General features: G+C 40.2%; 3 protein-coding genes across 14 annotated transcripts; 1 reads left to right on the top strand and 2 right to left on the bottom strand.

Moving 5' to 3' along the window:
- Nucleotides 1-47588: 47588 nt before the first annotated feature.
- Nucleotides 47589-60405, bottom strand: immp1l (inner mitochondrial membrane peptidase subunit 1). Of its 2 annotated transcripts, none has more exons than XM_026320481.2 (6): nucleotides 60336-60405; nucleotides 54474-54584; nucleotides 54268-54356; nucleotides 53878-54004; nucleotides 48803-48913; nucleotides 47589-48271 (listed from the first exon to the last, which is right to left on the bottom strand). In XM_026320481.2, exons 2-6 carry the CDS (start codon nucleotides 54576-54578, stop codon nucleotides 48185-48187), a joined length of 519 nt encoding a protein of 172 aa, XP_026176266.1. In that variant the 5' UTR covers nucleotides 54579-54584; nucleotides 60336-60405; the 3' UTR covers nucleotides 47589-48184. The 2 variants fall into 2 exon arrangements, with proteins under 2 accessions (XP_026176266.1, XP_026176267.1); XM_026320482.2 differs by having other exon boundaries at nucleotides 54477-54584.
- Nucleotides 60406-60492: 87 nt separating this feature from the next.
- Nucleotides 60493-118823, top strand: elp4 (elongator acetyltransferase complex subunit 4). Its single transcript, XM_026320475.1, has 10 exons — nucleotides 60493-60690; nucleotides 65472-65507; nucleotides 69661-69782; nucleotides 71447-71581; nucleotides 73004-73140; nucleotides 76102-76186; nucleotides 78862-79050; nucleotides 82523-82631; nucleotides 84438-84544; nucleotides 117937-118823. Exons 1-10 carry the CDS (start codon nucleotides 60513-60515, stop codon nucleotides 118063-118065), a joined length of 1227 nt encoding a protein of 408 aa, XP_026176260.1. The 5' UTR covers nucleotides 60493-60512; the 3' UTR covers nucleotides 118066-118823.
- Nucleotides 118824-123241: 4418 nt separating this feature from the next.
- Nucleotides 123242-133546, bottom strand: pax6b (paired box 6b). Of its 11 annotated transcripts, none has more exons than XM_026320469.1 (12): nucleotides 133493-133517; nucleotides 132663-132686; nucleotides 130127-130263; nucleotides 129783-129818; nucleotides 129482-129697; nucleotides 128974-129139; nucleotides 125640-125798; nucleotides 125236-125318; nucleotides 124997-125147; nucleotides 124424-124536; nucleotides 124017-124158; nucleotides 123242-123327 (listed from the first exon to the last, which is right to left on the bottom strand). In XM_026320469.1, exons 1-12 carry the CDS (start codon nucleotides 133503-133505, stop codon nucleotides 123242-123244), a joined length of 1326 nt encoding a protein of 441 aa, XP_026176254.1. In that variant the 5' UTR covers nucleotides 133506-133517. The 11 variants fall into 11 exon arrangements, with proteins under 11 accessions (XP_026176254.1, XP_026176256.1, XP_026176253.1 ...); XM_026320471.1 differs by having other exon boundaries at nucleotides 130133-130263; XM_026320468.1 differs by lacking the exon at nucleotides 132663-132686 and having other exon boundaries at nucleotides 130133-130263; nucleotides 133493-133546.
- Between the last annotated feature and the right edge of the window lie 10633 nt (nucleotides 133547-144179).

The raw sequence follows: 144179 nt of genomic DNA, 5'->3' as shown, positions 1-144179 counted from the left end.
AGATGCAACAGTGATGGTATTTATGTTGAATGTTTGTTGTGTTTTTTTCATAACAAATTCAGTGTTACTTGGCTTAGGAGTAGTCAATAAACCGTATAGCTTTATATCGCTCTCTTGTAAATGTCAAAATTGTAACAAAACTCTGCAGCCTCTTATACTTTGTATTATTATAGTAGCATTCACTGACAGAGTTGAATATTTTATGTGTGCTTGAGTGTGCCTGCTGCCAGTAGGTTTCTGTTCGCTGTTAGTATCTGAAAGCCAAAATGTTTGAGAACTGTTGGGTCAGAGATTTGTTTATATTGTCTATTGCTTCTGTCCTGATTGTATTTAAAAATTGTACAATAACAAATACGAGGTAAAACTGAACAGAGCATTTTTTAAAGTTATGAGTAGCACACTTTGTGTTTACAGTTACAGTATAGTGTCATACAATTTACTAACAGGAATGTAGATTATGATGCTTCACAATGAATACACATACTGGTCAGAAGTAAAACAACCTGTTGTGATGTGGAACCAATAAGCACTGTAGCAGCCATAAATAATTCATAATTCGTTATTTTATGTTATACATACCAATGCATACAGTATATATGTGGAAGAAGAAGTGGAACTGGGACTAATGCAGTGATGAGTATGGAGATAAGGTTGTAGATTGTGTTGTACAACTATAGGGTCAACATAAATTTGTATATATTGTTTTCTAATTTAGATAGATACATATTTGTACATATTGCCATGGAATACAATCAGTATAGAGGTTAAATTGTTTATATATGGCAACACTGTATATACACAATCTTAACAACTATAGTGCATCATGCATCAATTACTCAGACTGTACATACTGTCTATACTTGGCCAATCATTGAAATTGTTGGCTAGTATGCCAAAGTTTTACAAATAAATAAAAAGGACAGAAAGAACAGTGAAGAGAGTCGTGTTTCATTTATGTAATTTATGCAACTGTGTGCTGACATGTTGGGCAGCATCCTAAAGCTCTTACCCAGGGTTTTTCATCACAGAAAGTAAACAAAAACTAGCACAGTGCAATTCAACACAACAACCCATGACAAGTGTCAAATGTTGGCAGAGCATAAATTGTGATAGTGCGTATTTTTGGAGGTCACCATGTTTTCATTTCAGTTAGGCATTCTTTAAGAAATCTGTAGTAATTAGTAAAAACAATTTAGCCTATATAACGTTACAGCATAAATAGCATAATAAGATATTTGGAATAAATAAAGTAACATAATAAGATATTTGGAATAACTGCCCTGGTGATACTAACACCACTCTATTGCTATATCTTTATAATGGTTGCTAAAAATACTTTTGCTGTCTGCTCGTATACTGTTACTATGGAGTATCCAAAACACCCAGACCAAATATCTTAAGGACTTCATGCCTGTGGAGAGATAAGCTTTTCCTTGAAGAAAATTTAGTTTGTTAAAATGAGACCCACTTTTGGACAGTTTTTAAAATTTCCTCATTTTGAGTTTGAATGACTGGCAGCAGTTTTGTTGCTAGGCAATCACAAATCTGTTAAAAATGTTAATCTATTAGTATGAATTATGTTCCAAATATAAAATATTAAATCTGGAGCTAAAAAAAAATATTTATTGCTTTTTTCCCCCCCTTTTTTTTATCAGTGGGGAATATACTATAGTTTCAGCTGGTGATAGTTCAGCTACTGAATCTAACCCTCCTCTCATTCTTTGCAGTATAGAAGCAAGTACTTGTTAGAGCCACTAGATGGCAACCAATCATAGCCTATTGGTCCACTCTCTCTTTCCATTTCTCAACAGAAGTTGTCCCTTTAGAGCTATAATCCCTAAAAAAAGAATAAAAAAAATTCTTTAATTTCTAACAACCACCAGGCTCACACTGTTCCATAAAAGCTTTTAGCAGGCGCTGAGCTGATGTGTCAGGTGGGTGTGTCAGGCTCATCAGCCCTGACATTTAAGTGCAGTAGTGCTCAGAGCAAAAGGGATTGTAGGATATGAGTAGATACAGATGACAAGCCCCCCTGTGAAGATGATTGTAGTGGAGTGACAAGAGGAGACCAAACAACAGATAGAGAAAGGAGAAGGTGTCGTGAGCAGAGAGATGAAAGGCAAAAGAAAGAAAAAGAGCTCAAGAGAAACAATAACTCAACCCAACAATTACAGCTTGGCAGAATTTAGATTATCTTTCATAAAGGTAGTGCTTTTTCTGAAGCTGTATTAAAAAAAAATAGAAATTTCTCCTTTTATTACAACTATATGTAATGTAGTTTATATTTTATGGTGAGTTAACATCTTCATATAGTACTTTAATCTTGATGTGTACTCAGATACTGTTGCTGTAGCTTTAGGGATTTGTGTAAATCATCAGCAGGAAACCTGGTTTGAACCTTATCATGATTCAGGTCCTTGTGACCCAAACTGCCAACATGACTTTGAGCAAGATATTGAATTGTTACTCACTCTGGAGATGTTGCTTTTGACCTCAGACTTTCCCGCAAAGAGAAAGTGAAAAGACTTTAGGGTTTACAGCATTTTGGCTCATGGTCCTCTCCAAAGAAAATTAAGCAAATTCAATCTACAATATATAAAAGAACCATCAGATCAAGTGAAAATGATCATTAAATCGACCCAGTGTTTAGTTGACCACGGGCAAGTGCAAGCTTTCTACTGTGATTCAGCTTACCCTACCTTCCACTCCAGTATCCAAAACACATGATGATGTTGAAAATGTCAGGCAAATTTTAAAGTCCTAATTATTGCATCGAAGATACAGTACCAAAAAGTGGGGTTGCCATAAATATGACAGGCACCACATCATATTTTGCAGGATTAAAGACCACACAGATAGTGCTTACTGTATTTTTAGATCAGCAGGGGACTATAAGACTCTCATTTTACATCTGGACATGATGATGAATGAAAATAATGCATATCACTGCATATTCAGAATGGATGAAACACGAGCACTGACATATCTTTTTTTTTCTTTTTTTCCCTTTAACGGAAGTATTATTTTTTTGGGCAGTTTTTGCCTTTATTTTGACAGGACAGTGTAGATAGACAGGAAGCCAAGGTACAGAGGAGGGGAGGACATGCAGGTGTACAGGACGGCCAGCTCGGGAGTCGAAACGGCATCACCTGCGTACATGGACGGGCACGCTACCGCCCCAAGCACTAACATATCTCTAATCATATTTGATATATATGATATTAAATTGTATCATAACAGTGTTTTGAATAGGTATACAGTATCTGTTTGTCTTTTGCAACAAAATTCCTGATACCCAAAGACAAAACAGTGATCTGATGACAAGCGACACACACTCATACACAGACACACACGCACATACTGTGACAGGCACTGAGATCCCACCACCTATGGCACTGGGTGTGCAAACACAAATGTGCTTACATACACACACACAGAGACCCTTGGACACCCTGCGGCACTACAGCTAGACCTGCCACTTGGACATTCACTGAATCAGACGGACAAATCTCTAACAGACGGCTCCTGACAAAGAGATTATCACTGCGACAGGAGAAGTGTGTGATGCTGTGGGTGGTGGAGTTTACAGCAGGGATTTGGGGGCGGGAGACCAAACTCTTTGTTCATTCACACATTTGGCTCTTCTCTCTCACCATACCAGTGTTTCTGAAGTTATACTTTGGTCTATAAAACCTGCACCTCTACATGTACTGCCCACCAATGTATCTGGGTGAATTTGAGAAAGAGGGACACAAACTGTACACAGACTGACAGAATTCTTTCCTTTATGCGGGAACAAAATGTGACTTATTCAAGTGATGAAAAAAACATGACTGTGTGGTGAGGTTAGAGATGATAGAAAACTGTGGAACAATGCCGGTGTAAGTAGAGGATTTTTAATTATCAGAATAAAACGTATGAGACATGGAGGAGGTTTTGCTATGCACTACCACTTGTATTTCTTAAGCTAGCATGACTACCAACCGTTTATACATCTTTAGCTTCGCAGCTGAAAGAATATTCAGAATCGTGCTGCATTTCCTGTTGTTGGTGGAGTAGCAGTTTGCCTCTTCATCATATCAGTTATGGTTACACAAGTAAATAAAAAACACAAATTTAAAAGCAACACTATAAATATAGAAAACACAAGTTGTAGAGTTATAGGTATTTGTTATTACATGTATTTCGAGGCAGTCGTGGCCTAATGGGGTGGCTGTGGCTCAGGAAGTAGAGCAGGTTGACCATAAACCAGAGTGTTGGTGGGTCGATCCTTGGCTTCCCTGGTCCACAGGCGAAGCGTCTTCGGGCAAGACATTGTACCCCAAGTTCCCCCCGGTGGCTGTTCCACTGGTGTATAATGTGTATGAGTATTTGTGAGCGAGTGGGTGAATGGACAAATAGTGTAAAAGCTCTTTGAGTACACTTGAGTGTAGAAAAGCGCTATACAAGTATAAGGCCATTTACGCCATTTAATGGATAGAGAGTTGGACTTGTAACCCAAATTTGTGGGTTTGAGCCTCAAGAATTCAATACCATGAGCAAGGCACCAAACCTCCAACTGCTCCCCGGGCTGGTGTGTGTTCATTGCTGTGTGTGCACCTTGAATTCCGAGTGTGACAGGTTACCAAACTGGTGTGTTAAGCTCTTTTCGCCACTATCATGTATGTGGTACCGAAATCAATCCAGACTAACAAGGGACAAATAAAAAAGATACACAAAACAATGTCTAACTGCAATATGCTTCAGTCAGTCAGTGTATAACTGAAGCATATTGTGCTGTGTGTATATGTTTTAATTTAACTATGCCTGCAGATTGGTAAATCTACATAGCTGGATGTGTTCTGAGTTATGACATTGCTAATTTCTAATTGCAAAATATTTTACCACGAATGCCACCAAGATTCATTCTAATTGCATAAAGGTACCAAGCAACCAATGTGGATGACATGGTTGACAAGACACAGTGTGATATTTCCTGACACAGTTTTGAACAAACCACAAATTGCTGCAATAATGGTGATATAATCATGTAATCCAAACACAAATACACTCACAAGTCAAAGGTGCCAGTGGAGGATAAGTGAAGCTCTGCAGAAAGTCAATTAATCTTTTCAGTGGTCCCCCTTCCCTCCTCCCTGCTTAAAAGCTTCATTTACCTCCTATGGAGAAGAGATAGAAACACCATTAGTGAGATGATGGCAGGACTGGAAAGGGGAAAGGAGAATCTCACAGTTGGATGAGCTGAAACAGTATAGTCCCCCATTTCCTTAAAAAGTGTGTACAGGCAAAAAGGCGAGAGCATCTTCTGCATGGGTGAGTCCAATTAGATTTTATCTTGATTATCAAAGGTAGTGGAGTACAACTTTTTAGGCGGAAGTGTGCCTCAGATCCTAGGGATGGCAAAGGGTGGGGTGACCTGCAAAGAGAAACAGTAGTTGGACAAAAAACAGTGGAGACATTGCTGTGGGGGGGGGGGACCCCAGCAATTATTTTCATATTGAAGGTGATGTCCGTGAGTGTCCCTGTGTGTGTGTGTCACATGTGACCCCAGCTGGATAAATAATATTCATGTGTATTTACATGCACACGTTTAAGTGCGTGAAATGCCACTGAGCATATAGGTTGCGCTTCAATGAGCTCGGCTGGCTGCTGGAGCACAATTGGGGGTCTCACTGTGTGAAAGAGGTCAGAACACACACACACACACACACACACACACACACACACACACACACACACACAGAGGAACAAACAGAAATAAGGCTGATTTCTGAAGATTTTGAAAATCATATACAAATAAGCAAGTTCCTTTTTCTGTGGAGATAACTCCCATATAAAAATCTGAGTTAGATTACGTATCACTATGGATGCTATTGAAATTCATATCACTAACATATCACAATATTCTTGCATTAGTTTGTTGTTTGCATACTTGTTGACATTTAAATTCAAGCCACCTGAGTTTACCAATTTTAAAATTATGTAAGTCTCAGTGCAGTATCTCTTTTGCATGCTGATCTTAATTACTGAAGGTCTGACCTCAGACCTTGCAGCAGGATTTTACTTGGATTAATAAAGTTGCTGCTAGAAGAAGATCAAGTTGGAATAATACACAGAGGATATAAATACCCATGGCTAAAGACAAGCAGGGGTGTCTAAAGGCAGAAGGCTCAGTCTCCAAGTTCTTAATTACGAAGAACCTTCCAGTGTTGACACTGGGGACAAATACATGCCAATAATGTTTGCTGTTCAATACAAGCTCTATTACATGGTTCACACAACCCAGACTACTACAGGGGATAACATCTTAAAAGTCATCGCTTAGTAATCTGCAAACAGTACCAGGACTCTGTGCTTTGCTTTCTTTGAATGTAGTACTTTCTCTGCATCGCCTGACATGTGAATGTGTGTCTGACTTAGTGTATGCCTGTTTGCACTTATCTACTGTGCAAACAAATGTTTTGTCCCAGTTAACTAAGTCCCAGTCGGAACAAACCTATTTGGCATTGGTCCACTGATGCTGGTATGCATGCATTTGGGTTGCAGCATTATATACAAGGGAATATCTGTGTGCAAATAGCAGCCGGGGGGGATAGCATGCTGCTGCTACTGAAACTGGGCTTGTCTGCCTGGTGTGTCCCTTTCTGCACCAGTAGAGCTGGCACTGCCTCCTGCCTCTGCCCAGCCGATTCACAGCGCGCCAGCTGGGCACTACCAGGAGCTGCCCTGCAGAGAGAGGACACAGGTCAGCTGTGACAGAGGGACATAGAAAGAAGTGTGGAGTAAAGTGGCAAGATACAAGGCAGCAGTACAAGCATACTGGTACAATAAACCTATCAAGGGATTGAAGATTAAAGATCCGTCCATCCATCCATCCATCCATTTTCTATACTTAACCAGGGTCACGGGGATCAGCTGGAGCCTATCCCAGCTCTCTTTCAGGTGGAAGGCAGGGGTACGACCTAGACAGGACACCAGTCCATCACATCACACATAGACACACAAAGACAAACAACCACGCACACTCCTATGGGCAATTTAGAGTCACAAATCAACCTAACATGCATGTTTTTGGACTGTGGGAGGAAACCGGAGTACCTGGAGTAAACCCACGCAAGCACAGGTGGAACATGCAAACTCCACACAGAAAGGCCCGGTTGCGAACCCATGACCTTCTTGCTGTGAGGCCACAACTCAGCCACCATGCTGCAAAGGCAAGATCAATGCCTTGAAATTGAAAAAAGAAAAATCTCTTGGAAGAATGTCATACTACCAATCTGTTCTGTGGTTATTTATTTATCTTGAAATTGCACCTAGATTATGTTTAATTGACATCAATTCAACTTTATTTGTATAGCACCAATCACAATACAATCATCTCTTACAATCTTTTTTTGTACTAAAAAAAAACCAAAAAACCCCAACAAATCCCTTATGAGCAAACACTTGGTGACTGTAGAGAGGAAAAACTCCCTTTAACAGAAGAAGAAATCTCTTCTTCTCTTCAAACCAGGCTCAGTTTGTTTCAACAAATAGACAATGCATTTTACATTCTAATAGATAAAAGATTATTGTAAATGTACTTTATCATGAATGTGATAAGAAGTAATTACTAGAGAGGACAAAAAAGTCATACACTCAAGGTGTTTTAAAGCATTTTTGCTTAAATGGTGGAAATCATTACTTATCAAATGCCTGTTCCTACACTGCATCTGTTACAGTTTAGGAAAGTTGAGGAGTCGTGCTGCAGATATTCTAATTTCTACCATTTCTATCAATTACTTCCCATTCCTTAAAAAGCTCACCATATTAAAATGGACTAATATACTTACCATGGAATTTATCTATTTTCTATCTGAGAATTAAGGTTCAACAATCATCCTTTACAAAATGCTTTTGAAATATTGAAATGTTTCATTTAATTAAAAATTTTTAATTAAAAAATTAAAATTAAATTAGAATTAAATTAATTAAATTAATTAAAATTAATTAATAATTAATTTGTTTTTAAATTTAAAGTTCAATGGTCAAAACCATTGCACCCACAGTACATTACAGGTACTGTAGATCTGTTCTGTGGCCAAAACATCCTGAATCCCATGGTCTAATCTCAAACTGGGGTTCACGGAACCACACTTGCATGCACACACCACAAACAGAAGATAATATTTGCAACCAAGGGTATGTAATGTTAAGTACTGTGAGAGTGTTCCATGTTGTATTTGTTGGTGAACCATTTTTGTTAATAAATAAAGTCAAAAATTTTATTAAAACTAATAGGTGAATCTGTTTTGCTGGCTCAGTGCATTTTTAACAAAATAATGTTGAGTTTGGTGTTTAGGCTGGTGGGCAGGGGAAATTAGCAAAACTGAATTGTGACCTGGTAGAAATGTACAGAAATGCTGTGGGGAAAAACTTTTTGGTTTATTCCAGTTTTATTATTCCATTGACATTGCCTCTTCTGTTTGCATATTTTTCACCTCCTTGCAGCCTGCAGAGAGGTGGGACAAATGAGGAGCTGCCTTTTTAACGGCTTATGTAAACTACTATCTTTGAAGAACTGAATGGGTTTCCAATTTCTAATTGAAGTTTTTAAAAATGGCAAATGCTACTGCTCCATTTTGATATTTTCAAATTGTGAAAAAAGTTAAATAAGACACATGAGCTCATTTGGTGTCACTGAGCATCTTGTAATATTGAGTATCTGTGTTTCTTATTGGGAATAACTCATCCACATACAGATAACACTTTTTGCAATATAAAATGAATAAGGGAATTTGAGAACTGCTTAAGGAAGTCAAAATATTTAGTCAATGTTCAATGCTCAGTCACCAGGAAGTCCACATCAATGCAGGGCTGTGTGACTTTTTCACATGGCGAGAGATACACACTGCTCTGAAATGAACATTTCAGAGAGAAAGGTGTTTTTACTTTTCCTTTAATATGAACATTTCACAGCTTTTAATTATTATTTCCTTATGGATTTATTGTGTCAATGTTTTTCTGTAATCTAATAACCATCTGTCAAACTATTGACAAATTCACATCATAAATTAAGAGTAAAAGTCATGTCCCTAAAGTTCCTTTTAGCACAAGTTGCCTATGGGGTTTTGTAAGAGGAGGCTAGTGCAGATCTGTTTATTACAAAGGTTTATCACACACTGAACTCACATATGGAAGAAGAGATGGTAAAATCTGCAGTGAACTATAAAAGAAGCTGAGCAGGGGGGACTGTAGTGTACTGACCCTGATCTGGATTAAAACACCAACAGCCTTTTCCTTTAGTCATTTTGCAAACTAATGAATTTACTGAGGTGACAAACAACAGCGCAGGCATGTCAAAGGGCTGTGACCCTTTCCCCTGAGCCTTTATCAGAGATTTGCCAGAGATTTGCAGGAGATACCAAAAAAACAAAATCCTGCTGAGTGAGGTCCTACATGCAGAAGACAATGAACAAAGACTGCCATGTACAGTCGCTCCAGAAAGGATTCAGCCATATTTACTTTTTGGACTTTATTTGTTTTAGATTTAATTTCAATAGGTTAAACTGGCATTTTCCCCATACATCTAGACTTAATAACTCACTCAGTTTTTTGTCTCATCAGACCAGGTCATCACTTTCTTCATGAGAATTTAATAGCCTTATTGGTGAAGAGCTCCTTAGATACTCATTCTTTCAGCAGGTTCTTCCATCTCTGCAAAGGACTTCTGAAGCTCTGTTGTCACTGACCTCCTGGGAACACTCAAAGGTTTAGAAAGGGTCCTCACCACACTTATCACAAAGGTCTACAAAAAGTTCCTTAAACGTGGTTTTTGTCCAGACATGCGATGTGATTTGTAAAAACTGATATAAACAGGTGAGTGCATTTCTGAAATCTGTCCAGTTAGTTCAAATCTGCCTGTGGTGGACTCCAGTCAGGTTAAAGCAAACAGGAATCACCTAACCACAATTTGGAGTGCCACAGTAAAGATTCTGAACATTTTGTATGTAGGAGATTTCAGCTTTACCAAATCATTTCTGTGAATAAACAATACTTTGTAGGAGGACCTTAAAATAATTGTCTCAACCAGGTATGTTCAGAGACAAAGAGGAAATACAGTACTTCTGACTAAGAAAGAAAACTGACAAGGACAGACAAAGCTAGAAAATTATTTTTGGCACGATATAAAGATGCCAAATACCTTACAACAATGAAGGCTTAAAGGATAAGAGCAGGTCCCTAGTACCTCTCCCATCTCATCTTATGTGGTCTAGCGGCTCAAAGCCCAACTGTGCTAGGTTTGCCACTGTGGAGCTGCAGTAGCATCCCTTAAGCATGGGATTTAATGGAAAAGTCATTACACCAGTAAGAGCAAATGCCCTAAACATCATGACTTCACCTCTTCCTCTCCTTCCCCGCCCCAAACAATCTCCAAACAACCCACCCCAGTCCATACCTTCTCCAAAGCAGCCTCTCTCCTGCCCCCTTCTCCAGGGGCCCTGGGTCTCTGGCTTGGGCAGGCTGGCACAGCTGTGCTGGAAGCCGTGCTGTCACAAGTGGTTAGAGTGACAGCCACTCACACTTCATAATGTCCCTCTCACAGGTCACCAAGCGACAAGCTGGGTCACCTCGCTCCAACAGGCAGCCCCAGGGAAGCACAATGTCCTCCACACCACCACCACCACAACCTCCCCTATCCATCCCTCACCCACTACCTCTCCATCAAAATAGAGAGATAGGATGGGGCAGGTGGAAGGAAGAGGGGGCTAGACCAGAGACTGTGTCAGGGTCATGATTTAGGTGGGCACACCACTGCTAGCTCCTCTGGTACAGATAAAACTGGCAGTGTAGTCTGGGGTCAGAATGAGCTGTTAAAATGATAAGTCTAGACCTCAGATGAATGATGATGATACAATAGATAATAAAAACAGTCATCATATAAACATGTCACAGTGCAGTAAAACTAAATTAGATCAAATGTAATAACAAGCTGTGCTATACAGACATCATAAGAAGCAAAAATCTCTTAAAAATAGATTTGATTTTCTTGTCATCCTCCATATAATGAAGGGATGTTATGAATTTGGTAACGGCCATAGGAGAGCACCATATGCCCATGATGTCTTCCATCCAACTGTCATTAATGTGCATTACCTCTGCTCTCAATCTCATTGTGAAGTCTAATCTGATAGCAGCCTGAAAAGACAGCAGTAAGACCCACATTAATGAGCTCACACTCTGACAGTCTCTCTAATTAGTTTGCCATTTTCACCTAATGCATAGCATTCAGGTCATCACTACTAAAATCTGAATATGCCACTAGAATCAAATGGCTAGCTCTTGATTCTTATAACAATTAAATTATCATTTAATGAGATCATTTCTAATCTTGAAAGATGTGAAAAACAGAGTTCATAGAGTAACAACTCAATGTGATATGTTGTTGACAAAAATGTTTCTTCCTTTATGCATTTAACAACTAACAAGTTAAACATGTGAATGTGGGGCCAGATAAGCTAATTGGATGCTATGCCTGCAGTTGACTTCAGCCGTGAGTGAGAAGCCTCATACCTAATTCCTGTTATTCAATCAGTCACACCCTGAGAGTGGTTAATTCACTGAAGGTGCACACACACACCCACTGAACAATGTGTAGCAATTAATTTCGCTCTCCCTCCCACATCTGGCGCTTTGGTGTAACCCTGGCTCTGCTGTGCCATGTTGCTCAGGCTAGGCAAGCCCCTGTAATTTCACACGTAAAGGACCCCAATGAAACGTGAAAAGAATATGTGGCATTGTTAAATTGCATTAAAGAGTTTAAAACAGGGGATGTGTGCCCCCATTTCCATTCCTGAGAAAACAAAGCAGTAGATGTACTCAAATGCTCAGTGACAAGATGTGTAATCTGCTCCAGGGATGCATTTTCATAAGGTGAAAATTTCATCGTGAGGCCCTCTCCAATCATAATAAACATGTCAGGAAAGAGATTAACTCGATGCCACAACAGGGGTCATGCAAGGAAGCATCAGGCTGCTGGATCAATATGTAACAATACTACTGTACTCATATTATTCTCTAAGTGAGGAGAATCCGAGAACAGAGGAAGTTCAACATTTATACTGTTGGAATGATTAGTAAATTAACTGATTTACAGAAAATAAAAGCATTGGTGCATTTGGGTTTTGGACTGTTAGGTGGACAAAACAAGACATTTGGAGACAGGTATGCTGGTACGAGTGTATGTAATATATTGGTCTTCATTTTATTTGTACTGTGCTTGTGCATGAGAACCCATGCGAACACATAGCTGATGCAATACACGGTACTGCCAGTACTGCCAGTATCACATACATACAGTTTGACACCTCAAACTGTATCAGGATTTAACATATTTTAAAGTATTAACTTTTACAAGCACCTTATAAGAAAATAAATTCATATCTTACATACATCACATTTACTGTATTTGACATCAAGGATAGCCTTGGTGATGAAACCAAATTTGGTGTTCAAGACAACACAATAATTTCATCTAAAAGCTGGAACTGGATTATAACAACAATAACAATATTATTGTTATAATAATAATAAGAAGAAGAAAAAGAAGAGGAATGAGAAATAGAAAGTGAAAATAACAGTTGCACCCCTATATGCAATAGCACAGGCATTTTGAGTATTCTGTAGATAAAACAACCCCAGCTTATGTGTTGATTTTGAAAACTTTTCATATTGACTGTAAATTTCCTCTGCCATGAACACACCATCTCCACCTCTACTCCCCCACTGCAGCACTTTCATCTCTCTCTGTCTCGCTCTCACACATTCTGTCTCACATTCTGTGCCACTGTGCCAGTCACCCTGCTCTAGGGCTCTGAAGATATTTCAAACATATCTGGGAAATCAATCTTACAGCAAACTCAAGGAAAACATCGAATGTCATTGAGCAATAAGTATGAAGCCTGTCAGAGGTGGAGCTGAGAGCTGGGCCTGTGGTGAGTTAGGCCTGCCAGCGTCTCAGTGAGAGGCCTTGTCAGCTGGGCCCCTGCTTCCTCACACACAGCACATGCAGAGACAGAGAAAATTAGAATGCAGTTTAAGCTGTTACAACAATGCAATTGGAACATATTTAAATATATACATTATAATATTTTTCATGATTCAATTTTGAAAACTTGCCAGGCCACACAAAATATTTAAATGTGAAAAATATGATGATAAACAAATGATGGTGACACAGGACAAATAATTCAAATAGGGCAGAAAGTAATGATTATTTTCATTGATAACTGGTGTATCAGTTTGTTTTGAGATTAAATCATTAAATGTATATAAAATGTCACATTATACTAAAAAAATGTGCTTTGCTTATGATCCGTTTTAATTTTCTGTTAGCCGACTGTCAAATTGTGACTTTTTAAAATTCAATTAATTACAATATGGCATATATATATGTGTATATGTATAAATATTGTTATAATATATATATATATATATATAAAAATTCCCGTCTCACCCCTATGGGTGGTGTGTGTGTCTTCCTCAATTTCGGGTCCTCTACCAGAGGCCTGGGAGTTTGAGGGTTCTTCGCAGTATCTTAGCTGTTCCTAGCACTGCGCTCTTCTGGACTGAGATCTCTGATGTTGTTCCTGGGATCTGTTGGAGCCACTCTCCCAGTTTGGGGGTCACAGCCCCGAGGGTGCCGATTACCATGGGGACCACTGTTGCCTTCACCTTCCACATCCTTTCTAGCTCTTCTTTAAGCCCTTGGTATTTCTGCAGCTTCTCGTGTTCCTTCTTTCTGATGTTGCTGTCACTTGGGATCGCTACATCTACCACTACGGCATATATATATATATATGTATATATATATATATATATAAAAACATCACACAAGGAGATGGATTTCAAGAGCCAGGAGGGGAAAAGGATAGAGAAAGAGAGAGACTCCACCCAGACAGACAAGTGAAAGGAAGCAGATGTTGAAAGAACAACATGTCACCACTGATGGGTCATTACACCCAAGTAAGCATGGGACACTAGCTGGACCTACAGTGACCCCCGTCTATCTCTTTTTGTCTCCCTCTCTGACAAGGCACTACAAGATTGCCTTAGTAATGGTGATTATTCTCACAGTATTACAAATCACTGCAGTTCAGTGTTGCATCACTCCTAATTGGCCCTTTTATATCCACATACACATGGTTACATCCCCAGGTCAGTTGAATTAGGTTCTTTAATGACCCTGCGTGCTGAATATCTAAGGCAGCTGCACACAGTGGGCATAAACTGGCACAAATCAGGTGAATCCAGTGAAGAGCATTTACACTTTACAGCACATGCATCCAGTATTTGTCCCTTGCTGCACTGATCCTGTCGCTCATTATCATGACTCCAAGCTGGCATGAAGATTAGGGCAACATCAACGGGTTGGGGATATGAGATCAAAAAGCATCACTAATCTACAAATCCCTAGTGTGAAAGATTAATAGTAAAGCTCAACCTTTATTAGTTTTAAAGCTTACTCATTATTTGGTGACTATGCACACAATGCCCATATCACACAGCCACTGACCACATCCCTGAGATAAGCCAATTAGGCCTTGGGGCTGAATGAAGAGAGATGTTAATGTATGGAAGACCTCTGAATATTTTTCAAAGCAACTATCTGGATCCAAGTGTATCAAGAATGAGACGAGATTTCACTGCTTTATTTAGGATGTAAATATATTGTTTGTATATGTGTGTTAGGGTGCTTTCTATATTACATATGAGGGAACACACTTTATTTTCACTAACAAAATAAAACCATGAGTGCATACATGTCAACCCAAACATTTCTCACCCAAGTCTCATCATCTCTGTCAGTCAAAGACAAAACGCTAAGCAAATGTAGTCAGTGTTTTCACACACGAAGACGGGAGCAGCCCAGAGCGACTTCACATCAGCCTTCATGTGTGCATGTCGACTAGTGAGTGGAACTAAAACCTGGCCCATGAACCAACACGCTTTGGCTCTTCTGGGACAAACATAAGTGACAATAATAACTAAATTAACCATGCAGGCTTCAGCCTGTTGAACTGATATTGGTGAGCCATGGGCTTAGTCACTGCCCCTGGGTCCACTTTAGTCCACTGATTCAAGGCAGTATATTGAGCCATCATTGAGCCAGAATTTTGTACTGTGAAATTAGACTGGGGTGTAAAAATGGAAAAACCAAATAAGCATGTGGTGAAACACAGTATCTTGCGCTCTCGCCTGTCTCATTCCTGCACCTCACACTGCCAACTCAATAAAGAAAATTGTCCATGATCACAAGTTTCTTGGTTTCTCTGATGTGACTAATGTGTTATCTTTGCCCTTAGCATACTGAAATATGGTATCTATTATTTCTAACCTGAATTATTAAGCCATGTACATATCAGTCAGATAAGATGCAATCAAAAGAGAACAATTCTAACTTTTCTAAGCATTTTCTGCATCATTTTAAGAGAATAAAGGCCAAGAGAACTTCCTGCCGAACTGTTATATGATGTAACTTTTTAACTTCATGCACATTTGCTTCTTTTTACTTTGTGACATTTTAGCATTTACTTAAAAAATTGCAAATGAATACCTCGAAGCTAGATTTTTTACTGCACCATTAATGCAGTAAAACAAGGTTTGCATAGGTATTAACACGTACAAGCATGCCATAGAGGGCATAGGTAGATTAAAGAAAAAAAATAAGTAAGAAAATTAACAACCAGATATGAATTTAAAACTATGACTATGAACACCCCCCCCCCACGCACACACACACATATACACATACAAACACACATTCACATCTGTTCCTGTTACCTTGACCTTTTAGGCCTCAGCTGTCTAGCTGGCATCAGAAGGTGCAGACTCCAATTTTAGTATCCATACACACACAGAGCAGAAGAAACAGTCAACATGGGCTGGCAAAGAGCTGGTCTACAGCACTCTTCACTCACCAGGCCTAGTTATACTCTGCCTGTTTGAGGTACACTGATTACTTAGATTATATACACACACACACACACACACACACACACACACGCACACTACCTTCACTGCAGGGTATATGTAAACTCACCATGCAGAAGCAGGTCGCTGCATTAAACACAAGCATATGCTAGCAAGGAGTCTTACTATGATCTTGCACACAGGACTCCACTAGACTGGGCTTTAGCACGCTACACTAGTCTGTATTCCAGTGCATTACATCGGACAGGGCAGACTAAATCTAGCTGATGCACTGCTGTTGTGTAACAAGTGGGGCCTTGCTAGCAGGATGCTAGGTTAGGCTAAAGAAAATCAAGGCCTCCTGCAGTCATTGGTGTGAAAGACCATTTTCACAGTTCACACCCAACCTGCTAATGGCTGATCTTTCATTCATGCTCTCTGTTGATTGTGCAGGCAGGGGGTTGGCCAATCATACAGTTCGCTAATGTACCGTACATAGTGAGGATAATCGGTGAGAGCAATAAGCATACTAATGTTCTATTGGCCATGAAAACTGATTTCTGGTAATCTGGACCTTGACTGAGTTGTGCTGCAGGTTGGGACATTAAGATCTGATCAAGACAAAATGTTTTTGAACTTCAAATCAGTAAATTCAGTATTCAATATTTTACAGATGTCTCACCATTTCGATATTCACATGATATTTTATTGCAATAGGGCTTCCACTAGCAGAGTTTACATAAAATCTGGGTCTTGATGACACTTACAGTGGCTGTCCATTAATAAAGATGAGTACCAATAGTTTCCAGTGTCTGAAAACAGTAAATACTGTTGCAGGTGTCTGTAGTCACAGAGGAAGAGTGTTTGTCATGTGGTAAATTCTGCCAGCATTTTGGTATAATCTATTGAAACTTACTATTTAGTCTTAGTAGGCTGAGCTCTGAAAGCTTCCATGTTAAAGGTCATACTTTTCCCTGTCAATACACTGAAGCTATAACAACACTTATCTTTCATCCCTGGCAGCCATTGGTGTCTGTAGTTAAATACACTGTAAATGAGCTTTAGTGTTATTGTTATACAGAAATTAGCAAGAGAGATCATATTTCTCCTATATTAGCTTCTCTTCATTGGCTCCCTGTAAAATACAGACTAGAATTTAAAATCCTTCTTCTCACATACAAATCCCTTCATGATCAAGCTCCTTCATACCTTAAAGACCTCATAGTACCATATTATCCCAATAGACCACTTCGCTCTCAGAGTGCAGGTCTACTTGTGGCTCCCAGAGTTTCCAAAAGCAGAATGGGAGGCAGAGCCTTTAGCTATCAAGCTCCTCTCCTGTGGAACCAGCTCCTAGTCTGGGTTCAGGAGGCAGACACTCTCTGTACTTTCAAGGCTAGACTTAAAACCTTCCTCTTTAACAAAGTGTATAGTTAGGGCTGGCTTCAGGCAACCCTGAACCTTCCCTTAGTTATGCTGCTATAGGCCTAGACTGCCCGAGGTGCACCAAGCTCCCTCACTTCTCTTCCCCTTTTTTCCTGTCCTCCCCCCTCACATGTATATTCCACCACTGAATGTCACTAACCTTGTGCTCTCTCTCTCCCCTAGTTTGTCCTCTCTCCGTCTCTCTCTGTTCTCTCTCTGTACCTTCTGCAGGTTTCCCTGGTCCTGGAACTGTATATCTCTGATGTGCAGTTACTGGCCCCACCAACCTGCAGTGTCTATTTGTTGTTTATTGTTGCTGTTCTTATCTCTCTCCTCTATCCACTCACCCTAACCGATCGAGGCAGATGGCCGCCCAAACTGAGCCCGGTTCTGCTGGAGGTTTTTTCTTCTGTTAAAGAGAGTTTTTCCTCTCCACTGTCGCCAAGTGCTTGCTCATAAGGAATTGGTTGGGTTTTTTTTGTTTTTGTAAAGTGCCTTGAGATGATTTGTATTGTGATTTGGCGGTATACAAATAAAATTGAATTGAATTGAATTGAAATTGAATTATATCAATCCTGATATTACAATATAATTTAAATCTTTGTGAAATTCACTGATCATTTTTCACTTAAGCATTGCATACATTAAAGAACACTCCAAATTTTCACATTGTCACAAATTGGATAAATAGATAAAAGGGACTTTGCCAAACATACTGCATTTAATAGCCTGCTCGTGCTGAAGCCAATTTCTTTACTAATTCTCATTAGGTTTTAGACCCTTTGATGATAAAGAACTGTCTCTATAAAGAGTAATGTTGATCAAACAGATTTACAGTAGACTCGGCTGACTGGGAAACACCTCACAAAATCCAATATTCCCAGGGACATATGAGCCAGGCAATAGGTTTTTCACCCGTTAAACTTGCTAAACTTTGCTTGCAAACCATTTGAAATTTGTAATTTGACCTGTCACGATTGCCAGTTCAATTCAGGGTAGGCCTAGCAGCCCTGACAGTCATAAGCATACAATCTGTTAGCATTTTGTTCTCCTCTGTGCTCAGTTACAGGAATGAACAACAAAGGAGGGCATAAAGTATTGCAGTTTTCATTTTAACCACTTCACTAGCTGAATTGCTGATTTGCATAACATAAAGCAGTGAGGAGGAAATGATGAGTGAAATCAGCCAAAGTAGTGTAGTGAAAAATTAAGATTCTTGGCCCTCTCTGGGATCCGCTTATTTTATCTGTATCATCTCAAATAGCTAGGACCAAAATACTAATTTCACATGCAAAAAAAAACACTGCACATTTTGGGGATCTTCTTGTGGTCCGACCTACTTTTGTTTTAAGTGAATCATAAATCCTTAAACCTTTAAACCTATCAAATGTCTTTATTCTAATGTAAATTAATTATTAATTGAGAGACACATTTTTAAATTCAACAAGGGTTTTGAGTAATTAGTAGGAGAAAGCTTATTCTAATAGGACAGACACTTAAGCTGATATATATCTATATATATATATCTATATCTATATATAGATATATATATATACATTAGTAAACCTGATCACGATCAGCTACTAATTAGTAAAGAGTGGCCCAGGGGAACTGCCGCTGAATGAAGAAAGAATCCTCACAAATGAAATTCTCACAAATACTCTTAATGAAGAGTAAAAGCACATTTCACACTATATAATTAACACTGTGTATACACAGTTTCCTTGATTTTACTGTATTTAGAACCTGTATCTGTTTAGCCTTTTCTGTGTCAGTAAAGAGCTGTGAGGCATGCTGATGTGGAACATGCTGCATCTGCCTCCCTCACAGGTTTTTCACAGTGCATTAGGGGAACCTTATAGAATCAGTCTTTGCGATCACACTACATTTTCTGTGTGACTTCACATTCTTACCCTGTGGATGAGATCAGCTCTGCTATTCTGTCCATCTAGATATCCCAGCTCATCCCAGAAAGTCCAGTTCTGCCAAACATGACAAACTTCCTCAGCTAGATTGGATTATAGCACAAGAGGGAGCTTCTCCAGGCTAAAAACAGAGTGATAGAGTTAGTGCTAAAGAAGCATAATTAATTTTCTTAATTAGGCTTTCCCTTACGGTGTGAACTGACAGTCCACTCATACGTTGCTGTGGCTATGGAGCCACTGCTTTTGCACTATTAATGACACGTGTCCTGTGCGTGTCTGATTCCCTACATTTGTTGGCCTTTTCTAACAAGAATATGTCTCAGATATGACTCTGCTATAGTCCAATGAAGAGATACTCTAAGACATCATCATGCAGAGAAGAAAGTCCTGGGTTTGGTTCCGGCAAAATTTATTTATTTATTTTTTATTTAGCTACTCCAGCCAGTTTTATTTCACTTTGTCCCCTTCATGTTCTTAGATGAATTGTTCCCAACTCTGAATAATGAACAAGTTCCCTATGTGTCCTTTCTGACTAAGCCTTTGTCCGCTGCAAGATGGATTTAACCTCCTGAACCTGCTCTCCCCCTGTGGTCTTAAAAACACTCTCCACCTCCCTCTGACCCATGGCTTAGTGACATTGGATGGGCAACGAGGTGTAAATCTGTTGCACTTACAGACCCTTGCCACAGTTAAGTCAGGTGTGATACACAAGCTTGTTTGGCAAGGAAAATGTACAGCATATGCACTTACCCTTAGACAGTGTGTGCTGCAAAAAAATTTATTTGATGTTTGAAGTGCTGTAAATTAAATGTATTTAAATTGAGGAATTTTGTGGGACTTGTAGACCTTGCAAATCTCTAATGTTTTCTGTCTCTATCTATATTGTCCATCATCCAGTATAAGTAAAAGTCCCAAAAGGTTTATGTTAAAAATATTGCAATAGTAAAATTAATGAAAATATACAGTTATTAATGTTAAATCAATTGTTTACTGAGAAAAACTGTATCTTGTGTAATGTATAGTACAACAAAATTCATTTTGGTTAGAAATAAAGCCTAGATAAACCGTTTCAAAGAAAATCAAAAATGTTCAAGTCAATGGCAACTCTCTAGTACACTGAATTTTATATGGGAAACATGACACCAGCAGGGGTCAGTAGTGCACTGCTCTAAGTTATACCAGGCTTTTACATAGGCAGCACTAATTTTAAATTTTTAGAAAATTATCTGTACTATAATACATAATATATATGTATGTGTATATATATATATATAGATAGATAGATAGATAGATAGATAGATAGATAGATAGATAGATAGATAGATAGATAGATAGATAGATAGATAGATAGATATGTCATTGATAATTAAAGATATGTGGATAATGGTTAGTTACTATTGCAGAGCCACAATAAATTATTTATATTATCATTACTATCATCACTGAATATCTTATGACATATTTGCCTTATTTGATACCGTTGCCGTATCTGTTCAGTTAGAAACAACATCTAGACAAACACTTGAAAAAATGAATTTGCAATTGCAGTGCATGTCAAGCTATCTATTTTTGCTTTTTCATCTGCACATACTTTCATAAAAGCAGTCTGCACACAAATCTAAGCAGAGTGATAAACCATGTTTCTTGGCTTCCATGGTCAGAGGGACAAGGCGGCAGCTTAGTGTCCAATATTCGGAGAGACTGACACACTTTCTCTCTGGCAGAGATGCTAATTAAGGAGGGACTCTGGTTTTATTTACTGTCAGCTTCATAGCCCCTGGGTGTGTGTGTGTGTGTGTGTGTGTGTGTCTTGGTGTGTGTACCAGACTCAGTTTGCCCTATCTGAGACTGTTCTCAGTCACACCAGTCTAGTTGGGCCATTTTGCTCACATTTAGCCAGCGGCAATATGATAGTGGTAATGCTGACTGTTATCAATTAGCATAAGCTTCTCTTAGGAGGGTACCTTCATTGTGATGCAGGGAGGTGCTGGGTGCGCCAGCCAGGGCTTTGGGGAGAAATGTAATTACAGTGTGCTATTCAGTATGATATAGATATCACACTTAAATGTGATGTGGAGATTCATTAGATTTCAGGGTGAAGCATCACTATAGGGAATATTACATCATTTTTTAATTCTAATTCACTGAATGTACATAATATACATAATATTGTGGGTTTATATAAATATCCTAAATAATCTTCTCTAAATATCTCTAAAGATTTTCTTCTCTGTGTTTACATCACATACATTATGATTTATTTAGTTTTGCAATAATTAAGGAAATCTGATTTAAAATGTCATCATCAGCAGATTTTCTGACATGTGCCTAACTTTTTTGAATTGCCCCTGCTCTGTGACAGTTTTAAGGCCATTGAGTGTAAATTTTTTTAAAAGTTACATATCACATTTTTGTTCACTAATATGGAGTGAACCCATCCTAAATTAAGTATGACAAAAAACACCTACAATAAATTACATATAAATTTTGATTTAGCCATGTTTTTTTTAAAAAAAGTCACCCTTTAATCAAAAATGTGTTTTGATCTTTGATGTTTGACTTTCTCTGTGCAGAATGTGCAGAGGCTACATTCAGTACTCTGACAGATGACTGTTTCTCTGTTTTCAGCTTAAATCTGGGATCTAGGATTTTGTGACATCATAACGAGTTTAGAGCCATGATGGCCCAAAATGCAGTTTACACTGTGATGTAAAGGCTTGAAAACTCCAGAACACATAGAATTGATATGACATGAAAAATGTCTCGACTTTTATCATTATTATTTTTAAAGACACAAAATATTAGTATGGAGAGAATCTTTAAATATAGGTGCTTGGTAAATACAACTTTGGCAATAGGTCTTTTCTGTTGCTTGCATTCTTACATACAGTTTGTCTTGTATGGTTAGAAAATTACATGCTATTCTCTTAAGGAATAGCAAAATACAGAAAAAATAGAAAAAAATACTGAAAAATACAGCTAGTTGTAATAAATACCTACTTTTTGTTTGTAGTTAAGCTGACAGTAGACACCCTCCTAACTGATGTTGATCAAATAGAACCTGCAGCCCCACACTGGCCCCAAGCTGATTCAAAGAGTCCCCCCTCAAACAACCTCTGCACCACCAGCAGTGGTGTCCCAATGAGCCCTGTACCTCAGCCACATCAGTCAATAAATTGCAGGCAGCCACAAACACACTCATCCTAGAAATGGTTAGGGAAACAACAGGATGGAGAGAGAAAGGAAGTGAAAGAAAGGAACTGATGGATGGATAAAGGAAGTGTTTCACTGGTATCTGAGCAGCAAGCACAGCAAGGAGAACTCTCATTATATGCTGTTGTATCTGACAGCGACAGTGCTGTACTGTTACAGGGAGTTGATGACCCAAGTGACCCGGAAAACAAGGCGTGGCCCACACAGCTGTGGTCACCGTGGTGATATCACACAGTGTAATTAATGCACACAATCAGAGGTGTCTGTGTACATGTGTGTGTGTGAATACACATGCAGGGGTTCGCCTGCTTATTACAACCAAACAGTGAGTTACAATCTGACAACAGAGAGCTCTGGGTAATTTCCCATCATGCCTCATCAGGAACAGCAGGGGTCCAAGAGCCTCACCACATCAGTTCACACTCGGACCTGGGTAGAAAATTACCATCATTAAACAGTGATGTGCAAGAGAGAGAAAGAGGAAGCCAAATAAGAGCGTCCATGACAGACAATGGGATAGTCAGACACAGGCAGAATGGGAGACAGACACTTCATATGAAACAAATCACATGAAAAGAAAGAGAGAGATTGGCACACTGGGGTTACTGTAAATGCCAAAATCATGATGCAGTATTGAGCAAATCTGGAGCTTTCAAAATAAGTTGGTCTCAAAAGACAAATCTATAATACACTTCCACTTTAAAGAAAAAAGAGAGCAGATCTTCAACAGATTTCACGTCTCTCTTCTCTATTTCTCTCCCTCTTATTAGCGAGCAGGCTGTGATTGGATTGGATTGAACAGTTACTCTGTATTGATCTGGTCAGCCCTCTGAGGACTAATGTAATCAGTGCCCTGTACCTCTGCAGGCTGAAAGGCAGGTGGTGGAGGCCAAGATTAACAGTGAGTCATGTGGGGGAATAGACAGGAATCAAGCACTCAATCCTTATACAAAACTACATTCACAGTTTATAACATTAATAGTATTGTGCAAGGCAAAGATGTGAGATATAAATATGGAGAGCATGGCAGTCTTTCTTTCAAGTTGAACAGAGTGAGAGAACTTGAACAAACAAAGGCATGTCCTGCTTGTGAAATTTTGAACATGGTCTCAAAACTAATACACACAGAGAAATTCTGAGCTGAATGCCAGTCTCTGATGTTTCACCTTAAGTCTGTTGAATGTAACAGTAAAATGTGAATATTTGAGATATTAAAATATTGGTCTACTAGTTAAAGCTATACCAGCAAAATCACAACCACACTCTGAGCTAAGTTCTGGTCTGGTTGTTCTGGTTGAAGGGACATGATGTTTTCTCACAGTCTGCATTCCCACAGCTCCCTGGGGGTCTTGACAGCTCTACTAGGTCCATGGCTCTTCTTAACTCCTTCTGTCTTGCTATGTTTTCCTCATCCCGGTGCTGAAAGTGTTTACCTTCCCACCCTCTGCCATTACTTTCACTGTCCCTGCACATATGTCTGCAGCTTGCTGTTACAGACCTTAATTCCCATTTGTTTTTCCCCCTTTCCAGTCCCAGTGTGTTCTTTGGTTTTCTCCTTGGTCACACTCTCTTTTTATACTTCCATTCATCGATCCATTTTCTATACCCGCTTATTCCTTAACCAGGGTCACAGGGGTCTGCTGGAGCCTATCCCAGCTCTCTTCCAGGTGGAAGGCAGGGGTACACCCTGGACAGGTCTTTTCCTATACTTTTGTACTGAAAATTGCAAAAATAGCATCACATGATCACTTGACTCAGCGTTCACCTGGTTGGCCTGCTGGCTAGAAATGAGAGGGAGAAAAAAGACAAAAAACAAATGAGATTGAAATTGAGAGATGAGATTGAAAGAGACTCAGGAGGAGACATGGACATATGCAGAACAGAATTTACATTTTATTAAGGAGGAGTTGTTCTTTGCCCAGCACACCCAGCCCTTCTATTACACATACTGTATCTTTACTAAAATCAAACACACAGACACACAGGAGGATGCACACACATACACACAGATTCCCTATGCAAAGGCCTACACAGATGCGCTCTTGGTGAGGAGGAGAGAGAAAGTCTTTACATGGATGACCCAGTTGGGCTTATGCCAGTTCTGGAAGAGCCTGGAGCCAAAGTGTAGACCCAGAGACACATACACACACACAGACACACAAACACACACACACACCATCTGGTCCCATGCCTTTTAATAACTGAAACAAGGCACAAGATGTAGGCAGCATGGTGCATGGTTTCCCATCAGCTTGGCAGCAAGGGACCAGTAAGTAATAATAGCAACAATAGCCTTGAGAACAGTGAATACACAAAGCATTACAGGTGTAGAAGCAAACATACAGCAGTGGACAGGGCTTTGTTTGCAGATAAATTGGAGAATATGCTGGAGGTGTGTATAAGTCTCTGTGGATTTGAACACACACAATCTTCAAAAAGATAGTCATACCCAGCATAAATTCTCTTCCTTTGCTCTCTCCCTCTCTTTCTTTCTTCCTCTATGTCTTTCTCCCCCGCTGCGTACAAGAGTCAGTCTGACTTTTGATCCTGACATCTGCGTCTTGCAGGAATGTCTGCTCTCTCTGCCCTCTGATGTAGCTCCAGGAACTAATGGAATGTGAAAGAGACAGACGGGCTTCACGTCTGAAAAACACTGTCCTCTCTCCTACACGTGTGTATATATGTGAGTGTATATATATATGTGTGTGTGTGTGTGTGAGAGTTGAGAGGGCACTCTTGCTCCCACACATATCTACTGTCTGCTTCAATCCAGCATTTTCCATAGCATCCCTAAACTAAAATGAAATTAAATGAAGGTGGAGGGAGAAAAGGAGATGATAAACATGTTGAACATGTTATGCTTTTGTACCTGGCAATATGAAGCCTGGTTTTTATATCTGCTAACCTTTGAGTTGTAGTGTATGGGTTAATCCCACAACTCTTTTTCTTTCCCTCTCTCACCTCTCTCACTCTCCCTGATTTGGCAGAAAGAGTCTAAAGGTCTAAAAGGGTGTTTACAATTCACTAATCTGACTTCAAAACCAGCTTAACTCTGGGAGACATCAAAGGTACGTGCGTGATGGCCCCACTGATCCCAGTAAGGGGGGAATGTATGATAGACTGGAAACATAGTGAGAAGGGGTGTGAGGAGAAAAGGGAACAAGAGGAAACCAGATATTTCTGAGATCTTGTGATGACTGTCTCAAAAAAAAAAAAAAAAATTCTAGTCTTATGATAAGCCTTTACAAATTAAATGTGTGAGTCATAAGGGAAAGTAGTTATGAAATAATTGTGTCAATAAAATAATCAATACAATGGCATTTGTTCATTAAAAAGTTTTGTTAGATTTATGACATGCTTCTCAAAGCCTGGCTTAAACTGTTTGTACAGCAATAAGGAATACATCCATCTATGTTTATTATTTTTAAAAAAACACATGATGAAAAGCCAGCTAATATATCAGCCTCTACTTTTTATAAACATATTCATTAAGAACTGATAGTTTGATTTGAAAATACATTTCCAGGAAGTGGACAGGAAGGTCTTTGTCCTGGTGAGGCTAAATAATGATGAACAGCTCATTTAAACAAGACTTACATGAATATCTGCACAGGAGAAAATGCAGGCAAGGTAAAATTAGCCAGTAATAAATGAACATTGTGGAAATACATTTGGCATTAATTGTCATCCAAAGGTCACGGTTCATTAAATTACCATTAAAGAGTTTGACAAAATATATTTGGTGCTCATTGAGGTATGCTGGCTTTGTGAAGTAAAATGTATAAATAACCGTAATAACTATAGCTGTGTTTCTAAGACCTATTAATATCAGATTGAGAAGAGAAGCATAGCAGGGACATTATCAAGGAGTTTGTGCTATTAACAGATGTATTTTTCCTCCTCCTTGAACACACAGTAATAATGCAAATTATAATAATAAATTGTCATGTAATGAATAGTGAGGCCAAAAAATGAGGACAGTATGATTTGATGGCGATGACCTGATCACTGTCATATTAGTTATTCAATACATGTGATGAATACATACAGAGCCCTTTTGTGATTTCAAGTTTGTCCCACATTTTTATTGAGCTATCAGGGGCGGACATGCAAGACAGCCCCAAGCAAACATCTGCTCACACTTGTACACATATGTATGAAGATACACAGGCTGACATACATGCCCACTCTGGACCTGTTGGTGCCCTAACACACACACACACACACACACACACACACACACACACACACACACACACACACACAAAGCAAGACAACAACAAAAAAAATAAAAAGACAGCTTTACAGTAGACACATATTTAAGAGGTAAGGAGGAGAAAGTGAATGTGTGCATGTGTGTGTGTTACAGAGAGGCAGAACAACATGAGACAGAGAGACTTGGGTGGACAGACACTGATTCCCCCAGGTGCATGTTGGGTAAGTCTTCAATTATCTGGAGTGACAAGGAACAGAAGGAGGCGATTTCTCCTCATGTCATATCCTCTTTCTCTTCTCACTTCCTGCTTCTTGTCAACAGGACTTTAAACTGGTGTTTTTTTAAACTGGATGTCAGGGTCAACAGAGAACTTTGTTACATTGAACGCTTGTCTGTTTGTGTGCGTATGTTATCCTGTGTGTGCAAAAATGTGTGTATGTCATTTGGTATTAAAGTGTCTGGGTCAGAGAGTTAAAAACAGTTGAAATTCCAAAACCTCAGAGTTGATATGTAATGTTATATTATGACAACATATGCAATTCAATCACAACAGCCTCCATGGCACTAAACTCACCTCAGAAGAAGGTTCAGAAGAATCCCTATTGTATTGTATTGTAATGGCAAAATCCTGGAGCCTCAGCTAGACCTGCTACTGTAACAGGTCTAGCCTGCCTTTCCAGGAAGCCTCAGATGAGTAGGAAACCCCTGGACATTGCTGCTAATCACTCATCCCTAAACAAGCACTTTCTAAATGACCTTAGAGAGAAAGAAACAAGAGACAGACAAACCATGAAGCCAAACAAGGGCCCCAGGCCTCTAAGCAATTTAAATCCCAATTAGATTTATCAGATACTCTCTAGAGGTTAGCTTGCATCCGTCTATGTTTCTGCATATGTTTGTGTGCATGAGAGTTGATTGTCAGACAACCAGCTCGTCCGTATACGCAGCAAAGGTCATTTGTCTGAGTCATTGTATGTTAGTGTTCTGATTACTGTCTGTGTTTGATTTTGTTTTGAATGTTATTGTTATTGTTGGATGGATGGATGGATGGATGGATGGATGTTATTGTTACAAATGCAGAAGTAGCTAACATTTGACTGTAAAAAATAGAGGATCACACTGTCAGGATTTTAAAATGTCTTACCTTGCAAGGCAATACAAGTAATAAATGCAATAAAAATGATAACAATAATAATAATAAATAGCTGCACAATATTTGCTGTGGTACACAATGCACTCTGCTCTTGAAACTGTAACTCCTATCACAGAAAAGATTCTTCTTTTTACATTTTTCAGAATTTTATGTCAATTCCAAAATAAGAGGATGATGTAAAGCCTGTTGTTTTTAAACTGTTTGAATCTATATTTTAGATTCATATTACAAGCTCTATAGATTGAAGACTGAGTTTTACAGAGTCTGATCTTATTTAAACAATTTACCAGCATCAGATGTACATTAGATGGAGAAATTGTATGTATCATTTGTAATGTCATGCAGTGATAAATGTAAAGTTCCACATTCCAAATTGGTAGATGACACATTAGAAGAAGTGAAGTGCATTTATATATATAACATGTAATGTTATATTTTCATGTTGTTTATGGTAACAGCTCCTAGGAAAAATCCATTGGCCTATTAATGCCAGACATCAATAGGAACATAAAAAACAATCACACATATACTGTCTTGACCATACACCAGATGGCCACTCCCCCTTCACCATTAGGGGTCCTTTGGCAACAGGTCAAAACTGGTCCCACCTGAACATGGCATTTGTGGTTCACACAGGTGAGCTGTAGCTCTCTGACAGAAAATTAAAGCAGATCAGCATGTGCATACTCTTTATGCTGCTTCTTGGTGAGGTCATCAATGTAAATGAGAATTGGTTGTCAATTGACTTGCTTGGTTAACTTGGTTAAATACATAAATAAAGCCTGCCATACTTGCAGGTTATGTCTGCAGGCCAGATGGGATTCACTGGAGAGGACATTCAGTGGATGACCCACTTGATGTAACCATAATGCAACCAAAGATGCACCTTTCTAACTGAGCTAGAAGCTGTTCAGGTATTTAGTAGAACAGTGGCCTTTGCCACTGTTTGCCAGTGTGACAAACTGAATGAGCTTTCAATAACACTCTTGTGCTCTTGCCTTATTCCTACCCACACCTCTAGGTGGCAGTATTGTCATTTTAACCTCTTAAATGAGTGCATATGCTTCAGCTTTCCCAGCTACACACAAAATCTCAACCCTTTATCAACACTACATTACAATGACTGCTGCCAAATGCCCATCATCTAACTTTCTCAGTGCTGCACTACATCTCTTGCAGAATCCACCACAGGCCTGTTCTGTGTGCACTTGATCATGTATAAATCCATAAAAATCTATGTTGTTTGTAGTTATTTATACAGATTTATACAGATGTCATACTCACATCAGACTGTACATTAGGAGGAAAGCAATTTTTTACCCCCATTGTAAAACTGTTACTGTTAAAATTAGTGCTGTCAATTGATTACAAAATTTAATTGCATTACAATTATTCACAAATTTAATATACTAGGCAGGTTACCTGTAAATGTGTTGAAATAAAGAAATGCATGACTAGTTTAAGGAAACAGATCCAAACTTCCATCTGGAAGCTTTTTATAACGAAACTTGCTGTTCAGCAGACCAGGCGTCGTGTCTTCTGCCATCATATTAAGTAGCGGAGCGCTCGCTGTAACCTACCCTTATCACACAATGATAGATATCCATCCGTGCTGCGATGACATCAAGAAGTTGGGGTCAAACCTTATCAAACGTGATAATGCGTTAAAATTTTAACCATTGTTAACGTTGACAGCCCTAGATTAAAAAATAGTATCTCTTCCCAGTCTGTCCAGTCTTTTTCCAACATAAAAAATATTTTCACACAAGTCATCACAAGGCTAAAGGCAATAAAAGCAGCATCACCACAACCACAGTAATCACATTGGAACCTTAGCGTCATGTATGTGCACCTCATGTTACTTAGAGAAAAGTGTGTTGGTTTGGGGTTAGTAAGAGTTTTGCGTGCAGAGCGGCACTTGTTCCAATGCTGAGCTGAGAGAGGCAGTATCAGCTGCCTGATGTGTACAAGTGAGCAACACACAATTAGACTCATCACTGTATCCTGGAGATGAGAGAAGTGTAATGTGGGCACTCCCCTGCTGTGACTTGGCACCCTTTGGAGACATCATTTTCACATGTATGTTTCCCACAAAAATGCAACAAAAGTATTTCAAACAGCCTATCCATTCATACACTCTTCAGCCAGCCAAGCATATCTTTTACATTTCTCATTTTTTTTACTGGAAAATGGTATTTACATATTTGGACAACTCACAGGTTTCTCGAATGCAGGCCTGTTTTCCATCCTGTGATAGGAACTGCATATCTTGCATCAGTTCACACATGTCCTCTTTAGATGCTGTGTTTAATTCTCCAAAGTGGGTTTCTTCATGTTTATAGGCCTCGGTAACATACACATCTGACAGATATAAAACATGATGAAACTGCAGCTCAAACTAATAGTAACCTTTATTAGTGTGGTTTGGCTAGTTATACACACAAGCTACAAGACACCTCCTTGTGCCTTAACCATTCCCTCCTTCCTTGGCTGCAGGACTGTGGGTGCACCTGCACTCCCCATCAGAGTGCTGGTCTGACAGCTAACACTGCACTATGTCACGGTGTGCACTGATTGTCTTATCTGCCCATTTATCACAGTTGAACTGGAACCAGCATTGCCTGAAACCTGCTTTCAGACTTTGTGCGGGTGACTTGGGATATATGATACTGCAATTGTAGAGCTTCCAGAAATGTGGGTTCCTATTGCAAATGTATTCAGGGTTATATTAACATACCAAGATATTTTGCGTGTCATGTATTTTACTGGCATGAGATATAATGACAACTAGCCTGCTAAGAAAGCATAGTAAGGGTCCTGTTATATATGTTAGCCTACATGCACTACATCTTGTACTCCTTCCTGAGAATTATAAGGATCATCAGCTTCAGAGGGATATCACATGATTGTAAAACCTAAAAAATTAATCAGTGTGATAGAAGTAGAGCTCCACGAAACTGTCCAGGCAAGCTGTTTGCACACAAACCAGCACTGATGTCGTCTGTCTGCCCTCATTTTGGTAAACACTGACGTATATGCGCAGAAATGGAGTGACAGGTGCATGATTGAGGTACTTAAAAGCAGATGCTCTCAGTAACTCTCCTCCTTTCTCTGGATCTCCCAGGGTTGCTGTGATTCTTCTCATGTGTTTCTGTCCTGACAATATATGCATCAGCTTGCTTCCATCACCTGCCACAATTCTTTGGTCTTATTTAGTTGATATAATAGACCTTTTGCAAATTTTTGTGTTAATTGTGAGAGGGTTTTAATAGTTTGTAATAATTACCTCATTATAATTCACAGCATCAGAATTTCCTTCTTCACTAAAAAGAAGAGTATCTGTTCTGAAGACAAACTTCTCTGATTCTGTCAGGCACTTACTGTTTTCACATGTACTTTGCCACCTTTTCAAGACTTTGCTTTTACGAACAGGTCCATTTAAATGAGATCTGTAAAAGATAAACATTAAATATGCATCCAGATCTTCTGCTTGGGCGAGTGGACTGAATCTGTATGAATGGCTAATGTGTTGCTGTGATGGCAAGCAACTAGATTGATCACTCATTACGATATCTGCTCCATTGGCCATTAACACCCGCAAGGAGCCTAACCATGGGCCCCATCACACACCAGGGTTAAATTGACAGTGAAGAAGTGAAGTGCGTTTGTGAGTGTGTGGGTGTGTGAATGTTTGTGTGAGTATATAGAAGGAAGAGTCACTGCGTGATCCAAATATGGTCAGCTATAGGCTGCTGCAGGCTGTAAGACGGAATGACAGGCTAGATGAGTGGATTCAGATGTCCTATTATATACTGTATGAGGTATTCAATACATCTCTATAGTTTCCCACCTGGGATACTGTACTCTGTATTTTAAATACTTTCTATCCACATTAGGACACAATACTGCATATAAGAGTAACGAGTTACTCAGAACACTCTTTAATGAAGGAAAATCATATCTGTACAAATATTAGACATGGACCCCAACCTGTAGATAACTGTACTGACATGTGGCTTACCCATGACTTTCCATCCTTATAGCCTGTTCAATTCTGATCCAAGAGCAAGAAAGAAAAACACCTACATTTTAGAGTGAGTCAAGAGGCTGTCCACACCCACTGCTGCAGGGTTGCTGTCACAAGAAAAAAAAAATTAATAATCCTGTCACTGACACCTGAACACACACACACACACACATACACATTTCTCTCTGCATCTCTTGTGTTTTCTCTTTCTCTTTATCACACACACCTGCCTAAGTAAGGGATTTATTTGTATTACACACAGTACATTGAACATGCCAATCACCCAACAGTGCAGCTGTCTGTGTGTTGTCTGTGAGCTGTCTGCATTCCTGTAGAAATTAACTGTGCACCTTAAATACTCTCAGACATGCAGCTATAAATGCTAAAGTGGGGACAAATGTCGTGACAAGCTGTTCCATCAGTTCCATGTCAAAATCACTCAGAGTTTTTAATTACCATAACACAATTAGTAATGCTGATAATTTTTTAGACCTATTAATGTTATTTAAACATAAGCTGCTACGCTACTGTGTAGTCTCACATTAATTCCTAGATTAGTTCCCAGATATCATACCTTTTAAATTTAGGTTCTCCGTATAGTGGCAAACAACCATTGTAATTTCTCTTTCTGAACTGCTGCTAAGAATAATATTGTTGCATAGCTGAGGAAAATATAAACTCCCTCAGAGGCCACATCACAGACAAGATCCCCAAATGGACCAGTTTGAAACCCTACTTTCAGAGAACCAGTATCTGCTGTGAGGCAGTGTGTTTTTTTATCGAGATGTCAGAGATGCTGGTGTTGACATAAAGCCTGTTTACTCCACTGTGCTCCCTCTATAAAGATTCTGTCCACAGAGACCTCATACAGGGTGAGGGGACCCCTATTCATCTCCTCCCAAATGGGATAGTATCCTCCAAGGGAGAGGGGTGACACAGTAGCTGCCAAGGCAATGGGGAAGTCCTTCTGCTGATAATAGCAGTCGACGGGGGGAACAACCTCAGCAGGCAACAGGCCAGACAACTGTCAATCAAAGTACCTCTTTTCTGAAAAAGAAGAGAGGTACTGCTGCCCCTCTTCTCTATGGGTCTCTCTTTCTTCCATCTCTGCACTCTCCTTCACAGTGTGCACACTCCAGAAAACTCTGGTTCCAATCTCCAGTCTTGAGATCCTCAGTGAACATAATAAGCATGATATTCTGACTTGGATTGGTCATGAAAACAAACATGTATTGCAGATGTATAATTGTGAATAAGACGGTATTTTAATAGGTCAGATAATAACAGTTAGGTAGAAACCAAAACCTCAGAAGATTCCGTCCAACTCATTTTCATCTCTTCTTTCAGTAAGTTAGATAACCAACAATAATCAACTATTGTGGATCCACTTTACCTAATTAGTAATTACCACAATGATAATTACACAACTGTGCAATGGCATGAAATCAATTATTATAGGAATAAAGTGCATTTCCTTCTCCAATTGTTTAATTGGTAACTTTGATCACCCACCCATCAGTACTAAAAACAATTACAAAACAAGCTGTGTGAAAGAAAATAGAACATTAATTAATAGAAAACCCTGGGATTGATGTTCTAACCAAGAAAATGATGCACATGCTATAGCTGTTATATTAATGTTTCCTACAAAACCAAAATGCTGAATGACTGAATATAAACACAGAGCTTGATTTCTCATTTTCATTGTTTTGCTTTTATTTTGTCTTATCACACTGACCTTGTAATATATTCTAATTTCTGTGTATGTTGTTGTACCAGCACTTTTAATGTTTTCAATGTTCATTTTACTAAAGAAACCCTTGCAGAAAGACAGTGTGAAAGAAGCTAAAAATCACCTCAACACAGTCTGATGATGCTTTTTAGTAAAATCTTACAATCTAACAGAGTGCCTTAAAACATAATAAAGTCGTGACTGTGGGGTGACCTCCACACCATAGGGTTAATGTGTGATGAAGTGCAGAGAAATTGACTGATGACATGTTTTTATAAAGTTAAACCTGAAAGTTTGTCATACTCCTTGTTTAATAAAAATATCTTAGAACTGTTACTAAAAAAACATTCTGACTTTTTTTTACTTACAGTACGTCTGTATCTTAGCAATTAGACAACACTGGCTTGTTGATAAAAGTAGAAGTGTCACCATGGCTCTGTAAAAGTAGGAGTGGTAACACCATTGCTGCAAGCCGTCCATTAAGAAGACAGCACTCTGTGAGTGTAGGACTGTTATGACAAATACCAGAGGCATTTTAGTGTCTATTTGTTTTGTTTGTGTAGAAAATATGAAGAAGAATATGTGTGTGTAGTTGGACAATCACGTCCTAAAGCAAACACGAAACACTGTAATTTTCTACGATTTTTTTTTTCTGTTTAGTCGTAAGATCTATAGTATATTTGACATGGTTTTCATGGTGGACAGAAAGACAAAACAAGGAAAAATGAATCTACTGTACAGTATTATCATAATTATTTTTGCTGATTGTTATAATGTAATATAAATTTTTATTAATTACATAAAATATTTAATGTTGGTCAAAATTATCTACATTAAATAAATAAAGGTGTCTACTAAATTTGTGGGCATTAAGATAACCCTGCATGTCTAAGACTCATATGATATAAAAAGTAACCACATGACTCCAATTTTCCAATTTTAACACTCACACACACACACACGCACACACACACACACACACACACACATTTTGTGTAGATTTTTGAGTTTATGGTCAATACATTTTCCTAGTCTTTTTTTTTGTTGCATTTTTTATACCTTTTCAAATTTCTTGTCCCATTGAAATTAATGGAGAGAATGTTCGAATCCCCTTCAACTTTGTCCTCTTTCAGCTTTAACTGAGTCAACATACTTTCAGCTAGAAACACCATTCAACCTTTCAACGGGTCAGAAGGCATTAATCTATTAGTCTTGTATTCAGCTTTTTGATATTTGTTACGGTTTTTGATTAATTGCAGTTTACGTTTTATGGTGTTTTTAGATTTTTTCTGAATTTTACATTGGTGTGTATGGGAGAGAGCTAGAGTGCGTGATGTCATCTTTACTCTTCAGCTTTTTTCCTACTTTTTTCCTCTTTTCTTCTCTTCTGGTGTCAACCTTCAGCTTTATAAACAATTTATATATCAAAGTAGTAGAGATTTTTGTCTTCTTTCAGGTAATGCTGTTCTCATTTTGATAGGACCTACAGTTTTTCCACCAGGTGGCCAAACCCACAGAGAGTGACTGCTCAATCTCTCATTCACTCCCATTATAAAAGAAGTCCAGGAATTCTGGTGAAAAACACAAACGAAGGCTGTTTCTAACTCGCCACCAATCCTTCATTTTTTGGAATATCTTCACTCTTTGTTGAAGCCTCCTGGCTCTGTTAGTGAAAGAATTATTTAGATAGGTCTTAAGAGTTTTTCTGTAGTCCTATGTTTTGTGAGGTGAAGTTTTCTCAGATTCTCCATTCTGCGTGTGTAAAAGCGCTGTGAGGGGGAGTGACATGACACAGCGGGGAGTGTCATCTGTATACCAGCGGTAATTAATAGAGTGCTTCCTAATGACATAGCCTAAAGGAAGCATGTACAGGGTGAACAGAATCGGTCCTAGCACAGAGCCTTGTGGAACTCCATAACTAACTTTTGTTCGTGTGGAAGGTTCATCATGGACACGAACAAACTGGAATCTGTCCGATAAATAGGATTGGAACCTTTTTAATGCTGTTCCTCTGATACCAGTCAAATGCTCCAGTCTCTGTAATAAGATGCTGTGGTCAGTAGTGTCAAATTCAGCACTAAGGTCTAGGAGGACAAGTATAGAAACAAGTCCATTATCTGAGGCTAAGAGAAGATCGTTGGTGACTTTTAACAGTGCTGTTTCTGTACTATGATGGGCTCTAAATCCTGATTGAAAATCTTCAAATAGTTCATTCCTATGTAAGTGGTCTGATAGCTGCTTGGCAACAGCTTTTTCTAGGATTATAGAAATAAATGGCAGGTTGGATATTGGTCTATAATTAGCCAAGACTCCTGGATCAAGACTAGGCTTTTTGAGTAAAGGTTTGATTACTGCAGTCTTAAAGGCCTGTGGTATGTAGCCTGATACTAGAGATAAATTTACTGGGTCTAATAAAGAGGGGTTAATTAATGGCAGGGTGTCTTTAAACAGTCTAGTCGGGATGGGGTCTAAGAGACACGTTGATGATTTCGATGAAGCAACTACTGATGTAAATTCAGAGAGATCTATGGGAGAGAAGCAATCTAAACATAACTGAGGTCTTACAGATGATTCAAAAGCTACTGTAGTAGAAGATTCAGTTATTGCAGGTATAGGAAGCATCTGCTGAATTTTATCTGTAATAGTTGTGATTTTATTTGTAAAGAAACTCATAAATTCATCACTGCTGAGAGCTAAGGGAACACTGGGCTCAACAGAGCTGTGACTTTCTGTCAGCCTGGCTACAGTGCTGAAAAGAAACCTGGGATTGTTCTTATTTTCCTCTATTAGTGATGAATAGTATGCAGTTCTGGCTTTACGGAGAGCTTTTTTATATGTTACTAGACTGTTTTTCCAGGCTAGAAAAATTTCCTCTAAATTTGTGGAATGCCACTTCCTTTCCAGCCTTTGTGATGCCTGCTTTAAGGTACAAATATGTCAATTATACCATGGGGCTAATCTCCCCTGTTTCACTAACGTCTTTTTCAGAGGGGCAACAGTATCAAGCATTTCAAGCAGTGAGGCTACAGCATTGTCAACAATATGAATAATTTGGTAGGGAGTGGGATTGCGGCAGCTGCCCTCCACTGTGTTTGTACTTGGCATAGATGTAAATAAAGATGGAATCATTTTCTTAAATTTATTAACAGCGTAGTCAGATAAACATCTGCTGTAGTGGAATTTTCTTCCAAACGCTGCATGATCCATCATCTTAAATTCAAAAGTTATTAAAGAATGATTTGACAAAATAGGATTATGGGGAAAAACTATTAAATGTTCAATTTTGATGCCATGGGTCAGAACAAGATCAAAGGTGTGATTGAAATGGTGGGTTTATTAACATTTTGAGTGAAACCAATTGAATCTAATATAGAATTAAATGCAGTGCTGTGGCTGTTATTTTTAACATCAACATGAATGTTGCTGAACTAAGCACCAAATCAGACAGGAAGTCTGGGAATGCAGTTAAAAACTCTGAGTAAGGGACAGTTGGACAATACACAATGACAAGTAGAACTGTTTTTTTTGTTTTCCAGTATGGATGTGAGAGGCTCAGAGTGAGGCTGTCAAATGAGTTAGAACTTCTGAGAATTAAAGTTTAATAATAAGTTTGAGTGGAAGATTGCTGTAGCCAGGTTTCAGTGAGACAGAGAAAGTCAATTTGGTGATCAGTTATCAAAACATTTACTAACAGAGATTTAGATGAAAGAGACCTAATATTTAATAATCCACATCTGACTGTTCTGTTTTTCTGTTCAATAAAGAGGAGTGGTCTTAATTTTTATTAGGTTTTTATGAATAACTCCTCCTGTGTTAACTTCTGATTTATTTGATTTATATGTTCGAGGGGCAGACGCAATCTCTATGTGGTATGAGGGGGGCGACGGCCCTAAGAAAATTGCAGAGAGGCGTTTTAGACTGAGTCTCTGCATCCCGGTCCCCACTCTGGGTTGTCAGGCTTTAGGTTGGCTAATAAACTTGGCCAAATTTCTAGAGATGAGAGTTGCACCATTCAAAGTGGGATGAATGCCGTCTCTCACTACCAGACCGGGTTTTCCCCAGAAAGTGGCCCAATTGTCTATGAAGCTCACGTCGTTTGCTGGACACCACCTAGACAGCCAGCGACGGAACGACGACATGCAGCTAAACATGTCATCGCTAGTCAGACTGGGGAGGGGTCCAGAGAAAACTACAGAGTCCGACATTAATTTAGCAAAGTTACACACTGACTCAACATTAATTTTAGTGACCGCCGATTGGCGTAATCGCGTGTCATTGCTGCCGACGTGAATAACAATTTTTCCATATTTCCGATTAGCCTTAGCCAGCAGCTTCAAATTTGACTCAATGTTGTCCGCTCTGGCCCCAGGAATACATTTGACTATGGTCGCTAGTGTCTCTAGCTTCACGTTTCTGACTATGGAATCGCCAATTATCAGAGTCAGTTTCTCAGCGGGTGTGTTGCTGAGCGGGGAAAATCTATTAGAAACGTGAACAGGCAGGTGATGAGCCGTGGGCTTCTGCTTAGGAGTACGTCTCCGTCGGACCGTCAGCCAGGCTAATTCTCTGGGCTGCTTCGGAGCTGCCCTTGGACAGCTAACAGACCCTGAGCTTGGTGACTCCACACCAGCTAACGGGGCTAGGCTAGCTGGCTTTTGCTCAAAGGTGTGGAGCCGTGCTTCCAAATCAGTGATCCTCGCCTCCAAATCTAGCAGAACCTTACACTTATTACAGGTATCATTAACGCTAAAGGAGGCAGGAATGAAGGAAGGAGGAATAACTAAACATGTGGCACACCGAGCAGGAAAGAGAGAGAGAGAAGCCATGTTACTAGCTAGCTAAGCTAACTGGTAGGCTAACAAGCGCTAAGTAAGGAAATAGCAATAAATACCGGTCAAAATAGAAAGGTACTTGACTAGTACCGCAATGTAGCAGTTAATGAACTGTTTAGAGAGTTTAGTTGGTTTTTAGTTGGTTTTTAGGTGTGTTAGACTATAGCTAGTCTGTTGCTAATCTGTAGACGAACTATACAACACACACAACACAAGTGATGTACTTACCCGGAAACAGGTAAGCTTTAACCAGACTTCAAGTGTGTCCAACTGACACAAAGGCATGGAGACCAGTAACTTTCTGCTTTTAAATTCAGAGAAAACAGAAGTTTTTGTATTTGGGCCTAAAATGACAAAGCATATAGTTAGGGCTGGTCTCAGGCAACCCTCTACCATCCCTTAGTTATGCTGCTATAGGCCTAGACTGCCCAAGGACCATCGGTGCACTGAGCTTCCCTACCCTAAACCCCTCCGCCCCCCCTCCCTTCCCTTCCCCTCCCCTCTCTCCCTCCCCTCCCACCTCATGTATATTCCACCATTGAATGTCACTAACCTTGTGCTCTCTCTGTACCTTCTGCAGGTGTCCCTGGTCCTGGAGCTGTATATCGCTGATGTGCAGTTACTGGTCCCACCAACCTGCAGTGTCTATCTGTTGTTTATTGTTGCTGTTCTTTTCTCTCTGCTCTATCCACTCACCCCAACCGGTTGAGGCAGATGGCCACCTAAACTGAGCCCAGTTCTGCTGGTGGTTTTTTCTTCCGTTAAAGGGAGTTTTTCCTCTCCACTGTCGCCAAGTGCTTGCTCATAAGGGAATTGTTGGGTTTTTAGTTTTAGTTTTTGTAAAGTGCCTTGAGATGATTTGTATTGTGATTTGGCGCTATACAAATAAAATTGAATTGAATTGAATTGAATTGAATTGAATTGAATTAAAATCCTCAGAAATAACTTTTCTAAAATTATAGCTACTTTAGATGGCATAGCCCTGGCCTCCAGCACTACTGTGAAAAACCTTGGAGTTATTTTTGACCAGAACATGTCCTTTAAATCACACATAAAACAAAGCTCTAGAACTGCCTTCTTTCACCTGCGCAACATTGCCAAAATTAGGAACATCCTGTCTCAAAATGATACAGAAAAACTAGTCCATGCATTTGTTACCTCAAGGCTAGATTACTGTAACTCATTACTATCTGGATGTCCCAGGATCTCCATAAAAAGCCTCCAGTTAATCCAGAATGCTGCAGCCAGAATCCTGACAGGAACTAGCAAGAGAGATCATATTTCTCCTATATTGGCTTCTCTTCATTGGCTCCCTGTAAAATACAGAAGAGAATTTAAAATCCTTCTTCTCACATACAAATCCCTTTATGATCAAGCTCCTTCATACCTTAAAGACCTCATAGTACCATATTATCCCAATAGACCACTTCGCTGTCAGAGTGCAGGTCTACTTGTGGTTCCCAGAGTTTCCAAAAGCAGAATGGGAGGCAGAGCGTTTAGCTCTCAAGCTCCTCTCCTGTGGAACGAGCTCCCAGTCTGGGTTCAGGAGGCAGACACTCTCTGTACCTTTAAGGCTAGACTTAAAACCTTCCTTTTTGACAAAGCATATAGTTAGGGCTGGCTTCAGGTAACCCTGAACCATCCCTTAGTTATGCTGCTATAGGCCTAGACTGCCCGAGGACCATCGGTGCACTAAGCTCCCCTACCCTACCCTAACCTTCCCCTCCCTTCCTCTCCTCCCCCCCTCACATGTATATTCCACCACTGAATGTCATTAACCTTGTGCTCTCTCCCTCTCTCTCTCTGTCCTTTCTCTGTACCTTCTGTAGGTGTCCCTGGTCCTGGAGCTGTATATCGCTGATCTGCAGTTACTGGCCCCACCAACCTACAGTGTCTGTTTGTTGTTTTGTTGTTTCTTCCGTTAAAGGGAGTTTTTCCTTTCCACTGTCGCCAAGTGCTTGCATTGAATTGAATTAGATGACTTTTGTAGTATAACTCAGATTCATATCAATCAATCAAAGGGCCCTTTTCATTCAGATATCTTGAATTTAATTAAAGCTGATTTTCTTTTATTTACAGTATATATAAAATCATAAAATTATCCCCTCCACATCCTTCTCTGTATTTAGTTCAGAGGCTTCATGGATCTGTGGACTTGTTCATTCCCTTGTTACATTTCAGCTGACATCATCAAGGACTTATTTTACTAGTCTTAGCAGAGCACCTGTCATCAGCAGAATGAACACAGCATCCTCACCTACACAGTGTATTCACCACACTCACCTAACTCCAATAATGACTAACTCTTTTAATTCATTGCTATGCTATGTATGGCTTACACTGTAGCTCATTTGACAAAGTGAAAACAAAAACACAAACAAAAACCTCCCCAAAGCTCAGGCATGCGCAGCCAAACCTGACATTCTAATTAGTTTTAAAAGTAATTGCTTGAAATGATTAGTTGAGTTTGGCCACTTTTCCTTGTTACCTCTGAATTAGAAATATAATTGTGGCAGACAGTAATTGGCCAGCCATATACTGTTGGTTATTGTAGTCTGTTGTGGCTGGCTGCATCATTACTAAGGCTTGGATGCAGTTCAGCTTTTGAACTACAGTAACCGAAAAGGAACACAAACACACACGCACGCAATGCTCTGCTTCCCCATGGCAGCTCTCCATCTCCTACTCAGGCCCATGGCACCCTTCTAAAGATATGACTTGTTTTTCATCCTAACCCTTTCATTTTTGTTTCTCTCCATCATTCTCTTTTCCCCAGTCCTCCCCAGTACCCTAGAGGCAAATTGATGGCTTATTGACAGAAAAAGAAGCCGCAAGCTCTGATCTGTAAAGGAGAGTCTTCTGCTTGTAGTGGTAGACAATGGGAAGGCATTGATTGTATAGGACTAAGAGAAAAAGATATATGTGTTTGGCAGGAGTATCAGAATTTTCTAAAACCAGTAATTTCTTTTTAAATCCATGTCCACATTCATGCCCTACGTGTATGGTCTTTTATATGCATATCTACACATGCATCAGTGTGTTTTGTGTTTATTTTGTGTATCCTCTGTTATTGCCTGGATCAGTTTGTTTCTTCTATTTACAGTGGCTTGCAAAAGTATTCATACCCCTTGAACTTTTCCACATTTTCTCACATTATGACCACAAACATAAATATATTTATTGGAATGTTATGTGAAAGACCAACACAAAGTGGCATACAATTGTAAAGTAGAAAGAAAATTATACATTCAATATATTATTCAATTTTTTTTTTTTACAAATAAAAAACTGAAAAGTGCAGTGTGCAAAAGTATTCAGCCCCCCTGAGTCAATACTTTGTGGAACCCCCTTTTGCTGCAATTACAGCTGCAAGTCTATTGGGGTATGTCTCTACCAGCTTTGCACATCTAGAGACTGAAATCTTTGCCCATTCTTCCTTGCAAAACAATTCAAGCTGAGTCAGATTAGATGGACAGCGTTTGTGAACGGCAGTTTTCAGATCTTGCCACAGATTCTCGATTGGATTTAGGTCTGGACTTTGACTGGGCCATTCCAACACATGAATACGTTTCATTTTAAACCATTCCATTGTAGCTTTGGCTTTATGTTTAGGGTCGTTGTTCTGTTGGAAGGTGAATCTCCGCCCCAGTCTCAAGTGTCTTGCAGACTCCAACAGGTTTTCCTCCAAGATTGCCCTGTATTTGGCTCCATCCATCTTCCCATCAACTCTGACCAGCTTCCCTGTCCCTGCTGAAGAGAAGCAGCCCCAGAGCCTGATGCTGCCACCACCATGTTTGACAGTGGGTATGGTGTGTTCAGAGTGATGTGCAGTTTTAGGTTTCCGCCACACATAGCGTTTTGCATTTAGGCCAAAAAGTTCAATTTTGGTCTCATCTGACCAGAGCATCTTCTTCCACACGTTTGCTGGGTCACTCACATGGCTTCTGGCAAACTGCAAACGGGACTTCTTGTGGTTTTCTTTTAACAATGGCTTTCTTCTTGCCATTCTTCCATAAAGTCCAGATGTGTGCAGTGCACGACTGATAGTTGTCCTATGGACAGATTCCCCCACCTGAGCTGTAGATCTCTGCAGTTCATCCAGAGTCACCATGGGCCTCTTGGCTGCATCTCTGCTCAGTGCTCTCCTTGTTCGGCCTGTTAGTTTAGGTGGACGACCATGTCTCGGTAGGTTTGCAGTTGTGCCATACTCTTTCCATTTGCAGATGATGGACTGAACAGTGGTCCATGAGATGTTCAAAGCTTGGGAAATCTTTTTATAGTCTAACCCTGCTTTAAATTTCTCCACAACTTTATCCCTGACCTGTCTGGTGTGTTCCTTGCATTTCATGATGCTGTTTGCTCCCCAATATTCTCTTAACAAACTACAGAGGCTGTCACAGAACAGCTGTATTTGTACTGAGATTAAATTACACACAGGTGGACTCTATTTAGTCATTAGGTCAACATTCGATCAGTCAGCAATCATCAGGCAACTTCTGAAGGTAATTGGATGCACTCAGAGAAAAGGGGGCTGAATACTTTTGCACACTGCACTTTTCAGTTTTTTATTTGTAAAAAAAAATTGAACTCATGTATAATTTTCTTTCTACTTTACAATTGTATGCCACTTTGTGTTGGTCTTTCACATAACATTCCAATAAAATATATTTATGTTTGTGGTCATAAGAGAAAATGTGGAAAAGTTCAAGGGGTATGAATACTTTTGCAAGCCACTGTATGTTTATTGTGTAGTTTCCCCTGCTAAATCGTGTGGAAACCGAACATCTCCCATCACCAAACTAGGCAGAATGGGCTGTGTATCCTGCTACAGGATCCAGGAAATGCTAGGGGACCACACACACACAACTTACACAGTGTACATCATTCTTTCTGACTCACAAGCACACACCAACTCACTAACCGACTGACCATCAGAGAGAATGAGACGAACACATGCAATTTTGTTTTAGCCATTAGACTTTTCATCATACCAATGACACAAAAAATTATGATATTGACACAAGGCCTGACCTGGTATTATAACTTGGGTGAGAGACTCATTTTCAAAACAGACAAGCCAAACATCACACTCTCACTTCCTGCTCTATATAAACCATAGAAAACCCTATCCAGAAAGAGGACTCTCCTAATGACATATCTGCCAATTAAACAAAGGGAGAACTAGGTCAGGCCTGTCAGACTAAAGCTTCTGTCATGCCCCTTGTCCCCATCCTCCCCCTTCCTGCATCATTCCTTGCCTGCGGATAGAGGTCCCGTAGCTTTCCATTAGGGCCCTCGGTGACTGTACTGTATATACAGCAGAACCCACTCCCCCACCCCTCAAACCCATACATACAAAAAATCCCACCTACCTGCACCATTAGAGAGAATACGCGCTAGTAGTGCTGGCTCCCTTTAGGGCGGTTAACATCAAGGCCAAAGGCAGGCTAAGGTTCCTGAAAAACCCTCAGCTTCACTGTCCTATTCACACAATTTAGTCATCAATCAAAATATTACTATATAAAATATTATTATTAAATAAATTAAATTTTTTCTAGTCTGACTTTTTTAATGTAATTCAGCAAAAGTTAAGTTTGGCCTTCTAAATAGTCTTTGTGTTGGAGTGTTTTTTATTTACGCTTTGATTAGTGGACTGTGAGTATTGACACCCTGGTGTGTGTGATCACACAACAAATTTGACAGTCGGAAGCTCAATAGCAACCCTACCCAGCTTCTAATACCATCTGTATGGCAGATGACGGCTGTTGGCTTGTGAGATCTCCACACTACAGGCCTCAAGGGCTGGCAGAACAGAGTTGGAGGAGGTGTACCTGCCCTGATTGAAGCTGTTCAATCATTTTTACACACAAAATAGGGATTGGTAGAGTATCTTCACATCTTTTTCATGCTGTCTTTGTCCCTCCCTCTCTCCTTCTCTCTCTCTCTGACACACACGCGCTCAAGCACAGACAGAGAAATGCAGGAAGGATCAAACATGACTCTGATGTCTTAATTAAGAAGTACTTACAGGCTTGATTAAAAGGAGAGAATAAAAGGATCTGTCAATGAAAAGAAGCATCTGTGAACACAAGTGGATGGCGCAATGGAGCAGGGAGTGCAAAGAAAAGGGAGGGAAGACAGAGAAGAAATATGCAAAGAGTGAAAGAAGAACTGAAGCATGATAAAATTCATACAACAATGAGATTGATATGGCTCCAACTTAGTCAAAGTATCCAACAAGCAAACGTTGGGTGTGATAAAAGCCATATAAGTTTTTATTAATGACCTCCTACTGGTGGTATGTTTTTAGGATAAAGATGATATTGCCTTCAGACCTTACAATAGTAAGGTCTGCAGGGTATGCCACAAGCTTACTTTTGGATCAAGTTCCCTATCATGGATGGACAGGTCTCTTACTCTCTTTATCCATACTTCCTGCTCCCCATATTCACGTCTGTGTGCTTTAAAAGGATTTAGTTAACCTTAAATGAACTAAAGAAACAAGCAAATAGATACGATCTATCTTCGTGTCTCTGCCCCATACTCAAATATCCATTCATTATCTATACCCACTTATTCCTTTTAACCAGGACCACTGGGATCAGCTGGAGCCTATCCCAGCTCTTTTTCAGGTGGAAGGCAGGGGTACACGCTGGACAGGTCACCAGTCCATCACAGGGCCACATATAGACACACAGTGACAAACAACCACACACACTCACACGCACTCCTATGGGCAATTTAGAGTCACTGATCAACCTAACATGCATGTTTTTGGACTGTGGGAGGAAACCGGAGTACCCGGAGTAAACCCACGCAAGCACAGGGAGAACATACAAACTCCACACAGAAAGGCCAGGTTGTGAACCCAGGACCTTCTTGCTCTGAGGCAACAGTGCTAACCACTCATCCACCATGCTACTACTCAAATATTCTTCACTCAAGTTCCCTTTTGTCCCACATACCCCCTGTAGTTATTTCTCATCTTCCTCTTGCTTAACTCCTTCATTTTCTTTGTATAACAACTTTGGGAAATACAGTAGCAAGGGCAAGTATAATTATACTATTCTGAGTAATAATACCACCATTTTTTTGAAAGGAGATTCTGTTGCATAGTATGAAATTAGGGCCCAAGCCTGGTATTTTCTCTAACTCTCCAACTGCTATCCTACTGCAGCTGAGTGGGCCTATCCTACTGAGTGCTGTGGCTGTCAGTAAACATGTCCTAGACAATAAACCCACAGCCACTGTTATTTTCATAATGAACATCTTATCAGGCTAATTTGCTAATTTGATGTTAAGTTTGTCACCTTATGCAATAGGAAAGATGTTTGGAGTAAATCAGTGAAATCAGATATTGAGCATGCTGTTACAGGTAAAAACAACATCACAATACAGTTCCTGCTCCATCACCCTCTTCTCTCACGGAGGCAGCAGACACACCTCAGTTCTGCTGACAGCCCACAGCCTGGCTCATTGGTGCTGCATAGGTCAGCACATCTGTCTGTTGTCAGTTTCTTCCAATCTCTGGCTCTTCCTGCCCTGCTCCCATCCTTGTGACCACTCAGCATAATAATGATATACACCTCTGCCCACTTATCTCTTTGTCTCTGGTATGACAACAAATCCACATGAAAGATGTAAACCTGAATAGTATGTCTTTTAACCTAAATTTCTAGTCTCAGTAATTTTAAATGACTAGTGATAACAAATACAAATTCACTGCAGAGCAGACTGACCTCCATCCTTGAGGGAAAGAGTAAAAGAGATAGTTGTACAAGTATGGTAGTAATCCTACATGGTACGAATCCACTATCTTCAGTTTTAACTTTGTTTGAATCACTTAAATCATAAAAAGCTTACAAATGAACTGGCCTTGAGATACATTAGTAAACAGTCAGAGCTCCCTCTATAGTGCACTATCTTTAAAGGGACATGTTAAGATTACTTGCGTTTACATTTCAGCTGAAAGCCCTGTGTTGACATGCAGCAGATGAATATTAAACCTTGAGAAACAAAGATGTGCTTGAAGCAAAACTCTGTATAAATACTAAATACAGACACATGCAGTACATGCACACACTTACACAATCTCAAGTATCCCTCCCAGCTGGCACAATCACACTCTGGCAGATATTTCAGTGTCACAGGGAGCCGTGTTGTTGACCCTCTGGCCCCCTCCAGACAGGGGATGCAGCTGGACAAGGACCCACGGCTGCCTGCAACTTACATCCCCTGGGGAGCTCTAAGGAGATGAGTCCCTCTCTGCCTTGGAGAATGCCCAGCTGAGCTTCCACAGCTCAGTACAGTATGTGAATTTGCTGTTATGTCCCTGTGTCCAGGATGAGCAACCCTTAGAAATGTGCAGCAGCAAGGCTGTTTTTAGAGTCAACTGGCTGATAATGGCTAAAAATATCATGTCACAACCAGCATTCATTCCAGCAAACTTCCTGCTTTCACTGCTTTGGGCTGTTTTGTTTATTATAGTGAACTTGTATAGGCTTGTGATACAATTGTACCTGCTTCAGAAGTGGAAACTGCATTACAAATTTATTTTGTCTTCAGTTTTAGTTGCATTTTCAATTTTATTATTTTGTATACAAAGCAACCACATTCAGCTATAACTCTCTTTTTAACCCTACAAACTTTTGCCACATTTCTTTCCATTACATAGGTCCTATGTAAAAAGACTGTTTGAAACCTGCTTTAGCATATGACTGAGGTGTCAGGTTTCTCAATTAGAATTTTGCAGTGTTGACTAGCTTCTTATATTACTTTACAGAAATTATAACAAAAACCATGTTGACATGGCATTTGGTAATGGTAAAAGATGACAATATAACAGTACTGCATAAAGAGACTTATAGGTTGCTGTTGTCTTTCTATAGTTGTAAAGGTGCTCATTGACATAATTCATTGCCTATCCCTGTATCCTAACCCTAACCATCACAACTAAATGTGATGGCTAGAAAGTCCTCACAATGATGCCACCACACAAAAATCTTACATGAAGAAACACTCAAACAAACACACGTGCACGCACAAATATGCACACAATGTATTCAGCAGTGCGTAGAGCACCCAGCAAATGCTTATTAATTTTGTATGGTTAAATGGGAGATGGTAACATTTATTTCAATTGCCTTGGCAGCCTGATGAAATATTAAACAATGAGAGCTGTTGTTTTACCATAATACTAAAAAACTATAAACAAAATGAATAACATAATTTTTAAGAATGTAGTATACAAACATTTTGTAAAAATTGTCATAAACAATGTTATTAAATAATTAAGTATTCTTGTACCATAGTTTTTGGTCTTTGTTTCAATAATTTCAAAATTATTTGTTTACTGAATAAGCATGACCCCCAAAATAAACCTGGTGCATATCATCTCTGTCCACTCTGTGCGATTACTGGTATCACAGAAACCCAGCTTTTCTCACTGATCCTGCAAAGCTGTCCTAATAGGGCTGCACAGCAACGGCTAAGACACCATACGCTCTAGCAAGGCCTTTTAGTTAAAACAAAGTCAAATTAATTGAGATAAAGCATGTATGATTGCAAGTGTTTTTCCAAAAAATGTATGAGCCTTGTTAAATTATAATGATTAAGATATAACACAATTCAAAATACCATGTCAAACAAATACTGTTTTTTTTCACAGTTGAAAAACAAAAGTAATGCACAGTACAAACAAAGCATATGAGTCAGTCTGATTCTGAGCCACTTTGAGTTTCAGTGATCCATCTGGTTGGGCTTTCACTGAGGGTCCCAAATCTATGTGGCGGCCAAAGCTGTATGTAACAATGGGCACAGAGAAGCAATGGGTTAAAAGAGAAAACTCAGAAAACTGCAAAATAAAGCATTAAGCACAAACGGTTATCTCACTACTTGGACACATTTGTTGGTTTGTGGTTTTTAATGATGCATTTAATTTCACTAAAGATCTTGTTATTTCATCAGCTATTGTAATAGGGCCTCAAGTGCAGTGCCATTGCCCAATCAGATGGACAGAAGGTTGACTGACCTGTTTCCAGGGTCGTGGATGCTATGACATCCAATGACATGACAACATAGCAGAATGGAAAAATAGACAATATGTTGTCCAGGCTTTGGCCGATCAGACATACTTGCTTTGAACTCCCAACTGACTCACATCTGTGATTTGTGCTTAAAATGGCCATATTGGTCTAAACCGCTTAGCAAAGACTAGTACCAAACAAGCACCAAACAAGCACCTAACACTGTCAGAACCCATGCAATATATAAAAGAGAGTATATTTGTTTTCTTTACATAACAACATACATTACATTTCCCCTATTACCTTTAAGCAAACCCGCCCTCGGATGAGGGCATAAGGAATTGGGCCATAGCTCCTCGAATCAGTGGAACTCCTAAGGTTATCCCCTTCTAGCCATACATGTCCTTTTGGAACCTAAAAACATCCCCACACACATGGAAAGAGGAAAAAAATCATTATGATGTTAACAATTTTCTCACAAAAGAAATAAATAGAAAGTGAAAGTATGAAACTAAAGCAGTTTAGAGTAGGTCCATTCCTCCCTCCTCACCCTATCTTAATGTCAACCGTGCCTGTCCTGCCTGCCACCTTCTTTAACCATGTACTGTCTTAGGAGAGGGCTTAGAAGAGGGGTCATGGGTATCAGGAAGGGTCGGCAGTGGGATTGGGGGGGGGGGGGGGGGGGGGGATTAGAGGAACTTCAAACAGGGTCATTAGGCTGTTGCCTGAGATCTGCACCCCTCTCACCCAGGGAGGGCAAAGCCAGAGAGGGGCCTGAGATAGTTGGGCAGAGAGAGAGAGAGAGAGAGAGAGAGAGAGAGAGAGAGAGAGAGAGAGAGAGAGACGGGAGGAGGGATATAGGGCTAAGCTGCGGCTAGCAGCAGTATCCAAGGGTCTCCACCGCAGTCCAACCTGCCAGTGGGGCGGTCATTCAAGCGGGCATTAATTCACAGTGACACCAATTATGATTAATCTCATCACTTTCGGAGAGTAGGCTTGTCAAGGCCCTAATTAAGTGTGCTGTCCCTCCTATATGTGCAGACAGGATCAACAACACATTATATTGTCATAATGGGCATCACAATCCACGAGTCTATTTTTGTGTTGCCTAACTTTTTAGCAGCACAAGTCCTCTGGAGGAAAGAATAACGTGAAGAAAGTAGTAAGTAAGTAAGTAGTAAAGAAAGTATATCGTCTACACTGAGGTAACATCACCCAGCCCTGTGATTATAGTCTTCAGTCCTACTTTGGGATGTTGCATTTTGTTTCATATTCGATAATTGAGACAGATGATCTGACATAATCACAAGCCAGTGACATGTTGACCTAACATGAGGTAAACAACTCGCTGAATAACAACGACACAAATGAATATCATTAAAAGAGTCATCTGAGAACCATATGTCAGCATGCTGGATTCCCACCATTACACCTCATTAACATGGTAACATATGCTGGCTCCCAAGCACGGGAAAAAGAACACCACCGTTTGTCATCTGCCAAACCAGAACCCCCTGTTTCTCCTCATCTTTCTAAAAAAAAAAAACCAAAAAAAAAACCAAAGCAAAACAACAACAAACAAACAAACAAACAAACAAAAAACCCAAAACATAAACTTTTACTCATCCTAAAGATGGACAAAGACATTTCAAAAGCCTGTCCAGTATCTGGCAAAATCACGGTTGAATGGAGAGCCTAAGAACAGGTGCAAACACACATGCACACGCATGTAGTTTCTTGAAAAGAAGGAAGCTTTTCTTAGTCATTCTTGGCATCAGTTCTATTATAGTCCAGTCTAAGATAAATCAGTAAGAAGGTCAATCAATCCAATTCACATCAGCAAAAGACAGAACTTTGATTTTATTCTTAGTTCTTAGTTTAGAAACCCAAGCCTGTGTAAAGCCATGGCTACTTTAAAGATCAACCAGACAGTATTTCAGAAAAGTGAGAAAGTCTGAAACCTAACCTGCTGTACTGTGGCCAACATGAGGAAAAAAAGCTTATGTGTATCACCTTGCAAGATGCAGGTGTGCGAACAAGTGAAGAAAATGTAGTAAGTCAAAGGCAAAGATTGCTGCAAAACAGTGATTCCCATTCCCACAGCATTCCCGACTGTTTTCCAACCACTGCTGTTTGAGGCACCCAAGAATGGCCATAAAACAATACGATTTACTTCATTTCTTCAATGCATATCAGTGTTTTCTTTAAGAATGGTGAGGAGATCATAGTCATTTAGACAACCATTATTTGTGATCTTGCTACACAAATTTTAAAAGTTTCAGGAAGAAATAAAACCAAAAGCAAACTGAGAGATGGCCCACTTTGAACCATTCTGTTGGCAGCTCTGCTATTCTGTGGCAATCTCTGCTGCCCGTCACACTGATGGACGGCAGAGATTGCACCTGTCCTGTGGTTGTAGGGTTGGTTGGCACAAGGCATTGTGTACCTGTCAGAGACATGTCAAAAGAGCTGAAACTTGAGCTCTCCTCGCTGTGGAGGTGTGTTGTTGTTTAATAGCCAAACCATTAAAGTGGTCATGTTAACATGATTGAGATGGTGAATTATGTTCAGCTTAAATACATAAAAGCTTGTAGAGATCATCTTTCAACACATTGCTTTGTGCTTGCTTCTGTCTTTACTGCAAAGAACAGAATATCTCTCCCTCTCTCTCTTCCTGCCTCTTCCTCTTTGGTTTAATATTAGGGATCAAGTGTCATTGTTTTGACACAATTGCTCAGACACAAAATGATTCCTAAAAGGTGACAGGGCAATTAGTCTCCTGTTGGATCTCTGAGGGTACAGAGAACCTGTCTGTCAGAACAAAAAAGGAGGTGATGACAGGGTCTAACTCACCTTACAAAATTCATCTTTACAGGTTCACCCATAATGCCTCACACCATCCTAAATCCTCACACCAACAGTCACACACAAACACACATCTTCTCGGGGAAAAAGCCCTGCGGGTGCGCAAACATTTATGTGAACATTTGGTATTTTCTCAGTTACCTCATATGCTATCACACAACGCTAAGGATTTTACTTCTGGGTGTTAAAAAAAATAAATAACATGGCAAACCACATATCAGGATGTATTTAATAAAAAACAATGCTTAGTGACAATGAGCTTAATTGTTATTTCAAGCATGTCATATTCTTTGTGAAGATGACAACTGGAATGGTTTAAAGTAGTAAACCAAACTTTAACAAATGCACATTTTTTCCCCAAGATGCCAGTAACAGAAAACAGCTCAACTCCTTATGCCAATGCCTATAAATGAAGTCTGAAAGTGGCAAGAGAAACAAAAAGAAAAAATTTAAGCCTTACAGTATTTTTCTCCCTCCGTTTCTATAGCCCTGTTGCACAGGTAATAAGCTGAAATCCTGTTATCCACCAGACACAAAAGAAACTCAAGATACATTTGTTGTACTAGTGAATAGAGAGTTTCCTGTCCTTATGCTGAAGATATACAAAGCCTTGGGCTCTGTGCTGTTTAACACTGTCGCTTTACAGTAAAATGTAGGATTTTAACATTTTCAAAAATTAATGGGTTAGTACAATTAGTACTTGACAAATAAAACATCTTTAGATGTTCGATAATTAGTGGTATTTAGCAGCATGCATGACAAAACAAGAGAGTTTAACTTTAACAAACATAGCCAGATGTTGCAACAAAGAAATGACGAATCTCATTTGAACAATCACAGCAATAGGTTGTTTAACAAATTCTCAACAAGGGACAAATTAATTACTCAGGTGACAGAAAATTAATCTGAAGCAATTCTGATAACTAAGAAACCCTGTCAGTTGTTTAATCGACCAAAAATGACAAATACTATTGTTTCCATCTTCTCAAATGTGAGAATTTGCTGCATTTCTCTGTTTTATCCTGTTGTTAATGAAACATCTTTTGGCAGTGGACTGTTAGTAAGAAAAAGACATGTTACAATTTGAGATGAACCTTCTTCACATTTTTTCTGTGTTATTTAAGATTATTTAAAAGAAAATGACAAAATTAGTGAAAATAATACAATGCCATTCTATGGATGTCACACCAGACTGAAATGTATTTTTGTGGACTGTAGCTTACAACAATGAGATTCAGCAAAAAGAGCAATATGTTTATCAGAATGGAATTACTTTTGGTTAAATTAAAATGCATTTAATTGGCTTTATTTTTTTTAAAAAGTGACAGGAACAACTAGGTTTACATCTTTCTTTAACAAAGGTGAGGTGTCACAATGTCACAAATGTAAGTGAGAAACTGTGATTCCTGAATCTCTAATGCATATCATATGCATAGTGGTGTAAAGTTAATCCCATGACCTTGAGAAGGAAAATTAAATAATAACCAAAAAAAAAAAAAAAAAACAGATGAAAAAATGTCCACCATAAACATTTCCAGTTACAACTATTGACTGGTTTATGTAGGTGTGAGAGTCACAGTAAGTAAATTAAAATGAAAACATGTCCAAAAATGCAAAAATGATTAGAAGAGTTTAGCTCTGTCCTGATTCTGGTCAAGCCTAATGTAGGAGCTCTCCACCTAGTGGCCCATTGAATAAACGATTCAAACTAGACACTACATCCTGGGATTATGATGGACAATGCAACATGTCACCTAATACAAGTTAAATCCTTGTATGTGGAGGTGAAGCTAAAGAAGATGAAACCTCTTTATATAGTATTTCATTTGTTGAATGACACTAACAGGTTTGGCCTTATGCTATATTTCATATTTATATGAACCCATTCAACAGTCTTCCCATCACCTATAAAATACACAATAAATTCAAAAACATGCAACCTTTGGTTTGAGGAGTATGCACTTACTCACTCACACACAAGCACACAGCCATCAGTCTGTCCATTCGGCTGGCACTAACTCTAACAGGCTTCAGAGAGATTGAAGGCCTGAGCTGTGGGCGTTGGGGAGAGTAGTAATAGAAAAGCAATGACAGTGGTTTCAGCAGCAGAACCCCTGCTCACTCGGGCTTTATCACTGTTCTGAGGAAATATAGATGTTGTCAAAAGCTGATATTTTGACCAATGACACAAAATGGAAGCATGCAGCCTAAAATGTAAACAACTGGTGTCTATAGACTGCAGAATGTGCACAAGGAAAACCAGAGCCAAACTGAGAGATGGTTTTGCATTATGCATAGAGGTTCTGTTTATTTTAGGGTGAAACAAACTATGTTTTGTTGTAAATGCATTCTTCATTCACTCTCTGGGCTGTGGTTGTTGGAAACAAAACAGAAATACTAACAGCAGGAACCTTACTTGGTGAAACATGTAATCACATGATGTATAAGATAAACAGATGAAACGCATTACACTTTCAGCAAATAAGGAGCTTGGACAAGATAAACATACTCACATATGTGTGGGTCTTCAACGCATCTGATTGGGCACTTGTGCAAACCTTGTCACCCTCCAAACCAATTACTCTTTTACAAATGTTCATCTTTGGGTCAAATGGGCTCTTTGCAATTACTATATCACCCCTGAAAGAATATAAAACAATCTTTTAATTTGTAACAAGGGAAGAGGCATTACTTACATAAAATGCAACATATGTGATCTAACAAGTGTATTCATAGGACATTGCAGCAATTTCTTTGAAGATTAAAATACATAAATAATAGCCACAAATTGTAGCAGTCAATCAATAATATAAATTGTGAAATGCTAATACAAAGTCCAGCATTTATACTGCAGTTTCTATCAGCCTGCTACATACAGTATGAGTCCACTGACTGGAACCCACTTTTGTATTTTGCAAAGATGACGACTCAGCCGTTCAGAGAGGATGATATCATGGCTGACAATAGTAGGCTCCATTGATGGTCCAGAGCACTGAAGAAAAAGAACAAAAACAAAACACAAGCATCTCTTGTACATATATTAATTAATATAATTTGAAAAAATGCAATTATCATCGATAATTTTGATTTTGATCTTTAAAATACAAACTACCACAAATTCTCCAATGTATTCAAAGGCACAATGCGCAATGCAGCCATACTGGATTGTGTAGCCCACAAACCCCAAGGTCCTCCCCAGCACCTGCCGGAGCATCTCCACCTGGAGCACAAAACAACCAGAATTTATGGCACAATGTACAGTATAATGTGTATACTTATCAAATGTTCTGTATCCAATGTAAAGTGGGAAAATGATTCAGAGTCTCATCCATTTATGGTAGGCTTAGGTCTGTGCAGGATTTATAAAAACAAAAGCTGTTTTAGGTTTAATTTGTAAAGTGTAGACAAGGTTGTCACAGTTGGCCTACTGCTAAGATGGCACATTCCCTGGTGTTTCATTCTCAGAGGACAGTTCACACCAGAAAACTGACCTGAACCTGTGTAGGATGGACCAATCAACACCTTGTACACAGGTGATGGACAAACACAGAAGCTGTGACACATCCAGCCAAGCAGTGCTGGACTGTCTGTCAGCTAATCCTTGACACTGTGCTGCCTCCACTACCACCAAAATCATTAGAGCAGTTATCAACTTCTGTCAGCACCATAGAAACAGAAAGTCACCCCCAGCACCCATCTACCTTCCCTGCAAACACTGTATCACACAAATACACACAAAGACTATGCATGTGTCATCTGAGCAAACATCCCGACCACACTCAGACTGTTGACTTTTACTCAAGCTGCAACCTGTTGGATAGACAGAAGAAAGTAAGTTAATCTTTACACACTGCCAGGACCACCCGCACACACATGCATGTAGACTGAAACTGTATGTTTAAAAAAGAATAAAACAGATCCAGCTTGGCTTTAGGTTTAGTTCAAACATTTTAGCTCAGTCTGCTGTTCTTGCCACTCCACCACAAGGTAAGAAATCTTTCTCTCCATCTCCCCTATCCCTTCTGTCTCCTTCTCTCTTTTTCTCTCCATGTCTTCTCTCCTGCCCGGGGTATTATTAACCAAAGCAAGCAGAGCGGAAACCAAAGCCCCAAATCCTCAGAGCTCTGGGAATGACTTCCCAGAGATGGACATGGATTAGACCCCCAATTTTTCCCTTGCCCCACCACCTCCACAGACCCCTTTCTCCCCAGGTCCCAAACAGACCGGGTGTCAGGTGGCTCTCCCAGCCCCGCCAAAGGTGTTACCCCTAATCCCATTACCCCCTCCTGTCTTCTCTCACACACACACAATGAGAGAGAATGCTCTCTCATTCATGCCACCTATATTATATCTATTAAACCCCATATCTATTTTTTCATCATTTCTCATCCTCCTTTCATCCATGGTTTGTCACTTTGGCCCATTCACAATTCTCTGTGATCCAGAGAGACCAAATCCATCCTTTCACTTCCCTGTGTGTTGCTCCTCTGCTCCTTTCTGTGTTCTCTGATCACCCCTGGCATCCTCTACTTCTGTCGGCAATGCAAATGACAGTGCTCCGATAGGTGAAGGGGTCCGTATATATGCTTAGTGCAGGGCTCCAATGAAGTGGCTCTTTTCAGCTGAAGCCTGCTCCAGTCTATAGTTCCACCGGAACTATAAACTCATTCTTGCCCCTGCTGGTACAATAACACCTCTGGCCCTATAATTTCTCTGTTGGGAAGCAAGTTATCTAAAGGTTAATGTGAATCTCAAGTCTGCACTAAGAACATACTTTTTTAGGTTTCTCTACTAGCATCGTTGTCACTGAGGTACTGTAATGTACTCTTGGACATGATCTCATGTGTTTTCCCGTCTGTAAGGCCTGGGATCTGGAATCTTTGTTAGCAGTCATTCCTTAAACACAGTAGACAGCTGCCCTCATATCTCTGTTTCAGCCCACCCCCCCTCCATTCCATTCATCATAGGTAGGGATTAAGAAACTTTGCATAACAAGATCATACGGCCAGTGACTGATATCAAGCGAGTCCATATGCAGCCGCCTGGTATTCTGAGGCACCCTCTGTCATTGATCGTGTGTGTCTGTGTGTATGCATGTGGTGTGAATGTGCACAGACAATAGTATTGCCTATCACAGAAAGTGTATTTGTGAACTGTAGTGACTCCTTTGGGATTTACAATGAGGTGGACATCCACAAAGACCTCTGATTGGATCTCTATTACCACTAATTCCCCCGAGCAAAGAATCAGGCAACCCACACTATCTCTTGTGTTTGTTGGGGGGATATCTATATTATTGGATGCTGTATTACAGTTGTAAATTAACACAAAGTCTGTCTGTTAATCCAGGATTACATGCCAAATGTCCACTCAAAAACAAAGAAAGTCAGCGCAGCCCTATCTGTAGAACCATCTGTGGCCACCGGCCTCCCATGGTCACAGCACAGTGCCTCAGTGGGGAAAAGGGGAATCCCAAATTAAGAGTTGCAGATGGAAGTACCTCATTCTGTGTTTAACTCTGTGAAGGATGCTCACCCAGGGCAGAGAAATCACAACTCATTTTTTTTTCTTTTACAATGAAAACCAACCATGCCATTATTGTATCCACCCAACTGTCAAAAGTGTTATGAGTGAAGAATTTGAGACACTGCAAAAATAAAGCAAAGTGCATTTCCATCATCACTGACATGAATATAGAAGCTTTCTGAACATCACCATGGCAAACACAGGCCTAAAAAACAGAAAAGAGTCTCTCAAAAAATTATTTGTCAAACCTCATCTCAATCTCATCTGTCAGTTATTGCTCTTTCATGCCAACATAAGCATATTAACTTCCTCAGGATGAAAACAATGAAATGATCTTTGCAATATTCTGATAAAAAAATCTGTCTGACTCGAGGCTAATGTATCAATGACATTTCTCAAAGGTTGTGATTTAAATATAACTATTGTAATAAATGTCATAATTCTTATGCTGCAAAATATCTGATATTGAAATTGAATTTAAAATGGCTAATTAATAAAATGTGGTAATTTTCATTCATGTACATTAAAGGAAAGTCAGCTAAACATCTAGCAAAAATTAATAAATAAATCACTAACACCATATAAAAAAACTAATACTTAAGTAAATGGATATTATCAAGGCGATAAGGAAATATTCAGAAAGGAATTACCACTACTTGTCTCATGAGATTTGAACCTACCATCAGCTGAGTAGTGTTAATTGGTATACATGGCCAGTCTATTAGAACCACAAAGAGAATCTCAATCCAAACAGCACACAAGGGCCTAGCATAGGAGTCCTTACACAACTAAATTAGGAAAACATGGGCTGAAAAAGCTGGGCAACAGGGGGGCTAAGAGGCTTACAAGCCCCTTGTCAGATATTCTTCTTCTCCCTAAGGATCCCAGATGGAAAGGAGTCTGGAGAAGCATGCAATACCAGAGACGGGACGAATCCCACCTCTAACATCTTACTCTGGGCAGCAGAAGGCAGAGGAGGGTGTGGCAATAGTTCTGTTGCACAATGCTTGATCTTTATGTGAGCTATAAAGAGTAGGAGGTCTGGCAACCAGGTGGTCCATTTCAAATATCAGGCCAAACAGAGATAATACTGCTGATTTAGACACTGACACCTGCCTGGATAGAGTGACAGATGTAAATCTCTCAGGCACAGAGCCGTAATTGAAACAACTGATCTCCATATTGCTCTTTTCATTGCTGCTAATGGCAACACAGCCGTGAAACAGCTGAGAGACGTTACTATTTGAGGAGCTGAGGATTTAAACCTACAATCAATAGGTCAGACAGAGCAAATAATAGCCAAGTGATATGAATACAACTGCTATGACTTGAAAGGAAGTGTGGGTTGACAGAGTCCTCAGCCAATTACACTGAATGGAAAAATCCACCACTAAGCCTTGTATTGACCACAAGCAAATGTGTGGCACTGGCCTGGTGCAGTGAGTTGAGGGGTTTTATTGGGTGTTGCATCAGATTCACAAAGAAGTTTGTATTATACTCTGACTAGCTCATGGTATTTAAACAAGTTGCCTCAGCTTAAAATCAAATCTATAATGTTTAAGAGAGCGATTTCCTTTAATTCTAATTGAGCATGTTTCGTGTATTTTAGGTCTGTACTTCTTCTGTCCTATATCAAGCTAAATATGACTTTCATCTGTAATAAAAAAATCTCAGGAAACCAAAATATAGCTATTCAAACAATGTACGATGCTGAATAAATGGAAAGAGTCAAATCCTTAGAAAAAATGAACTGTGTACAAAACCCATCCTTACTTATTGTACTGGTGCCCGTCGAATATTACTTTCCTTTCAATGCTAAGAAAACAAATAAGGTGCATGTTGACGATAATCTTGCATCCTGCAGACACAAGAGGTATACTGCTTCTCGCAGTTCCACACTGGTGGCAGAATTAAACTTAAGAAACCAAAACAGTGTGACCAGGAAAGCTCTGACATGTTATGACTGCTACCATTATATAGGTCAATCAGATACAGTGACTTATAATAACTAGCAAAAACACTGCAGGAAAACACACATGAACAGATGACACATTGAAAAAGAGGGAAAATTATGTTATTTTTGTACAATTACGCTGCTTTGTTTACACAACTACACACTGAATAGTGCTACAGAGAATTGGAAATGATGTGACAACCAAGAAAACGTGGGGAAAGTTTCCACAATGTCTTGCACATTACTTTGTTGAAGCAGACTCCATCTGAGATGCAGCTCAGTAAGCGCATCTTATTTGTCTCATATAGGCTTTCCACAATGCCCAGTGTTGTCTGTCATGATATATTCCTTTGGTCTCCTGTCAACACATATAAATCTCAACAGCACTGTCAAAACAGCAGGACTGTCTCTGCTCAGAGCATTTGTAAAGTGAGCAGTTGGAGCCTTACAGTAACCTGTGATCTTGTGCTGCCTCTGGCCTCTCTCTGCCACTCAAAGCTTTTTACAGCTGTCTTAAGGATTACACTGATCACTCATCAACTCGTCAACCAGTAATGGTGGGCATTGTACAGTACAAAAGAAACTGACCTTTCTCCTAATAGCAAGCCTGACAACCTTTAGAGTTCTTAAATATTTTCTCACAGAAGGCATTTTAATTTTTCATATTAGGAAAAGCACAAGCAAACTTACTAACATCAACAGACCTGCCTAATGATACTGTTCAATCCTAAATGTCCATGCGGATTTTATTATTTCCATCTCTGCCTTTGCTACTGCAACATGTCAGAAACCACTTTAAATATAGTTCTTATTATCCTGAGATCAATACTCACACGTTATTGAATGTGATTAACATCGAGAAAGCACTGGGGCTCACAATTTCCATTCACAGTTATCTTAAAGCTGCAGTGGCTTCCTTCTGTAAGACTGCAGTGCTTTGAGCATTCCTCCCCTCCCTTTACACTTGCTGATCCCTTTAAACTAAATGTGAATGGGGAATTGACATGCTGATATCCACAATGACCTTCACTGTCCGCTTAAAATGACTGCAGTATATATACCTACAAATCCATATACTGTATAATACAATGCAATACAGTGGGGCAGAGGCGTCATAAATGATCAGCGCAAATATAACGTTACTCTTGCATCACAGCACTTTACACACTGACATCACAACATACTCTTTCGCCATATCTCATTAATATATGGACACCAAACATTCTGTTAATGTAAATTGCGCTTTTATGTGCTATCAAAATTTATGTTTTATTTTATACAACAATAAGGTATATTTCCTCAAATTCTGTCAACCAATATTCTGATTCTATAATGGTATTCAAAGCACTAACAAGGTCAGAGCTGCCCAAAGCCAGGAGTCATATTTTAAGCGTTTCAATAGCTTCTGGTTATTACATATAAGCGCATGGTTTTTGTAGAAAGCACAGAAAACACTACACCACAGTAGCTAATTTATAGCAGTTTACTTACCTATGGATGTTCGACTCAATACTATGACCACGGACTTACAATAGCAAATTTAACTTCCCTTTGATAGGTTCCACACTGTAACAACCGTTTCTCTCATTGGCCAAGCTCTACCAAACTGTTCTTTGATTGGCCAATACGCTCCAAAACATCAACAAGCCTCACCAAGTTATTAGCAGTATGGCAACTCCTGGGAACAGTGCGGATAAACCCTTAGCTGAACGTTCACCGTTCACTACTACGAGTTTTCAGAAGAAAACAAGAAGCAAGTTGATTTCCATACCTGGTACCAGACCTTCGGTTCAAAATGGACAGCTCTTAGTTTCAACCGGTGTCACGTCACTCGACTATCTCCTCGGTCAGTCCGCTGTGAGGTTTAACGTTAGCGCAGCTGCACAGGCTAACAATGTTTTTTAGTGTGCTACACACACTACAGTTACTGACACAATGTTAACGTTAGTAGCGTTACATTGAACGGAAAATGTATAACGTTAAATGTACACAGTATACGGACGCGTGTCACTGTAAAGGCAGATACGCTATACTGAAAGCATGATATGTAACGTTAATAGTACTAGTAGTACTAGTAGTAGTAGCATTATGGATAGCATACACATTCCATGACAATTTAGCATCGGGTCTGTCATAAGAAAAGTGATTTAAATTGCAGTCTTCAAAGGTCCGGTATTTGCTGGAAATTGTGTCTGTAGAGATTTTGTATGCTAACACTACAAATGCCACAAGTGCAGCATTCCTCACCATTTATCATTTAAACCACCAAGGACCCAAATAGTCCGAAATCTATGCACGTTTAATTCAGAGCTCCTGCAAAAAAAAAAAAAAAAGCAAAATCCTCAGTTTCTTTCAAATGATGGGTGCTAAAGCCTACGTAACTCACATCTGAAACCACCTTCTTCCTGTGGCAGTAACCTAATGTTGGATTCACATGTATACTTGGCAGCTCTGAGTTCATTTTCTGATCATGTTTATTTGCAGCAGTAGCTGTATTTTCTTATTTTTACTTATAAGAAATCAACCAAATATATAATTTGCATACAATTCTAAAATTACACTGCTTATGTAGGCATGAGCAAGATAAAACCGGGCAGTTATAAACTACAGTCTGATTATATTGCATTTGTATTTGGGAATATTCATTGTGGCCCCTGTATGATAGTTTAAGGCAAGACATTGTGGCCTTCATCTTCAACCTTCATCTTCAATTCATAAATATGTAATTATTGGTGTTTACTTTTGTATAATAAGGGCCAATTTTGGTGTTCTGACAGCATTGTAACTAACACTGTAAATAGCTCTGATGTCGTTCCCTTGTTCTCTCAGCCTAAACCTAAGACCGCTGTAAGCTCAGATTGTACAATATTCACCCATATATGAGACTCAGAACACTGTGGGTTAAATTGGAAATAGTGTTATATGTTGTTATAATAATCAGTCAGAATAGTCAGAATCATCAACAAAGTCCTGTCCTTACCTGTGGTGTTAGGTTTTTTTATTGAGGTAGTGGTACCCTGACCAATGTGAAAACAAAACATGTTAAACATATCTTCACATGGCCACTTGGCCACAATGGCGCCTGTTAGGTGGCAGCCTGTTACAGCAGCTCCTCTGTTTGTTTTTTGCAAGTTTTTTACTAAATTATCATCTGTTAAGCCAAGTCAAATCAAGATCGATGCTTTCTCTCTGATAACGGATGAAAGTGTGGACGAGTTGGGTTTTTCTAATTCCTGTGGAGAGACAGATGGAGATTATGGAAACTGCATCAGAAAATATACATTTCTGTGGCAACGGCATCTATACAAGAGAGCAACTGCTAGCTCTCAAGGGAACAAGTCTGCTTCTTGGTACAAAACCTGACATCCCCCAAGACCTGAGGAGGCGTAAGAGGGGCTGCAGAGCAGGAGTGAAGCATCGAGAAAAACATAGGATATTTAAACCATTTCTCCCAAAAATTATTATGGGGAATGTGAGATCACTCTGCAACAAAGTGGATGAACTTACAGCTTTAGCTAGCAGCCAGCGAGAGTACAGAGAGTGTAGCTTGCTTTGCTTCACCAAGACCTGGCTGAATACAAATATACCGGACAGCTCGCTTGAACTGCCTGGGTTCTCACTAGTGCGAGTAGACAGAGGCAAACAGAGCAGCAAGAAAAGAGGAGGTGGTCTCGCAGTTTTTGTTAACTCCAAATGCTGCAACCCTGGACATGTAACAGTGAAAGACTGTATCTGTACTCCAGACATTGAGCTGTTGGTGGTTGGACTGAGACCATACTACCTGCCCCGTGAGTTTTCACATGCCATTGTTGTGACTGTTTACATTCCTCCATCAGCTGCAGCACAGAGTGCATGTGACATCATCCACACAGTTATCGCTGGTCTCCAGACAAAACACCCCAGTGCCCTTATACTTATTAATGGGGATTTTAACCATGTCAGTATTTCGGGAACTCTGACCAACTTCAAACAGTATGTGGACTGTGCAACGCGAGAAAATAAGATTCTTGATCGCCTTCATGCCAATGTGATGGAGGCATACAGCTCTTCAGCCCTACCCCCACTTGGTGGATCAGACCACAACTTAATATATTTAGTACCAACATGCAAGCCTGTAGTAAGACAGCAGTCTGCTACCAAGAGGTATGTGAAAGTTTGGTCAAAGGATGCTGAGGAGGCCCTGCAGGAGTGCTTCAGGGTTACAAACTGGGACCTTTTCATGGACGCTCATGGTGAGGACATCGAAGGCATCTCTCACTGCATCGCAGATTACATCCACTTCTGTGAGGACAATATTGTTCCATCCAAAAAAGTTTGTTGTTTCCCCAATAATAAGCCATGGATAAATAAGGACATTAAAGACCTCCTCAACAAGAAGAAGAGGGCGTTCATGGCAAGAGACAAGGAGGAACTCCGAGCCGCACAGAAGGAACTCAAGAGGAAGCTGAGGGAGGCAAAGCAGCTCTATGGAGACAGAGTAGAGCACAAGTTGAGACAGAACAATGTCAAAGAGGTGTGGAATGGGATGAAAATAATGACTGGCTATAAGAAGTCACACACTGCTGTGGAAGGAGACTCAAAGTTTGCTAATGAACTTAACCTGTTCTTCAATAGATTTGACACCACCTCTGCTTCTTACTCTGATCCATTGTCCTCACACACCATCCCTCCTCCCTACACCACCTTAGCTGATGCCTTGGGGTCTCTTCACATCCCCCCACCCAATATCTCTGCCAATGCTGCCTCCCCATTGCCCACTGATGCCATCTCCTCTGTCAGCAGCCATACAACATTGAAGTATACCTCACCTCCAATAACTCCTCCCCTGCCCTCATCATCTGACTCCTCATCAACACAATACACAGGCCCAGCCTTTGCCACAGAACAGGTGAGGAAGGAACTAGCTAAACTAAAGGCCAACAAAGCAAAAGGACCAGATGAGATCAGTCCCAGAGTACTTATGGTGTGTGCTGGACAGTTTGGAGAGGTTTTTCAGAAACTCTTCAGCCTCTCTCTGAGGCTCAAAAAGGTGCCTAAGTTATGGAAAACTTCCTGTATTGTCCCATTACCAAAAAAAAACTCGTCCCAGTACCCTTAGTGACTTCAGACCAGTAGCGCTAACATCACATGTCATGAAAGTGTTTGAGAGACTGGTCCTGCAACACCTAAGGTCTGAATTTCTGGACCCCCTGCAGTTTGCATATCAAGAACACATCGGAGTGGAAGATGCCATCATCTTCTTAATGCACAGAGCATACTCTGTCATGTTTTTTGACTTTTCAAGTGCTTTCAACACTATTCAGCCCCACCTGCTAAGTGTAAAGATGCAGGATATGGAAGTTCCCGCAGATATGGTAGAGTGGATCAAAGACTACTTCACTGGGCGGCCACAGTTTGTTCGCCTAGATGGCTGCATATCTGATGTGGTGATGAGCAGCACCGGTGCAGCTCAAGGAACTGTACTAGCACCATTCCTGTTTACACTCTACACCTCAGACTTCCGCTACAACTCAGGAACCTGTCACCTCCAAAAGTTCTCTGATGACTCTTCAATCATTGGATGCATCAACAATAATAATGATGAGGAATACAGACATTTGATAAAAAGCTTTGTTGATTGGTGTAACAACAACTGTCTAAAGCTCAGTATCAAGAAAACCAGAGAACTGGTGGTGGACTTTAGGAGGAACAGGAAGACCCAGTCCCTGTCTCCATCCTTGGAGACGAAGTAGAGATTGTGGACTCCTACAAATACCTTGGAGTCCACATTAACAACAAACTGGACAGGTCAAACAATACAGATGCACTCTTCAAGAAAGGACAGAGCAGACTGTTCTTCCTCAGGAGACTCTGTTCTTTTGGTGTGTGCAACAAGCTACTGAAGACGTTCTATCAGTCTGTAGTAGCGAGTGCACTGTTCTTTGCAGTTGTGTGCTGGGGAGGTGGCATCAAGGCTGGTGAGGCCAACAGACTAAATAAGTTGATCAGGAAGGCAAAATCTGTTGTTGGACTGGAACTGGACAGTCTGGAGGCTGTGGCAGAGAGGAGGATGGTGGACAAAAATAAACTCCATACTGGACAATTCTGCACACCCACTTCATGAGGAACTGTGGCGAATGGGAAGTTCATTCAGCCACAGACTAATTCCCCCTAAAGCCAAGACTGAAAGATTCAGGAAGTCTTTTGTGTCCACGGCCATAAGACTCCATAATTCCTCAATATAAACAATAACACACACACACACACACACATGCATGTACGCACACACACACACACACACACACGCATGTACGCACACCCCCCCAATAAATAATTAGTTAATTACTTTATTACTTTATTAATTACTTTATTAATTACTGTTAATCAATATAATTCTCATATAATCTCAAATTATATGAAACTGCTGTAACAACTGAATTTCCCCTTGGGGATTAATAAAGTACTTCTTCTTCTTCTTCTTCTTCACTTCTCAGAGGTTTTTTTTTTTTTTTTCAAAAACGTTATAAAGATGGATGTTCACACTGCACACTAGTTCCCACTGTATATAATCTGTAACTGATGATAATTAAATAGTGATTAATTTTATTCAATTTAATTAAATAAGTTGTTTTTTTCTTCAACAAACAGGTGGTGGATTAGCAGTTGGAACAGTACTTCTCATAGGTGAGTATCCTACATTTCATATTGAATATTGAGATATTTAGCAGACACAGTACATGCAGACACAGTAAGAACATGCGAACTCCACTTTGAGAAGCTCGGAACCTTCTTGCTGTTCTATTCACCATGATGTTAGCTTGATAGACAGTAGTGCATTTGTGTTCAAAAAGATAGACCTACATCATATGCAAAACTATAAACTTTAAAGTCAAGAAGATTCATATTCTGTGTGCTTTTCTTTTATCAAACATTTTAGAGTTTAGATTTTTGACCATTCTTTAAATATAATATGAACAACATATATTCATATAGTCAAAAATTGAATGTATTACCTAAACACAATTCAGTAGTACTTTTTAGTATGTCACGACTAACCTCTTTGCAGTTAGCATATAAGTGTCAAGCAGAATGGGAAAAACACTAATGACTTGAAGGCTGCTGGTTAGAATCCCAGGTGTTCAACTTCTTAATTGATAAGGTCATCTACAGATGTGTTATTGAAGTTTTTGGAATTACATTTAAAGCAAGTGGGTTTTCTGGGAAGATAAATGACTTCCACTGAATTATTATTATTATTATTATTATTATTCATCTTAGGCTAGGTTATATGCACAGGAAGGCAGTAAGGTTAAGGTAGTCTTATTTCCCCTTGAAGCTGTAATTTGTGTGTAGTCAAGTCCTATACCAACTGATGATATTGCTTTGCCCTTTAATTCATGCCCCAATCGATGCAGGAGTCAGTGATTACACACTAATGTGTTCTTCCCTTCCATTTTGTGAATCAATGTACGGTTGGTTTCATCTGGTAATGAGAGACACAGTAAAGGTGAAATGCATGTGTGCGCTCTCTTGTGTTTGTCTCAGAAAGAGTACTGTGTGTGTGTGTGTGTGTGCCCAATGTGCTGGCTGTGTGTCTGTTTTGTTGTGTGGGTGGGGGATTATGGTGGAGTTTTGAGTGTGTGTTTGTTTGTGTTTGTTTCAGGCAGTCATCTCCTACAGTCTTCCCTTTTAGCTGTGATGTCCTGTTTGTGAGACACAGACATAAAATTATCAGACTGGTTGTTGTCTGCCTTTGAAGTGTCATGAGCTGTCCATCCTGATTTGTCAACCAGACGGGGATCAGCCCAGTATGGCTGCTGTCTGAAGATCTCTCATCTCTTGCGTTTTTGTAAGAGAAGGAAGAAAGCTTCCCATCTCTTATTATTTTGATCATATATTGTTTAATTACAATTATTTAATTTGAATACATTTTCTTCCAGGGCCCCCATAATAATTATTACATTTGACCTAAAGATTTTAGGCTATATGCTTAAATATTTCACAGCTTTGAAGTGCACTTTGAATAATAAGCATTGGATGAGTTTTGAGAGCAAACTGACAAACTATTACTCTGACAAACTAAAACATAACATAATACTTCTTTATTGTGCAGAGGGCATTATAAAAACCAAACATTTCAAAGTAGGTACTTGAAGTAATGAGAAATTAATAGAGATGTCACAGCAAACAAAGGACACATCTGCAAAACACGTGTTAGGTTGTTTCCTCAGAAAGAGCAGTGAAAGAGTGTCACTTCTTGTTTTTTGTAAATAATGATTTGTTGGATAGCACAGATGAAATAGACATCACTCAGCAGTGTTTCTGTTTCTAATTATTGAGGATGATTTTTCTGCTTAAAAATCACATTTTTCTTACTTGCTATAATTCAGAGAGGTAACAGAGGTACTTCAGTCCCGGGTTCATAACCAGGCAGGGGCCTTTCTGTGTCAAGCTTACATGTTCCCTGTGCTTTCATGGGTTTTCTCTGAGTACTCCAGTTTCCTCCCACAGTCCAAAAACATGTTATGTCAGGTTGATTGGTGATGGTGACTCTATCTTGCCCATAGGAGTGAATGTGAGTGTCTGAGGTTGTTTGTCTCTATGTGGGCCTGCGATGGACTGGTGATCTGTCCAGGGTGTACCCCTGCCTATGTAGGAATAAGTGGGTATAGATGATGGAAAATAAATTATCAGTAGACCTTAAGAATGAAACAATTATTTATTTACAAAAATATTCCAAACCAATTTGCTAAAAAATATAGATTTGTTTTTAATGATCTTTAGTTTTAAATCATATTGATACTGTATAAAATATTTGAAACTGTTGGATTACCAATTGAGTAGTGTCTTGACAGATTTACAGAAATTTATAAAGTGATTGATTGATCGATCATAAAAAAATAAGTATTCAATTTTATTTTCACAAATTGGAACCAATGCTTTGTAGTCATTATTAAGCAAACACAAAGAGTGGCAATGGCAATGATAATTGTTTTTGTTTTTTTTATTGAGAGTGATAGGCATTGCGTTAGTGTAGGTGTTAATACTGCAATGTTAACGCTTACAGAAAGGACACTAAAAAAAGAAAAAATCTGGGGTCAGTACACTGAAAAATTTTATGTGTACAGGTTATTATAAACAACACCATAATTATTAAAATTTCTCAGATAATTTTACATTCAGGTGAGTGCTATTATAGCAATTGAGCTGCTCAGTAAAAATACTAATATTTCATAGCAAAAAGACCTATATAAAGGGCAGAAATACTCTGACCTAGATATATTGTCTCCTCCCCCTGCAGCTTCAGCAGATATGATTCAGGACTGTTGCACTCACACTTCTCTGTATAAAGGCAAATGAAGCAGAGGTGTTTCCCTGTTTTACCAAACCTTAGTCAGAATAAGAAAAAAATTAATTAAATAAATAAATAAACAAATCAAATCATCCTATCACTGCCCAAAGTGACTGATCTACCTCACTGTCCCCCAACCCCTGTAGCTCCTATAGCCCATCACATCCCACCCCCTCTCCTTACCCCCTGCCTCAACAACCTAATGACTCCTGGAGGTTCCATTTGTAAAGCTCCCATAGAAACACAGCCACAATAGGCCCCATCTTGAGAGGGCCCATTTGGGAGTCTTTGTGGGGCCTGCTGAAAGCTACAAAGGCCTGCTGACCTAGAAACCCATCAATAAGAAAACAGGGAGCCCCACCGACAACAAATTGAAGAGCCATGGAATGTCCTGAGCCATCCTACGTCTGTAGGTGAAGACACAGGCCAGGAACGTGGGAGGGGGGAGTTCTCGACATGTCCAAGGATGACATGTCAGGATGTCATTCCCAAGCTGTCAGCTGCATGCCTATTACCTTAAACTGTCAGTGCTGCTTTTGTCCTTGTGCCTACTGTTTCTCATTGTGTGGAGAAGCCTATGAAATCTTTATATAATTGTGATTGTGACAGGAAGCAGCAGTACCATGCTGGGTAGAGTTATGTGTCCTGCTTGGGGGGGTGGGTGGGGGTTATGGTGATGATGCTGGCTTTCTTGTGGGTTTGGGGTGTGGAAAAGCCGGGTGGCCGCTTTGTGTGCACTCAAAAGACTATCTCTGGGAAAGTATGTTTGATGTTTAGAATAATTCCCTCACTCCAAGCTCCCTCTCCACTTGTGTTTTAAGTCTATATCTTCTCTAAGCCTTTTAACCTACTTCTATGTGATTAAATTACCTGATGTAATTGACACTAGAAACATAATAATAAAAGGATGCCATTGCCATCACAACCCACATGAAAAATAGAGAGATTCAAGTGAACTAGATGTCAAAAAGCATTTTGAGGACAAGCACTATCATATCTTACTTCTGCCTCCTCCTGTCAGTTGTCCTGACATTTGGATTACATTTACATTCAGTAGGAGGGGTCAGTTGAATGTTTAAGACAGGACTCTCCTTCTAACCTCTCTTGCTGGTTAGGGATTTGATAGGTGAAAGTGGACAGAGGAACTGTTAAGACACTAACAAGAGAGTTGAAGATGTCATCTCCACTTTGGTAATCAGATCACACAGTAACACCTGTGTTTCTGTGCCTACCAATTGCCATCTGTTCCCTACAAAAAGTAGCTAGACAAAGGTCCTTAGATCAATTACAGTCAGCTGCTATGATGTGGTGAAGTGCTGCATCTGTGATGTCACAATGAGATGGAGACTTAAGGTTTACATATTTTTCATAGGAAAGACACTATACCTATTTGAATGGCAATGCCTTGATTATTTTTATTTTAGTTTTTTCAGTTCAGCTGTAATTCTGATTGCATGTGAGTGTTGTCTTTTGTTTCTCTTTTAGAGGAGGACCAATATGATAGCTATTCTCATATGATCGTAAAGTACTTCCTAGCAGAAGGAGTGGTGTGTCAACATGAACTTTTCATGGCTGCAGCTCAAGATGACCCAGATGACATCTTGCAGGTATGAGAGAAGGTGCCATCTATTCTCTATGGTCTAGACCAGACTTGACAAGCCAGTCACGAAGAAGCCAAGATGGCCTCGATTGGCCTGCTTTAGCAACAATCAACAGCTGTAATTTCAAGGCATTTTTAAAAAAAAACCTTTTATGTTTTTTAGTGTTTTTGGAGCTATTCTGTCTTCTGTCTATATTTTTATTATCATTATATACATTTGCTTCCTAGTAAGGAAGAAAATTGATTCAAAATGTTTGCTCAAGGATACGCACGATGTTTTTATGAGTAATGCTTTAACCATATATTTTTAAGTAAGCTTCATGTGGTACTTTTTCATTTGAATCTTAAATAAATCAAATAAATGTTTGTAGTTCTTGTAGTTAAACAGGTAAATAATATTTTTTTTTAATCAAAACTTCACTATCTGCAGCCAACATGGAATAACACACCTCAACAATGCAACAATAACATTACACAAATGATCAACATGTGACACTGCACTTTTTGACTGTTTCAGGCTGTTGCTGGGGTAGGGTGTTTTCTTTACATTTGAGCACCACATAAACGAACTATCAAATAAAAATACACTGAGTCCATGTAATGTCTGAGCTCTTATATGGCATAAGGACTAAAATGGGACATATCATAGACTGCTTCTGGGATTTTTACTAATGTTTGCTCAAGAGGATTGTTTGTGAGCTTGACTTGTTGCTAGCAGTTGGGGAGCAAAGTGGAAATGACTGGTTTTCTGTATGCATGTGATGATAACATTATCTTTTGAAATGCTAGAGGAGGTGGGAATTTGGGAATTGGGAATTTTTAAATAATTGTCAAGATTGTTTTGCCTTCTAGCCCTGTTTCAGAAATTGACTTTTGACACAACATAATCTGGTCTCGCTGTATAGTATTCAGCTGGGTCACACTAGTTGGGCTGCAGATTAACAGGTAATATTGGCATATATCTTTTTACAAGAGATGTCAGGATCAGTGGAGTTATCTGAGAGGTCAAGGGTGAAATGGTTGTGGCATTGTTGAAATGTTTCCCTGATGCATCCACTCTGTAAGTAGAACCATAGCCTCAAGAGCTGACTGCCACCCAGCATACAGGAGGAGGGCCTCTCCTCACACACTGATTGATAGTGGGAGGGGTCATAGCATCACCCTCTCTTTACATATCAAAGGCTTATTAAAAGAGAGGGACTCCTAATGGGGATATATTACATCATTTTGTGTTTTTTGCTGTTAAATTCACAGTATGCTAATCTTCAGATGCTAAGGTTATACCTTATGCATTACAATAAAATGCATACAAAAAGCTTACTTGAAGAAATCAAGTTAAAGCATAAAAATGGAGAATGAATTCACCTGCAGTGCAATAATTTGGTTACTTAAAACTGACATTTACTTGCATCAAGTGGTCACCTAGATTGCCCAACCACGTCGCACGTTTTTTTCAGTGTGTTTTGTTTGAAACCTCTGGAAACTCTGCACTAGATATGAGTATAGGTTTTTTCTTACCATATATATGGGTCTCAATTTGGCACAGCACATGTAAGTGGTATAGTCCTGTTATGCCCTGAAATTACACAATGAGAAAAATTAACTGTGTTTATAGAAAATATAAATATAAAATATTTTCATTTATTATGTTTATTGAATGTATTTGTACAGGAACTTCCACATCCTATTCTGGACGATGTTGTTATCCACAATCCAGTGGAGCAGCCCACACTGTCTTGTAAATGTCAGGACAGTTTGGATTCCATGAAGATTGCTTGGCGATATCAGAATCTTCCAAAAGTACAGGTATTCGTGTCATCGCATGACAAATTATATTGTATACTAATGTAAATAATAGCAGCTGATTTCAATTAGAATATACTGTTCAGTAAAATTGTGATTATACTACTTTTATTAACAGTCCAAAACATTTCTCACTGGCTCTCTGGACTTGATAGTTAGTAGGCAGTGGTCTCCACCACTAAATCCATCAGCTTCTAAACTCCTTTGTGGAGTGAATGAGACCTTAGCCTTTCCTTTTAGAGCTGGACCAGATTACTCACACTTAGCTGGCAATAGGTAGGGTTTTCACTGGTCCACAACACACACACACACACACACACTCTCACTCTCTCACACTCACACTCACGCGCGCCTGCACCCCTGCTTAGCCTGGGAAACAAGAGTATTTTGCAGCCTGTGCATTGACATGTCTGCTCGCTCAACCCTATGACCCAGACCTGCGCCTCTGTCTTCCCTCAAATCCTTGCCTTTCCCCCTGCTAGGGTCAGCAATCCTGCATGCTTTCTTCCACTTTGAGGAGAGGTAACCCTCCCCTTTTTTTCCACTGCAGCCCCCCCCCCCTATCGGTCTATAATCCATATCGCAATGTGGATTAACAACACACAGTGTGTCCCTGGGGATCCTCTCGCTCTTTCTCCCTCCCTGGAAACTTCTTTATATGTGTGTCCTTTCCTCACCTCTCCCCCTTCCCCTGTAAAATCGTCTTTACAAACCACTAGTAAGCCCCAATAGCGGATTTGCATCTTAAATTCACCCCGAGAGTCAACGCTTGCTTTCTCTTTACACACACCTCTCCTAGAATAACCCACTGTGTCACTCGCCTGATGAAGACATTAGATCAAAGGTGAGGCCGTCAGGGCGGGGATGGAACACTAAGCGGGTTGCCTAGCTCACAAAGAGAAGATGAGCCCCTGACCCTACTGCCCTGCTGACCCACTCGTCCCGCCAGGAGAGGGACACACCGGGGGCCCTAATCCAGATTAGGAGTAGATTAAGGGCCCCTCTAACAATGGAGTCCCTGGTTTCACTGAGAGAGAAGAGCTAAAATTCTCTCTTTCAGCTGCAGGAAAACATCCGCCTTCTCCTGCATCCCTGACACATTTGCTTTCACAGCCAGAAGTGGACATTTATGTGAAGAAATTATTATGAATGTGGTCATAGTGGTTTAACGTACTGCTGTAGGAGTGTTGACGAATGACCCATAAGCAATGCAATTGCATTACCATAGTATTGTGAAGTTCACTCATTCAACATATTAGAAAGAAAATATTTTTTTCTTTATGAATTGCTTCATTCTTACCAGATATTAGTTATTTATTATAATAAGTTTGCAAACCAGCAGTATCAGTGTTAGACAGGGATGATTGAAAGTTATTTTTTTAATTCATATGCTTTAACATGAGTTTGACTTCTTGACCTCGTCAGAGTACCCTGGCATCATCATCCCGGTTCGGGCACTACTACGATGTCTCCAAGACGATGGAGCCAGATATTCGCCAGGCGGCCAAGTGCCACCGCTTCTTCCTTCCAGAACATCTCACCCAGTCATCACCTGCACAATGGTAGATGACAAGACACTATCCACAGAATGCGTGGAAACCAATGAGACACCTGCACAGAACACAGACACACGAATAAGACATCATCCACAAAACACAATTACAGAAATAAGACATCATTCACTGAACACATGTAAGCAAACATGGCAACATGCTCAGAATACAGGTAGGATAACAATGCAGACAGAGAAATGTAATTTAAAAACTACTAAGGTCCTGAAACTAGCATATGCATTAGAGAAAAGTAGATTGAGCCTCCATAGTATCATGTGAAGCTCTTCAGATACTAATTTATATGAATTTAATTAATGGCAAGACTTTAACTTTGAATAATTTTTTATTATCAATTGATCTTTTGTCTTTCATTTATAGTTTTGTATAAAAAATGCTCAATACAGGCAAACCAAAAAACACCAGGTAATATATTCAGATGTCTTATAAACTACCCAAAAAAAAACAAACATTACCATTTTGTCATAATAATTGCAGATTCATTTTCTGGCAATCAACTAGGCAATTATTGCCTCAGTTCTAATACACTGTATGGATGTATTCTCTCTAGCTCCAGAATCAATTGATTACTTTTTAGTTTCTTCATAATGTGAAAACACAAATCTTAAATCTACTCAAATCACTTTGTTAATTTTATTCAATTCAATTTCAATTCAATTTTATTTGTATAGCGCCAAATCACAGTACAAATCATCTCAAGGCACTTTACAAAAACTAAAACTAAAAACCCAACAAATCCCTTATGAGCAAGCACTTGGCGACAGTGGAGAGGAAAAACTCCCTTTAACGGAAGAAAAAACCTCCAGCAGAACCGGGCTCAGTTTGGGCGGCCATCTGCCTCGACCGGTTGGGGTGAGTGGATAGAGCAGAGAGAAAAGAACAGCAACAATAAACAACAAACACATGGGTTTCATGTGGGTGTAAAACTGACTTTTTATCATGTTGACTTGAAATATTTAACTTCCAAAACAAACATTTTAAATGCTAAATCACACAGCATTATTACTCTTTAAACAAATGATACAAATCAGTTCAAATTTAGCCTGGTTCATCCTTTGCCATTCAGTAATTCAGCCTCTTAGAAAGATTATGTATGTCTATTCAAATAGCGTCTTGTTTGCTCAGTGTGTGTTTGGTTTCTCCTGTGCTGAGTGTACTTAGGGTTCAGAGGTTATGCAGGCTCTTTACTTAGAGAGTGCTGCTGAACACACAAGGGCACACGTAGGCACACTCACACACTGGGTAAATACAGCAATCTGGAGCACATAGGATGTGCTGGAGGCTTTATAGAATAGTTTTTTGTTTATTTCAGCAAACAGAGCCCGTTTAAAAGAGCATCCATGCAAACACATTAAATGCTGTGGATGTTCACTTTAAAGTATATATTTTTAAAAGTTTGGACTGTGAAGCATTTGCTATTGTGCTAAAGAGCATATTAAAATACACTAATGCCTATAAATAGGGAACAAGTAATTCAGTTTCTTCTCTCTTAAATGTTAGCAGCATTCTGGAACAATCTGCTTAGTAAGAGTAACATGGTTCTGTTGTGTCGTTGTGGCGTCTGAATGCCTTTTGATCTCACAGACAGCAGGAAACTACACCTGCGCTGCACCATTGTGCCCCCAGCCCCACCCCAGTACTGACACGCATACACAAACTCACACTCACACTCAGTACATCACACGCACACACATATACCACACAAACTCCTAAGCAGGCTACTCCCCTTTGCACGTGTCCACAGCCCCATGTTGATACCCTAGCTGTTAAATTGCTTCGTTTCACTTGAAGGCATAATTGGCACAAATTGCTCTCTAGGTGATACAGATCCTGTTGTTTAAGACCAAGCATCCCCCTTCTCTCTTTTTTCTTCTTTCACTGAAAGAGGAACACTGAGATAAAAAAGCTTCCCTGTGTATGATCCTAATTAGCTGACGCACTAGCCCCTGTGGCTAAGCACCTAGACCTTTTTGGTACCTGAATAAGGGGTACTCAGTAGGAGTACCTAAAACACAATGCCATTCTACACAATGACTGCCAACCAGAAATAACCTTCTCCTCAACTGCATGTCAAACCATCCCAGCCCCCTGCCTCAATGCAGGGGCATGGGCAAAGAGGCCAAGGAGGGTAGGTGTCCCTCTTTCACCAAACCAGCTCTATCATTAGCCCCAGCGGGGTCAGGAGGCACCATTGTTGGGCTGAATAACTGAAACAGAGTACATGGATATACTTGGTGCAAGTGTAATCAACAAGAGTGTGTATTTCTGTTTTTTATGCAGAGCTATTGGCGTGTGACCAATCTATATATTTATCAGCGTTTGTAGCCTGCAGGTTGAATTGACAACTGTCATAGCAGCCCACTGTGACTCACTGCAGTGTGGTCATTACAATTGTGGGGTGTTCTTAAGTGGAGGGCCTGTGTAAAAAGATGGGGTTAACATTCCTATTGGCTCAGCAGTCATCCATCCCTTTACTGTTGCTAAATGTTGCCCTGATGGTACCGTAGGCCCTTTGTCAGTGGTGCACGTTTTATCCCTGATTAAACACCAAAATGCTGTTGCCTGTTAATTTGAGATATCAGCCCATTAATCCTTCCCCCACCTCCCACTTGTCATCTTCATTGTGTGTATATGTGCATTTCATCTGTCTGTCTGTCTCGGCACAGTCAGATCCTCAGGGAGCTGACAGAGAACCAGTCATGTTGTAATTTAATCAACCAAATAAATTAATTGGATCTCTTGATATGGATCATCTATCTGCTTCAGTGGTTCCAGAATAGCACAGTCAGGAGAAACATGCTGCAGTCATAGAGGGTTAAGCTACTGTGGAGATCAGCTTGTCCCAGTTTTATCAAAAAAAAGTTTCCATTACAGTTTGTATATCCTAACTAACCCTTTTCTTTTTGCCTCCTACTCTGTTTGCACTCCTTTTCCATCCTGTGCTCTGACCAGTCTCATGCTTGGGTCCTACTCTGCATTGTTGAAGTCCCTTCAAGAGGTTATACACAGGGAGGGATTTGATCTAGCAAACGCCATGGTAAGAACTAGAACAAAATTGTTTGCATTTGTTTTTTTAGCCTGATTTCAAAGGCCATATGTTTTCTGCAACTATAGCCTTCTTGATATGTGTAGTATCTCTAGCTGTCAGACATTTTAATCAAAGTAACACAGCTTTCCAGCAAACTCATTCTGTTAGTCTTTGTGTTTGCGTTTGTGCCTGACTCAGCAGAGAAAACAGCTGAACAAGAACCATTTAGGTCAACAATTCCGTCATGTCAGCAATTCCTTCATATTTTCACATCTCAATCCCTTTAATCAACTGCATCAAGTGCAGTATTATATACAGTATATTCAAGGAAGGCATGTTTATAATTAACTCTATATTGATAAAAAAGAATTATCAGTCAAATTTTGATCAAATATATCCAATAAATCATCAATATTTCATCCTGGTACATGGGAATTTTTTGTAACTTTAACAAAATATTAATATCAGCTTGCTGAAATGCAGTAGGCTTTTAGTAAGCTGCCACAAACATTGATGGAACACAACTGGCAGATGTGTATTTTTTCTCTCTACATTTACTGAATGTCATTAAAACTGAACTTTTGTTGGTACTAATATATACCGGGTTGGGAATGGCTGCTTGTACCCTAACTAATTGCAGTGAGCCCAGTCAAATTGTTATGCATTTAAATTATAAGTGTAATGTACAGTTTTCAAAAAAGAGATACACTATCTGTGAACCCAAGCTCTTCTCTCTTTCACCTCCTTGGATTGGCCTCACCTGTTTGTCCCAGCTGTGTGTGTCCTGTCTTTGACATATGTTTTTGATAATCATCAGTCCACTACAAAATGCCAAAAATTTCTGAGTGCATCTGTCTGTCTTGACATTTATATTTGTTTTACACAGAGGTAAGGTTTTACACAGTTACCACTTGTGTGGTGTGGTGTGGTGTGGTGTGGTGTGGTGTGTGTGTGTGTGTGTGTGTGTGTGTGTGTGTGTGTGTGTGTGTGTGTGTGTGTGTGTGTGTGTGTCCATCTTATTCACCTACATTTGATGAACCTCTGTCACCTGGATCCAACTCCCCTGTCACACATACAGTAGAATTTACCGCCAGTAGCCCCTACACTCCCTCTCTGAGTGCTGTCACTCACACACCAGATTAACTGCTGACATCATTAAAGCAGTATGGCCGTCTGACATGCTGTTGGCATATTTCAGGAATGCAGACCGGCACAGAGCAACATGGGAATTGGTACAAGAATGCCCAGTATGGGTAATAGTCATTGTGTGTGCATTTATTTGTTAATCTATCATCATGTCTTGTTATTAAGAAGCAGAATCCATATGAGCTATGTTATGTATTATGTAATAGCAAGGATTATTTTGCATGCTCATATTTCTGGAGTATTTTCAGATAGGTGGGACAGAGGTGGCAGCAAGACTGCAAGTCTTCATAGAGACTGCAAGGTGATTAGGTTGTGGTCCCGGCCTGGCTCCGGTCTATATGGATGGGCTCTGGTCCTTGGCTGGACTCTACTGGCACTGTTCCCTGATTTTTCTATAGGGTAAACTATATACGAGTTAAGTTTGGCTTCCTCTGTTTACGTTTCCAGAGCGACAGTCGTGTTACCACAGTTTCCCCCCTGCTGTATTATGGACATGTGTCCAAACTGTGTGCGCCTAAGACCTGTGAAGGCAAAACCTGCTTAAACAAAGAAAGGGCATAACTAAAAATGAGAAAGACACACAGAGCAGTAATTTTTAAGCATAGGAAGGCATAGCAATGCAGTAGTTATTTTGAATGGTGGAGAGGAGGATGACTATAGAATCTAATGTGAGAGTTCTTTCTTGGGAAGCTATGAGCCAACTGTGAAAAACTCCCAGAAACAATGAGGTTTATTTTTCTTAGATGCCTGTGATTCTGATCCAGATCCAAACAAAGCTTAGGTCATACTGTTGGGAGAGGAAACGATGGGGAGTGGGGCAGAGGAGAATTTGGGAGTGTTGAGATAATAGAGGGGAAGGGATAAAGCGTTTGGGGGAGGGAATGCAGATTTTAGGCCAGACTTTTGTTAATCACTCTTGGCTCACGTCTAATCAGGAGCCATCCTGAAGACACCCCAAATAAAAGACAATTGTACTAAAGGTTAAAAACCTCACTGTTTGGACAGGCTCCTCCATTTTTTCAGTTGCAGTGATATATATCCCAAGACTGTTTGGCCACTTTTTCCTCTGTCTTCATGAGAGGGGGTTACCGTTGATTTCTCGCTGTGGGGTGGGGGGTTTCAAGGGAAGACACTCCACCCTTACCCAGGCCCCCTTGGCTGCAGAGCATTGCTGTGTTGCCAAGAATGTGCTGGGTTTTCTGGGAGGTGGCCATATTGGAAGCCTGTCTGACAGGTCCATTGTGCATGTGTCAGATGGCCTCTGTGATTGGGCAGTTGTGTCCAGTCACGTTTGGGCACTGTGTTCTGATCGTCTGTGCTGTTGAGCAGACTGTCCAGTCGTTCTCTCCCACAGTTTGGGAATACTACCCAAGGGAGGTGCACCCTTCTGAAATAATTCAAAGCAGTTCCTTCTTAATCTTTATAAGCACTATGTGATTTTGAGTTCAATGTATATGTGCTTTATTAGAATATAACATGATTTTTTTACATATCTTTAGTATTCCTGACCCCATCTTGTTGCTTTTTCTTTCTTACAGTCAAAGTCACGTAACATCTTGCGCATTGGGCTTCACTCTCTTGGCTCAGCTCTTTGGGGTGATGACTTGAGTTTTCATGTCAACCCTAGACACCGACATGCCCTCACTACCTTTCTTTATGGACTGCGTGCTTTGCTGAGGTCATCACTGTCAGTTGCAGTAGTTACTATATCTTCACATCTCATCCAGGTAAGATCTTGTTTGACACATGAAAACAACTTAACACAAATTGTGAGCATCAGCATACACTCACAATACAGCTTAGCGCATAAGTGACAAGTGGCCGGCCTGATAAAAATAATGATATACAATTGATAATAATCTGTAAGTAGTTCACAATCTGTGTGGTATACTGTCTTCTGTGGGTACAGCAGGAATAGCTGGAAAACAAGCAGGGCAGGGTTCCTTGAGGACCAGGATTGGGAACCACTGTGGCATAGTAACAGAACGATATGCAAAAGTCACAACAGGAGACAATTATACCCTCTCCCTTTCTTCACCCCTTCTTCCTTGGTCCCCTGTTTTCTACATGTTTATCACAGATTGCCATCAGAGAAATAAATGAAATACTGAATTTGAATTGACATCAGTTTAACAGTAATGGTTGATGTTTGGCCAATGTAACTGCCTTACGTCATTCATTAATAGGGCACAGTGTTTTACACCTTTTGTAGTGGGACTTTCTTTGGGTTAATACCATATGACTCATGTCAGTGAGATGCTTCTTCCTTATTGCTCAAGTGTATACATTCAAAGAGCTCTAAGTCTGTCTGCATTTGTTTGGGCTTTAATTCCTTGAAGCTTCAATAAAATGGCAGTGTGTTTGTTTGTATGCATTTTATTAACTACAGTTATACCTCCTTGTAGTCTTGTGTGTCTCTGGGTGGGTGGATGTCTTTGTATTGGGGGTGGACTCTGAGTCTGCATGCATGTGTCTGTGTCCAGTCTGGCCTCTCAGTGTGAAGGTGGAGTCATCTGCTGAGGCATATGGCAAACCACAGCTCTCCCCCAGACACTCAACCACTGAGGCAAACTCACTAGGAAAGCCATCTGAGACTTTCTACCAAAATGCCTCACCCTACTTCCCTGTAGTCCTCATTCTCAAGACCACAGTGTTATTTGTGACCCCCTTATACAAAGATATAAGTTTATGCTTAACTTAGAACAGCTGTGTTGTCAGCTTTGGCTCTAGGCCTACATGCTCAGTCCACGGTGGCCTTGGCCTACTCAAAAAGGCAAAGAGGGTAACTAGCAGATGTCAGCTGTGGTGGGAGCATTCTCTCTGTCCCTCTATGGCCTGGCCTCTAAACCCTTAATCTGCCCCCCCACACAACTCTATCCTGGGGAGAGAAGTGAATGAGTGGGGGAAGAAGAAAAGTGAGGGGAAATTTTGGACTGAATCAGGTGTTGAATGACTAAGCCAACAGGGAGGCTGTTAAAATGGGCATTAATGAAATTAATTAATGAAAGAAAATATTCCAATTAATAAACTGAGATTGCTAACATGTCATACCTGTTTGCTTTGAGGTAATGTCAACAGTTTGGATTTTAAGAATTGTTTTGCTTAAAAAAAAAAGAATAGACTTGCTAGCCAAGCTTCATTCTGCTAGTGCCTTTGCTTAGGTAAACAGAATTTGGCCTTTTGAAGACTGTCTAGTTTAGTAGCACTGGGCTAGCTGACCATGAACATACTGCCCTCTCTATCCATAATTGAGCAGCTTGGGAAGCTAAGTAACTCACTGAAAACTTCCTCACAGCAGCCCAGTCCATCTGAAACATTAATTAGGCTTGTCATAGCATGGTCCTCCTTCATTAGAGTATCTCCTGCTGCCACACCCATGCTTACAAGTAAACACACACACAAACACAAAATACAAATTCCTCCCTAAAATGCATACATGGACTCTTCACCTGCTGCTCAAACTAATTGCTGCCTTGATCTATGCTAATATTTTGACTCAGCGTTCCAATCATCTGTGGTGGGGATACATCTTCACAACTGTCAGTATTCTTTTAACATTTTGTTTACTTTTCTTTATCAGTTTAGAAAGTTTTTTGTCCAAAATGTAAATTTAAAAAATTTAATTTTTTAAATGCATCTTTATTTGAAATAAAACTATCAGTTTCTTCATGGTTAAATTTTTGTAAATGATAAAGATCTTAGAATTGGTCTATTTCAGGGTAATGTCTCACATAATGTACATGTAAGACAATTATGCCAGATACCTGATTGTATGATTTTTACGTATGTATGCAAAAGTTTAGTCCATAACCTCTACAGTATACAGAAACATTTTATTTGTTACCTTTGAAGCCACTTTGCCAATTCTTAGTCCTATCTTCTTTGTTTTTTCATATTGAACCTGTGTTTTTCTGTTCCCAGATGAAATTGGATTTTCTGGAAAAGCCCTTGCCTGCATTTCTAGCCTTGCAAGGGCTGTGCATTTGTTTTGTAATGAATGTTGGGCCCTGCCTTTGACCTCTAATGCAGTGGTCATCAGCTGAGGCTCAGGGTATTCAGGATATTTACACTGATGGAATCTGAGCTAATGAAGCCAGCAAAGACTTTCAGTGCAACTTGTTTTCCAGCCCTTTATGAATAACCAAAAAAGATGTACAGTTGAGCATTTTTTTAAAATCATGTCATGTTTAAAATCATGTCTCAAGGAAATATGGAGCGTGTGAATAGCCTATTTAACTTGTTCTGGCCTACTGTACTATAATATAATAATATAGTCTGTGTGGACACTTTGGATTCCGCTGATATTGGAACTTTTGACTCTTTATCACGGAGCCTCTTCTTTGTATTTGCATTAGCACAGAAAAGTGATTGTGGCCTAGATAGACTGGGTAAAGTCTGAGTTGACCATCTCACTTACATAGACATTATGGTAGTATTGTACTGTATCATTTATGTTAATGTCAATGTTAATAATTTGTGGTATCCAAACTCATGCATTGGCTTTAATTGCTGCATGTGAGTGACCTTAAATACCCTTTAAGTGTTGGTGGTACTGGCTGGTGGGATATGATTACTTCAAAAGTAGGACAAAAATAAAGAGGAAGAAGAAACTGTGGGGGAAAGACGTGAAGGCATGAAAACTGCATTAGGCGGTGGCAGCCAACACAGAGAGAAGGATGTGAATAATTCAAGAGGCAAAGGGATTAATAATGCAGGACTCCTTCTCTCCCTCCATTCCAATGTCCCTCTCTCTCCCTCTCCTCAACTTGTCTTTACCCTCTGCCTCCACCCTTTTGGAAATTTTTTCTTTATTCTTTGTGTCTACTGTATTCGCCCCGATTTGTCCTCTCTGTTGTCAAGTCAGTGACTTAAACAGTAGGGGGAGCTCTCCCTATCAAGCGTCCTTTGCTTTCTCCTACTTCTCTGTGCTCCACTTCTGTTACTGGGTTTGATAGAGTGCACCAGCTTTTTCATAAAAATTGTTGTTAGATGAAGACATAAGGTTTATGTTCGTTTGTCTGCCCTGACATCACCTATGGAACTTCTATCTCAACTCTTTTACCTCCATATCACATCACTCTCACCTAAGCCATGGGCAGAAGTGACCTGGCCATGGGAAATGATGACCTAATTTAATTGCAACACCGATGCCCCGTCAGGAGGCTTTTAATTACCTGCTCATGTCCCCCAATCCTACAGGACAGAGCTCTAATGGGCAGCATAACCAGGCTATGCGACAATGCCATAGCCCTAGAATCATTCAAAGGCTCTGAGAGAGAAACCAACCCACTCTGCAAAGATTACCATGGTAAGAATACACACACACTTATCTTCTGTCTGTCTCTTTTCCATCAACCACACACATATATACACAAGCAGTGCATTAAGGCTGGGGCTGGGCTGTGGATGGAGGCAGGGCAGCCCCCTTGCAGGCCAGGTTGTCAGTGTGCGTTAGTGTGCTGCTGCTCAATCAGACGTACTCCTCAGTAGACAGGCCGGGGGGGATTCAGCTGCTACTCTGTACCCCCTCTCCCTCCCCCCCCCCCCCCAGCAGAGCCTCTCTCCTCCCCTGTCTCTCTACCTCTCTCAGCCTCTCCATCCTAGTCCCATACCCCTGAGGCTCCGGAGTAGGGCAGACCAACACTGGAGAATCGATATTCTCACCATTACTCTCTCTTCCTCTCTTCCTCTATCTCTCTGTTCCTCGCTCAGTGTTTCCAGCATGGCCAGCATGCTCTGTTAATAAATGGAGTGTAAGGCTCTCAGTAGGGGAGAGGAGACTAAGGGGTGAATGGAGAGAAGGGAGAGGCACCATAGTCTTTACTCTCCAAGTCTTCACCAGCACTTTTCCTGCAAATTTTTAACATTCCCTCTTCTGTCTTTTTTTTTTTATCACCCTATCACCCAATGCATAAAGGTCAGTTAAAGCGAGTGGGGTATTTTTGGCAAAACTCTGCCACTCATTCTTGCACTTTTCCTCTGATTTTAACCCTCCCTCCAATTCACAGCTTAGATAGCTCTGGTTGTGACAGATGAGGAATATTAAACCATTCAGTGGCAGATTTTTATTTTAACTTGTAGCATGTTTTATTAACACACAATGATCACATTCCTCTGCACTGTTAAGGCAGGTAGCTTGTAAACCTATTCATCATATGCGTTTTCATAATTTATTTTTAAAATTATTTTATATTACAAAAATTATTTAATATTACGCTTCTCTTCTAGCTTACAACATGCGTGTGAAGACATTAAAAATTAAATATTAAATATCACTTTAAGAATGTTTTGAGGGACAGTGCTACAAATTAAACTTATGTGCTTTGGAATTTGCAGTTAATATTATTTGAATGTCGTTCAAAAATATATTTTCACTCTGCTTATCTAACCAGCAGAAGTTCTGTTATGGTTATGAAATACATTTCTGTGTATGATTGTTTTATTGTGTGCAAACGCATCTGGTATGTGTGTGAGAGAGAGAGAGCAAATGCGCGTGCATGCATGTTTGTGGGAGCAGTTCAGGGCTGCTCAAAGCATGCTGGGAAGCCTGTCACTGCAAATCAGGCAAAGGGAAATCACCCAAGTGCATAAAGAAGAGAACCCACCATCCCCCGCTTTCTCTGTCTCCCTTTCTCCATTACTCCCTCAATTTCCAATTTTTTTCTCCCACGTTCACTTCTTTTTTACAGTACTTTTCTATATTTATGAAAATGTAATTTCAGTGAAAAGAAATTAGGGACGAAGAGTAAAATTCTCCAAAGCTAGCTCTCAGCTGTTGTAGGAATGCATAGCTTGTGCTATGTTTGTTTTCTGCTCTACATAATCCTCTAATGTGTAACGATATCTTGCAACCCCAGAAGAGAACCATATTCCTTCAAAACAGGTGTATTAGATATAATAACTTTGGCAGTTAACAGTGGTAGTTTGTAGTATATCAGAGTGTGGCTTGAACATATATTTTAAGCAGAGAAAGAAAGCAAATTTCCTATTTTTTACTTCAATAAGACAGCACAACTCTGACCAAAGTTGTTATTGATCGAGTGTAACAAATGACTTTATTTCGATGCACTGTTAAGCACTTTAAACTTGAATGATCTCTCCTTGTCCTTCACAGGCCTGCTACATGTACACCAAGTGCCTCACCTCAACTGTCTGGCAAGTTACCTCCCTGACCACAAGGACCTGGCCTTTAAGCTCAAGAGAAAACAGTTCAGTATTGAGGTATGTGTCAAATTTACTTAGCATACCTGGGTTTTTTTTTTTTCTTTTTGATGAACAAAACTTAATTTGCAGCGGTTCTTCTTTGTTGCTGTATTTTTAAAGTCCTATACAGATTTTGCTTTGTTGTCCAAGCGCATTTCTGAATTTGGTTGTGTGTTCTCCTTGAGCAGCGCGTTTCTCTTATCATGACAGGAAAAACACACTGTCAAACCTATTGATGAATCAGCATCGTAGGAGGGCAAAGGTTTATCACATAACATCACACTGTCATTGCAATTGAAAGATGTATTTTCTCTCAGATGCTTTAATTACTACTGACTAATTAAAGTTAACCTGTTAGCCTCAGCAGCCCCCGTTGCGGTCTAGAAAAAATTAAGGGAGCCTCCTCTTAACTTAGGCTTATGGGCATTACATTTGTTCCATTCACATTCAATTCAATTCAGTTTTATTTGTATAGCGCCAAATCACAATACAGTCATGTGCTTAACAAAAGGGTGCTTAACAAAAATCCAACAAATCCCTTATGAGCAAGCACTCTGCGACAGTAGAGAGGAAAAACTCCCTTTAACGGAAGAAACCTCCAGCAGAACCAGGCAAAGTTTGGGTGGCCACCTGCCTCCACCAGTTGGGGTGAGTGGAAAGAGGAGAGAGAAAAGAAACAGCAACAATAACCAATAAATAGACACTCCTGGTAACTGGGCCCAGTAACTGCACGTCAGCGATATGCAGCTCCAGGACCAGGGACACCTGTAAAAGATACAGAGAGAGAGAGAGAGAGGGCCGAGAGAGAGAGGGAGGGAGCACAAATTAGGGGAGAGAGAAAGCACAAAGTTAGTGACATTCAATAATGGAATATACATGTGAGGGGAAATGAGTGGGAGGTAGGGGAGGGGAAGTGGGGGAAGTGTTAGGATAGGGTAGGGGAGCTCAGTGCACTGATGGAGAGTCCTCAGGCAGTCTAGGCCTATAGCAGCATAATTAAGGGATGGTTCAGGGTTATCTGAACCAAGTAGACCTGCAAACACATTGTTTGTAAATTAAGCACCCACAGCAAAGTGGGTTGCACTAATGGTAACACTTTATGCCACAGTAGCTCTCAAGGAAACATGCCTTGTTCAGGGCGTGTTGCTTACATTTCCCCCCAGCTGGCAGCAGCCACAACCTGTTGAAAAAGAGCTATAAGTCATACACTTAACCTGCAGCCAGTTTGAATGGCAAAGATTACCAGGAAATAACCCATGTCTTTTTAGACACATTGTAGTATTGTAAGCCTGAATTCCCCATCATTATAGCTTAAAAACTTTTAATTGGCTTAGCCATTTTGAGATATTATAAGCCAAATACACACCAGGGTTTGCAGTATTGTATATATGGTCTTTCCATTACTTAATTCATTTTGATTAACGATTTCTCAGACAATTTCTCAGTCAGAGACTCCATTTTTGCATATGTCACATCATCACTCTCCCTCAGAGCAATCAATCTGTCACTGAACTACCACTCTGGAGAACAAATTATGGGGCCCTCACTTAGCTCAGGCTCATGATTGGACATTACATTATCATTACCTTGTCACACCCTCTGGTCCTTTACTCTTAGTGAGTTCTATTGTCTCAGGCAAGAGGTAAAGAAGAAAGAATGGCCCACATCCCATGGTCAACCCCTTCTTATTCTCTCCTTCTAACTCTCTCGCCTGTCTGCATTGGCCTGTTGCCCCACCTCTCTTCCACCCCCTGAATAGGCCACTCTAGACTAGATTTATAAGGTCTGTAAAAGACAAGGTGGTTATCCTGAATGGTCTTTTAATTAGACCTCTGTATTGGACTGACCCAGGGGGGCAAAGCCTAGAGATTCCCAGTAGCTCTATGGGGCCTGGATACTATGTTAGATATCCCAACAGCACGTTGTAAAGCCCAAGCTTTTTCTGCCTTCCTTGTTTAAGGAGCTTTATTGGAGTTTTTTGTTAAGTGCAGACATACTTAGGCACTGCCCTCAGCACTAAAAAATCTTGGTGATATCCACATAGGATTTTTCAAAAACAAACTTTGATCGGTGACAAAGGAGAGTGCTTAATATGAAATGTCAGTCACAGTTTTTGGACCTGACATACTGTTATGTGTCTGGGAATTTCCCAGAGAACATTGTATTGTATCACTAGTCATGCGACAAATCACTCAAAACACTGATTGGCCATTGTAATGCACTGTTATGTTCTTGTGTTCTGTTCTCGCACTGCAATTATCTATAATTGATTTATATATCACCTGAGATGGAGATGTCACAAAGGTATGGGAGTATGTTGGCTATTTGCCCATTGTCACAGAGGCACTGGTATATCTGTGTAAAAGGTCACACACATATAAGAATGAACGCTACACTCTGACGTTGTGGCTCATTGTATAGCATGTTTGATCTATTGGTCGACTACCTCAGTGGGCCTCTGATTGACATATGAGTAGGTAATTGTACTTTAAGCTCAGTGTCTGACATATGACAGCCCACACCATCCCTGCTAATCACCTCATTTACTCAAGCTACAGGACTCCTTTGCCTGGGGTCACATAATGCAGTGTTCTCTCACTGCATTTATTTTTGTACTGCCCATTTTGTCTTCTTTCACACATCTGAGTAGAGTTAAAGCAAGTTTTCATGCTGCTATCCTTCCCTTCAACTTTTGATTATTTTCTACATTTAAAAAGCTGCAAAGCTAGCTTCTCATTATATATCATCTATCTGTATTAATTTGTGATATGGTGTTGGTGAATGACAGGTAATTGGCAGCGCTGGCTCTTTACCAGTTGGGTGAGGCAGCTACATGTCACCCCACATGCACCTGGAGTCATGCACATAACTAATATCTTAACTGCTGTGTGACTCATGCTTCTATCATCTAGTGCTCCAGGAATGCAGAAAAAGTATTTGTTTGCCAGCACACAGAATGCAGGGTTTGTCAGTAAAGACATGTTCATGTTGTTATTTGAAATAACATTTTTCTAAGTTTTATACGTTTTACTATATTCATTCACAATATTGTGGTCAGCAACATCATCAACGTTCTGCTGGTTCTGTGATATGGTTACTATGGTAATGGTTGACGTTTCAGAGAGTTCAAGCTGCGGTTGATGAGCAGTTATTAGCCATGATGCCCGAAGCCAGAATTAACCCATGGCCCTGTCTGAGCAGGTAGGGGAGTGTTAGGTGTTTAGACAAGATTAATACATACTCATAGACACAAACACAAGCATTGCTTGCTCCCACACATTGAAATATTGAGATTCATGCAATGGCACAAATGCGTACTCATTGAGAAATGCACTCACACATACATGACTGAAACTCAAAGTTTTCCCACTCACTCATATTCAGCTGACACAGGCTTCTGTCACTTGCTCACAATGGAAGATGCTTGGAGGGTGAAGTTCTGAAGAATGCAGATGGCACGCAATTATATTTTCCTCACCTTAGTTTGACCCTTTAACTGACAGGCAATGTGCCTGTGGGTTATTGGGGTGCTAGAGGTATGTCATAGGTCAGTTACAGTATAAGATGGGGATTTGCGTCAAATTAGTCTTCTCTTAGAGAGGCCATTTGGAGGAGTCTGTTGCACTCACAAACTATATCACTATAGTTGTCTAGTCTGTACACATTAGCTTTAAGACAGGCTTAGTCTTTGAGAATTTGCAGATTTATGTTTAATGTTTTTTTATATGTTTTCTGTGGCAGTTTAAAGTCCTCACTAGGGAGAGTCAGTAAAAGAAAAATATGAGAGAGGAGTATATTATGCAATTAATGTAATATAGAAAGTCAGTGTAATTTACAGTCTCTTTCTTGTAAATACAGTAAACAGTATTTTCACTTTATCTGTACCTCCCAAACTCAAGACATGCATGCTGCAAAAGCATGGCATGTGCCAATGCCACTGCTCTATCACCTGTAGTTCAGAGGCAGGTAAAACAGAACAACAAAAAGGAACAATATACATTTACATACATAAAACACATAGACACACAGCACACAAGACAATTTAAAATTGGTCAACATGATCACATGACTGATTTGGATAGAAACTGTTTAAGGTGCTTTCTAAAAGAATAATAAGTGGGACATGTTTGTTGGGATGCTGTTCCAAAACTGACTTCCCCTGACTGACAGTACAGTTTGTCCAAATGTTATTTTTCTGTGTGGGATGTCAGTGTCTCCTCTGGGTGAAGATCTGGTGCCAAAACCACTGTTAGTCACTCTGTTGTGCAGTGGTATGGTGTCCGATTGGCTTTGATACTTGTGAATCTTTTACTCAAAGTTCCTGAAGTTTAACTTAACTCCATAACACACTGTCTGTTTTAATGCAGGTCTGTTTTCAGTCTGAATGCTCACAATTAGTGCCACAAAAAGCAAACAAACATGGATGCCTCATGTCAGACAGTGTTTGGCCTTACAGGTAAAACACAAATTTAAGAGTTATAGTATTAAACTGTGTTGTAATTTTTGTAACCTTTGCATGATCAAATCCGCAATCATACAAACATTTTGCACTGTCCTATGACCTTCGATCCCTCATGACCTGAGCATGGCCTTAGCCAACTGAATAAATTTTTAAGCCAAGTAGAGGGGAAGTAAAGACACATCAGGAAAAGAGGTTGAAAATGATGATGCTGCAGAACAGAAAGAGTCCAGGGGAAGTGCGTAGAGTAGGTTAATGTTTCTTGGCATGTCCTCAGAATGTCTTTAAGACAAAGCTTGTGTCTGCCCCCTGTTGAAGCCTGTGGATGCTAAGGGAAGGGTGCTAATGGACCTATGTGAGGAACAAAGTGAAGGCTTGGAGAGGAGGGGGTGAGGCAGTTCAGGAGAGGAGCAGTTAAGTGATTCTCAGGTCAGGTCCAATTAAAATTAGGGTTTTTCTTCAGATGCACCAAACCGTTGTATTTGAAGGAAGTGAAAAGGGGGGAACAGATGGAATTGTCAAATACACAATGAACAAAGATACAATTCTCAGGGCTTTGAATATATATGTTTGTATTTCAGGGCTGGTCTTATACCACCTTCCCCATGTCTCAAATAATGGTTGGTACTAAAGATCACAGAAAAGTCCTTGTTGTTCATATAGAGAAATAACTGAACTGGGTCATTCAATACTTGCTTCCAGTAGTGGCTCACAAAGACTTTTTGTAGACTAGAAGAAACTAAATAACAAACAACAGGCTTACTATATGTCTTGTGATTCCTGATTTTGTCTCTGGAATTATGATCAGATGGAAATGGACCTTTAGAATAATACTTTACTTGAATAATTTATACCTCTTTCCCTGGTGCACACCTGCCTCTGTCACACTTTGGAATAAGGTGTGCTTATGGTTTGTGGGTATGAGAGAGTGTTCGGTGCAGGCCAGGCAATCTTACCTCTCAGCCAACAATATCCACAACTTACGTCAGATTTGCATCTATTATTGAACCGGGAATTTATGTATTCTGCAGTTGTGCATGTGTGTTTGAAAAGGCCCAGGTTCTTAGGTCTCCTTGCTGAGTGTTAGGAGTGTAGAAGGCGCAAGCATGCTTATATGTTTATTTTAATTGAGAAAAACAAACCCATGTCACTCTATGAATGCCAGATCTGCCAAGGCCCCTGAGTTTTATGGTTGATACAAATTTATCCCCCACAATGGCATACATTTCCCAAAGTGACCTTAAGGTAGCCTGGGCATCGGTGGTGTGTAGAATCATTGGCTAAAACAGACCATAACCTTTTTGGTTAAATGCTTTTTTGTCAAATGCCTACAGAGAAAAAGTAGTAGCAGTTGAGTTTGCTGTAGTTGACACAAAGCTCAGTAAGAGAATATCTTGGACTTTGCCAGATATGTGGCAATCCTTACAACATCAACACAATGCCAAAATGTTTCCTGCAAACGGGCAGTATTTTAACAAAACAGAACAGGGCATATGTGCTCCTCCTGCCAGACTGAGTAAGAGTGCGATTTGCTTGAACACGCCCTGGAAGTGAAACTGTTTCATTGGTGAGCAGTGAACCCTTAACATGGTCCATGCACCACTTGGCCCCCATCAGACTACACTTGCCACATTGGACTCAGACCTGTTTAAAGTAGCACTGGTTGTCTTCAGCTACCATTAGAAAGAGAAAGTCTGTAACTTGCATGCCACCCTACATCCGTGGGGTCTTGTGGTACGATAGAGTATGTGTAAGTGTGTTCAAAAATGGTAGTCCATTAGAATAATGGTAGTGACTGGTCAACCATAGCCCCTCTGGTGCTTATAAAGGGTCTATATTGGGTCTACATTGTATCTTTTGCCTTCTGAATCATGTTATTCTTATTTCCTTTTAGAAAATAGTGTCTAATTTTGCCTTAGGTCCATGCACTTTTTGTGCAAGTTTTAAAAATTTTGCAAGATTAACAATGTGTTCCATGCAAACTCTACAGCTTTTCATCATGGTCAGACATAATTCAATATCTAGGCTTGGATAGTAATGAAGCTGATGAAAATTATAATATACAGTATAATATGTACGGTGGCATGCATATAATATATATATATATACATATATATATATATATATATATATATATATATATATATATATATATATATACACAGTGGGTATAGAAAGTATTCAGACCCCTTTAAATTTTTCTCTTTGTGTCATTGCAGCCATTTGCAAAAATCAAAAAGTTCATTTTATTTCTCATTAATGTACACTCAGCACCCCATCTTGACAGAAAAAAACAGAAATGTAGAAATTTTTGCAAATTTATTAAAAAAGAAAAACTGAAATATCACATGGTCATAAGTATTCAGACCCTGTGCTCAGTATTGAGTAGAAGCACCCTTTTGAGCTAGTACAGCCATGAGTCTTCTTGGGAATGATGCAACAAGTTTTTCACACCTGGATTTGGGGATCCTCTGCCATTCTTCCTTGCAGATCCTCTCCAGTTCTGTCAGGTTGGATGGTGAACGTTGGTGGACAGCCATTTTCAGGTCTTTCCAGAGATGCTCAATTGGGTTCAGGACAGGGCTCTGGCTGGGCCAGTCAAGAACTGTCACAGAGTTGTTCCAAAGCCACTGCTTTGTTATTTTAACTGCGTGCTTAGGGTCATTGTCCTGTTGAAAGGTGAACCTTCGGCCCAGTCTGAGGTCCTGAGCACTCTGGAAGAGGTTTTCTTCCAGGATATCTCTGTACTTGGCCGCATTCATCTTTCCTTCAATTGCAACCAGTCGCCCTGTCCCTGCAGCTGAAAAACATCCCCACAACATGATGCTCCCACCACCATGTTTCACTGTAGGGATTGTATTGGGCAGGTGATGAGCAGTGCCTGGTTTTCTCCACACATACCGCTTAGAATTAACGGCAAAGTTCAATCTTGGTCTCATCAGACCAGAGAATCTTATTTCTCATAGTCTGGGAGTCCTTCATGTGTTTTTTGGCAAACTCTGTGCGGGCTTTCATGTGTCTTGCACTGAGGACAGGCTTCCGTCGGGCCACTCTGCCATAATGCCCCGACTGGTGGAGGGCTGCAGTGATAGTTGACTATGTGGAACTTTCTCCCATCTCCCTACTGCATCTCTGGAGCTCAACCACAGTGATCTTTGGGTTCTTCTTTACCTCTCTCACCAAGGCTCTTCTCCCACAACTGCTCAGTTTGGCTGGACGGCCAGGTCTAGGAAGAGCTCTGGTCGTCCCAAACTTTTTCCATTTGAGGATTATGGAGGCCACTGTGCTCTTAGGAATCTTGAGTGCTGCAGAAATTCTTTTGTAACCTTGGCCAGATCTGTGCCTTGCCACAATTCTGTCTCTGAGCTCCTTGGGCAGTTCCTTCGACCTCATGATTCTCATTTGCTCTAACATGCACTGTGAGCTGTAAGGTCTTATATAGACAGGTGTGTGCCTTTCCTAATCAAGTCCAATCAGTTTAATTAAACACAGCTGGACTCCAATGAAGGAGCAGAACCATCTCAAGGAGGATCAGAAGAAATGGACAGCATGTGAGTTAAATATGAGTGTCACTGTCAAAAGGGGTGTGAATACTTATGACCATGTGATATTTCAGTTTTTCTTTTTTAATAAATTTGCAAACATTTCTACATTTCTGTTTTTTTCTGTCAAGATGGGGTGCTGAGTGTACATTAATGAGAAATAAAATGAACTTTTTTGATTTTGGCAAATGGCTGCAATGACACAAAGAGTGAAAAATTTAAATGGGTCTGAATACTTTCCGTACCCACTGTGTGTGTATATATATATATATATATATATATAAAAGTTCCCCTCTCACCACTACGGGTGGTGGGGGTGTGTGTCTTCCTCAATCACAGGTCCTCTACCAGAGGCCTGGGAGTTTGAGGGTTTTTTGCAGTAACTTAGCTGTTCCTATCACTGCACTCTTCTGAACTGAGAGCTCTGATGTTGTTCCTGGGATCTGTTGGAGCCACTCTCCCAGTTTGGGGGTCACAGCCCCGAGGGTGCGGATTACCACAGGGACTACTGTTGCCTTCACCTTCCACATCTTTTCTAGCTCTTTTTTCAGCCCTTGGTATTTCTCAAGCTTCTAATGTTCCTTCTTCTGCTGTTTGTCCACCACTACTATGTCCAATTGGTTAGCCATCACCTCTTTGTCAGTCTGTATCTATGTATATTTATATATATCTTCCTCTTCACAATAACCCATAGATTCTCTATGGGGTTTAGGTCAGGCGAGTTTGCTTGCCAATCAAGCACAAGGATACCACTGGTACTTTTGGCAATGTGGGCAGGTGCCAAGCCCTGCTGGAAAATGAAATCAGCATCTCCACAAAGCTTGTCAGCAGACGGAAGCATGAAGTCCTCTAAAACTTCCTGGTCGGCTGCAGTCACCTTGGACCTGATAAAACACAGTGGACCAACACCGGCAGATGGCATGGGTCCCCAAACCACCACTGCCTGTGAAACTTTACACTGGACCTCAAGCAAGTTGGATTCTGTGCCTCTCCTCTCTTCCTCCAGACGCTGTGGCCTTGATTTCCAAATGAAATGCAAAATTTACTTTCATCTGAAAAGAGAACTTTGGACCGCTGAGCACCCTCCATGTCCTGGATACATCTGTGCATGGTGGCTCTGGAAGCACTGACTCCATCTGCAGTCCAGTCCTTGTGAATCTCCCCCAAATTGTTTGCTGGGCTTTGTCCTCTTCTGGCTGCAGTCATCCCTGTTGCTTGTGTACCATTTTCTACCACATTTTTTCCTTCCATTCAACTTTCCATTAATGTGCTTGGATACACCAGCGGGCAGCATGGTGGCTGAGTGGTTATCACTGATGCCTCACAGCTAGAAGATCATGGAACCTGGCCTTTCTGTGTGGAGTTTGCATGTTCTCCCTGTGCTTGCGTGGGTTTACTCCGGGTATTCCAGTTTCCTCCCACAGTCCAAAAACATGCATGTTAGGTTGATTGGTGACTCCAAATTGCCCATAGGAGTGTGTCTATATGTGGCCCTGTGATGGACTGGTGACCTGTCCAGGGTGTACCCCTGCCTTCCACCCGAAATGAGAGCTGGGATAGGCTCCAGCAGATCCCCGTGACCCTTGTTAAGGAATAAGCGGGTATAGAAAATGGATGAATACAGCAGCCAGCATCTTTAGCAATGACCTGTTGCGTCTTACCCTCCTTGTACAGGGTGTCAATGATCATCTTGTGGACAACTTTCAAGTCAGCAGTCTTCCCCATGATTGTGTGGCCACACTGAGAGACCATTTAAAGGAAGCCTTTCTAGGTGTTTTGAGTTAATTAGCTGATTAGAATGTGAAACCATGAGTCTCCAGTATTGAACTTTTTCACAATATGCTAATTTTCTGAGATACTGAATTCTGTGTTTCCATTAGCTATAAGTTATAATTATCAAAATAAAGAGAAATAAACATTTGAAATATATGTCTGTGTGTAATCTTCGAATTGAATTACTGAAATAAATCAACTTTTTGATGATATTGTAATTTATTGAGATGCACCTGTGTGTACATGTTGGTACTGGAAAGTCCAAACAATTGTAATCCAGGATATTTAATGCTTTAAACAATTGCATATCTATTTCATTCATCTTCCATATATTAATTCAAATTAATTCTTAGACTTATTGGTGAGAGTTCACTAAATAGTGCGGAAAAGCACCAACTGCCTTGTTTTAAATAAAAACCATCCACTCAATTTCAATGAAATTTTCTTTGTATAGTGCCAAAACACAATACAATCATCTCAAGGCATTTTACAAACACACAAAAAAAAAAGAAACCCAAAAATCCCTTATAAGCAAGCACTTGGCTCTCAGTTCTTGGTCCACAGAAAAAGGTAAAATAGCCATAACTCTGTAGTTCGAGTGGTTCAAAGTTGGAATGTTCATCCGGAGCAGGGGCATCAAACTTAGGATGGCTGTCTACTTGGGTACTAAAAATAACTTTCCCACACTCTCTGCCTCAGTATTCTGAGTAGGTCAGGAAGATGAGTGTGTGTATGTATTTCTCTCTGTCTAGTCAGTGTTTGTGTTATGCTGATGTAATTTAAACAAACTTGAACACAGTGTTTCAAATAGGGTGCTGTCCCAATAGAAGTGAGAAGTTTGTCTTCTACAATGCTTATGTTTAGCTTTCTAACTCTGCAGTATTTTGGCATTTTCATTTGGCAGTGAGTTGAATGGATGTATAATTTTTTTATATTGATTGAGGGTTTAGACCCATTATTTTCAGTGCGATGATATAAACATAAGAATTTGTCATAAACAACACTTGTAGTGTGACACCGGATATTGTATAGAAATTCAGGTACACAGAATTGGAGGCACCAGAAACTATATTATTCCTCAAGGAGAACTTCTGAAAGAATGTGTGTATTTATTTCATTCATTTGTTGGCATCACAAAAGGTAGACTTGGAGATGCCAAATCAGCTGGACGTTTTGCCTTTTTCTAAATGCTTTTTCTGTCAGTAGACCCTCAGAATTTTAACTCTTGATTCTCTTTCCTCCTCTTTATATGCAAACAGACCATAAAGGTATTTGTTGTAGCTAATCATGACAGCTTCTTAACCCCTGCTACTGTGAATATGGTTGTATTTAAGAAGGATTCACCCAACAGTCAACACAGAGTTGTTTAAATTTAAGATATTGACCCTTATTAGTCCCACAATGGGGAAATTGCATTACCCACCCAAAGTGCACACACACAGCAGTGAACACACACCCAGAGCAGTAGGCAGCCATTGCTGCGGCGCGCGGGGAGCAGTTGGGTTGCCTTGCTCAAGGGTCTCACCTCAGTCGTGGTATTGAAGGTGGAGAGAGCGCTGGCTAGTCACTCCGCCCCACCAACAATTCCTGCCGGTCAAACCTGAAACTTTCGGGTTACATGTCCGACTCTCTATCCATTAGGCCACGACTGCCCCACAACTGTTTAAAGTGGTGTTGGCCATTGAGAGAAGTTGACCAGCTGCTGAATGTAGCAGTGCTCATGAATTTTATGAGGGCAAGTGTCCCTGTCCTCCAGAGTTCACAGATGGCTATTGAAAGGTCTGGTCAAATGATGGAGGATAGTTAGGACATATATACAGCCCTGAATAGAATTTAATTACACTCAGTAGGTGAGCCAGAGGGCCATTCAGAGGACAAGCTTGCACTTCAAAAGGCAAGTTAGAGGGCAATGTGATGGTACCTTATCGAAAAATTTCTGACCCCATCCATTCAGGGGTGCACGTGTGAGTCGATGTTCTTGTGTTTATGCAGCATAAATAGCACAAATTTGTTTGTACATTTGTCCGGGTGTGTATGTGAATTACCTCACACACACATGTGCAAGTGCGAGGGGGGGGCACTGGGTGGGAGAATACTCCAGTGTGTAGCTTAAATAAACTTTCTTTTTGTCCCTAACAATGATGAGTGATGATGAGTGACAGGGGGCTCTGGGGAACAGAACGCACCTAAGCATAGCTCACCTAATCTCACAGAAAAGGCAGCAAAAGGCCAAATCTGAGGCTTTTTATCCACTGCCATAAAATATTACATCATTTTATGTATCACATAATTAGCTAAAATGTTTGATTTCTCTTTGTTGAGCTCAGGGTGACAAGTATTATTATAATGCTGTGTCATGCTACATAATTTTCCAAAGGACTTTATAGTCCTTTTGAAATATGCAAATTCTGTTATCTGTTCTTGAAAGTGGAAGTCTTATATTAAGCCCCAAAAATACCTCTTGCCATTTTCTTTATCCTTATTTCAAACTTTAGTAACAATAAGAGTTGCAGAGAGATGCTCACTTTCTATTGATCCAACCGAACTGCATATCAGTACATCTCCTCTCTATGAAACAAGTAAGGAAATGTGTACAGTTGTTCTTTTGTTGATTAACATACGTTCTGCTTACGCAGCCCAAATACACACACGCACACACACATACACATTCCCTCTGTTACCCACACACTGTCACCCAATGCCAGTTAGATATAAGGAGCACTTGCGTGCAAGTGTTTCCCTGGAGGCAGTTGTAGGCTGAGGGCTATGAGGCCCCAGGATGGTGCTGGATGGTGGTTAGTGAAGAATCTTTTTTTTTTTTTTCCACTGCTTCCCTCCTACCCATCCCCCCATCTGAGCTCAGGCACTGATCATAATGTAGGGTGACAGTTCACCTCTCCCTAGCGTGCCTACGGTCCTTAGAGCGTTAGACCCACACACACACACAAACCCACCACCACCACCCCCAAATCCCGGAAGGCCATAAAGGTTACTCCATATGTTAGAATTCTTATTTATATTTTTTTTCAGACAGGTGTGTTTTCTATGAAGTCTAGAAAGATTTGTACAATATAGATCGATCATAAATTTGTTCTTGATCCCCTTATCAAAAATATGTTTGTCCAGTCTCTGACTTTATCTTGGAGTCTCTTTCATTGTTTGCTTTTTTATTTTGTTGCTCTGTCATTCACTTCCTCTTGCTCCTCTGTTTGAGTGCCACTGTGAACCAGTGGTGTGAAAAGATTCAGGGACCAGTTTTTCACATCTCTTGAGGTTTTCATGTTTGGAGAAGGAAGTGATCTGATTGTCTGATGTTGCACATTTGCATACACAGACTGTTTGTGTTGAGACATAATACATGTTTGCTTTGTCACACACTGAACATGTTCAGCATGTATGTAATCAGCATGTATGTAATCCTGACATTATATCCATGCCTGTGTTTTATTTGTTTTTGAATTTTCTACATTTAGTGTTGTTTTAGGTCTGACAAACATTGTTTCATTAATTTACTTCATTTATAAAAAAGTAAACATGCAGCTTACCAAGTTCAATTTAAAATAATTTCAGAACAAATGAAGGGTTTTTTATTCACTCCAAAGTATGGTCAGAGTCTCTGTTGCAGATATAAGAAATGACTTGCTCATTTTAAGTACTGTAAAACATTTCAGTGAATTTCATTTTCCATATGAATCTCTTAGGACATAAAAGTCTCCTTTGATGCTCGTCCTTAAAAACACTGAGTCATTGTTTGATCTTTTTGCATCAACAGACATCTTTCAAGGAGCCAGGAAGTGCACAAAATTACAATTAAATCAGTACATTTTCTTGTACCACTCAATAGACTGCACATCTTGGTGCTTGTATATATGTGTGTGTATGTCTTGGCAAGAGGTTTAATACCTATGTGTGTTGGATAACTGGCAAGTGAAATTTTATAATGAGGAGTGTGTGTATTGAGAGGAAGGTTTGCGTGCTTAGATGAGTGAGGAATAGTGCACAAAAGCATGTGTAGTGGGGAATTCTAAAGTAGGCAGAGTGTTAGTAAGGTCAGTATCTAAAGAAAGAAGTGCTTTCCCATCTCAAACTCGCTTCCTCTTTCCATCACCCTCGGTTTCTTTTGTTGGACACTCCCATTTTTCTACTCCTCTTTTTTTAATCATAGTTAGATTTGTAAGAGTGTTGTTCTGTATATTCAGAGTGCATCTTCAGCTTGGCATCTTATAAGCTGCTGCCTGTTAAGAAGTTGTAATCATGGTGAATATTCAAGCTAATCTGAATTACTCAACCTCATTTACCAACCCCAAAAAAGATACACACTCTTATTTGGATGGTTGGACAGAAGTGCACAGACACCGTCGCACTGATGTGGGAATCAATGTGCAAGGTTAGAATACCAAAGATAAAATGCAAAAGGCGGTGTGTACTGCTTCCCAGCATCTCTTCCAAACACCCTCCAGGCCTACGTGGAACCCCAGCCACGCCCCACGTCACCCCATGTGATCTTTGAAGATGTATTCACTATACCCTGGACATTTTTTTTTTTGTTTTTAAACCACATGAGAATTCGTTCTTTTTTCAATGTGGTGTACCAGTTCATTGTCACTTTAACCTTAATGGCAGCCTACATATCAGAGAGGAGGCAGTGGCCTGGTGTAATCTGACTTGTCTTAATTACAGGCAGTTTCCAGTAATAGGCTCCTTCCATAGATATCAGCCATTAGAGCAGTGTCTCTTGACGAAGGAGGACTGATTGGCTAAGAGGTAGGTAATAAAGAAGCCATGCCTCATTTACCTCCAATTTTTTGTTCACACGTTTCTGTATTAAAGTCAAGCATGAAGATGGCAAAGGACTGTGTTAAAAGGATTTATGGGCTCTCTTGTGTAGTGGTACCTAATCTGCTCATGCTGATTGCATTGTCAGCAATCAGTGGTGCTCTACACATAAATGATTTTACTGGATGGAAGTTCTTTCATCAAAGTTTAAAATGCTGAAGTTTTTACTAAATGTTCCCTTTCCCAGATTCATTAAAATTGACATCAGTAGTGCATTCTTCTTTGTTGTGTGCTTATAAAATTATTCTCTCCAGGCCTTGGGCTCGCCTGTGTGGTTTCACTTCCAAAACCTCAAACCAATAGCTCATGTCTGCTAATTGAACTAAACCGCAAGTGTACTTGAACAAGGAGTTCTTTCAGCAGACTTTTTCTGTTTCCTTTAGGCTATCTGTACTTGTCTGTCGTCCTTCATTCCTCACAAGTAGACACACACTTTCTAACCATTGCATCATGTGCTTTCCTTGACTGTCAGTTTAGATATTATGATTTATATTTATGTCAGTGGTGGCCATAAGGATTCTGGTGGTACATTCATAATCCTTCCATCTCTCCATTCACTTTGCTTTTGTTAGCAGTGGAGCAGCCAGTGATCTGATGACATGATATGTAATTCCACAGATGGCTTCACCATCTATTTCAAATGCCATAAAACAAAGTCAAACCATTAAAGATAATATACCCATTATTAGCATGGAAATTAGAAATGGAATGCCATAGAGTACTGAAAGCTTGTCATTTGAGTGACAGTTAAAGACACTCCTGGTTCAGTGCACTATATTTAAGATATGTTTGATATTTTTCAAACTCCATATTTGGCACATTATCCTTGGGTGGCAGCTCACACCTTGTTGGTAGTTAAGACAGATTTCAGTGAATATTACTGGGTCATGGTGGTGCTTACATTTTAGAGGTACAGTTTTGCTCGTAACAGGGAAGTGTCGTCTGCTGACAGATCAATGTCTGGATGAGAGAGCACAGCAGCATCCTACCTCATTACCGTAGCTACACACTAACCGAGGGACCAACAGTGCTCGCTGTGATTAAGATGTAAATTTCCTCTAATTGGAATGTAAATTCATACATTTATATGAAGACATCAGCTGTCAGATTGCAATATTGTTTTCCTTTTTTTCCATCTCCCCTGCTCCCCAGGCAGGGACTAGGTGCCTGTAATCTGTATCATACTCCTGCAGCCCATCCTGGGATTTGCCGTTTGTTTAATGGTGGGCCCATTGTCCTGCATCCAGCCCGTTATTGTAATGCTTGCCATTCATGTTTCTGTGTTTTGTTGCAGTGTGATTTGCTCTCACTACCTGCGTTTGTTCCTCCATGCATGGCTGAGCTGTCAGAGCTTTGGGGATGGGAGGGACTTTGAGACGGGGCTGGGGTCATTGGGTGGCCGTATTTTGTGTGTGCATCGATTACTTCTGCTGAATGTTCCTCAATGCAAATAAGTCTGCCACTTTGAGAGGAAGCACATGTATCTGAAGTAATTAATTTTACCCTTGAATGCCAGCTGTGGTGTTGGTGTGATGTGTTCCAAATTGAGCTTTCTCACCAAAAAGGTGTTAATTTAGGGATTTGGCAGATAAAGTGTGTTTGCCAACGTATATATGACCCCATATTACTGGGATACATTAGCTTTATCCTGCTAATTGTGACATTGTGCTATCATGTGAGATTGCATTGTGATATTAAACATTAGTACCCAGTCACTTATAAAATTGATACCATAGGAAAAATTTCCAAACATCTTTTCAGTGTGCGTTAGTGATATAGCTATAGTGATGTAATTAATCTCACTCAATCTTTTTTTTTTATTAACCTTTTAAAGTTACATATTTTGGTTTGTTACAATTATGAAAAAAAACATTTTCCCTTCATTGGGACAAAACTATTCATACTACTATATTTTGTTTTTTTATGTAGGATGCTTAAGATTACCAGCACCTGTCTGAACAGGTCATACTCATGAACATGCAAAATCACAATAAGCAAACTTCACACCTGCAGTGCTCATACAGAAAACTAAATGTGATATGTATGAGGAAGATGAAGATGGCCTTCCATCTTTCTTCATTAGCACCACCAATATCAGAGTATCATTGATGTTACCTATTGAATTAGATTTTAAATTAGAGCATCAGCAAATATTCAAAAATATTTGTATGCTGAAGTGATGTTAAATGTAACACATTTAGTTTGACAAGTGATAGACAGAGATAGAGTGATAGATACAAGCTATTCAAAATGAAAGAAATACTGATCTTTTCAATACAATACTGATCCTGCCCATTGCACATTTTGATGAATAGGAACAAAAGCAGGTTTCCATTTGTTTGTATATTTTGTGGATTGTCCAGGACATTAAGCATCTTTGGGTGTGTACTTCACAATCCTGTATGTCTCCTGTTCAGTGCTATTGGCACAGATGGTGTGTGAAATCCTACAGGTCACACATAACTTCTCTGCAATGGAGGTGCAGATGCTGTAGTTTATTGTTAATATTTACTTTCACACACTTTCTAAGCTTTCTAAGAAAACATTGATGCTGATATATTAAACTGTCTATGTGTGTGCCTATACACACAAATCAAACAAAAGAAGAAATATAAAAATTTAAAACAATGTGGTGTGTATCATTGTGGGTGAAGGGTGCTGCAGGGTTTGATAATAGCATGTGTAGATGCAGATTTAAAACAGTGGAACTCCCAGAAAGCGCCTCTAGGTAATTTTGAGCAGAAAGAGCCTAGAAACAGTGAATGGACCCTTCTATTATTAGGTCCAGTTACAGGTGAATTTGTGTAAAGGACACAGTGGTTTGTAAAAGGCCAGCAGGTCTTCACAAATGTTGTTTGCTGCTGTGCTGTTTGTGACAAAGCCTAGGATTCTCATGCAGTCAGATTCCAAATGAAGTTTGAGCTGTGCACCAGGAATCCTGACTATGCTGCAACAGCATTTTGACATTACTCCACCCACATGTGGCACCAGCTCTATGCAGCGTGCCCTGCCTTAGTCAGCCCTCCATCAGGAAGGAATACTAATAAACCTGCTCTTCTCACTTCTATTCCATTCATCACCTTCTCTTTACTACACCAAATCAACAGTGTGGAAAACTTACACATTCCCAGCCATTGTTTCTGTTAACCAGGAATCTGCCTGTGGTCAGGTGAACCGGCTGGCCCTGGTCATGTGGGGTATTTTCAAGTTTAGGATGTGCTCATACATCCTTCTGACTGGAGGTAACCCTATCAAATATTACATCCTGATGCACCTCCCTAACACACCACCCTTAGCAACGTACAGTTTCACGCATCACCTGACTCTTCAGGTGTTAGAGGAGGAAGTGAATAATTTTTGTGCCTTTGGGTACCAAGACATGCTGTAAACATGTGGTTGACATGCTGTAAACATTTCACCTTCATTTAAATTTTTTTAATTTTATACATTCAGGGCTTCATTTGGGTTTTTTTTTTTTTATACTTTTTAATTAATTATAATATTTTATATAGCCTTTCATTTAACCTTTAATTCTCATGCTCTCTCTGCACACAGTACCACTATTTTAACCAGGCTTGGCTCACCACAATCTCATCAGACAAACTAGAGGAAAGGTAGGAAGGAAGTGGGGTAGGCAGAGACAGACAGAGGAAGAGAGAGAGCCCATTTGTCCCCTAGGTAGGATAGAGTCACTCATGCAGAAAGATTCCACCTGGAGGGCAGTGGGAGAATATGTGTGTAAGTGTGGTGAGGGGGCATGAAGGAACTCTTCGTTTCTTCTCTTGGATTGTGCACATCTGTCTTCTCTATCACACACCTTTTACTACATACCTTGCTCATTTTCTCTGTAGTAACTGAGGGTATTCACTATTAACAGCTTAAAATGTACACTCATATTTTGGTTGGATGGCCAGAAACTGTATTTCTTCTTTTTTCTCGTCGTCATCTGCCTTATTTTGACAAACCTTTCATGGATGTTCCCTTGGGCTGCTAATTCACTGCCTTTTTAGCCATTTTCCTCTGGTTTTTGGACAAACTGTTGTTACCGTTACCTCCCTACCGTCTTACATGCAAATATGTGTCAGCAGCACTGTATACAGTGATCAGCATTTTAGTCGGCAGCAGAGCTATCTCATGGCTGCATGCATTAAAACAATTAAACTTTGGCTGTCCCCTGCAAAAAACAATCGTTCGCGGATGTGTTGGGTGAAATTTAGCAAGAAATTATCATTTTCTGAATCACTTCATTCTGCTTGCTCTGTGTTTGTTTCATTCTTTTTTTCTTTCTCTATTTCATCTTTGAGCTCTTTAAAAGACTCAGAGCCCCCTGCATGTTCTTCTTTTTGCTTCTTTTCTCTGTACTTTTTTTCATCATTATCCAACAGCACTTTTCTGTGCGTGCAAATGCTTTCTGAACAGCGTCCTTTCTTCCTTTTCAGGCTGGATGTCATTGTTGCCGCCTGTGGGCTGGGTGTATTTATTTAGGGGTAATTGGTGTGTGGATGAGTGAGGTAATGAGGTGCATCCACACTTGGCTGCTCCCCTCCCTGAGAGCCTGAGACAGACGTAGCCTAGCTGGGCTCCGGCTTGAGCTGTCTCCTCCACACAGACCAGAATGGCTCTTTCATACCCAGGTGGACAAATACAATCATTGGGGCTGATACCTCAATGAGGCGTCTGCGGTTTGAAGTGGTGTGTGTGTACACGTGCAAGCATACATATCCTTGTGTGTGTTCATGTGCATGTATTTGTGGGTGGAGAAGGGAAAACAGCCCTTGGTTGTTTGCCTGTCTCTGTCTTGAGTCCTTGTTTGTCTTGCAGTTTCTGTTTGTACAAGTGATTTTGTCTGTGTGTTTGTAAGTGCATGTATATCAGGCTGAGTGGGTGTTCAATGGGGCTCAAGGAGGACCTTTGGCTTTCATAGCCCCTTGCCAACCTCACTGCTCCTGATGTCTTGCAGAGTTACCTAATGATTTCACTTACACCCACCTTATCTGTCACAGGCCTGTATGGTAGCAACCGTCCGAAGCAATAGCCTTTACATGCCATTTGCTGCCTCATATCCTGTGAAATTCAATTGCACAGCTCCAACTGTAGCTAGTAGGGGATCTCCCTCTGTCTCTCTCCTCTTACACTCTCTCTCCCTCTGTCTGCCATCTCCCATATTTACTAATACAAACATAACCAGTTCTACCATCACATTTTTTTCCATATTTTTGCAGCACAAAGTTGTATTTTCATGTTTTAGCACTCAAAAATTGGCACTTCATTGCACTGTAGTATGCTGGTGACAGACATTGGAAGAGCTGTAGATGTTTTAAAAAGCAAAGGTTGGATGTTTGAGGCAGCCCACAGGTGTTGAGCAGATAATATTATGCAAAGATTGTTTTGTTGTTATCAGGGTAATTGGTGTAGACCTGCCAGCCTTTGATAGACACACAATTACTGTATGTGATGCATAAGTGGACTCATTTTAGGGCAGGATTTTGAGTTGCTAATGGTGTATTATTCAGCTTTTGGTCTATCCCCAAAAGTGCTGGGCCAAATCAAACATGCCGCTCCAGGGTAATTGAGGCCCACTCCGCACCCCCTGCAGTGAGCAAGGCAGAACTGTAATCCCCTGACAACTCTGACTTGGCCCCAGTCTGGCAGGCTGCCCATTTCCCAGCAAAACCCCTAACTCGGCATTGGTGAGACTGCAGAAGCGGATTGCACGCATATACATGAGAAAAAAATATTCTTACTTATTAGTCACCACAAGCTTTTGTGTTTGTGTGATCAAAGATTTTTGAAAAATAAACCTAACTAACCTTGCAGATACTTAAATGGTTTTGCTTACACTTTTACATAAGCTTTATCACTAAATGAAAAGGCTCAGTAATCATAGACAGTCAGATTTTAGTGCAAATTTTGGAAAGAAAAGAATGTCTTCAAATTGCCATGATGCCACCAAGCAAAGAAACATCCGCACCTCGTCATAGGACCACAGTGTTGTTTTGTGAGTAGCGTTATCCATTTGCCTCGCTAAAGACTATAAAAATGGGAAAACAAATGGTCATTGTGACTCGTTTTTAAAAATAGCGGGTTTGATTTTTGTGTCAGACTCAGTTGGGCATTCATGACTCCTGTAGTGACATCACTCCCTGGCCAATCAGTGGCCCACAGTCTGTTGACGTTCCATTTTAACATCAGCTCAACTAGCCTGGAACCTCGGCTGAGGAGGTACTAAAAAACAACCCACTACCACATACTATCCCCTAATGGAAAACCCAAAAAAACAAGTCGAATTGAGCCGAGTAGTGCTAGAAGGAAAGCCCCATTAGTCTCCTTATACTAATCTGTATATATTGAAGGTTGAAATTCTTCACCACAATTATCTGACAGCAGATCTGGAAAATGTATTCATCATATTGCCATTGTGTTATTTCCCCTCAATATAACAGGTTTTATAATTGTGTTTTATATTTTTGTTCCCAGACATTATTTAGAGTGCCACTTTATATAGGAGTCATTTGCAGAGAGGCTATCACATGCATTTTGCACTGTCTCTCTGATTTTTAACTTTAGCATGCACTCTCCCCAGCTCCTAGCTCACTATTTTAATGGCTTAGCAATGCTTCACAATTAACACTAAGCCACTGCTCCGAGTTATGTGGTGGCTGGTGTGTTTCAGGCTAAATTAGAAAACATACCACAAGAAATCCCCATCAGACATGGTGCTTCTAGGACCTAGAGGTTATGGGGAAATAAAGGGTGGTGAATTTTTTGACAGGGGAGTCGAGGTGATGTCTCATTCCCTCTGACATCCTCAACACCCTAAAGGTGGCTTTGCCAACAGTCTACCCAGGAAGCACCTCACCTAGCTGTGGCTAAATTTACACAACCACCTGCCCAGAGGGAGGGTACTGTAGAGGAGAGCTGAGGTGGAGGTAGGGTAAAGGATGCAATGCATATTATTTTGAAGTAGTTACATTTAAAATAATGTACTGCTTGAGTCAATAATGCTAAATTATGATTATTCTTTATTCTGAAACTACCCACAAAGTTTTGTATTTTAAACAATTATGTTAATTATTTTGCCCCCGTTTTTTTCCCGTATGTTGGTTTGCTCTGTAATACTGGGAATTTGCAAAAGAGTAGAAGTGGACAAAAAGTTAGATTTTGATTTTTCAAAGTTCATTATAGTAGTGAATCAAGGAAGCAATCCCACTACAAGTCTATTTGATGGCCTTACAGCTGTTCTCTCATACCATTTCATTGTCACTGTGAAAGTGGAGACCCTAATTTAAGTGTGTCACCATTGACAGTGATAGTGGGATGCTTAGTGAATGGGAATGGATACTGAAGATTTCCATATCTCAGTCACATATAGATTTCTGCACAAACTTCTCACAAGTAAGGGCATCTATTGTGTTTGTTGTGAACATTTTTTATTCCAAGACTTTGTAATTTTACAAAATGCAAAGTGTAATTTGTGACATTTTCTTTATCAGCAGTACCTCTGTTGTTAGGACCAGAAGTTTCCATATGCATTATTTTGCTTACTGTAATGGACATCAAAGAAGTTGTTATTACCCAAGACAAAATACTGGGAAAGCTGTTTCAGTGTAAGGCCCAGCCTAAGTAGACACTCAGTCAAATATTTGCATAAATTACTTTTATATGGCCACATAAATTGTCAGTTAATTACTTTTTCCACTTAAGTGCCACATTTTCATGAACAGACAAAGATTCCAGGCTTGCTCTTTAAAATTGTATTTTTCTCCTTTTTAAAAATGTACTCAAAGGCTGCATATAGGGAAGTTCTCAAGACAGACAGTCAAACAGAATGGTAACAATTCTAGATGCTCCCTAGTGGCAAGGTTCAGGCTGTTTGCCTGCAGGCTGATGTGGAGTGAATGGCCTTAGAGGCTCTAGGCTAGTCTATGTGTGGCCCGGCTGGTCCAAGTCAGCAGTAATGACTGGCTTTGGCCAGCATGCCTGTTAATGTGAATGGGGTTACTCTGGGCAACACCTTTTCAGCTGGGTCATATGAAGTCCCCAGTATGGTGGTCTTTGTCCACACAAGGACTGTGCTCTCAGCAAAAAGGGCTCCTTTTTTGTGAGGACTATCAACTCGTGATGGATTATACCCACCCCCCTTTATTCATCCAGGCACACTAACAGACACGGATGCATGCAAACATACACAGACTCTTATGCATGTATGCAACTGAAAAGACATCAGCACATTCACTTGCACAGTTGTGTTATAGATTGTTAAAATAGGTGCATGCAGATGTACACACCTTATATATATTCACACTGATATTATACATTATTTATTCACATCACTTAAAAATGTGGGTGAATGTTCTTGCTGGATAGTCTTCTTTCTTTGTCTCCAGTTACAGTTTTTAATATTTACCCCGCATTCTTCATCTTATCACACTTATCAACATGTCTGTCTCCTCTACACTTCTCCCTTCCTCAGCTCAATCTCAGACATTAGTGTGAGGATTGCAGATCAATAGTGGCAACACGAATGTTGTGTGTTCCACATAACCAGTTGCCTAATTCTGCCTAATGATATAAGGTGTAAAAAGGACAATCATGATTTTATCTTTTTATGATTTTTTTAAAATATGTGATACAGTAAGTTAGTAAATAGCATTGGTCATGACTTTGGTATACAATTATTAAAAAATGATACAGTGAAGTAACATAAAAATCACCACAGTGGTACTTGGGGGAGATGTAGAACAAGAATCTGGTAGAGTTCGCAGAAAACAATTTGATTTTATCTCATGAATTTTTAAAAATGTCTATATAGCAAGGTAAATAGCATTTGTCATGATTTTGCCAAAACATGAATAAAACATTCTACAAACTCATTGCAAATATTTTTTTAAAAGTTTAATACATTAAATAGAATTAAACAATAAAATACCATTAAATAAGCAGTGCCTGTATAACGTGTATTTAATTAGCCTATCGTTATCAATTAATTGACTGTGGTTTCAGTTTTAAATGCGACCCGACCGACTTTAAAAAAAACAAACAAACAAAAAAAGATTTTTGAAAGGTTTTGATGCTTCATGGCTATCACTACCACGCAACCCCATGTAGACGCACAGTGACTTTTTTTAGCATAGATGGCGTGATCGTGCTTTTCTGAAGCACAGATGGCGTGACTGCAGTCAAAATAAGCACTGAATTAGCACTTTACCGAGTCATCATACGCATTTCCGGACAAATCAATGCCGAGCTCCATCAGAAGGCTGTTACATGAACTTGTTCCTTGGTGACTCAGTAAAATCATTCATGCTGTTGACTGCTCCAAATAAACATGATTTCAGTCAGATCGTTTGCGTCTTACCCATCCATCCATTATCTATACCCGCTTATTCCTAATTACGGTCACAGGAGTCTGCTGGAGCCTATCCCAGCTCTCTGTGGGCGAAAGGCAAGTGTACACCCTGGACAGGTCAAAAGTCCATTTTCAGGGCCACAAAGAACAACCACACACATGCACATTCACGACTATGGGCAATTTTAGAGTCACCAGTCAGCCTGACATTTATGTTTTTGGACCGTGGCAGGAAACTGGAGTACCCAGAGTAAGCCCATGCAAGCACGGGGAGAGCATGCAAACTCCACACAAAAAGGTCCCTGATCGGTTACGGCCCCTTCTTGCTGTGAGGCAAAGCTGCCCATTTCACGTTAACCATTACACCTAAATGCAAAGGTGCTCCATCTCCTTCTCCAGTTAAATAACACTGAGCTAACGTTAGCTAACATTGTTTTTTTAGCTAATCAAACGTCCAAGGCAGTGATGTCTTATGCAATGTCATACACGCTTTTAGAAGAAATACTGTTTGACTAATTATAATATATAATTATTAACTTTATCATAAGATAAAGCACAGTGTTGATACACTCAACATTAATTATAATGTAACGTTAATTATTTATCAGTCAAAAAGTATTTCTTCTAAAGGTGTGTATGAATAATAAATAATTAACTTTACAGTAAAATAAAACACAGTGTTGATTTACTGATATTGAGTAATAAACAGTCCCCTCTTCTTCTTTGGTGTTTAATGGCAGATGGCATATTCAAGTTGCCACAACTGATAACTTGGCTTTATCTTTTAAACTTTTATTAAACATTACACAGGCCACTGTGGGCCATAGACAGCTGAATCTCTCTCACACACATGGCTAACTCAAGGGCTCTCTCCTACCAGGCAAAACCGAAACAAAACATCCCCATGGCATGTTCACAGACATTAGGGAAACCTGACTTACCATTCTGACAGTCCACTTACTACCTCAACTCTACACTACAATAACAACAATAACATCTCATTCCATTACAATACTATGCCACCATCCTCAGATAATCGAACACACTAACCCCTCCCTCACTTTACAAATTATACTAATACTCATCTCCGATAAAACACAGATATTAGTTGGCAGCAACGTTAATACAACCTAAGGATGACACCTGCCATTAAACACCATAGAAGAAGAGGGGACTATTTGTTACACAATATTTGTTACTCAAATAACACTGAGTGTATCAACACTGTGTTTTATCTTATAGTAACGTTAATAAATTATAATTCAAGCACACCTTTAGAAGAAAAACTGTTTGACTGATAAATAATTAACGTTCCATTAATATAGATAAATCACAGAGTGTATTAAACCTACACTTGTTCATCCTTGTCTGCTATCTTGGACTTCTAGAAAAGCTGTCAATCAATCATTAAATGTACAGTCAATCACAAAAGCAACCAACAGCATTTACTTACAGAAACAGCCATGAGTCCGCCCCCAAACTGTCAAAACCCCCTATTCTGTTCTAGATGTGTGTTCCAACTTCGCAACACTGACAGATAGCCAATCAGAAAAAGGGGCAGACGCAGTAGTAAAGTTGAACCTTTACTGTTAGATTCTTTCTTCTTCTGTTTCTATCTTTCTGTAAAACTGAAACATAAAGATTACAAATGTCTCGTTATAGAATTCACAAATAAATTTGAATGAATTTACATTGTTTACAATGTTATCTGAACACACATAACAAAGGCTACATTTGTGCTCTGCTTAATATTGTCACTGAAGAGAAACAGTTTCAAACTCTAACTTATGAATTTAATGTTTTTACATGCATATACATTCTTACAAACAATGAAGAAAAGTAACAGACTTACAGGCAAAGCCTTTCCAAGGTACAAAATGCAAAGGAAACAGAGTAAAGGACTTCGTGGACAACCGCATGGAGAGGATCTGGAACACTGTGATTAGATCATGGTTAACCTCACATGGTCCAAATAAACCACTAAGAAAATAGCTCACAATTATCAATGTTCTTTGTTGTTACACCAAACTGCCACAAGAATAACAAACAAATGCGTGACACGACACCCCTCTCATGTTTTGTTGCACACAAAAATGTCAATCGAGCAGTAGTTGAAAGAAATCCTCTTGGCGAGCGAGGAGAACTGTCAAACAGAGAGTGAAAAACACATTTGTGGAGGGAAAAAACACAGTTTGAGTGTGATATTATGATAAACATTCATGCAGCTCTTCTTTCTGTGCACACAAGCTTCACATTTACACTCGCAAGTGGGGTATTTGCACTCGCAAACTATTAAAATATGCAGGTTTATATTTTTCAACCTGTGTTTTTGCACCCCCTAGTTTTGATATTGATGTAACACCATATAGATGTTAGAGTATGTTATTGAGCTGCTGTCTATGGCATTAAGCAAGGACAAAACAAACTGCTTTGTGATATGGATCTATCGCTTACAGTGCAATAATAACAGTGCAGGACAAATACAAGCAAGCACGTAGTGGTAGATAAGGTTTACGTACTTGACAGGGGTGAGACCATGGCAGTGAAAGTCTTTTAAGTGGCAGATAATCTTTTGCCATTTTGCCTACTTCCTGTCATAGTCTTAAATATTCTCAAGTGCCTCATTCAGTCTTGGTCTGAAAGCACAACTATTGACTATTTCTCTGCAAGTGTGATTATCATCACCCAGAGGGTCAGCCACTTACCCAGGTTGACACAGTAATCTCTAGACGACCTTTCACTTTGCCCAGTGTTCGGCCTGTAAAATCTAAACTCTGAACGTGTTGTAAATACCTCTAGATGACACATGCAAAGGCAAGAGGCAGTGTGTGTTCTTCTGCTGAATATGTGCGTGCCTTTGTGGGTTGAGTGAATTGTGGAAAAAACATGAATAACACAAAATAAAATATCTTTGTTCATGCTCTGCCTTTTATTTTTAGGTGAGTGAGATAATTATAGTACCAGTTGGTACAGGGCTTCTAAAAGAATAGTTCAACATTTTGGCAAATATGCTTATTTACCCTCTGCCTTGTTGTTATCATGAGGTTGCCATTAGAGACAACAGCAAGTCTCTTCTGCCTGTGAGGAAATGGTAAATTCACAACTTTATGATTTTCCTTTGGTTTTTATACAGATTAAACAAATGCATTATATTTTTTTAATCAGATAGCTTTTGCTGCAGGCTGATCTGTTGTCATTAGGCAGAGCCAGTTTACTTGTTTCTACAGGACGAATATTATAGTGGTATCAGTGTTCTTATCTAACTTTTTGCAAGTAAACAAATATAAATGGAAAGCTTTTGCTTTAGATCGCTCCTGATTATTACTTATATATTATTATTACTGTACTTAATGTATTTTGATCACTAAATAAAAGCGTAGAAACTCCATTTATCCATCCATTATCTATACCCGCTTATTCCTAGTTAGGGTCACGGGGATCTGCTGGAGCCTATCCCAGCTCTCTTCAGATGAAAGGCAGGGATACACCCTGGACAGATCACAGTCCATCGCAGGGCCACATAGAGACGAACAACAACACACACTCACTCCTATTGACAATTCAGAATCACCAGTCAACCTGACATACATATTTTGGACTGTGGGAACAATCCAGATTACTCAGATAAAACCCATGCATATACGGAGAGAACATGTAAACTCCACATAGACAGGCCCCTGCTGGGTTTCAAAACCTACGGACTCAAGGTGGCTTAAAAACTTGATCATAAAAACAAATTGGTTACTTTGCCTGTAGTCAATTGCACAGTTAAACTGCCACTTACACGTCTAGCTGTTGTGTAGCTGTTTTTTTTTTTTTGTTAAGTTTAAAAATTAATCTTTAGATATTTTCTCAGTGGTTATTATAGCAGGGTGTCTGTAGCTCTAGAAAACCTGCTTTTACCAAAAGTGTTAGTGGTGTTTTAACCTGAGGGTGTTTATATCAAAGTCATGGTTTGAGGGGTAAAATGTGTGCTTTAGGGGTGGAGGGCAGAAGAGGTCCCCCAGATATGCTGTCATAAGCCATGCAGCTGCACAGTTTGCTATGGGCCTATCAGAAGTGAAGGCAGCACTTAGACATGTTTGTACTCTCCACCCTCTATCCCTCTCCCTTTCACCCCGGGCCACCATGTCACTCCAGGGGCAGACCAGCACTCACTAGCTGTGCCCAAGTCCATAACACCAACTAACCCCCCCTTACTACACACCACCACTAGGGTTAATGTGCCCTCGCCCCCTTACCCTACAGTGTCCACAGTCCATACAACACTGCCCTTCAAAAAGAAACAAAACCAAACTGAAAAGAGACAAAATGGCCCCATGCTGCTTCCCCTGTCAAAGCTCTTGACAGGCCCGAGCAGCGGCCCCCAAAGGAAGGTTCAGTTGAAGATGATGAACGACGCAAGATAACGAGTCAAGTTGTTGTGTTGCAGCACAGTTACACTTTGGCCCTTGTTTGTCCATTTGGTTATTCAGAAGCATTGCATAACTAACTGATACACATCATATTTAGTAACTGGACAGATATTATCAAATGCTGTTTTACATCAGTCTGTGGAATATGGAAGGTAAGTGAGGAGCTAGTTATTCATAAGAACAGGAATAAACATTCCATTAGGTATTAAAAAATCTTGAAATATTGTCAGCTAATCAATTTCCTGTTTGGACATGCTCACTTTTAATGAAATTCAGTCAGTTATTAGTCCCTTCCCGTTCTTCCAGTGTTTGGGAATATAATTACACTCAGACTGCTTACTCATCCTTCTGCCAGCCTGCTGCCTACTCTGTCAGATGCATTAGCTATGAAGCAGAAGAGATGAGGAGCCTGTGTCTGAATGTGCCTATCTGTCAGTCCGCCTGACTGTCTGTACATCTGCATCCCAGATTATCTTGGATCAGGCAGCAGGTGACATGGTGAGCAGGTGACCATCACCCAATTGCCAAAATGAAACAGAAGATGAGCACCAATATGGTTGACAATTGTTTCTTTCTTCTTTCTCTCTCTTGTATCCTTTTCATCCTACTCTTAAAAAAATGTTGGTTTATGCTATATTCAAACAACATGGATAGAAACAGGATAGTGTCAGTTTAGAAAATGAGCCAGTCCTTATATTTTATGTATAATTTTATACTTGATGAGTATACCTGATGCTGAACTTGTCGGCTAAGTTTAAATTCATAGTCATCCATATTATGAGATGCTAAGGACAAGGAGTTCTGAGATGACATATAAATGTATACATTTATTTGACAAAAAAACCACATAAGCAACTTAGAAAGAATAAATAAATATAGGACTTTTAAAAACTCTAAAAATGACAAACTGGGGGATGGAAACGTCCCGTGTCAGCAGGTTATTCTTAGGGCAAGGCCAGGGATTGTGTTGCACTCTTTGTTACCACAAAAGAAGAGGAAGGTAGAGCTTCTTCTCTCTTTTGTGTGGGGCAGGTGGGCTAGAATTACCAAAGTGATGCAATTTATGCTGGGTCATTTCTGCATTTATTTCTGGCAGGGTAGCAGAAGTATTCTCTGAAATTTCCAGCATAAATGTGATGATATTTTGCTTCTCTGATAGAAAGGCACATCACCTCATTATTTGGGTTTTCATGTGCTGAAGTTAATACTTCTTCGTATAGGTTCAGCAAATTATTTCCCACACAATGCAGTGTAACTTTAGAGGTGTGAGGGATTACAGCACTGGGAGGTGATTTAGCTTTGTTTAGTGATTGGATAGACCAGCAGGCCTGGGAAATTTCTACCAATTTTGTTGTGCTACCATTCTGACCCTTGGCTGATTGTAGAAATGGAACTGGAAGTGGAGGACATTGACCTGGTGTTATGGACAAACGTCCACATTAGTTTACAGTGACTGCACTGCAGCTGTGTTGCTCAGGGAAATGGAATTGGCAAAAGGTGTCACCTCTGATGTGACACTGTCTATGAATGCCGCACATGTGATAGATATATATATATATATATATATATATATATACATACAATATAGATATTGTTCATCATCAATAATTTTTTTTTGTATTCATGTGTGAGTGTCTAACCAGATTGCTTGGTCATCACTTCTGTTATTGTAAAGACCTCAGATGATCTAATAGAGCTTGTGATATGCTGACCAAGTTGCCTTCCAATGATTCTGTTAAGTAGATGTTTATGGTAAATATTGTGTCACTTCCATGAACATGTTCCAGCATTGGCTAATCTGATTGGAACAGCCAGACCAGTCATCATGTGTTCCAACAAGGTGTTGGGTTTCCCATAGTTCTAAGCTGTACAGAGGCACAGGCCATTCGAAAGTGTAGCTAAAACTCTATGGAGGAAATGACTTGCTAAATTAGCACATAATACTCCAGTCATTAGCAGGCAGTTACTATCACTGAAATTCCTTTGATGATGCTGCTTTGTGTGAGTGGCTCTCTTTTGTGCTATTGTTGGACAAATATGTCCTTTTGGATCCTGGAATATTAGAAATATACATAATATTGTAAAGCACATTTCTGAAAAGATAAAAAGTAAAAATTTTAAAAAGAAATTGATTGGCGCCTTTTGTGACCCTTGAAATAATGATGCGATATCTGCTATTATGTGTAGATTATAAACAACTAGTTACAAGCAGCATGAAAAGCCGTATTCCTTTAGGACCAGGTCTTTGGGGTGTTTAGTAAGCTGAAGGGAATTGTTCATTGTAGGGTGATATTAGTAACCCTCTTAGGCAAAGCTGGTCTGTGGGCTGGCCCTGAGGGCTCATTTCAAGTGCTTAGCACTCGTTTGGAGCTTTGTCACCCCTTACCCTGTTGCCAGCATGGCCCCAGCCCCTCTGGCTGTGGAGCTGAGCTGAACCACAGACCTTTACCCCTGCCTGCCAGTAGGGAGGAAACACTGACATCACAGTTCTAACACACACATATTTGCACACTCATACTCAAACTAACATTGTGGCACACATCAATCTTCATAGTCCCTCTCCATCACCAATGAACCACAGTCTGGTCTATTTTCCTGCTATCCACTCCTATCAACAAAACCTCCACCCTCATAAGGGTTGCCAGGCAGCAGAGAAAGACTTCACACACACATACAGCCCACTATGCCTCTGAGGGTTTTCCGGATGTCCTTGTTTACATCATTGAGTGTGCAGGTCATGGAGAAGCAGACTCAGAGCCTCTCTCATCATGCCTGTCAAGTTATGCATTGACCTATATGCATTTTTTATCATTGCAAATGTTAATCACTACTGTTGGGTCTAAATTTCTCGATCAGAATATAATTTCTGTCATTCATTGTCCTGATCCACTTAAGTTGCATTGATAGCCATATGAAGTTTTTTCAGAGTGGAATTTAATATAAAGTTTATTTTTATGCTCTTGATAACCAATAACTGTTAGCTGTAATATTAGCTTTCACTGGTGCATGGGATAGTTGCTGACTGTTACTGGACTGCCTTTTCCCTGTGTGTCATCCCAATCAATTGGTTTTGTCTGCTCCTCCCTCCAACTTTTATGTTAGCATTGATTGCTCTCATCTGCCCCTGAACTCAAAGGTTAGCAGAGCTGAGGTGCACTTCTGGATTGCTTTGACCTTCGCTCTGCACATGCTCAGTGGGTTCACAGAGCCCAGAGCCAAACCAACACGATGTAGCCAGGCCCATGGGTGTGTGTGACAGCCAGACAACGGTGTGATGTCTTTTTCTTTCTTTTTTTACTCACCCACTGAGGATGATGTATATGTGATTGATTTTCTCCTACTCCTCTCTGTACCATGTTTCTCCTGTAGTGCAATAAGCAAGACTGAGCCCAGGCTTGATCAATGCATTGTTTTTCTTTTTCAATCACACTTGAGTGAGCTGGAGACACGAAAGGTTAAACAGGTGAGGTTTGGCAGAGGTGGAAGCAGAGCACAGCTTCTGGATGCATCCTCAAGGACAGTATATGAGTTTGTATGGGTGTTGGTGATTTACAGATTTATTATGTATGTGTTTAAAAACTTGTGGTGTTACAATGGCTAATTTCTGCTCATTTGTCTTGCTTTTTCCTCAGGTGGGAATCTTGCCTCTGTAAGTCCTGTGTAACCTTACCTTTACCATCTTAGGTTAAATTATAGGTCCTTCACAGTGTCTCAGTGCTCACCTGCCCCAGATAATCTGCTGGGCTGCATGGAGGCTACTCCTCTTGTTTCCTCGACTTGCCTGACAAATGGTCTGCTGGAACACACAAACACAAAGGCGATGTATTCAACAGAATATAGGCCACTTGACCATGATGAATCTCTGACTTGGCAGGATCATAGGACTTCATCTCTGACATGAACATTATTGATGTAAAAACATTTAGCTCTTTCAAAAAAATATGAAGTAAAGAGAGGAGTAGGTAAAGGGGGTAAAGAGTGTTGCACACTACTGAATGATGTAATGATGTTGTTAAGCCCTGCACCCAAACACCTAGTCATTAAGAAAAAGATAAGTATCTGTGGGAGTGGAATAGTTCCTCTAAGGCTGAATGTCTGGAGGGGGTAAGGATGTAGCAGGCAAGGGAGGTTTAGTGGGCTGGGGTGGGGTGGAAGCACAGGTTTTGACCAGTGGGTTTCATATGTCATGGCAGATTCTTGTAGGGGCAAATTGCAGGGTTTAACTTCTCTTGTGTCTGGGATGCCTGTATTCTGATTTAACTTCCTTGATAGACACTCAAGCAACATGCTACTCAACACCATTGTCGGGTGCACACTTCACTCAGGAGCTACTTCACCTCCTCTCATGCTCTCAGCACCTCTTTAAGACTTTGTTCATGAAGTGCATTTGGCATCCTGTCTTGTGGATTCTAGAGAAAGCAGAACAGTGGAGCCCCTTCTGAGCTTTATATTAGTTAATGTGTTGGTGTTGGGGGCTTTACATGAGTGGCCCTCATTAACCTCTTAGTATCTTTGTGCTTTTTTGTTAGCACAGGGCTGCTCTATGGATAAGCTTTACTGTGAAACAATTGTAAGATTTCATTCTAATGACTCACGTATTAGGAAAACATAATCATCTATACAACAAACACAGTAAAGCAATGAACACACATGAAAACATGTCTATATTCTACCTGAAAATTTGTATTCAAGTACACATTTTATCTTACCTCATGTAGGCTGTTGTGTGCCAAGCACAACTTTTCAAAACAGCCCTACCCTGCACACAACTTACACATTTCCCAGTGAGCTGTATCAGACCTAAAGCTCTCTGAAGCATTTAGCAGGACACTAGCAGGTTTGCTCTATACTGATAGTTCTAGGGGGAGTGGTGAAGCATCTAATGCAATTTCAACCCAACCTGGCTCTCTGTGAATGAACATCACTGAAGTGTACCATGTAATGTATCTTGATTCTCAGTAATACTTTCTTTTTCCTCCATAAGTGCTGATCTAATACTCTGCTTCTCTCCCTCTCTCTTACTCTGATTTCCGTAGAGACTGCATTTGCCTCCAGACTTGTCTGAGACGGTGAGCCGTGTGAGCAGAGGGGAGCTGGCAGGAGCAGCCACAGTGGCTTCACCCTGTGGCTCGGGCACTTTCGGCAACAAACACCTGGACTTCTAGAGCTCCCACCCAGCTACCATGGGCAATCAACACCTGGAATGCTGCAGCGTTGTCCTCTTTACAATAGTGACCAGGATGTTCCCTCACCCACATAATGTCAACCACGATAACCCTGCCAGCCATTACCACCTGCCAACTGTCCCAGCCAGGGGTGAAGATCTAAACTTCTAAACAGTAGCTCTTCTTTTAAAGGACACATTTCATATTATATTTCAAGTTGATTTTTTTATGCAAACATGCAGTACACTGTAGATATTTTTGCCTGAATGACAGCTGTTATTTACACATTTCAAGATGACATGAGAACTTGCGGCTACACCCATAGCTGGCTGCTGTTTATTAATAATTAGCTGCTTGAAATGATGATGTTGGTATTTTTGCAATATTAAAAGAAGTGTAATATAAAATATTAAAAATGATATGTTTGGCAGAATGACCAGTAATTAACTCAATTAAAATCCCAGACGGAGGGATTATTTTTGTCTTTTGTTTCTCTCTGCCTCTGGTGCCTCTAGGAGATTTGATTACTTGCAAAGTGTAATCATGAAATATTTTTTAGTCTTTACAGACTCTCAGTTAGGCAAACATTAAATAATTTAAGTGCATTTTCTGAGGTTCAGGCTTACTTCACAAAACAAGTGACCATACCTGCCAAGCTTCACTGTGGATAATATGAATATACTATGTTTTTCAAGGATAATGCAATGAAATATGCCTAGGATTAGTCAAATAAAAGAAAATAAATACATTGTACCTGACATGCTCTTTTTTCACTTTCTACTCAACTGCATCTCAACACTAGCAATCAAAGTGAAAGTTGGCTACCTGTGAGACTGTGAAAGGATGGAAAGTTGCGTGTTTTGAATGATCTCTGGCCTGCCTCACTGGTTTCAAGTTCGAATAGGGATGCTTCCATCTGACCCTGACATTGTGCCGATGAGTGCTGTCTACCTCCAGTAAGCTGGAGAGCTGAGCAGGAGTGTGGGCAGAGGGTAGGAGAGCTGGCTTTGGGTGCAGGCTTCACACCTCATCAGGCATGTTTGCTGGATGAGCTGCTTTGCCATGACAAGCCCAAAAGAACAAATTAGGTCAAATGGTGACATGGAGAAACAGAAAAAAACAACATGAAAAATTAAATGTTTCATTTTTGCTGCTGATGCCAGTTTGAATATTTTTGCCTATAAAAACTGGCAGTATTGGTAACCATCTGTAACACGTGTTGGGAGAGCATAGTGTTACCTGACAGTTTCATGCATGAATAGAATGCTCTTATATCAGTTGAATGAGAGAAATGACATACACAGGTCACTTATGCAGGTGAACAAGCGCTTATGTTGTCAAGGTAAAACTTTTGTAAGTTACTGTTGCTGAACAACTGATATTTTATCAGTACACTTGTAAGGTAGATAAAAGTTCATAAATTAATGTAGTCATTTGTTTATTAGTTTCCATGTTTCATGTCACCATGGTGCTGCCTGACTTTTTGTTCAGATAGTAAATTATTTCTCCTGCATATTATAAAAAATTATGCTTGACACATGTTTATATCAGTTCTGAGTAGATTTAGTTCATTGATGCAATTCCAAACACTAACATTCGATCAAGTGAAATTTTTATGCACATTCAATTTATAAATATTTTACATGTATATGTGCAGATTTTCAAGATTAAACTGTGAGTTTGTCAGAGACCTGCCATAAGATAAATTTGGCTGTTAGTGGTTCGTAAATGAGGGGGCTTACATGCTTTTTCATGCTTTAGAATAACAGAAAATAGAGAAAACGGTGTTCTCTGTTATTTAGTCACATTTTTTTTTAACGGTTATAGGTTATTACATGTGGTTCTTCACATGCCCTTATCAACTTTGCCTCACACACAGTAAAAAATACCACACTCCACACGGGACAACCCAGTCATTTTTGGTCAGCTTCCTTATTCTTTCTTATAAAAAATTATAACATACTATTGCTTAAATCTAAAAAGTATTTAAAATATTAATATTATGTTCATGTGTTGTGAATTTTGCAACATCACATTTAAACCTGGAGCATAAACATATTACTATTACATAAAATAAGTATTATTTTTGTTAAATTAAATCCATGAAATAATAGCACATGAAACCCACACTCAAGGCACATTATAAAGGTCATTTCTTGAAAACCTCAAGTGGCCTTTAGCAAAATCGAAACCCAAATAAATAGGCTTTTATAATTTTGACTGCTGCAGCTTATATCCTATTGAAGCGTAGCTGTTTTTGTAGAGTAGCTTTAGCTGAGGCCTTATGGGTTCTATTAAATGGCTGTCACATCGCTATTAAAGGAATATGATGTATAACAGTATGTCTCTTAACTACATTAAACAAAACATACAAAGCTAAACTTTATTGAATCTCCATTATTAAAGTAAATGTTGCTTTGCAAGCACTAAACATATGAGTACCAGTTTCTCCTTACTTTGGTGGGAATTCAGATTTAGATTTCCAGGTCAGATTTAATTACTCATTAAGAGACACAGAGTACAAAGTTCAAAGGAACTTTCACAGAACTTATATTGCCTGACGTTCTTCAGATAGAATTACATTTAAACCTTTTTATCCCTTAGCTGTGAATTATTTAGACTTCCACTAATTGCAGTCTTTCTTGCATTTTAAATTTATCTTTCATTCTCTCTCTGTAATTATTAATGTTCCAAGTCCATCTCAGCGCAGACATCTAGACGGTTCTCTCTTCCCCACCCTGTTGTCTGAAAACACTTCCTCCATCTGTGTAATAACCTGGATTAAATGAATACAGAAATTGGGTTAGCTATAGAAACAAAATCCTTTTGAAAATCTAATTAACCTCAAATTCTCAAAGTTCTGATTGGACTATTAAATATTGAGTGAGACATGTAGGTTCAATTAATCAATTTAGCTTTATCTTTGGTGCTGTCACATGCTGTGTGAGTTACCTAACCCTTCTCTCTCCTGGTCACCCTTTTCTTTTGGATACTCTCACTCTCTCTAGTACACCTTCAAATACATACACACACGCACAGACACAACCCCCTGCTGAGGCAGCAAGTGAAGCAAAATAACTCACTCTGCCGCACAATCGCTCCTCTGCCTCGCTCTAGGCACTGACTGCTTTAGTCCATGTTTTTTTCCTCTTCTCTGCTCCCTCCTCCTCCTCACTGGGTCTGTTTTTTTTTCATACCATCGTAACTCTACTAAAACAAGAGCCAGTGATGGTAAATTGCTTGACCTTTCTCATTGTGCAGTGGTGCTGTGCTGTGTGGTCTGTGTTCACTTGGTTCAGCCCCATACATCAAGATTGGTTTGTTATTTTGGTCACCTTTGTTTGTTTGGTATTATGAGCCATTGTGGGATTTGTCAGCATTAGACTTACAAAATTAAATTTAAATTTGCAGTAAATTATAAGTGCAATAACTTGCGTAGTAAAGACTGACACTGTTACAAACAACATGGAACAGACAAAAAGGCTTTCTTTAAGACACAATTTTACTGTACAAAATGTTTTATAGTTTTCACAAAATACATTTAGAAAGCTCCATTTTTAAATAAAATTAAATTGAAATATTTAAGAGACAGTGTGTAGACGTTTTATCTCAGAAGCATTGCTCAGACATAAACCCAGTATGTGTCCATGTTCTACGTACACACTGAAATAAAAATGCAAAACTCAAAAGAGCATGACAGATGATGCTAGAAAAACCCTCCCATGGTCTTCAATTATAAATAAGGACTGCTGGGTTCGACTGCAGTCTTACAAACTCGAAGCCAATGTAATCGAACAGAACGTGTTTACAAAATTTTGCAACACAAGACTAATATCTTAAAAAAAACATTGTGTACTAGATGAAATACAAAGGCTTTGGTCTGTTTTACAATCAACAATGATTAAATCTGATATGTACTTGTAAACAACTGCCAAACACTTAAGTTTAAAACTCTGTCAAGCAATGTTTAATCATAATTGTAGGAATTAAATAATTCTAGTTGCACAAATTTTTTTTTGACCATAGGACACTATAATACAACTATACCTAAGAGACAAATTGTACCTGACCCTAAAGAAATGTATTTTATGATGCATGGAACATTTATATAATATTCTTGGGGATATAAATGAAATCAACTTTTATTGGAGAAATCTTTCTGGAAGATTTCTAGGGAAGACAAGTACTTTACATTTTAACATAAACAAACTGGATTATATCAAAGACGCAGTCTACCATTTACAGATTACAGGCTTTCTTGTACACCTGTTTTCCACATTTAATGTTCGTTAAAGTAATCTAGAATCAATCCAACCACAGAAGCAAGAGATCCATGTTGTGATGCATGTTCTACCATCTTTGCACATTTTGAGCTGTTAATAATGATCCTTGTCTGCTAAGCCAGCAAATGCAGGCCCATGGTAGATGAGTTAAGACCGCAGCCTTAGTGGGTGGATCAAGTTAAAGCGTTTCCTCCGCTAAATATCCATTTGTAAAAAATGAGACCAATAAATAGTTTTTTTTTTGTTTTTTTTGTTTTTTGTTTTGTTTTGTTTTGTTTTTTTTGACACAGTAAGAGTCTTCCCTCCAGCTTTTTGTCTTACATGATATGCAGCAGCATCCAGAGACCATGCACAGGCTGGTAGAAAGTCTCGATATAAGCAGATTGAAAGATAGTCATGGCAGAATCTCTCAGGTTCTCCTCTCTCAAACAAACGACCAGCATGGTTTTCTAGCAGTCCATCTATCAGTACTTGATCTTGGGTTTTCATATTAACATACAAATGGCCATTTACTAACACACCAGAGAAAAAAGGAAACAATGACTGAAGTTGGAAATAGAAAAAAACAGATACATTTTTGTTCCATAAAAATTTAACACTGGGCACTTTACAGAGATCCATTTTTGTCTGTCTTCCTATTGTTGTTCTCGATTCCAAGTCCTCATTTTGAATGTGCCTAGAGCTATGGAACAGTCCCACTGGAAAAACAAAAGCCCAGAAGTCCCAAGACTCTTCCAGAGTCTCTCTCTCTTCCTTTTCTCCTTATCTCCTGTCCTTAGCCTTTTGTCAACCCTCTCTCGCCTTCTCTACTCCCGTGTGCCATGTATGTGTTAGGAGCACTGCCGGAGGGTGATGGTGGAGTGGGTGGTTACAGGGTGAAGTAGCTCTTCTCTCTACTGTAGTCTTGACCAGTACTGGGACATGTCAGGCTCGCTCCCTGGAACTTGGACAGGGACAGACACTCCAGGAGAGATGAGTCCTGTGGAGACAAAAAAGAGAGACACGCCAGTTAAGAAAAAAAGCTCTAGAAGTCAACAAGCTAAATTAGATGAGTGGATGCACCATGCACAGCTAGTGTTGACAGGTAGTTAGCCTTATAACACAGTGCTGTGCTTTAAAAGCTTGCAAAGAGGTAGATGAGCAGTGGAGCTGCAATGAGTCACAAAGCTCTGCACATGGTTGCTCAGTAAAATGCTTGCAAGCTCAATAAATTGAAGCTTTGGCACTGGCATTTAAACAGAGTACAACAGCAAATGAATCAAATTAATTAGCAATTTAGCACAGAGGAAATGTGGTTATGCATGATTAACTCTTCATGACTATAACCAGTATATATGGCTGTCACTAACAGCGTCCTAATGGGGTGGAACTAAACTATGGGCTGGAATAGTGGGATTGACATGATGGCATAGAGTGGCAATGAAATGAGCTTAGTTCATGCAGCTGCAGAAGGAAAGTGATATGAAATGTAGATGCCACAGATGTTTAAACCATGAAGTTTCTCAAATGAACATAAAGGAAAATGAAAGCCACTGCAACAGACCATAAACCACAAATGGTTATATAGTACCCCCTAATTACAGGAAAGGTGGCAGATATTCCAGAGAGTGCACTGTTTGCTTGTATTAATTCCCAGGCATGCTGGTAAACAATGAACTTTCTGCCTACCTGTTGAGGTGGTACCAGAAGTGGTCATTGATTGGCTGTTCATATGTGCCTGCATATGAGGGGGCGTGTATGTTTCGTAGCTCCGCCCATTCACAGGCGGACTGGTAGGCAGCATGCAGGAATAAGAGGAGGTCTGGCTGGGCTATAGATAGGGAGAGAATGTTATATTAGCTTTGCCAACCACAGTTTTCAGCTCAGTACTCTCTAATTTCATACCCAGATGTGTCTATACTTTTAGTTTTATTCATCAGTAGTTCTGTTTTGTCCTGAAAGCGTTTGTTTGGCCAAGAAACAATTTAAATCACTCATTGTGTGTTTAATCCCATTAGCCATCATAGAATGTAACATAAAGCACATAGCCGAACTGTTAACATTATTTTCCATGTAGAATATTTTCTTTGACTTACTTGCATAGGTAGATTGTTTGCCATGGTGAAGCTGGGCATGGGGGGCAGCGCACTGTAGGTGTTTGTGAGAGCAGAGTCTGGTCTACCCAGCATTGACCCCGAGGTGAAAGACACTGTGAATGAAAATGAAATCGTGGCGAAAACCACGCAGGCCATTAGCATTAAGCAGTGCGCGCGTACATCAGGTGACGCCTTTACACGACAAACTGATAGGCCCGGACAGGTAGGCTACTGTACACCGTGGGTGTTTCAGGTGATTGGCTGACTCGGTAATTACACATATAGTCAACTGAGAAGTTCTGCTCCATCAAAAGGAAACCACCGCTGCATCTTCATCATGTCAACGTGAGCCCACAGCCTGTAGCTTATTTCCATCTTTTATATTAGCCTGCAGACTGTGACCTTCGCATTTTTAGTAATATGTTACTCGGACCTGTCTGACTCGAAGGCACCAGCAGCCTTGTTATTTCTGCTGTTACAGCAGTAACGCAATGTGTGTAACAAAGTGAGGTATATTTATGACAAATGAGTTTAAATATTGGTTTGAACGCCGTTTAACTGTGGCAGGCCTACCCGGTGTAGTGGGCTGTGGGATGGCCTGGTAGACGCTGGTGCTGAAGCTGCTGCTGATCGGGATGTGACTGGAGGAGTTGTTGGCCTGCCGCCGCTGGTTCCGCAGCTTCTCCTCTCGCCTCCACTTTGCTCTTCTATTTGAAAACCATACCTGCGATGAGAACAACCTCGGTTAGCTTTTATACACGCTGTAATGTTTGCTCGTCTTTGAAAACAAATCTGGTGGAAGACGTCCTCACTTGTATTCTCGCTTCGGGCAGGTCGATTTTCGCTGCTAGCCTCTCGCGCGCGAAAACATCTGGATAATGAGTTCTTTCAAACTCTGTAATGCCAAAAACGCATAACAGAGATGTTAGTAAATAAGCCATGAATAAGGTTGAAGGTAAATAGGTGTTTGCAGGTTATTTGTTAAATAAATCTCTCGTCAAGTCCAAGAATCAAAATCTCTACCTATTATTTGTTCAGTCTAATAAAGCCTCTAATAAAGCAATGCAGGAATAGGCTCACACATTATGAATTTCATCTACAGTTATGAGGAACGTTTTATTCTTATTCATACAAAGAGAAAAAAACTATTTGAAACAGCCATTTTGACACTGAAATGGCAGATGTAAATGTAGAATGTATTCACTGAATTCTGGACCTTTCTCCAGGGCTTCGATCTGCTCCTGTGTGAAAGATGTACGGTTTCTTTGTAGTTTTCTCTTGAGCTGCAGTCGCATCTGTGTCTCCTCCGAATCCTCGCCGTTTGAGCTGATAGAGTTCGTGTTTTCTCCTGCGCCGTCCTGTTGTTGGCAGCCATCTGGGAGGAGACATATAATGGAAATATACATTCAATTACACTAATTGAATAATTAATTCTACGGGCCTTGTGTTGTATCAGCCTAAAGCTAATTGTACAGACTGTGGTGCAACATCATTAATTTAAAGCCACTATCATGGTTAATTTCATTCAAAATCAGAGGAATTTTTGCAATTTCTTCTTACTGTTGGCAGATGACAGCTGACTGCCTACGTGAAAAGGAACCAAGTCAAAAAGGCCCCGCAGTTAAAGTGTTTATAAAATATTGTGGGAAAAACGGGGTGGCGAAGGAATGGCTCCGCGAACTTATCGCGTCTCAACAAAGGCGTGTGTTCTCAAAAGGTTAAGAGAAATGTGACAAGATGTGGCGAGCCTCTTTTCACAGCCTATGAAATGTATTAAAATCCCAAACTCTCTAGCCCCCTTTTTAGGGCACAGCAATGGCTCAATGGTCGTTCCCATATGGGCGTTGGTATAGCCATTGAGGTGACCACCAACTTTTGAATAGGAAAAGACGCTTTTCAGAATGATACAATGCCTTCAGGAGTAAAGGAAACCATTAAACTATGGACACAGCCAGGGACGAACAGTGAACCCTCGGTGGGTGTAATATATGGGAGGGGGGCTATTGGAGGAGATGACAAAAGGATCCTCTCTCTCTGGAGGCGCACAGGCTATAGTACTTTGGCATTGTGCGCACGAGGATCCCAGTCAACAGAGCTTTGAGTCCAGTGTGTTAACCCTTATCCACTACCATCATTAATCACGTCCCCCGGCCAGCTCTACGCCAGTCAGGATTTCTGTCTTCAATTGGAAACAAATGAGTGAGGAGAGAGCATGCAACCCCCTGAACAACCTAAATAAGGCCCATCTATTCACTGCTCCTGCTTGTCCGCGGTGGCCCAAAGGCCCCTTCAGTTGCAGGGCGAGGCTTATCGACTAATGTCTGTCTTGTTGTTGGACATCATTATCACACCGAGAAGTTAATGTGAAATTAAGCAGGGGCTGCGTTGATAAAGGGTGGTTTCTGTAATATCGCAGTGATGTATGGCTGGCGCCATGGGTTAAACTGACGAAAGAGCATTTCAGCTTTTTATGCAGATTTTGTTTATGTTGTTAACAGCTGTGAATGACTGGAGCGTAGTCATGCACCAGCTTCCGTGCCCCCCTAGAAAGCAAACATATTTCCAAAATGCACACCCAGAAACTGAATATTGTGTGTGCAGACTTCATATTGCCAGAGTGAAGTTATCTTGTGTAAAATAACAGGCAGTTCATGCAACTTTCACGTTTTTCTCGGGGTTCTGCTCAAGGGAGTTTGACAGGCTTGCCACAGGCCTAAAAACATATTTAGTGCGTCTATACGCGAGAGTTTTGGTTCACTGGAGGAAAACTGATGCGACATGTTTCTCGACAATTTCCCTTGCAGCAGAATAGACAAAAGTATTCTTCTATAGGCCAATAGTTTGTATCCACGCTATTTGTTTCTTCTCTCCGGATAATCCATAAAAAGGAGTGAATGTGCAGCTATTATCCGTCTGCCAGACCCACTGACGCTGGGATGGGATTTGTTTTCTTTATAAAGGCGCTGGGAAATAAACTCATTCTTTAGTATCACGATGTCTCAGCCAGTGAGGCGGAAAAGCAGCAAAAAGAGATACCGAACCAATTGCGGCACCTTTCAGCTGCTGAGACCGGATCAAAACACTCTTGAGAAACCGCTTAGAACAGAAAGAGAAAGTGAGAGACTAAATCCTATAGACGGCATTTGAAGCTATATAGCCCGCGAATGAGAATAAGAATGAGATAAAAGACAAAATCGGTAAGGACTTTTATTCGTTTCTTTTTGGACAGAGTTGTCTTCTTTTGGGCCCCTGTCACTCTCCATGTAATCATTGTATCAGTGTTCTGGGCTGTCGGATGGAGAACATATTTTCGTTCCCCTCAGGGAACTGCTTTACCACTTACTAAATACACAATCACCAAACCACAGTCCTATCATTATGATTATTACTAATATTTAGGCAGAGTGGAAATTACGTAATCACACACACACACATATATATGTTTATATATATGTGTGTGTGTGTGTGTGTGTGTGTGTGTGTGTGTATGTATGTATGTATATATATATATATATATATATATATATATATATATATAATCAGATAAAATATAAAATTACATTTAAAAAATCATAGAAATATAAAATATTTCTATGAGGAATCAATATAACAATAACAACAATAATAATAATAATACTGATTTGGCAACTCTTTAAATAATACTAATTACTACTTCAAAATAAAGTTAATTACTTTAGCAGTTGATTCTTTCCGCTTTACTGCTTGTTGATAGCAGCCTCGCGTGTCCAACTGGTCATCAAACAAATGCAAATTATTATTTGCTACGACTGAATTCCACCACTTCTATTTCTCTTCTCATCTGACAAAATGCTTAGTACCTGTTTAATGAATGAATGTTTAAGGCGGCGTGTGTAAGAAAATGTCAGTGTCTGGCCTGAGCAGATGACAGGAGATCCTTTGGCGTGGAACATTTCCATAGCGGTCTAACCATCTCCACACTCCTGCGTGTTGCCATAATGAGAAGCAGAGCTCTAATGAGCAATTACATGTAGTGCGGACCGTTCCCATAACCAGTCATTGCGTGTGAAGAAAAACATTCCTTTGAACTAAACATCCCCACGCACAGCTCTGCGGCTCTGCCTCCACATCAGCAGGGGAGGAAAGTGTAGGCTGTTGGATGGACACCTCTGCTGAAAGGACGAGCCGCTGTCACGCACGTCCATGTCTGGGACACTGGAGGCTTTCAAACTTCATGCACGACCTGTGACTTCCTCTAATCGCGTTCTCTTTTTCAGGGTATCAGTGCATGAAAATGCAATACCTTCTGCAAACAAAGCCGTGGATCGGAAGCACTGGAATAAAAGCTAAGATGTAAAACGGTCCATATTCATACATGACAATTGCTGGTAATGTGTCTACCTCTAAACAGACTCTGCAAGTCAAAGACCTTTTGGTGACTGACCACATATGTTTCTAAGTCTAGGAACCAGAAGCAGACTTGGACTGAGCAACTATATCCAAATTTGATATTTTACAACTGTGCATGCGTCAAGGTGTCTTTATTGCCACGGTGTGATAATGAGGCTCACCTTGGTTGGGCTGCCCTGGCACTGATGTTCCGGGGTACCAGCCGGGCCGGGTCCCCCAAGTTCCTGTCTGACCGTTGAGCATTCTCAGCTTGTCATACATGCCATCTGCGCCCATCTGTTGCTTTTCACTAGCCAGGTTGCGGAGCACTCTGTTTATCGATGACACCTGAATGACAAATTACATATGATAAAAATAAGGATCTAGTACTCTGCATTTGTTTGTAGAGGGTTCACAGCAACGCACATGCATACACGCCACATTACAATCAAATCAACCTGCACAGGAATATGCTCCTGCAAAGTGCACTCACGGACAAGCAGCTCATTAAGTGGCTGGATGTTTGGGTGATCACATCTGCAGCAATGCGTGCCCTACACTTTGAAACGCAGTGTGTTTAATAAGACTGAATGGTTGGATGCCCATCTCCTTTTCCTTCACTGCATGAGAGAAAAGGCATTTCACGTGGCAAATTAAATCATGCACATAAGTTACAGTCAATACACTTACACTGGGTATATTGTCGTTGGTGCAGATCCCCTCCGACAGAAGTCTGTCACGGATCTCCCAAGCGAAGATAGACGGACACTCCCGCTTGTACTGCGCGATTTTCGCTACCACCTCAGGAGTGGCGACCCTGGGTTTGCTGCCGCCTATTGCTCTCGGTCTTATGGAGCCAGTTTCATAATATCTGCCCAGGATTTTGCTCACACAGCCGTTGGATACCTGGATGGAAAATAAAAGACACAATTCACATACATTATTTACAACTATTAACGGAATGTCTAAGATGGCGTCAAATTATTATCACCTTTTCACTGTCCAGCACTTGGACTTCATCATGGGTCTATAAACACAAAAAATATGCCTTGAATGGTATATTAGGCCTTTCTTACAATAGATGCATTCTTTATAATAGCAGGCATATAACGTTCCTTTTTGTCGGCCGTGCTACATTTTCAGTGGACGAACTAACAACTAATAATTTTTCTGACTTATAAAGTCGTATAATGTCGCATTCATGCTACATGAAAGGGGATGTAATATGAATATTCTGCCGTCGTGTCTTCCACAAATTGGTCAGTGACTTATTTTTAAAAGTACTTTGTATCCGTTGAGGACCAAGTGTGTTTTCTGCACAAACAGGAGTGTGACTGTCACCTGCAGTATCCTGGAGATGTCGCAGGGTCGAGCGCCGCTGTGAGCAAGTTCAACTATTTTCTGCCTGGTGGAATCTGGCAGCGGTCTACCATTTACAAAGACACCACCAAGCTGGTTTACGCCACTGTGACCTGTAATGAGACAAAAGCATCACAGTCAACACATCATATAACATGACCAATTCAAACATAGGTGATAAAGCAAATTATCTGCATTTAGTGATGAGGAAAATGGTTTAGGCGTTCAGGATAATCGAGTCAACGATGAAACATGAGACAGCATACAGAGGCACAGGAGCTTGGTTGCAATCGACTTAAAAATTACGAGTCACATGGTTGTAAAAAAGTGTCGTAAATTGCAGATATATTTTCAACAAACTGTTAAAACGCTCGATGCAGTCCCCTTGAAGATGCAAGACATTCAGAACAGGCATTTGACAGCAACGGCGTTACATATCCTGAACCAGAAGCACCGCTCTGTTTTTTAAAGGTAATAAATGAACAACTCAGTCGCTCCCGAAGAAACGCCACCAACCTTTTATCAAACCAGAAAACTTGGATATTAAATCATTCGCATCGTTATCCATCCCCTCATGTGCAGCTGCACACTACCGAGACCAGCACCACTCACAAAGTATTCCCAAAATAATAACCAGCAGCACCGAGAGCCACATTAAACACTAGACCTGTAATTATATGTACAATTAACTTTTATTCAAAAGCATCACTTTCCGAAAACTGACCTTAAATCCTTTCTGTGATAGTTCTTCAAAACACACAATAATTACGCGAGAATAAGACATACACCACACAGGACACTAGCTCTAGAATAGACTTTTAATCACTGGTAATTGTCTAAAAAGGACTACTTTTTGAAAATATATCTAAATTATTCTATAGCATCTCTGCAAAACTCAAAATAAGCCCGCAAACCTGAAGCCAAATGGGAGCGCTGACTCCCCGGAGTGCCTGAGCTGCTCTCTGTTTCTCCGCTCCCTTCCCCTGTGCTGCCGCCCGGTACATTGACTCCGGGAGCAGAGGCTCCTTACCAATAAATAAGCTCCAAATATAGAAGAGGGGGAAAATATGATGAGCCTGCCTGACATTTGTCTTTAAAATAAAGCTAGCTGCACGTCAAGTTTGAGCTTAATTTCTGGAAATAGGCGGAAGTCGACTCGGATCATGCATGGGAGGCTAATTGAAAAGATCAGTTGGAGCACTTGTGGCAGGCATGTCACTTTATGACACCGCTCTGCTTTTGAAAATCGCATCGTCACGACAAATAGTAGCATGATAAAACGACCCTTTCTGTCTGCATTTGGATATCACTCAGATAAAATTGGACGCTACTCGTTTACCCTCGGAGGGAGATTTCGTTTTAAAGGTGGCCAGGGGCTACGCGCGGTCACAGAAACGAGGGCGCGCCTGGATTCTTAACATATTAAAAGTGACATGCAGCAACCCCCCCCCCCCCTTGTTTGTATTTGACAACAAATGCTCACAGCCACTGCAGTCCTGTTGTGTGCAATCGGTAGGCATCTTTACTCTGAAATATGTCACAGGACTTTGCTTTAAACTGCATACTTTATTTTATGTAAATGATGAAAACGGCGTGTTTATCCCCGAGTGAAAATAAACCTGCAAATTGCGTAACATATCGCTTTTGGCCGCAATGTGTAATAAATTTCCAACGTGGATCTGGTGGATAGTAAATCCATTATCATCTGTCCTACTCTTTGCTAATTCCAGGATTAAGTGGAATTAATAGACTTCTTACGCTGAAATTGGCCTACAAGTATTAAGCAGTCCTGCTCTGTGGGATCTCCAGGGCTGTTCCATGACCTCTGATTTACAAGCTATCATATAAATCCTCCGGATCGATAAAACCGTCAGATAAGGACATCACATAAAAATCTAACTCCTCTAAGGTTAGATCTTAATCATGGCACAATTCCCTCAAGTGCCCAGAGTCGATCTCGCCCGCTGGCGCTGATTATGCGCCTTGTATTCTATTGCAAGTCCACTAATAGGAAAACATATGGTGTCAATTTGGACGCTCCCCACCCTATACACCCAGGAGTTATTAGCACAAAAGCCACCGAGGCCGTCGCGACCTTTAGACAACCCAAAGGGCCGGGCCCAATGATATCTCCTCGGCAATTCGCACCAGCCATCACACGCCAAGCCAGGGGAGCATCCCATTAACATCAATCGGCAGCAAAGCAGGAGCACTGGGTGTTGTACACAGCTTTGATAAAGAGCAATCATTCTCTATAATGGACAACTGGCAGGCAGGAAAATAACAAAACAAAACAAACTAGGGCGCGGTGTGCTTAGAAAATAAGAGTGCGCTGCTACCAGTTTGTAATTTTTGGTTTTCAGTACAGTGTTTCATATGAAGCCCGCCTCAAAACATCAAACAATCCAGCTGTCATGTGAATTCAAAAATTTGAATTAATACGCACAGATTAACAGCACAAACACGTCATCAAGGTATATGGAGAATAATGTAATAAAATTATTCCACACACCTTCATCACAGATGTCATACACCTCTTGTCCAGCAGCAAGAGAGAAAATGTGTCATGTTTATCCTTTTTGTTTCAGCACACACCAGGAAAGAGACAAATATTCAGCTCATGGGCCACTTTAAAAACAGAGGCAACTTCATCTACCATGTTTTTTTTTGACTGGCACCCACGACAATATGCTTGTTAATGTTGTCTTCCGCTGCGAGTACAGCTCGCACCTAACAGTGAGGCGTGCGGTTACATTATGAGCTTTTCCTTTCTAGTCAATGCTGTCTGTCCGTGAAGAATATGGACTAATCTACATATGGCATTATTTCTATTCCTCATGTTTCATGTAGGGCTCTTCTCTACGCAGCTAATCTTGTATGCAGCCTGGCAGCCAGCTCTAACGCTAATGCACAGGGCTGTGCAATTATTTAATACCAACTCAAGCAGAAACAAAAATCTTCTCTCTCAACCCAACCCCCTCTACTCTCCCCCTCTGTCTTCTCCCCTCTTCTCTCTGGAGCAGGACGACGTGTGATTAACTTGTTCAATAATAACTTGCCTACCTATCATTGCAAATAGAAAGAAAGAAATCAAATAAATTAACAAGAATGAAACGACCATCAAATAAGTGAGAATATTTCGTCCCTCCACCACAAAGTCATGCAAATTTATGCCTGAGCATACATTTTTCCCCTCAAGTGTTCTTAAAGTTACTGCGCTTTAACAGCCAGTGCATAGTGTCAGTGGGTGTTGCTTCCATGCAACCACATTAGAACTTGCGGTTGTAATCAAAAAGCTTTCAAATAAAATGCATATACATGTATATATTTAAAATAACTTACTGTTCTGCATCATTGACGCTACGCCAGACTCCCACGTGGCTTGGTTGTGGTATTCTAAGCGTCACAAAGAAATAACAAAGCTGGTTAGCATCAAATCAGAAACCTGGTGTACATAGCTTATTTATTTTAACTGCCAGAATTATTTTGCAACATCTCTTTAAAAATAACGTTTCTCATCTCGTTCGATTTGTATTTCAGGATTTTTTGCGGATCTGGTGATTAAACATTATGATGAATCATGAATTCAACATCCTCAGTATATGTTTGTATTTTAATTAATTAAACTTGCCTGGAAACAGAGTTGACTGTCCACTCTATAACAATTTAGTCAATCATCTGCCGTTTTCACTACTTAAAGTCTCCCTATAGGACAAAGCAAAACAACACATTAGCACAGCCACAGCTACACTGATGTACTGTATCTTCATTTGTGCTCTACATTTACAATTAACCTAAATGTTGCAGCAAAATCAATTATAATTTACGCGGGACCTCTGTAAGACCTGTTTCCAAATAAATTCAAACAAACATGTTTTATCTGTTACTCTTTAAGCGCTGCTGCTCCTGTTTCTTTTTTTTAGTTCATATAAAGAAATCAGCCCTCATCTCCTCAGCAGGCTTCTATATTTTCTTATCGTGGAAACTGTACAGTGACACACGTTGTCTACCTCGCCTCACTGCTCTGCAAAAGTCCTGGCTAGGAGGGGGTACAAAGCTGGTGTACAAAGCCTGCTGGACGCCAACAATGCACCCGCTCTTCTCTGCCTCCATATACCTCAACCCAGGGGCGAAAAACTCGGCCTCCGCGACTAGAAACACACAGCTTCCCCACTAAACACACCAACAAGTTCAGATTAATACAAAGAGCCGGAGGCATGCATCCACCCCCTCCGGGACCATTCACACACATATCCACACACTAACACACACACACGGCCGTGACCTCAGTGCAGCTAGTGTGTGTGAATGTGGTTTTGTTTTCCTTGTTTTTGTTTTTTAAGATAAATTTTTAAAAAGTTATTTCTTGTTATAAATATTTGGTGGTTATTTTGTGTTACTGGTGCGGGTTGTAAGGCGAGTTTAAAGACACAACAGCGCAGCAGGGCGCTCAATTGGAAAAGACAAATGCATTAAAGAAGCCATTGAATGGAGAAACAGATAAAAAGGGGGCCAGGGAGGGAGAAGTCTGAAGTTTTCATTTTCTCCCTCCATGGAAAGTTGTGTGGTGTGCAGAGTAAAATGGCCTAATACCGGCGTCTAACAGGCTGTGGTTAGTCCCAGATGCACACACGGCCGCCATTGCGTTTAGAATGTAGCTTTCTTGCATGTTTTAACAAATAAAATGTTCGGCCATTAATTACATTCAGATTCCATCACACAGGCCCACATAGTCTGAGTTAGCCTGATTAGCATAACAGAAAATGACCACACAACCAGTAAATAATTAAGATGCTATTATTATTGATTTAACAACATGATGGTAATGTGGAAACATAAAATAAGGCTGTACATGAATCCTAACAGGCCTAAAATGCACTGCAGCTTTTTTTCAGCCATGAAAGGTCCAAGTGGTTAATCATTTATTGAAGGTCGAAAGCTCAAACGTTGTTCCTGAGGTTAACTACGATCTAATAAGCATTTCTTTTTCTTTAGTAATCCGTAACAACAAAATTTTAATTCAACATGCTTATTCTGGCCGCTGGATACAGCGCGCACAACATTCATTTGCAGAAATAGCCTAGTAGGCCTTGGCTGCAATGGTTCGCTGTAAGTTAGAGGCTATATAGTAAAGAATATACCACGTGCAGTGGTAGTTATTGCCACACATGGAGCCAAATTGTATCTTATATGAAATTATAGGCCTGATGTGTTTTTACTCTTTGACTGAATTATGCTGAATTTATATTTATAAAATACAAAATAAAAAATCAGTAAATGAACGCACGTTTTATTTGGTTAATCAACGGCAGTAGCTCTTTGTAGGCGATCCATATTCTGGATTTTATAAAATCACTGAAATTATTTTTAAACATTACTGGGAGGTCTGACTGTTTTTAAGTAACTACTAAAATCAGTTTCAGTCGCTGTCATTAAAGGTAGATTGCCTTAGAGAAAAAGGGAGGGGGTGGAAAGTTATATTTTCTCCGACACTCAAACAAACACGTTAAAAATGGGCCTCCTCCCCAAGTGCTTCATGTTTTTCCTTTTTTTTAAGAAGGCGCTTGGGCTTGGGTAACTCGCCTGCATAAATCTATCTGACACCTTTCCTCAACGGGTCATTGCGCCCCATTCTCCTCGATGATCACTGTCCTGGCCCAACGTGACTTTTTGCTCTTTGCTGTCATAAATAAGCGGTAAGCTATCCGTAGGCCTGAACCACAGCAGCACAACCGAGCAGAGAAAATAGATAGAACCGCTATAGGCTGCTCGCGCTTTATAGAGCGGCAAGTCCAGACGTTAAAACCAGCCAACCTCTAACCTACAGTGGACAATAATAATAATAATAATAATAATAATAATAATAATAATAATAATAATAATAATAATAATAATAACAATAATAATAATACATGTCCAAAATAATAATTCTACAATTTAACAACATAGACAAACTTTTAGTCCGGATCTCACCTTTTTGGGGCATCCTGCGTCGTTGTCAAAGTCCTTTGCAAACTACAGGCTACAGCCTAGTTCTCCACACCACAGAAAAAAGAGGAAAAAAGCCGACCAGGATCAGCCTCTCTCGGGGAGTTTAGAAGAGGAAAAAATAATTTCCAGTGGCTTCGGTGGAAATGGATGGGATATCCCTGCGTAGGAGACAGAGATTGACAGTGAACTCAGATGTCAGGACGCACGGAGTTTGGCGAAGATGTGCGCTGGCGTGTAAGAGAGCGAATGAGAATGAGAGTCGGAAAGAGAGAGAGTGGAGAAGAGAAAGACGGGGGGGGGGGGTAAGAGAATGAACACACCTATGCCGATTGGTGATAGAACAAGTGTATTAATGTATGTGTTCCTGGTCTGCTGTGTGCGCCTCGCCTCCCTCCGCCGCTCTTCACTGGCCCATTAGCGCGACCCGACCTCTGTCATCATCCCCCATATAAACACTTCCCCCTGCACTATAGCCAAAGCGGGAAACGGGGCCGAGCCCCAGCGAGAGAGAAAGAGGAGGGAGCGAGAGAGAGAGCTTCTCGTCTTCCCAACCCACTAATCAGCCCACGCATGCAAATAGCCTGCGCTCACTTGCTGAATATTGTCCTATTGCAGAACAACTGCCTCGGAAATGCCTACTGGACGGAAACCGCTATTCTTCCAGGCTGAATTGGGTCCGCGCGGGGAATCTCAGGCATGTTCAGCTCCAACCTGAGGCTAGCGGCCGCTGCGGGGGGGGGGGCGGAAACTGGCATCGCACACGTGAATGCTGGAGCTCGTAACACCAAATTAAAATTACAAAGACCTGCAGCGTGCCTTTTATGAAACAGTCGAGGCTCTACAGATGCGATTAATGTTATAGAGGCGCATATAATTATGCTGTTGAAAAGTTCGGGGGCATATTGAAAAATATCACTTATTTTTTGTGGTTCTGCAAAATGTACATGCAAACGTAGACCTGCAAGCAGAGAGCTCCGCTGACAGACAGGCTAACAATTTTAACAGTCAAAGACCTAAATCAGCTTGACAGATGAATTAGCTCTATATTGCTCCAAAGTAATGAAAAATAGAAAACATGAGCTCTGGTGCTGCATGCAAAGTACAGCTAATTGAAGAACGGCATATTTAATCTGAAAAACATTTTCATTCTAAAATGTCACTGGCCTCAAAAACAATCAGAAACGTCCACCACGTGCTTCTGTTTAGTCTTTTCTGGGTATCACCTTCCCCTGTATGGCCTTACCCCTCCTGTCAACAAGAACACCATGCGTAAAGACCACAGCCTTTAGGCAAGCTCGGGTGCTTTTATGGACACATTTGCGAGGCGCGGCGACGTCACTCCTGCGACCTGACAGCAAATAGCACGCGTAAATAAAGTAAAGCAAATGACTGTGTAGCCATGGCCACAAAAAAGCTGTGCTGGTTGAATGACTGGCTATTAACGCACACCTCAACGCACCCCAAAGCAACCCCTCTGCGCCCGTGTTTGAGCATACACCCGGAGCTTTGGGCAGCACCAGCCTCAGCACTGAGGAGCCCCGCCGCTTACTCCAAAAGGGGGAAAACCGAAGGGAAGAGAATGAGCGTTCTATGGATGTGGAAGCCATACTAAAGCAGAAAAGGGGGTGCATGAAAGGGCACAGAGAGAGAGGAGAGAGACAGACATAAGCAGGGGGAGGGGGAGAGAAATTGCTTTTTTTTTATTGGAGGCCATGAAATGAAGTCATGGAGACCTGCACTTGACTTTCTTTGACATGTGAAAAAGTAGGAGAAGTCAGAGCTCATCAATAAAACACTTCGGAGTCGAAAGAGGGCTCCCTAACAACCATCGCATTCCTGATTGTGGGTTCAATGAGTAGACAAACGACGCTGCCAGAGAGAGACAGACAGACAGAAAGAGAGAGTCAGAAACAGAAGGAGGGAGGGAGGAAGGGAGGAGAGAGAGAGGGACTGCCCCCGCTTGAATGGGGCCCTCAGTGGGCCGGCGAGATAATGAGCTGAGAGGACCGGCTCAAACTGTCACCGAGTGTCCCGTGGTGAGGAACAACACTTTGGCCAATACTCCTTCATCAAACAACCCGTAAACTAAACGAGCACATTCATCTGTTTCGCTCTCCTGCATTGTTTCAACTCACTTAGACTGGTGGCTCATCTTATAGTTCGACCGTGAATGGCCGCAGCTTATATCAGCTAAGGGGGAAGGAGGGGGTCTCAAACATTTTCACGTCAAGGACCCCCCTATATTAGACGTGCATTAGAACACCCTCCACTTCCCCCAGTAACCACAACCTAGAGGAGTTTGCGCTACGAGGGTTATGATTTACTGTTAAAAACTGGATACACTGAAGGTTGAATTAAACTTTTATTACACAAAATCAGGTTTTAATTTTACAGTTTTGTTAATGGAGGGGAATTATGTTTTTGGAAAGCCCGACAGGATGCACTTGGTCTGAATTAAAGTCTGGGGCTGTGTGCAACACTAGATGTACAATGGGGTGTTGATTACAGGACCAGAAAGGACCCTCAACCTCTTCACTGTTTACTGCACTGTACGTCATGGTTTGGACAGCTGTATGCACGGCAACTGACTGTTGGAGTGCACAGCCACTGGTATTTAGTCATAAGAAATATTTTTCATGAAACTTTTTGATTTTAACATAATTTGATGTGAGGCTTGTGACAAGGTTCCTCAAAACAATTTAACCACATATTTGTTCAGATAGTAAATGTAAGGTTTCCACAGTTCCCTGGTGTCCATTTATAAAAAATACTTTATTTATCGTATTTGAAACCTACCCTTGTGGAAATATTATTGCCATTCACTTGTCACAGACTGCAGCTGTCAAAAATTCCAACCACTAACCTGCCTACGCTGAAAGACAGATTCCCCGATGAGTGTGTCAAGTAGTTTTCTTTGGAAACAATACCCCCAGTAGGTTATTGATTTCCTTGGTTAAGCTGTAAATCCGCTCCAATAGTGAATTCGATGTCTCCACTCTCAAAACATTTAGGCTATTTTCGCCCAAAGCCTTAAATTGTGTGCGAAATTGATGTGCAGCTCTGTCGGCGGTTAACTACCGCAGAAATTCTGTAATTCAATACACTTTATGCATTTTTGTTAGGTAGAAATCTGCAGAAGTCTGTTTTGAAAACCAGGACAGATTGATGTTGAGAAAGCAATTAGCCCAGTTCGGATTAGCGGCAACTAATGTCACAGGCCTTGAAAAGAAAAGCCTAATCTGGTCGTTACCGTCCCTTGAGGCGATGTGGTATTTGTACCCTTCCAGAAACTTTTAAATACAAAAAAAAGAAAGAAGGAGAGAAAAGAAAAAAAAAACAGAAGCGCTGCAATGAAAACAGTGGCATTGTTTTTAAACAGGGAAAGGGAATGTAGTGAAAGGTAACCCACCTAATTTATTGCCTTTCTTTGGGATTACAGTTTACTGAGATTAATTCATTGGGTGTAAAACAGATGGAAACCATCCTCTCATCTCTCTCCTGAAAACCGGTGTTTCTTCACTTTGTATTTAATATTTATTTATAATGAATGGCTGTTAGCCTTTGTGATGACCCGTATGACCCTAGGTCATATTTGACTCACATTTTATTTACCGGGACATCTCGAGGGAGGTATATTAGAACAAGTTACAATGTTGTTAGCAGTGCTTGTTAACTAAGCTGATCCAGGAAGAATTTAGCTGGAGCATATTAATCAGCCGCTTTAACCTTTATGCAAAAGAAGGTTTGAGGTAGTTTTCCCTTCACGAAGGAACAGTAGGGCTCTTTTTGTTATTCCATTCATTTACAGGCCTCATGTTTTATTATACCTGCTTTTTGCAAAAATAATGAACAATATTATAATGGTTTGTTATTATTATTATTATTAATATTATTATCATCGCAATTGTAACAATTTCCATTGTAATATAACTATTGTTAATTCTTTTCTATATTATTACAAAGCTTTTAGGTTAAAAATTAATTTTTCTTTTTCTTCATATTATTATTATTATTATTACTATTGTTGTTGTTGTTGTTACATTTTAAATTTTTAAAATGAAGTAAGAATTAAACACCACTGATTTATGTATTTGTATTTATTTATTACTATAGTGCTCTTGATTATGTAGCTTAATGAGCACCTCAAATGTCGACCTGAGTGTGTAAGATGCATTCCTGCTCAGATGACCTGTGGGGCTGAGAGATTTATTAATACCTGCTTTATTTGCACACATTATCTTATAAATTATTGTTTTTATCAACACAATGTGCTAGTTCAAAGTTTTGCGCAGGTATTTCTATGGAATTTAAAGCGCAAGGACCACGGCCCGGAACAGAGGTTGTATTAACGTACTCATTTCTCACCACTTTAAAGTGTTGATGAATCCATGTTGCTTCTTCAAGAGGAAAGTAGGGAAATGCTTGCCTGCAGATTCTACTTGGTCTGAAGGCCTTACGAGCAGGAACCCCGTGTGTGCTACAGAGACGTTTTTCTCAACATGCTCCATCAAATTAAAGATCCGCGTGCTCAGAAATGAGCTGTGCGTTGAAACTGTATTACGGTAGAGCCTGCTGCTATTGGCCACGGTGTGCTGAGGAATAAACACATCCATGTAAATGTGTTTTTATTACACAGTGCACGATCTTTCAGTATTTGGATACGTGGAGGGTCGGGGGTTTCTTGTGTAACCCATACAGCCGTAGGGTCCGCAGAAGCCCTTCCTGGCAAAAGGCTGAAGGGTGATATAAACATCGAGGCTAATGGTGTCAGCTCTACTCGGCAAGCGTGACGGAAAGAAACACTGGCCTAGACATACAAGAGGCTGAACCTCAGGCAGGCAATGTCTCCCATGTACAGGCTGGAAATCGGATTGTAGCTTTGGCCTTATTGGGAAATTTAAAAATCTCTATGGAAGCTTATCTGGGTAGATGCGGGTTTAAAATATATATATATAATACATATAAGTTCAAATCAAATAAATCCTGTGATGAAGCCTTTCATAAACCAAAATTAACCTGCCATTTGCCATGCACGCCTAGCAGGGAGCCTAACATGACCAACAACATTTAAGCCAAAATATGAATGTTTCTCGAAAATGACAGGTGAATCGCAGCGCGGGAAAGGAGCTCTGTTTGGACTTAGAGGTGCAGTGTAGGTGAACCAGTCCGCTGACGGACAGCGTCATTTCCAACGCGCTTACGGGTCGAGTAGAGCTGAATAGATCCCGTACTCATTCGGTTTACTGTACAGGTCGAAGCCTTTCATTTCCCGGAGTAAAGCGCACAATAATAGGCGCACTTAAAGGAGTGACTAGCGTTTAATTCCTCAGTGAAGCTCGCTAATTACACGCTGTGTGTCTGTGTGATAAATGACAACAGAAACGAAGTGACCTCGCTGTGTTCAACTTCGTGTGGGTGTACACCTCCTGCAGGCAACGCAGAGCAACATGCAAACACTGAACCAATAATATTACCGAACTTTGCCAATGCATAGGGTTACAGGCAGTCTGCACGCATACTCAAGTTACTGCTTTAAAATGTCTCCACGTTTGAAGAGGTCTGTTGAGAAGTCTGCAGCGTTTAAGCCCTCTTGGAAGGAGAATTAGCAAATATAGAAAAGAAAGTACTTTAAATATAATCCATCCAAACTCACCGGATGAAAGGCAGTAGAAGCCTTTAAAGTCTGGCCGGTATCCTGCGCGTATAAATTCGCTTCTTTCCCACCCCGAATCTATCCTCCGTGTCACGGCGACAGAAACTTATAGGTCCCGATTAAAAAAAAAATCAATCTACTTTGAATCCGTCCTAGAGTTGAAATGTAAGTGAGAGTGGGGGGAAATCCGCGACTCTTACCAACAACTTTCCCTTAAGCATCAGCCTCAAGTTGGCAGTGATTGGCTGGAGCGACGGGTCGACGTCATACCTTGAACAGGACACAGCACAGAATGGGGAAGTGCACAAGGTAACCTGCATGGAGCACACCGGCCTGACAGCTAACTCCTCACTCGGGCCGCGTCCACATTTGATCTTTATTTTATTTGACTTTTTTCTGTTTTATTCTGTCGCTTTTACTCTAAAGAAAAGTTCTTCACTCCCGGTTACTTTAGAGAAGTATAGGCCAGTCAGAGACGTACATGCTTAATAAAGAACCTTTGCACCTCAGGAATTCAACGATTAGTGAAAAGCGCTTCGGCAAGAAAATTGATTTTCAGTCCAACTCATCTCATTAAATGAAGGTTTTATATAGCCTACAAGGTGTTCTCAGTTAGCAAAACAATCTTTGTAAAAATCTTAGTAAAATCGTTTTATTCGACGTAATGGGATTTGATGTTGCAGCAAGAGAGTGTTCATATAGGCTAAATCTACATTTCTGAAAACGTAACCATCACCACAATAGATTTCGAAAGCTGCATTTTGCCCTGCATGTGCTGCTTTCAGCAGTTATCGAGGAGCCAGGTAACCCGTCAGTGAAGGTAGTGAGACATAGTTATGTTTTTAAATCTGAGCATGCTCAATGTGCAACATATGTACACAGAACAGGTGCAGGCGAGTCCCTAAGGACCTATGAAACTGTCTTTCCCACTGTTCCTCATGTTGTATTTGGCCCGTAGACCCAGACTAATTTCCTAGGCTCCGGCAGCCTATTATAGCGCATTATTGCCCTGTTTTATTTCAAGAATTAAAAGTGTTATCATAAACATGAATTATATTTGTAGACATTTGTAGCCTGCGCTAAAACGTGTTTTTATTTCTACAGGCCTATAAAGTTGCCATCCCTAACTCCTAATGGGGCTCTGACTTTCCTTTTACTGAGGCAGGCTAAAAGCCTCAGACCCTGTTTCACAACCTTTGATGTTTGTGTCAATTTGAACAAGACGGTGGGTAAATGGGCAACCGCATCGTCGCTTGTCTCTCAGGAAGAGACCGGGGCAGCGCAGGTACAGGCCAGTCAGGACTGGGTGTGTTTGGGCCATTATTTGGAGGAACAGCCATTAAGGAGCCTTGATACTGTGCAACGCAGCAGGGTGCTCGACATCCGCGCTAGAAACCGCACGGCTTGGTCCCTGCTTATCAGGCTGTCAATAAAACGAGATGGGATACAGCGGTCGAGCCAGGTGCTCCTTTTCCCTTCCCATACAGCGCCGCTCTCCAGAAGCAGATCAGGCGTAAAGGAAAATCTGTCCAGCCGGTTTTCCCTCTGCCGTCACCACGCTGCTGCACTACGCCACCCCTCTCTTTCTTTCTCTCTGTCTGAGTCTCTCTCTCTCTCTTTGAGAGACACAAACACAAACATATACACACACTAAAACAAAGTGACAGTTGTAACTGATTTTTGTATAGAAATATGGAAACTATTATGCAACTCAAACACTCACAAACTAAACATTTACCTATATTTGCATGTGACCCAATGATCACCGCTAAGTAACCACAAAAGTTCAGTATCACACCAGGTTACACGTTGGTGTAAATGTAGACATGCCTGCATGGACTACATATGTAAAACACACACTAGCAGAATATCCTTAGACAATGACAGCCATGTGCGAGCTTTCCAGGAAAATGCCAATCTCTTGCTCACTCTGAATGATCAAATTTAAAACAAATTGTGTAATGATCGACCTCCCCTCTCTAGTCATGCAGAACATTATGTTGCCCTAGCCTACGCCTCATGAGCTTATTGTTTACTGCCGCTGCAGCAGAGAAAAATGTCCAGGGGACCGAGCACGTTACCAGAAAGCAGAGGGTATGGCCAGAGTTGATGCTGCGTTCAAAGGACGCATTTCATTCATCTAAATTAGGATTAATTGCACTGAAGACGAGGAGGTAAGTTCTATTTGAACTTCAGATTTAATCCGGCTGTGAGATGTGCCCTGTATTTGACGCAAAGTTTTTAAAAACACAAAGCTATTTGTGTAGGCACTTTTGTGGTGTCAAAAAACTTGATCTATCTATATCAGTCTCACAATTGTAAAGAAAGACCAATGTGTCAGATTAGAAGATCTGGAGTGGACTGGATTAGATCATCAGGCCTGTT

The sequence above is a fragment of the Mastacembelus armatus genome, chromosome 3, assembly GCF_900324485.2.
Source record: "Mastacembelus armatus chromosome 3, fMasArm1.2, whole genome shotgun sequence".
NCBI classification, from domain to species: domain Eukaryota; kingdom Metazoa; phylum Chordata; class Actinopteri; order Synbranchiformes; family Mastacembelidae; genus Mastacembelus; species Mastacembelus armatus.
The sequence above is the reverse complement of the archived record's forward strand: the minus strand, read 5'-3'. Positions and strand labels throughout refer to the sequence as shown.

Bases quoted from the DNA above. Each gene is read 5' to 3' on its own strand.
- pax6b (XM_026320469.1), bottom strand. The intron at 129,698-129,782 runs GTGATAATAATT...TTTTCCATCCAG, and splicing joins AAGTGCTGGACAGTGAAAAG to GTATCCAACGGCTGTGTGAG. The intron at 124,537-124,996 runs GTAGGCCTGCCA...TTTCATTCACAG, and splicing joins CCCACAGCCCACTACACCGG to TGTCTTTCACCTCGGGGTCA.
- immp1l (XM_026320481.2), bottom strand. From the start codon at position 54,578: ATGCTCCGGCAGGTGCTGGGGAGGACCTTGGGGTTTGTGGGCTACACA. The intron at 48,914-53,877 runs GTGAGTATGTTT...GGATGTTTTTAG, and splicing joins CGTTGAAGACCCACACATAT to GTTCCAAAAGGACATGTATG. The intron at 48,272-48,802 runs GTAATAGGGGAA...TGTTACATACAG, and splicing joins GAGGGCGGGTTTGCTTAAAG to CTTTGGCCGCCACATAGATT.
- elp4 (XM_026320475.1), top strand. From the start codon at position 60,513: ATGGCAACTCCTGGGAACAGTGCGGATAAACCCTTAGCTGAACGTTCA. The intron at 69,783-71,446 runs GTATGAGAGAAG...GTATTTGTACAG, and splicing joins ACCCAGATGACATCTTGCAG to GAACTTCCACATCCTATTCT. The intron at 71,582-73,003 runs GTATTCGTGTCA...TGACCTCGTCAG, and splicing joins AGAATCTTCCAAAAGTACAG to AGTACCCTGGCATCATCATC.